This window comes from Melanostigma gelatinosum (genome assembly GCF_949748355.1).
Source record: "Melanostigma gelatinosum genome assembly, chromosome: 22".
Lineage (NCBI taxonomy): Eukaryota > Metazoa > Chordata > Actinopteri > Perciformes > Zoarcidae > Melanostigma > Melanostigma gelatinosum.
In genome coordinates, this window is record NC_136655.1 from 13081177 (window position 1) to 13225355 (window position 144179).

Below are 144179 nucleotides of genomic sequence, written 5' to 3' on the forward strand. Positions count from 1 at the left end.
TATGATGTCAAACTGGACAAAACAAACTGTATGGCACTGGGCACTTAATTCATCTAACAATAATACATTTGACATTAAAGATAAATGTGTAACTTATAGCTCATTCCCAGACTAGTCCAGTCAGCATGGACGGTACAAAAGTTGTAACTCATTCAATAAATGAAACAACTGTACTTCACATTTTAAACATTGTAAAAGATGCTACATTTTCATATAAGATCTACAATATTATTCTAAACACGAAATCAAAGCAGCTAAATTCACATCTACAACATTATAAGACTAGTTGCTGGGATATATCCGCACCGTTGGAAAGTAGTTGAGATTCTTTATGGAGATTATAACTACACATAACATATGAAACATTGCTAGACCAGTCAATCTGGATGGAAACTAATTATCTTACAGCACTAGATACTGAACTGATATGAAAATCAACAATTTTGCAGTTGCCATGAAGTGATTATAACCAATTGTAACATGAACTTTTTTTTTGTTTTTATCGTTTTTCAGTTCTTTAAATGCAATTCTACTTACAATTGCATTACAGGGAAGTAACCAGGTTCCTCCACCTGAAGGGCTTAATGTCATTTTCATGAAGAAAAGTATGGTGAAATGAGTTGTTAACATCTGAATGAATGGGTGAATGAATGTGGGTTTCCTCAAGGAGGATCATTTCACAGATCAGGTTAAAAAAGTTATAGAAATGATAGAAAGTCACAAAAATAAGTTTGAAAATGTGGAAGGATGAATCTGAAAGTATGGAAAGAAAGAAACAGTGTAAAAATATGTCTAAAGTAGATAAACCACATGAGAAAGAGGCAGATAAAGCTTCTCAGAAATCTTCTTCTCTCTATCCCTCACTGCACAGGGTGGATCCTGAACTGGACGCATGTCCTCCCCCACCTCCACCATATGTGGCCCCTCCACCCGGTCCAGCAGCACAGCAAGGCCCGCCCACACCAAAGACAGCCTGACTTCGACCCATCTCCAACCAGCACTCCTGCCAGCAACCTCACGAGCACGATCTCCTCCGTCGCCAACCTCATGCAGCAGGCTGCACACGCCATGTCCCAACTAGGCAGCCCAGCCAAGTCACATGAGGACCTGGGAACAACTGGAGACGCAGTGAGAGGTTCCTACAACCACTCGTGTGACACCAGAAGTGGACGAGGACCATGAACCGACGACGACGAGGAAAGACCTGAACTCTCATTCCCGATGGTCCAAGTGGCAGGTCCAGATGGAGCAATGATGGTCCACAGACCCTGGACTGACAGAGACATGACCGACGCCCTGGCACATCTGCCAGACCCTCAAGTATCAGGCACAAAGTTTGGTGATGAAGTTATCGTATTCTGCCGTGAGTTTAGCCCCACTGAAGGAGAACTCAGACGCCTCCTCATGAAGAAACATTGCCCAGCCAACTATGCCACGGTTCGAGCAGCATGTCAAGGAAATGCCAGACAGGTACAAACCAACTGGGATCACGCTGACAATGCTGCATATCGAGACATGATTACCTACTGGTTACAGCTTTGACAATTGCTTTCCCGCCGAGAATCAACATGACAAAAACAACATCATGCAAGCAAAAGCCTGGTGAAACTGTAGCAGACTATTACGCCAGACTCCATGCTATTTTCAACGAACACAGCGGTCTAAGGGATAAGAAGCACCTGCAAATGGATATATAGTTATAAATAAATAATTATATGTCTATATGTCTGTGTTTTATATTATAGTGAGTGTTATTATATGATATATATATTATTATATCATACAGAATATTATTATATGATATATATATTATTATATCATACAGAATATTATTATATGATATATATTATTATATTGTACTGAATTGCTTGTGAGGGGGACAACAATACGATGTCCTGATGTGTTTGTTTAAGTGTTAAGTGTTATTTACTGCTTTCTTTCATGTTGGAATAAATGTTAAATATTTAACTGCAAAGTAGTAATGCGTGTTTGATACCTTCATTTTGTTTTGCATTAAATCATTCTGGGATGTTTGCTGAAATTGATTGGATGTGGCACAGCCCTACCTAGAACATTTTCCACCAGCCGCCACTGGGTAAATATAAATACGCAGATCCTCCAGAGCCAGCTGCGAGGGGCTTCCAGGCCTCAGCATATCGGGAGATCTGTTTTTCCTGCATTACAAGAGCTTATGAATTAAATATGACTCCTTTCCCTTGTTTGTGCGCACCCCTGCTGGTGTTTATGTTTCTGCTGAGTCACGGCCGTTTTTGTTCCAGCTGATGGAACCCAGTGAGCACTAACCCGGATTTCAACTTGATTTCTGGTTGAAAACGCATTGGAATGGGGTCTGAACCTCTTAGACCTATTTTCACCGTCTTTTCAACCGGTAAAATTACGGTTACAATATCAAGTTGTCACAAAACACCAATTTATTTTAAAATATTGATGGTTTGTTCAGTTGTAGGTTGAAAGAGACGCCATTTTGGTTACTTTAAACGTAATATATTACACTGGCCAGTGATATGTGGTCTACATGAAGACGTGATTCCAATGCATTTAATGTTTCATATAAAACGTGGTAAATATGGAACTATAGACTGTGTGCTGTCAACAAGAAGCTCCCAGGACATCGTAATGAGAGCAGAGCACATTCTGTCTGTATGTTCACGTAAAATACGAAGCACGGACTCTGTGCATTTTTCTAAGTTGGAGACGACAGCTGGAAAGACGGCGCGGTTTGAGCTAACGTTAGCTAGCTAGCGCTTACTGAGTTGATGAGCGAAGTGAACGAGCTGACGGAATAAACGAGGCTTCACGCTAACAACATACTCTGTAAGTACTTGATACCAATATTTATACCAATATTGCAAACCGAAATATCATTACCATACCACCCAGTGAGCATTTTTCCATTGAAAAGACGCTTAAAAGACGTTTAAAAGACGTCTACGCCCAACGTTGAAAAGATGTTCAGAATTGGTTCAAAAGTGAAAGTTTTTTTCGCCGACTATTTGTAGACGTTGATTAAACGTTCACGCTGAGACCAGATTTCAACACAATTTTCCGTCCTCTACATTGTGCCAGTGGTGTATAAAGTACTCAAAAGCCATACTTGAGTAAAAGTAAAGATACCTTACTGGAAAACTACTCAAGTAAAAGTAAAAAGTCACCTCTTAGAATACTACTTGAGTAAAAGTCTTAAAGTATCTGATATTTATTGTACTTAAGTACAAAAGTACTTAAGTATCAAAAGTAATTTTCTGATATTAAATGTACATCATAACCTGAACATTAAATGAACATCATAACCTGAACATTAAATGAACATCATAACCTGTTCATTGAAAGTAAAAGTACAAGTAAATGCTGTTAATAAAAAAGCAAAGGGTCAGAATTGTGAGAATTATGAAGTTTATTCTTTTAAGTGCTGTGGCACCATGACCAAGGACATGGAGCTGTGTTGAACATAATTGGGTTGGCTGTGATCCATCCAGGAGCAACAATGTTCAACATAATATATTGTACATAAGTATACTTTTGCATCTACTATGAACTTATCATCATAATTCTCCGTAAAGCAATATGACACTATGAAGGAGTTGTAACAGTGCGTTTATAAGTATGCTCATTAGACTAGAGGATGTAGAGGTAAATGCATAATATTATGTTCAGCAAAACATATCCACTTGATGCATCAGGTCAGTGGTTTGAGAAAGGACGCCTGCCTTGTAAACTCCTATGGGCCTGATTTGAATACAAAGGTTTTGCTGAAGCTGAATCTGCAATTGGGCGACTGCTACCATCATAACTCCATCTGATCATCCACAACATGACTCAAATATCAAAACATGATCAATACTAAAGTAACAACCCAGTCATTACTTGAAACTGAAACATGTCCTGTTCATCTTCAAAAGAAGTTGGTTTTCAAAATTGCGAGAATTCAGTCTCGCTCTTCTTGGGTGAAGACTAGTCCTGCGATGCTAAATATCCTTTCACAGGCCGCTGAGGCAGGTAGAGGTGTGTTCAGCGTCACAGACAGCTTGCACACAGCTGCGAAGAATTCCCCGAATGCTGCGCTCTCGCGGCTCCTGTCAATCCGTGTATACAGCTATAGCTAACGTTAGCCAACTAGTGCTGCACAACTGTCAACACTTCCTCAGCTCACTAACTCGCTAGCGAGCCACGGGTGTTGGTCTTCGTCACCACCGTCGTTTGTTGCGGGAGTAGCAGGTGCTTCCATTTCTGCTTCCATCATGAAATCAGTCATCGTAGAGTGGAATGCTACTCATGTAGTCGCCCGCTAGCTTATAGCATGTAGCATCCTGGGCATCACTGGGAATCAACACACCGCGGCTTTGAGAGCACTTGTTTGCAATTGCGCATTAACGTGATTAACCAATGATTTAACTTGCTGCTAGGACCACTGATTCACCAAACCTGCTTGCTTGCAGTCTGTGTTCCACCACAGTCCCCGACGCTGCTCTCATGATTCATTTTGTTTCTGAAGATAGATTTGATTTTGTAGCGAGTAACGAAGGTTTCAGGGGAAATGTATCGGAGTAAAAGTACCGGTTTTCTTTGCAAAATGTAGTGAAGTAAAAGTAAAAAGTAAACAGAAATATAAGTAGTAAAGTAAAGTACAGATACCCAAAAAAACTACTTAAGTACAGTAACGAAGTATTTCTACTTCGTTACTATACACCACTGCATTGTGCTAATACTAATTTATTATGATTTTAGAGGCTTACTAAGAAACCACATCCACATTTATCAGTTGAAAGCCAGTATTGACCAATCAAAAAGTTCTAAAATAAGTTCATGAATAAAACTGGGGTCAAGTGCATCAGGCCTATTTCATCTAGTGACCACAGTACTGACTTGGTCTCTCTCTCTCTCCCCCCTCTCTCACAGACACACACACCTGGTGTGGTAAGTTATTTGTCTTTGATTTTGTTTTATTGTGATTTCGTTATATTCAGTGCTTGAGGTGGAAAAAAGGCGATGCATCTTCTATAGTAGGCCTATAATACTTCAATAATAACTGAAACATTGGTGGGTTCAGGTGGTTTGTAAATGTACCCCATAGTGTTAATACTTAAAGTGCTTTTGTAGCCTGTAGTATTGCTCTTAAATATATTATATGCAGGTTTGCATAAAAAGCTGAGGCGTGTGAAATATACATTCTGGTTTTAGGAGCAGTCTCTCAGTCAGGATGCTCAATCTTATCATGGAGCTCGAAAAAGAGTCCGATTTTCTTTCAGTGACTAAAAGAGACGAGGAGATTTTGGGATTGGGAGTCCTCCCTCAAGAAAATGTAAGAGTTTTGACTTAAAACTATGCAATCTTACATAATTGTGGGCCATTCATATTAGTATAGATAGAATTTCCTACAGTTGAAAATTTGTTTTATTATTTACAAATATCACAGCCTTTGTCTGCACATTTAAATCTTCTGAAAAACTTTTAAATAATGTTTCATTGTTTATATTTGTTCACAAAAACTTTATAACTTTACAACAAAAGAATATTTTTGGAGTATTTCTTGGCCACTAGAGTTGTCTCATAACAGCCATTATATTTTGATTTGATGTGTTTAAATATCTGTTATTGTCACTGTAAAAACACCTGGAAGCCTTGGAAGAAGGTCTCTCTTGTGTTCATCTTCCCAAGAAATACATTCGAACAAAAGTATATTTTTGGAGTATTTCTTGGCCACTAGAGAGTTGTCTCATAACAGCCATTATATTTTAATTTTATGTGTTTAAATATCTGTTCTTGTCACTGTAAAGACACCTGGAAGCCTTGGAAGAAGGTCTCTCTTGTGTTCATCTTCCCAAGAAATACTTTCGAACAAAAGTATATTTTTGGAGTATTTCTTGGCCACTAGAGAGTTGTCTCAAAACAACCATTATATTTTAATTTGATATCTTTAAATATCTGTTATTGTCACTGTAAAGACACATGGAAGCCTTGGAAGAAGGTCTCTCTTGTGTTCATCTTCCCAAGAAATACTTTCGAACAAAAGTATATTTTTGGAGTATTTCTTGGCCACCAGAGAGTTGTCTCGTAACAGCCATTATATTTTAATTTGATATCTTTAAATATCTGTTATTGTCACTGTAAAGACACCTGGAAGCCTTGGAAGAAGGTCTCTCTTGTGTTCATCTTCCCAAGAAATACTTTCGAACAAAAGTATATTTTTGGAGTATTTCTTGGCCACTAGAGAGTTGTCACATAACAGCCATTATATTTTGATTTGATGTGTTTAAATATCTGTTATTGTCACTGTAAAGACACCTGGAAGCCTTGGAAGAAGGTCTCTCTTGTGTTCATCTTCCCAAGAAATACTTTCAAACAAAAGTATATTTTTTGGAGTATTTCTTGGCCACTAGAGAGTTGTCTCACAACAGCCATTATATTGTAATTTTATATCTTTAAATATCTGTTATTGTCACTGTAAAGACGCCTGGAAGCCTTGGAAGAAGGTCTCTTGTGTTCATCTTCCCAAGAAATACTTTCGAACAAAAGTATATTTTTTGGAGTATTTCTTGGCCACTAGAGAGTTGTCTCATAACAGCCATTATATTTTAATTTGATGTGTTTAAATATCTGTTATTGTCACTGTAAAGACGCCTGGAAGCCTTGGAAGAAGGTCTCTCTTGTGTTCATCTTCCCAAGAAATACTTTCGAACAAAAGTATATTTTTGGAGTATTTCTTGGCCACTAGAGAGTTGTCTCGTAACAGCCATCATATTTTAATTTGATATCTTTAACGAGCTGTTCTTGTCACTGTAAAGACACCTGGAAGCCTTGGAAGAAGGTCTCTCTTGTGTTCATCTTCCCAAGAAATACTTTCGAACAAAAGTATATTTTTGGAGTATTTCTTGGCCACTAGAGTTGTCTCATAACAGCCATTATATTTTAATTTGATGTGTTTAAATATCTGTTATTGTTACTGTAAAGACGCCTGGAAGCCTTGGAAGAAGGTCTCTCTTGTGTTCATCTTCCCAAGAAATACTTTCGAACAAAAGTATATTTTTGGAGTATTTCTTGGCCACTAGAGAGTTGTCACATAACAGCCATTATGTTTGATGAAATTGTATAAAATCGTGGTTATATCTGGACCCTGGTCCTGCCTCCTGCTGTGTCCCTGCTGACACCTACTGCTTCTACCATTTTTTATTGCTGACATTATTTCTATTTCTGTAACCATTATGGGCGCATTACTGACTTTGCTTCGTCCCCGGAGTCTCTGTGCTTTCTCTCGTCACAGGTTTCCATGGATTGTGGTTGTATCTGGACCCTTTGCTTCTTCACCGGAGTCTCCCTGGACTGGTATGCTGTTCAGTGGTAGGTACCGATCCCTGGAGTGGTATGCCACTACTTTTCCAACTGTACACCGTTTCCTGAAGGCAGGTGCCACTTGAAAGTTCATATTAGTGGTATATGCCATTGAATCAGAGTGGTATACATATATATATATATATATATATATATATATATATATATATATATGTGTGTATATATATATATATATATATATATATACATACATATATATATATATATATATATATACATATATATATATATATATATATATATATATGTATATATATATATATATATACATATATATATATATATATATATGTGTGTATATATATATATATATATACACACATATATATATATATATATATATATACACACATATATATATATACATATATATATATATACATATATATATATATATATATATATATATATATATATATTTATATCTATATATAGGGCACATCAGTCATACTAAATCAGTTTATTGTCATTTTAAAAGTCTTTCATATGTCCAAACAAGAAAATGGACGAGATAAAACAGCAAAAATGGCATCCCTGCTGCCAGTAAGTTACCGTTATTTACGGTGAAATTGTTCATAGAGTGTGTGCTTTCTCGCCTCGCAGGTTTCCGTGGATGCTGGTCATACCTGGACCCTGGTCTTGCCTCCTGCCGTGATTCTGTCATATGCATTGAATGTGTTTTAACTCTGTTGTTGTTCATTGTGTACACATGACATCTATCGCACTTCTGTCCATCCTGGGAGAGGGATCCCTCCGTTGCTCTCCCTAAGGTTTCTTCCTCTTTTCTCCCTGTTAAAGGGTTTCATGAGGGAGTTTTTCCTGTTCCGATGTGAGGGTCCTGGGACAGAGGATGTCGTATGTGTGTGTTCAGCCCTCTGAGGCAAATTTGTGATTTTGGGCTGTACAAAAATAAATTGTATTGAATTGAATATGTGTGGAAAAAGGCTGTCAATGTCTTTATTCTTCTATATTAGATTAGCTTTGGGATTAGGCTCGCAATCTGTCTCAAGCAAGTTGTTTTTGCAGAAAAAGAAATGCCAACATCTGCACAACAAAATTATTTGATCATGTTGCAGTCCAAGAGTACAAGTTTTAAATTTAAAATCTACATTCTATATTTTGCCGTCATCAAGTACAATTCAACATGACATTACAGGGAAGCACCTCAGGTTCTTCCAAACAAGGTGTTTGGGAACATTTCTATGTTGTGATTTGCTAAATATGCAAAATGTAAGACCAATTAAATTACTATAGTTTTTAAAAAAAAGGAGAAAGAGAAATTATAGGTATGAGATAAGTCCCTGAGAAAGCATTTTAAAGTTCAAATTCTGTATTTAAGACTATAGACAAAATTTATCAAAGATGTTACACTTTAAAAGAAGGCAACTATGAACTTAATCCCCTGGGAAAAACCTTTCCGTGTTAATCCATCCAACATCTTCAAACACCTTGGTACTCATGTTTACTGTCCAACATACAGTGGCTCTGCTCGGATGCCACGCCTCGAGGAGAAAGGGAAGCAGAAACACCAGTAAATAAGTAAACATGTGAAAAAGTGCCCCGTGTCTTGTTGAGGTATGCCAGCCCATAGCTCTTTACACGTCCTGGATAGAAATGGTAAATTACCTCACAAGCTTGCAGCGAAAGTCCTGCAGGTGAGGAAATGCCTTTTCGGTATTTCAAATCATGAATCCACATGCAGTAGGCTAGTTAAGAATGTAGGATAATATAAAATAACCAAGTTATTATCATTAAAATGCTGATCGATTTTCAAATTAGAATGTGCAGAATGATGGTGCACATGAGTCTAGGTGGCTTGTTTGTTCTCATTACTTCATCCGCAAGACTTACTGGAAAGCTCTGGAAAGGTCTGGAAAGGTCTGGAAAGGTCTGGCTCTGGTAAGGGAAGGAGGGGTCATCCACAATGTGCCAATGAAACACATTGAATTTACTGGAGGCCATTGCATCCTAACAAGAAAGATATCTGTTAGCACCACTGAATGAAAACAGAAGGCTGAATTTCAGGTTATGTCATCTGTTTATTACCAGTTTTCAAAATGTCCTTCACTGTCAATCTCAGTCTTGTTCACAAAATACTAAAAGGAGAAACAAACGGTGAGAAAATGCTTTGATTGATCTACTACGAACACGAATCAATCTTTATATCATGGTGACAATGCGTGTTCAATAAGTAATAGCTTCAGAGAACTCATTGTACAATTCAGACTTACTGAGCCAAAATCATCTTGATACACCAGCTGACTGAAGGTTTCCAGACCTGCGCTTAATCAGAGGATATATAACATATAATAAGCAATCAATTAAAGCTGCACAGATAACAGTGGGGGATCAGTTATTACACTTTGGGTGGTATGAGGAATCCAGTACAACTTGCTAACAGGCTTTGATGGAACCGTAGCCTTTCCTTTGTTTTGTAGGTCTGTGCATGAAGTACAGTTTATCTTTTTCATTTGAATTATACTTCATGCACAGATCGTTGTAGAAGTGCATATGTTGCCTTTGCACTCTCATTTTGACAATGTTACAGTAAGACTGCCGTTATTCTATAAATATGGTATTTTTTTAAAACACAAACATTACGCTGTGCTGTACTGGTCCATTGTCATTGAGGGATTTTAGGGTAGGTAGGCCTACACGGGCGGACTGATGAACTGCTGTCTCTACAAAGCCCATTGATCTTCTTTAAAAGCCACCATGACAAACAGAACATTCAAAACCAAACCAGTGAGCACTTTGTTCTACATTTGTGTGCGTCCATTATGCAATCTTACATGTGTGAATCTTCAGATCATCACACTCCTAATGTTAACACTACATTTTAAAAAGACAGGATTTACATGCACAGTTTGAACATTGTTTGTGTTTATCATGACATATTCATGGCACAGCAAATTCCGGTCCTGTGATATGTAACATTTCAGCGTATAGGCGCAACAAAAATGTAAGTGTCTGCTGAGTTGACTTCGGAGATCTGAGTGTCTGCTGACTTGACCGCATAAGAGCGCCATAGCGGCATAAGCCCCGGGGGTGAGAGGAAGTGAGTCAGATCTTTATTTGGCTGATAGCAGGAGGGGGGTTTTGTTGAGTTTGTGAAATGTTTGTGGTGCTTTTCCATAACAGCTGCGGTCAGCAGATCTGCTGAATGGGCAGCCTCAATAGATCAATAACGCACCTGTCGTTCAGCCAATTGTTAAAGGTGAAAGGCATCATCTACATTTGACATTGAGCTAAGGCAGAGAATTGCTTTTTGGCACAAAACTGGAGCCAAATGAAACATTTTCTATTTTCTGAGATGTATGATCCCTTACTATCTAGGGGGTGTGGGGTTTGTAAATGTCTTTTAGAGAGTCTGTGCTTTTTTATTATGTATTTTGGTGTCGGTCCACCACTTTCATCCGGGTTGCAGAATCTCAGATTGGATGGATTGAAATGAGATCTTGCACAGACATTCATGGTTCCCAGAGGATGCATCCTGGTAACTTTTCCTCTTGTGCCACCATGAGGTTGACATTTCTGTTTGTTAGTCAAATGTCTAACAACCATTGGATGAATTATCGTGGAATTTGGTTCAGACATTCATGTCCCCCTCAGGTTGACTTGTAATATAGTCAGTGATCCCTTTCTTTCATTTCGTGACATCAGGTCTAATGTGTCCGATACTTTATATTTAATGTGTAGTTATGACTAGATATCAAAAAAAATGTGTTTAGTGCGAATTAGCAATTGTAGCATGCTAACATGCTAAACTACGGTTGAGATTGAACATGGTAAACGTTAAACCTCCTAAACATCAACATGTTCGCATCGTTAATGCGAGCATGTTAGCATGTAGCTCAAAGCGTCGCTGTGTGTCTGTAGTGTCTTGGGCTGAGTCCGAAATAACTTGGTGGTTATACCGTGTGACGATGCCAAGCCCCCAGGAAGAAACGTAATATTATATGTATAAAGCCTTTTCCCATTGACTTACATTGGGAAAGAGACGTCTGTAACTCAGCGGATCATTTTGTGTTAGGTGATTTTAGGGAGTGATTTGGGGAGCAGATATCTTTTACTTCTTTCTTCTTGTATTTCATTTTTCCTCTAGTTATACTACAACTTCTTCTTTTACTGTTGTATACTTATACTTCCTGTAATAGAATGTGGCATATAATCAAAACTGTCTTTACTTGAGTTTCGGGAAGAAACAGGAAGCAACTGCGATAATGGGAAATGTGGTCTTAATGTAATGTGAAACGGAGACTATCCTCTGAGACTGCACCCTCCGCATAGTTGCTATTTTTGTGCAGATGTGTCCCGCTGTGATTGGATGACATTTGTGCTGCAATTTGGGGACGCAGTCTGTGTCTCTGTTTGTGTCTCAGATGCAACATCTGTTTCGTTGATTCAAGAGGGATCAGGGGCAATAACTGCATTCATGGCAGAGAGTTGGTTATGTCATGAATTCATGCCGACACCATTAAACAACCAATCGAAGCTGAAGCAGAGAAACGGTGATTTGGACTCCTATAATTCCTATAATTTGCCTGTAAATATCCAACTTAATGCTGATGAAAGAATCCAGTGCCGTGTCACAATAAATGTGGAATTAATGAGTTGCTGTCGCAGAATCTGTGAATATGCCAGTTGCCCTCAAAGGGCTGTAAGCTGGACCATAGCTTCTCATTAAAGTGGAATTAGCTCCAACACAATCCCAGGATTTGTACATTCATCCACACAGCCAACCATGAATTAATTAAAAATTGTCTTAATCCTGCTTTGTGTTTATAATCCTGTTGTGTAATGTGTTGACCGCAGACTGCAGTGTCATAATTAGGCTCTGTAAGTTCTCATTATTATTATGAACATCTGAAATAAAACCTATGATCCAATATTTGATCAAATTACCATGAATACATTGACTTTCAACCACACAGAGAATACCTATTCAGGCCGGCCGACTCCACAGCAAACATACTGGAGCTCCTCAGTGGCTTCACGGCTGCAGAGTGTGTGTTCCAAGAGATTAATGATGCTGTTATTACACTCTGTTACGTCAGTGACAGCTGTGGTTCGGCATGTTCTTCTGTGCCTGAGTGCCGTCATGAAATATTTACCTCTGCTGATATCAGCATGAGAGATATCTCCATCATTGAACCTTCCAGTTATGTTTTCTTCATTAACTATCTTGTCGTAATTGAACATGTTAGAGGACGCCTCAACGCACCCTTCAAAGCATTATTAATTGATTTATTGGGAGGGGGCATTGGCGTTCGTTATATAGCTAACAGGTTAGCAAACAGTGACCTATTTACACATCCAGCGGACACGGAGCAGCATTAGCATTTATTTGGAGTCGTGTTTCTGGCCACCAGATGAATGTAAGTCAATGTTCACTCTCCTGTTTTGGTCTCCACCAACTACTGAAGAAGATATCTGGTTCTTTAAGTGACTGGTTAGTTTGTGACTCACCAACTGGCCTTTTTGTGTTGGGCATAAAACCCCGGAAGCCCTAAACGAAAATGATTTAAATTCCACTTTTTTATGCCATTATCTCGAGATCCCAATCGAATTATGTCAAACAAGTTGTTTTATTGAGATAACAACACAAAGCAAAAGTTCGTTTTGTCTTATTAGTTAAAATGTTTGGTTAAAATCAGCCGAGGGTGAATGCATTCAAACGGCCCGGATCGTGCTGACAGTGAAGGACTTGGTGAACGTGAGCACAAGGGTGCATGTTTGACTGAGTCAGGTTTTCAAAATATGGTGTTAATGAGGGCACACGCAAAATACATTTCTGAAAATATGATACACAAGAAATATAAAACATGTTAACAAGAGTATATACAAAATACATATTTGGTAAATAAATGACATGAATTATATTCACTAGAAATATAAAACGTGTTACAGGGCTTTCGTACAAAACAGCTGCATGAGATTTGAGCTAATTATGAATAACGGAAAGCAGAATATAATGTTGTTTTACAATTTCCACCTGCACCAAATTTGATATTTTGCCAATCTACTTAAGAAATTGTCTGAAAGCTCCAATTAAACAGTATTTTGTGAGTGTTTTTGTCCACTTTGACATTGACATATAATTGCCCTATGACGTCAATATGGCTAACGCATTAGCAAACAGCGGTTATTTACATATTTAGCAAAGAAAGAGCAACATCGTCATCAATCTGGAGTTGTTTTTAGTCAGTTTACTTTTCTAAGTCCTGCAAAAATAACTCTCTCTTTAGCTGCCAAATGCTCCACTATGTTGGCTCAGCAGAGGATGTACTTCCTGAGGCAGCTGAAGAAATTCAACCTGCCAAAGACAATGATGGTGCATTTCTACAGAGCCACCATTGAGTCCATCCTCTGCTCCTCCATCACGGTCTGGTACGCTGCAGCCAATGCAAAGGACAAGGGCGGACTGCTGCGCATCATTCGCTCTGCCCATATTTTATATGTCCCTTTATTTTATATTTTACTGTCAATTTGAATATGTTTTTACTCTGTTGATTGTTGTTGATTGTTTAATGTTATGCAACACCCGCCATGACAACTTCCTTATGTGCAACATACTGTGGCAATAAACGGTTCTGATTCTGATTCTGATGTTCATTAGCAAGTTGCTAACTTTATCCATTAGCTGTTTATTGGGAGGAGAGAGTAAATTGGGTTTATCAGCTCTTTCGCTGACCTCAGCTTTACTTCCATTATGGAAAAAACTACATTCTTTATATAATTGTTTGTACAAATTATTAGAAAAAAAAGAAAATCAGAAATGTATGATACATTTCAGTGAGATTTGGAAAATAAAACAACAAAACAGGTATATTTAAAATATATGAAACACTATTTTATTATCGTAATTTTTTATGCTATCTTTGTCGTGCTTCACATTTGTATTCCTTTACTGACGGATGCTGAGTTTCATGCACCGACTGCGGTAATGAAAGCACTACAGACTACACCCCTTACGTTCCCAGCATGCATTGTGGAGAGAGAGAGAGAGAGAGAGAGAGAGAGAGAGAGAGAGAGAGAGAGAGAGAGAGAGAGAGAGAGAGAGAGAGAGAGAGAGAGAGAGAGAGAGAGAGAGAGAAAAAGCGCGAGCGCGCGAGAGAGAGAGAGAGAGTGAGAGAGAGAGAGAGAGAGAAAGGGGGAATTTGCTGGGAGGCTGAGGAGGACCGTGGACCTGAGCGTAGAAGAAGAAGGAGCATCATTAAAAGAAGAAGAAGAAGAAGAAGAAGAAGAGGAAGGGTAATTATCCGATACTTGCTCGTCACTGACAACCGCTCAGGTAAATCATTTATATTATACATATTCCTACCATCCTTCCTACGTTTGTTATTTCCAACATTTGTCTGCCGGTGTGTGTGTTTCGTGCTGCGGGCTGTGCTCTGAGGAGAAATCAGCTGCTTCCCACAGTGAAGCTCGTCTTTTATCATGAGCCTATTATTCCTCGGATGAAATGGACCTGTGAGCGCAGCGTTCTGCCGAGTCAGACCGGTGAGAGCGGTTTGACAGTTGGTGATGTACTATAGAGTAGGTTTGTGCAGGGATTCCCTCAGCCGTGTCTCCGCAGCCTGCAGTCGCTCCTCCGATGAGCGGTTCATTAAAGGGGGGGGGGGGGGGGGGGGGTATCCATTTCATGATTGTGACCGTGGAATACAAAGGAGAGACGGCGGGTTATAAAGTCACAGTAATAGACACTGACCTTCCTGCCTAGAGATGAGAAACGGATGCAGTAAAGCCAATTTCTGGCGCTAATTAGGCGGATATTTATCTCTGAACTTGCAATAATGGCCAGTTTTTCACCCATATTTTACGAGTTTGGCCATTAAGTGACCGACCCATGTTGAATATCCTGTCGATATAAAAGAAATGCTTTGCCCACTTAGGTCACAATATGAACACTGTGACATATTGTTGCCCTTTTGTTTGATGTGTTGAACGTTAGCAAGCAGTTGCTTATTTAACACATTGGTGGATATGGAGCCACGTGTTTCTGGCCACCTGCCGAATATAAGTCCAACATTCACTCTCTTTTCAGCTCTCGCTTGGTCTTCACCAACTCTTGGGGGGAAAAGTCTGCCTTTTTAGTGGTGTTATGGTGTTAACTGCTCCACAATGTTCATTATTAGTTCCTAACTAGCAGGTGTGCTGTGGTTTTATTAGCTTTTTTTAGGACAAAACCACGAACGTTACCTGAGCTCTTGCTAACGCTAAGCTTTTTATTATTTACCGACACCTGAGAGAAATAGCTATCATTGTATTTACTAAATGCTCTACTGTGTCTACAAGCGAATTGCTAAGTGGTATGCAGATAACGTTAGCATACGTGGAGTTTTTAGAGTTTTTTTGTTGTTGCCAAAAACAGACGCCTGCTGCATCTGCAAGCTATGCTAACGTTAGCGGTGAGGGGGAAACACAACCTTTAAATTGAGCGCGGGAAAAGCACAACAATGATTTTAAAGACACTTACTACTACGAGTGACTTCTTTCATATACAAGTGGTCGTTAACATTGATTACAAAAATACAAATTTGAACCACCATATATTTACAAGAAGTGGATACAATTGCCACTCAAAGACCCTTAAAACCTAAACAACTGTCTGTGGGTGATGTGGACGCTACCTCCATATACAAAAGATGCTGCGTTACAGCGCAGCTCAGCCTTTAACATCGATGACAATGACGCCATAGTGAAAAATAAACACAATTAAATATTAATCAGGCATTCAGGAGATGGGCACAAGTCTTTCCTCTATAACGAGTTATCTATTTTGTCTCCAGACGCATGCCCTCAGGATGAAAGGCAGGTTACAGCCACTAATGATCCCTTTTATTCTGGTGACCTTTTTGTCCTTATCAGCTGGTTTGGTGCTTCTCTGTGCACCAGACCTCATTGAGAAAAAGTGCCCAGTTTGTGATGGGAGGAGACTTAGAGGTAGAAACAAGTTGTAGTGATGTGGGAGCTGGTTTGTTGTGAATGGAGCTTTGAATCAATATGCTGCTGATGCTGTTTATATGGAAATGATTCATCAGCAGCCTGTTAGTGAGGCGATATGAATGGAATGGATGGTGCGTTGTATTAAGTAGGGCTGAAGCTTTGTTTTTGAAGTGCTGAAAGGCAATATTTTGTGGTTCAGTATCTTGAAGAATTCTTGCATTTTTGCATGAAAATGACCAAATATATATCGTCCCACTGATGCCTGGCTCAACTGCTCAATAACGCGCGGGTCTTCACCTAGCCGAGGTAAGTTGTCTCTTTTAACCTGAAGGTTTCTTGAGATTGTGTTGAGTGAACCTGTCTAATCACTGGATTAGTCCAGCATGCATCGGGAGAAAGAAAGGCCTGTTGGCGCTGCCTCTGTCTTTGTGTGGATGTGGCGTCTGCAGTGAGGTCACTGCGCGGTGACTCGGCTGTGACTCCTCGCCTCACCCAGCTCGTCGCCGCTGCTTCCGCAGACACTCTCGCATCGAGCCGAGACCGGTTGTGTCGCCGAGCACACTCTGTCACTGCAGTCGCCGAGGTTCACAGGAGGACTTTCTCATTCCTGCTGGGCAGTTCTGCAAGTGCAGAAAGCGGCACGATTCTCAGATAAAGGTGTCAAGCGCCATATTTTTTAATTAAGAGTGGATCTGTGTGTGGTTAAGTGTTCTTGTCAAAACTCATGTCCCTGTTTTCTTATTACGTCTTGTCTGGTTACACTTGAAAATGTAACGTCTCTACAAAATAGAGGCAGTGTACTGAAAGCGTTTCACGGCACTGCAATCAACAGCCGAAGCCTTAACAGTGTCTTCACAAGCTGCCATCTGACAAGTTTTGCATTGGCTGATTAAAATAAGCAGCAGGCGCCCCACACAACCTCCCACACCAACTTAACACCGTCCTCTCTGTAGACGTCTTGCTACATCAGAGTCGGCAGCATTAAGTATCGTGGCTTTAAATTCATGCCATTAGTGGCGTTTAAGATATGCCTTCTATGGATGTTTCTCTCTCAGGTCATATTTGTGGAAAAGATGCAGCGACTGTTTCTTTGCGTTCTTGCTTTCCTGACCATTGAGCAGTTGCGGTGAGTTAATGGGCCTCAGATAGCTGCCCACCCTTAAATAATTTAATCAGCCTGTGATTAGTTTTAGAGCATCATGATACTCACAACATTGTGAGGACTGACTGAAAGGATTAGTTTTGGAGGAAACTGAATATTACTATTTTCCTTGAAATGTAAAAGATAGAATGATGTTTGTTTTTCATGTTGGTGGTCTAGAATTGAAGTTTATTCCAATACTGCATACATATATTAAGTTAATTAACCTCATGTAATGGCGTACATTAGATATAATTGAGTCAAAATGTGTAAATAATGCTTATATTACAGGTTTGATATGGATTCATAAAGTGGCAATAGACAACTTGTCACTGTTCACCATCTTAGTTTAGCGTGTTAGTTTGCGAACATTTGCTAATTAAGTGATGCTGATGGGGGTCTAGTTATTTTTAGCCAGTGTGCAGTAATAAACCAAAGCATTGGATAGAGATTTTAATTTGATTAAGGCGCTATATAAAAAGTCTGTCAGTCACCAAAGTTATAATAATTTATCCTGAGGGGGACATGAATGTCTGTGCCAAATTTCAGATCACCAAAGTCAGGAGGATTCATCCCTCTGGGGACCATGAATGTACATGGTAATCGATTTGAAGAGTGTAAAGTAGTTACTAGTTGAGATATTTAGGTCTGGACCAAAGTGGTGGACTAACTGACCGACAGACTGACCTCTCCGTCCCTAGAGTGTGGACAAAGTACAAGAAAAGTATCTGAAAAATGTCTACCATTTGGCTCATTGTCATATTTAGAGAAATACGCTTACCGTCAGTCAATAATAAAGTCAAAATAACAAACTGTAAATCTGAAATGCTGTAAATAAGAGTCGTACTGAAGAAGAAGAAAGCCTCGCAGTCTCCTTTTTAACTGAAACATAACTAATAAGCCCAACAAAGGCAGAAGCATCGGACGGAAACAAAAACATGATTCCATTATTCTCAGAGCCTGGAGCCAGGATGGACTTACACAATGGGTCAAGGAAATAAATTCAAAAGACTCTAAAGAGAATACCATTGGATTTCATGTGTGCTTATCAAATTTAGATATTTTTTTAGATGTAGTTTTCTGTGGAGATGTTGGGCTAGTTGGGATGTATATCAATGTGCATAATAGCAGACCTGTGCATTGGTCAAGGGGACATTTTGACCTGCTGATGGCGCTAGAGGAAAGTACAGGAAATCACTGAAATCTATAGCTATCATCCTGTGAGGACCATGAATATATTTATGTCAAAAGGCATCAAGATATCTTGCTCTGGACCTGTAAGTGTTGGACATACGGACAGACATGTGGATGGACTGACCAACATTGATGAATAAATCAAAAATACTAGCTACAGTACCCATGGCAACAGCTCTGACTCCAAGGAATGTTCACCAAAAAACTCCAGGTGGTAACTGTCATTACCATCCTCCTGGCAGCGAGTCCCAGCCGGTTATTTATATTTCCACCCCAGAATGCCTTGGGGCAGATACCTCCCGTCCCAGCGTTTGGTCTCTCTGCTCTCCCCAATCTATTTAATTTCCTCCTCCTCACTTTGAGTGGAGCCTCTGCGCTAACTAACTGGTTACCCCCCCCCCCCCCAGCTCAGAGTGTCATGAGTAATAAAGCCACTGCTGGACATCATGAAATGATAAACACATCAAAGTTAATGGTATTAAACTGTATAACCACAATGTGAGATGAGGGAATTGGTGAGTAGAATTTCTTTACAGATTCATTTCCAGTATTTTCTTGATTTAACATTTAATGATTTTATCTATAGAATATTAAAAAATCGCGATATCCCAGACCCTAATTTGAATTGATTGTTTTTATGCGTCCAACGATCCAATACCCCGAAGATTTTCCGTTCACTATCGAAGAAGACTCAGAAATATTCATGTTTTAGATGCTGGAATTGATCAATTTGTGATGTTTGAACATAAATAATGACTTCCGAATGGTTGTCCATTCATTCTTGATAAATTGTCTGATCGTCTCGGCTCTAACATCAGCATATAAAGTCATGCTTTTGTTTTTAGGAGACAGCAGGTAACTCAAGAGAGAGAAAAGTGTATTAATGCAACTTAAAGACGACAGAATGTAAGTGTTGGTTGTTAAATGGTATGAAAGTTGCCTGCAACGCAACATAAACCTAGAATACAACAAGCAGTGGCAACCACGGGGCATTTCTGCCCCTCACCGCCAATTAACCACACTTCCAAAAATAGATGCGCGAAGTCTGCATTGTTATTCAAACTGTACAATTATCGAGGAGCACATCGTTCATTCAGAAGCCACCCTCGAGTACGCCTCGTACTGCTTGTCCCTAACACATTTGTCAACAACTCTAACAGGCTTTGGCGTGTAACTTCACAGGACAGCCATCAGAATATGTGATAGATTCAGCAGATGATCAGGATGCAAAAAAAACTGAGACCAGCAGGAAGGAACTGCCATTTCCGTTTAAGCTGTGTCTTCATCAATTACAAGATTTGTAAATGTAGAGTAAATACCACACACTTTACTCCAGCGGGGCTCTCAGGGTCTGCTGTGGTATCCTCCTGCTGATGGTTTCCTCCCAGTGTGGACACTCTGCAGAGAGCACTGAGATGCAGAGAGCGTCACTCGTCGGGGGGAATGTGCCAGCGGTGTAAAGATAGTGGTTTTCAGCAGACGGCTCCTTTTCTTTCCGACGAGATCAAGTCGCTACAAAGAGGCGCGAGCTGGCAACCAGACTGTAATTGCCACCGCTTGGTTGTTCGTCTTCATTCTGTCTGTTTTCCCAGCAATTTCCTATAATTTGGCTGGAGCCCTGCTGGTTTGCGTGGTGGTTGACACACACGTGCATGATCCCCAGAGGGGAAGCCCCTCCACTCCGTGGTGGGACAGGCTGTTCAGCCCGGCTGCTGGAGGGCGGTTTACATCTTCACAGTTTTGGTGTTATTCCTCGTGACAACAAGCATCTTCTCCGCTGAAACTCCATGAGGAAAAAACACTGAATCCCAAAACTCAAGTATGAAAGGATTAGTCTAATTTTATACTATTTTTTTACTGTCAACAAATGCCTTGTGGATTCCAAACCAGCAATGAATTTACATTGAATAACTCATCAATGAGCCTCATCATTGCACTGGGGCACGTATTGGGTTATTGCCATTAACGTGCTCGGTCAATGTTAATGTAATCATAGAGCCCCAAATGTGTATTAATCTAGGGTGGATAATATATTGATCATTTATTGTTTTTCAATGGAATAGTATCGTGATGAAATAATATATTTTAATACATACAAAAAATTTATATATCGAGATTGTGATATACAATTAATAACAAGCACAAAATAACTGTATTTGTCAAGTATTTAATTCAAAACGTAGTATTTTCACAAGGACTATTTATTGAAATACCAGAAAACATATATATTTATTGAGATATGAAATTACCTATATCGTCTTTATTAATCTACAGCTGAAAATAGTTCCCAAAAAATGCAATGTTTGATGCTGTTTGAGTGGCGTTTGTTGAAAACTACAGTGTCCAGTTTCTTGAGGAAAATGACTGAGAACGGTCAGTCGGTCACTATACATCTGTTTGAAAGTTGCACTCATCAATATCTATGTATTAGCAATTTAAAGTTAAAAGAGTTGTGTAACTTTATGTGATGTTTAAAGGCTCCATCGTAGTGACGACACCTCCGATTTACTTCCTTTAGCGCTATGGAGCGTTTTAGAGTTGGTTTCATGCTCCGCAACTTTAATGTATCCAGTTAATGTTGCCGGTTAATGGGGAACACATTGCTGCAACTAATTCAGTCTGAGAGAAAACAGACTTTCCCCCCCTTTGGGAATCGGTGCAGTACTGGAAACATTATTCCACTGCTGGCTACAACAGCAATGATCAGGAGATAGTCCTGCCCACAGATGCTCCGGCAGAAGCTACAACTTTCAAGACTTCCTGATGGCGATCATCAGACTCCATTAACTTGTCAAGACGAAACATTTGCCCCGCTTCCTGTTCCTCCTGCTGGGAGCTTGTTGGACCCTCCTCTCCCCCCTTTTAACTAGGAAGAACGCCGCCGCACACACCGCCAGAGACGTGACTCCTCAATAAGAAATGCACTTTCATCCCAGCCGAGCTCCCTTTACTATGAGAGCGCCCTAGTTTAAATCAGGTTTCAGGGTTTCTCTTCCCCTCTGCTGGCTCGCTTGCTTCGTTGCAGTTTGATAGCTAATCTGTTCGAATGTGTCTTCTCCTCCACGCTGCGTTACATAACTGTTTCCTCTCTCCCATAAGGGCTCTCGCTGCTTCACAAAGACGTGAGCTGTGAAATCACTGCTTCCAACTTTGCACCATCGCCGCCGCGTCACTGAATTATTTGCCCGCGGTTTGTGATAATAGTCTGATCAGCTTCTGTTTTTGCACCTTCCTGAGCTTGACATTTATCTTGCAGACTCTTCACCTCAGATCTGACATCCGCTAATTAGTGTGAACTTCAGAAAGCAGAGAAGCAACACGTGTTTAACAAGTTCCATCTGAACCGTGTGCGTGTGTGTGTGTGTGTGTGTGTGTGTGTGTGTGTGTGTGACACACACTCTAATCCTGAGGGACGCCCACGCATACTGTAGCTTGTCAAACCGGGGAGGTGCAAAAAGTGTGTGTATGACGCTGTACTTTTAATAACACGGGACAACTTCACCGCTAACTTCTTCTCACCAGCAGCTACTCTGCCCTGAGCATCGCCACTCACTACGTCCACTTAACATTGCGTAATGTGTAAATATGTGGATTTAACTTAAACCTCACTGTGGCCATTTTCATACGGTAGCTTTGGGTGGCGTTTCATATTACACGTTCTTCATCTACTCTCTTTCAGACCAGGGGCATAAAGTGTGTGTGTGGGGGTGGGGGTGGGGGGGTGGTATGGCCCCTTGGACCTCGCACTTGCCATCTTCAGTGGCGATGGCCTCAATGGATTCAAACAACATTTATCTGCACCTTTGTTCCTGTTTACACTCAGTTACATAATGTGTTAGAAACACTGATTGTGAACAGGTCCTTTGCCCCCCCCCCCCCCCCCCCCCTTTCTGCAGGATTTCCGGCATTCTTCCCCCTAACTTCTCCTCTGGCCTGACGGACCCACCAGGCCACCACCATGAACTACCTCCGCCGGCGCCTGTCAGACAGCAGCTTCGTGGCCAACCTGCCCAACGGCTACATGATGGACCTGCAGAGGCCGACCCCTCCGGACTCGTCCACCTCCTCCACCTCCTCCCCCGCCTCCCCGGCCACAGAGAGGCGGCAGCCCCCAAGCATCCCGCCCCCGGCCCCAGCCCCAGCCCCAGCCCCAGCCCCCGGCTCCGGCTCCGTCTCCGGCTCGGCTCCGAGCGCGGGGGGCTTCCTCAGCTCCTTCTCCAGCGTGGTGAAGAGCGCTCAGATGGCCCAGAACGTCGCTGCCGCTGCACACGCCAAGTCAGCGGTGACGGCGGGGGAAGGAGCCTCGACTGGAAGCAGTCAGCCGCCTAAACCTGTCGTACGCAAGCCCAAGATCCTGCTGGTCATCGACGATCAGCACACAGACTGGTGAGTGCACGTCTCCATCGCCTGTGTGTGTGTGTGTGTGTGTGCTTGGGTTGTTTAACAAAAAAATATATTTTTTCACATTTTTCCTGCATGTTTTTTGGAGTTCCGTTTATGTCTAGAAGAGAAATAATTACATTTTCGTGATGAATTTATCTCAAACTAGTTCCTAGTTAACGATAACGAGCTGAACCGTGACTTATTTTATTTTTTTTGCGTGTCCTCGTTTTGACTCGATTTCAAAGACCAATGAGAATCTTAGCTCACTCGCTATCTTTACTGAATTGGAAGTAGCATCACTACGACTGAAGCAGAGCAGTATCTGAAGAATAGAAGATGGCAGCTCGACCTTTTGTTTTCAAAAGGTTCGTATGTTTAAACCGATCAACTGGCATCCTGTGCCCCGAGGCTGTTCTTTAGCTCGACCTGCGTGGAATCTCAACATGTTGATTTTCACAAGTAACTCAAAGAAAGCACGTGAGGTAACTTATCGGTGTCGGTAGGCTTGTTGCCCATCATCATCTGTTGGTATATGAGGACCTATTGTGGCTGAGCGCTGACATGTTTAATTGTCACACTATGTACTTCACATACCTTTCGGTTTTGTAGCTCCCGCTGAATCAAAAGCATTTCTTGTGGTTTTGAAAGAAGTGCGACATCTTATTGTGCCTGACGGACCCGTACGTCCTTTGCTTCTATACGCTTACACCATGGCTGTCATGGTAACGAGAGAGAGGTGCTTTTCCTCTGAAGATCATTTAAATGAACTTTAATGGGAAGAAATAAGTTTATCTTTCAGCAGCAACACATACGTGCACAGGAATTGATTTCCAGAGCTGCAGTGAAGACGTGCAGCAGTATATCATGTTTGTCCCACCCGATCGACAAACCGCTCTTCCCCTTCATGAATTGTTCTTCTGTCGGCTGACGTTTGATGGTAAATAAACCCCCAGTCAAGCCGTTATTAGTCATTTCCAGCCCCTGTTTGAATTTATCTGCACAATTAGCCATCACTATTGTGTACCGAAGCATCTGAGGCTCTGCTGGGAAATGGCGCCGGGGTCTTAAAAAAGATGATTTCAAAGCGCCCCGCTGACAGCCGTGTCAAAAGCACCGGGATGGCTCTCGGTATTCTGCACACGGCCTCTTCTCTGTAATCCCGCTGTCTGAAATCCCCAAAAGGGCCCGATCGTCCTCACATCCCCGTGTTTGTGAAAGGAGTCCACAGATGATCGTCCGGGCTCATTCTGACTCTCCGAGGGAACCTTCCTCACTCCAGAGAGAACAGCAGCGGGTTCTATCCACCGAAACAGCTCCTTGTATAGAGAGGGAATAGCGGAGGCTTTGATAAGTGGTTTGCTGCTTTTTCATCACCAAAAAGAAAGTCAAAGGAGTACGGGGTTGGTTGACATAGCGACACCTGTTTGATTTCATGCAATCCACTGCAGCAGCCCTGCTGGTCATTTGTAAGGCCACAGCTTGTGGTAATGTATTGGCAGAGACTCTGCCTTCTGCACAATATGCTGTGTGAGTTGGTGTTTCTTTATTTTATGTTCATGCATTTTCTTATTGCTTTTTGGTTGATTTGGGAGACTTCAGTTTGCCAGAGACAGTCAGCTTCTATGGCTCAAGCTCCAAAAAAATGCTAGATCCTACATTTCCCAAAATGCGACTGCACTCTCCAGAGGCACAGAACGATGAACAGTACGCTTCATGACAAGTAAGCTGAGCTTTATCTGTAAAATGGTTGAAGTGCCCCTTTAAACCCAGAAGCAGTTCAAGTTGTTGCGCAGTGTTTGTGTTCTTGTTGTTCCTCTAAAGAACACTACTGTGGCTGGATTAACCCCCCACATCTCTCTCAAGATGTTTAACATCAGTATTTAATGTTAATCATTAAACAGTACTTTTCAAGAAAAAAAACCATCTTTGATTTATTTTGATTTGGAACTCCGTTCCTTTTCTGGCCACCGAGCGGCACTGTAGCTCAATCCTCAGCTTGAGAGAAACGCTCGTGGGTTGTTTTGATATTTCGTGTAGAAGTGAAGGCCTTTGGCCAGCAGATGGCGACGCGTGACAGCCTCTGAGGTGAACGTGACACACGCTTCCTCTGCTGTTGAAATGATCAGTGCCAGCAGATGTGATCAACAGCAGCTCTCCTCAGTCAAAGCAGCGTTCCTGCTACAAACACAGACTCAAATGATCCTTGAGAGTCGACACCAGGATCCAATTCTAGGGCTCGCATTGCGATGCTAAACCTTAGACCGGAGGTTTTTAAACTGAGGACCTCCGAGGGGGAGATGTGGGGGAGGCAGGTAGAGAGGTGAGGCAACAATACCGCATGAGGTGAAAGAGACGAGTGCGTGCCACATTTCTAAAGACAATGGGCAGTTAGCTGTTGTGGTTTTGTTCGCTCACCAACACAATTAACAGAGGCAGTGATGGCACTCGCACCCAATCACAGTGGTTTGCGTCAAAAAGTGCGCTTCCGCTCATGAGTTATTACTCTGAACATGAAGCCATGACACACATCTTTCTAGATTTAATGTCACTTACACTGGCTGTTGTGGAATCTTTTTTTTTAATAACATCAAACCTTTCTGACATTTCACTGGGGTAAACAGTAAGTGACTGTATTTGTGTAAAAAAAAAAAGAGAGTAGCTGGTCCACCTTAATGGTCAGTCCACCTTAAGTGAGCCTGGGATGAAGTTGCCGCTAACCCCCACCGCTTAAATCAGCAGGTGGAAAGCACAGAAAACAGACCATCGAGTATTGGGAACGTTTCAATTCAGGATTGCAGCGGCAACTGATCGTTAAGAGGGCTTGCTGATAACTAATTTGGCATAAATACAACTGTAGTGGCACAGTCTTGTCAATTTGCTGTATGTAGAGCATGAAGCAGCAGCTGAACAGTTTAAATCCTAACTCCTGATAACAGTGCAACCCGTAAAAAAAAGATAAAAATATTTGGCTGCTTTTTCTGTCCCAGCGTTTGCTTTTGGAGACAAAGTATAACCTGCGTTCAGACAGCAGAGTCCTGTGGTTGATCTGTGATGAAACGGTTCTACTGTGCGCTGCTTTGCTGTTGAAACCTCTGCGCTAGGTGATGAAAGTTTCAACCACACTGGCTAAACTTCTAAATTTACTTGACGGCCATGTAGGGATTGTTTTCCTGGAGTCTTCTTCTCCTCGAAGTTTTTGTCCTCGTAAAGAATTGAGAGTAGCGATCACTGAGCAGAACCAAAGAGAGATGCAAATGGATTTCCAAGGACGTTGAACCTGCAATGAATTTCTATCTACGTTCACTAGAGGAGCAAGTGAGATGTCGACTGTTGGGACAGCGAGGCGAAGGAAGCTCTGAGAAATCAGGAGCACAAAGCAAAGGAGACTCTGAAGAGAGCCAAGGCTTTCCATCAAGCCCAGATGACCAAGCAGAGAGCAGAGATGAAGGCTAGAATGTATGATCTATCAGATGTCAACAGTAAGCTGAAGGCTGCTCTTGCTAAGGCTGAGCTGCAGCTGAAGACTGGCCAGATACAAGTCTTCCCTCACAGACCAGATGGAAAAAGCCCGGGACCTCATCTCGTCCCTCTGAGGATCGTACCTTCTCTTCAAACGCATGATAAGGAAGCTGAGCAGGCGCTGGAGAGAATCCGGGCGAGATTCGAGGGTAACGGGATCAACAACAGCCCTGAAAAAGGCAGAGGATCCGTTCAAAACCAGCGGTCCCAAGCCCAGCTGGAGGAGCAGAGAGCGGAGACTAACTGAATCAAAGCAGCTCTGAAAATGACAGATCTGTTTAAAACCGAGCGTCTCCTTTGGCAGCAGGAGAAGTCTTCCCTCCATCAGGCTGATACAGAAATCCAGCAGACTCTGCAGGAAAAGGAAGAGGAGCTGCAGACGACCGAGTCCTCCTTGAAGTCCCAGCTCAAAGATGTTGAGAGACAGATCACCAAAAAGCAGAAGAAGAAGAAGAAGAAGAAGAAATGGTACAAATTCTTCTGATACCCGGCTCCCTATTTCAATGTTTGTTAAGACTTGATTCTACACTTGTGAAATCACTTGACACGTGTAGAATCAAGTGGTTCTGTCATATGCATTGAATGTGTTGTAACTCTGTTATGATGTTCATTATGGACACATGCCATCTATTGCACTTCTGTCCATCCTGGGAGAGGGATCCTCCTCTGTTGCTCTCGCTAAGGTCTCTCGCTCTTTTCTCCCTGTTAAAGGTTTTTTTAGGGGAGTTTTTCCTGTTCCGATGTGAGGGTCCCGGGACAGGAGGATGTCGCATGTGTACAGATTGTAAAGAGAGATGGAAAGAGTAGAAAGAACACAAAAGTCAGTTTTAGAGTTGAAGGAGAGAGAAACAAAGTCCAGCTGGAGAATGAGAAAGAGGTGGAGGCCGAGAAAAGAGCGAAACAAACGACAGAAAAGTGAGATTGTGGAGTGATTCTGCTTCCGTTACACACTGTGGCCATTTCTATCAACGAGGCTGAGCGCCATTAACGGACACCTGTCATGCTCATTTCCTGGTTCATGCTTGTCCTTTGGGTTTCTACCAGAGCACGGTTACACTCTTAAATGTTAAAACAATAAAAGCTCTCGGCCTGTCTTCGCCCTCCGTTTTAGCCTGTTCCAACAGACTTGCGTTGCTAGGTAGCAGCGAGGGTCCATGTTTACTTCCTCGTCAGCTGATTCACATCCACTGCACCCGGAAGTAAACCGTGAACTGCTGAAGTGAAGGGTGTCCGTCCGTCCGTCCGTCCGTCCGTCCGTCCGCTGCCCGTCTTGGGGTTGACTTTCCTCCTGAGCATTCCTGCAGAGAGCCTGAGGTCTCTGGGGAGACGCTGCTCCGTTCTGACAGGCTTGGCCTCCAGCAATGACCGATGCACAATAGCAGCACACAGCACTGAGGCAAAGTCTCCAGGAGCATCACCACCACCACCACCACCGACAATCCCTCCTTTTCTATCTCTCCTTCTCTCTCGCTCTCTCTCCCTCCCTCTCTCGGGCTTGTGAGACGTTTGGCCAAGAAGCTGTCAGTCTGTCTGCTCTCTGTTCTGAATGATATGAGCGTCCGATCGCTCCATTCCGGCCCCTCTCTGGCAAACAGTTTGGTTCTTCATGTACGTAGCAGAGTGTTCTGTGACGTCTGGTAGCCCTGAGCCACATGAAGACGCTTTAATGTATTGTCTCAGGAAGCCCACACAGCGTTGAACATCACACGGGCAAAAAGAAGCAGAAATTATTCTTGAGGCAGCTACTTCCAGCCCACCATACATCACCTGCCCAGCACCACACAGCACACAGACAGTTTGTGACCAGCTGTCGAACGTATCGGGAGTTTTCCCTCAAGAGTTGGAGACCAAAAAACAGGTTGAAAGGCAGCGAGACGTTTGTCAGGTGGACACAAACCAGTCCTGCTCAGGACCTGTTTTATTTCTATGCCGTGGATATATATATATATATATATATATATATATATGTGTCTGCGCCAGCCCGCATCTATTAGTTTTTACCCATGAATTTATACAAATGTCAGTGTTTAAACCCCCCCCCCCCCAAGGCTTAAGGCCTTTAAGGTAATAACTACACTGCTCGTCTTATTATGATGAAACTGTTTCCTGTTGGTGGGAACCTTGCTGTCTTCATTGGAGAAAACGAGCTAAACCAACACATTGGGAATTTAATCTTCCTGTAAAAAATATGCATTCCAGCACAGGAAATCTCCTTTGTGCACATAACAGTATTAGCACAACACCAAGCTTAGCATAGTAGATATAAATAGAAGCATAGATAACTGTAAAAAAAACAACTAAAAACCCTTCTGGTTTTGGCAACATACATGACTCGTAAGCTTCCTTTTCGTGGGACACAAAAGAAGGAACATCCATTCTCGTGGTAAATAAAGGAATTCAGCTCCACGGTGTTTATACAGCCGGCGTGTGCACGAGAGCTCAGACCGAATGTTTACATTTGCACAGACACGTAAAGCCCGGCAGCATATACATTAAATTGATCGTTCGGTTGTGACGATGCCTTGAAACGCATACCAGTCATTTGTAGCCAGTGGGCCTGGGGTAGTATTTAGGTCAGTCGAAGATTCGCGGCTTCCTAAATTACAGAGAACGAGACGGCGAGAGACCTGAACCAGCTGGGAGACGTTTAGAACGAGATCCCCTCCGTGTGCTGGAATGACCGATAACGAACGGGCTTAAAGGGACGGACACGGCGACGTGGAAAACATCGAGGAGGTCTGAGGAGGCAAAAATGAAGTGTTTTTGGTGCGCTCCAAATCCCAAACAGCCTGTCCCAGTAACCGAAGGGCCTCCAGCCTGGAGCCCTCCGACAGATTGTTAACTGTCCCACGTCTGCAAGGGGTGAGAGTTCACCGCCGAGCCCGACGGAGCACTGGGACGCAGCATGGCTGTAACCTACAAAAAGCCCAATAATCCGGAACCTAAACAGGCTCTCTGTTTTACAGTATTTAAGTCTGTCAAAGGAACATGCAGCTCAAGTAAGAGCGAGGGAATACGTTCAGTCGAAGTGCTTCTCCGAATAAGACCTCATTTCCCATAAACCCTGTTGCATTGTAAGGATCTAGAAGGCTTCTATTGACTCCTTTCTAGAGTTGTGTGATCGTTAGACGGCTCCAGTGTGAAGCAGAATATAGAAATATCAATTCAATGTAGCCACCAAAACGTCATCTTGATTGCGCTCTCCTCACAACACTCTTATTTCATGAGTTACTCTTTGCCGAGAGATTCTGTTCACTCGAAGCCCCGCATGGTCAGATTCCGTAATTATGGAAAAGGTGAGTCATTATTTTGCCCGCTCACAAGGTATTTTGGAAGGTCTGTTGAGATTTCAGCTCTCCTTCGATCAAATAAACAACGGATATTTTAAGGTTGTTTTGACCGTCCGGAGCACATGCAGCGGAGGGTCCACATGTTGAAGCACACGGGTCCTATTCACTGCAATACGCTCATTGATACAGTTCAAATGGTCTCCATCTGCAGATTATCAATGAAATTGGTCTCGCACAATGTATGAAATATATCACTTCTTTTGTCAATTCCTTGATGGCTTGTCTTCTGTTTCTTTGCAGGGCGAAGTATTTTCGAGGGAAGAAACTGAACGGAGAGTATGAGATCCGGGTGGAGCAGGTATGCTGCATTTAACCTAAATTCTGCCTGTTTAGATATTCAAATGAATCATTTAAAAGCTGCATTTAATGAAATAACATTGTGGGTGACCTTCCGTTTGTAGCCTGCCACTCAATTTGAAATGATGTAATTGGCTGAATTACACCTTTTTAATGAGATAGTTAGCTGTGAAAGTGCAGCAATACAGAGAGCCAATCTGGCCGAAGAGCCAATCAGTGAACGAGCACTGCACTAGTATAGATACTGCCCCTCTGTGATGAGTCTCCTTATAATACAAGCTACTTGAAATATTGTTATCCATTTGAACTTTACCTTAAAAGAAAAGTTTGACATTTCGGGAAATATGCTCATCGAACGTCCAGCCAAATTAGACGAGAATATGTCTGTGGGAGTTAATAGCCAGGGGTTGATCAGCTTAGCTTAGCTTAGCATAGCATAGCGTTAAGACTGGAAATGCATGGGGGAAACAGCTCTACCCAAAGTATTAAAATTCGCCTCCTAGCACCTCCGAAGCACACTAACTGACACGTTATGTCTCGGACTGAAGTGTAAAAAAACCTGATACTGCTCTGCATTTTCCCCCCACCTCCAGTCTTTATGCTAAGCTAGGCTTAGCCAATCCCTTCACAGAGACATGTATCAATCTTCTTCAGACAAGAAGCATGCGTTTCCCCAAACGTCAAAGCGTTCATTTAAAGTAGCCCGATTATTAACTCGACACAGTAGTGCCGATATTACGTACCGTATGCACAGAACTTTGTGTCCAGACACGCGGCATTTACAGTGTGCACATAACATCTAATTTACCTCAAATAGCTGAAACAGCTTTACATCTGCAAGCCATTGTTGCGCCGGGAGCCGTCTTTGAAAAGGAGTGGTGGGTTCTGTGTTCACGAGGGAAGGGAAAAAAGCTGGACCGGTGATTTTACAGCCTGTTTGCTCAACTCTCTACTGATGTGGTCACATCCATTCTGGAGCGGGATGGGCTGGAGTAAGAGGCGAGATTTTTCTATGAAATCTACATGGGAAAAAAAATGTATATTTTGGTGTCCCAATAAGAATGTGGCGGAGTTAATTAGGCCACTTAAGTTGATACCCCCCCAAAGTAAAATCTCACCCATTGCTCCCACTGTGACCTACTTGGATCTCTTTGGACCCTCCGCTCTTTTCACAAGTCGCCCACTACTTTCCTTCAGCAGCCAGCCTCTTCGTAGGCGGTTTGTGCGCCTCGCTGAGAGCCTCGGGACGAAGGAAACGCGATCTCTGTGTGAACAGTTAGCGACGCGCTGAGACGAACCTTTTCAGGGGGGATGACAGTAAAAGCAGAGAGACCCACTGCACGTCCTACCAGCTAACAGTTTGACCAACAATAATCAGTTCAAACTTGCTGAACCAGCGCTCCCAAACCAACATAACTCTCCTCTGGCTTACTTGCTGCCATATAAGGTTCCATCTTCAGAGTCCAGCGCAGACTCTCCACGGCATGTGATGCTGCAGCAGGGAGGGGAGAGGGGAGAGAAAGAGGGAGCGCCTTTTGATTCTTCGATGCACCGTCTCTCATTCAGGCTGCCCGGCCACCTGCACCTTCCCCAAGCAAGTTCACGAGCCCCGTTGTTGTGGAGCGTTCCTTCTCATTGCCTTGTCACTTTGAAGGCACGTTTGGCAGACGTCTGAGGTCTCGTGTCCACCGGGACACCGATGCTCACACGGCAGCGCTGGTGGTTGTGCTTTGTGCTCCCGAGTGACGAATAAAAACAGGCTCCAATTCACCGCCTTTTTATTTTTTGGGGCGAAATGATGAATATATGTTCAGTAGCACTTCTGGATGAAAACATGCCAGGCGATCCTCACAGTTATGAGTATAACAGCCAGAGACTAGAGGGCCTCACATGTGACTTCTGAGTCAAATACATGACCAGAGCTGGGAGTTGTACATCTTTCACTCGGTCAGTTAATCCCTTGTGGGGTAAAAGGAGAGTCAATGTGCAGATGCATCAGGTCAGTGCTCATATATCACGAGCCTGTGACTCATGAGAAAACAGTGAAACTAAGACAGAAATAAATAAATACTGTCACACATACATACTGTCATAGGGACCTCTTTTTTTACCATGTTGTCATAATCCTAATCTGCAGTCGTGCTGGCAGGCTGATTTTGGGCACACAGCTACTGTCAATATGCACGCTAAACGTAGCCCAAATTGATATGATCAGAAAAATGCAAGATGGGGCCTTTTTAGAGTGCGACTGTAACTTTTACTGCCACAATGCCAAAAAACTCACTCTAACAGTAGCACACGTGGAAAGGGTTAAAAAGCCAGTGACTTGTAAAGTCAAAGTTAGCTATCGTTAGCCACCATAAACTGCTGGTCATGCAAAGGTGCATTTTATTGTTGGAGACAGTTCGCTGTAAGAGGAAAATCATCTTGTTTCTCCTGTTTAGAAGTCATGTAGTCTCCCTGGAAGAGTCGACCCCAGACGTGACGGAAGATTTATCTCTCAGCAGACTGTTAGTTGTTGATTTAGTTGTCGCCACATCACACTTGGACCCAGAACGTACTCGTCAACCTTGTGACCTCAAAATATATATGATCCTCAAGAAATAATACCAAATAATTCATCTAATCGTCTCCCCGCTCACCGAAGGCCGTCTCAGACACAACGGTCACTGTTCTCTGATACGACAACCGGTACACGGAAAAATGCCCACCGCTCTGACCGCTCTGACCGCTCTGACCGCTCTGACCGTCCTGCTGTGTTGATTTGAACGGGAATGCCCGTCCTACTCGGATTACGATGCCCTTAGATGTGGGCAGCATGGCGGCAGCGCCAAGCCGAGGGCCTCTGGAGCCGACATATTGTGCACCCTAAATTGCCGTCCTGCTTTTCATGACTCATACTTCTCAAAAATGTCAAACACAAATGTCCCCCAGCTGCGATCGAAGCTGATCACAAACACGATGACAGCCAGCCAACAAACTGACTGTTTGCCACCAGCAATCCCTGCACAGCCATAAACACGGCAATTTACACAATTTGGACAAATTAGGCAGTTCAATTTGAAAGGGCCCGTTGTTTGTGAAAGAACAAGAGGCGGTTCTTCGGACCGTGTGTGGTTTGGGTCGGGCAGGGCGACATCTGCTCGGAAGGCATGTGACCTCAGCGCTGTCCACGCTCCTTTCTGCTCCGGTCATGGCAGCTCACAGGCAGTTGGCTTTGTTATCCGAACCATCCTTTTTTTTTTTTTTTTTTTTGGGCTGGTATTCGGCCATGACACGGGGCATCTGGGCAGAACTTTGCCAAGGCGAACGATATGGTTCAGTACTCGCTGCAGATGTTTTGACCGGTCCAGCTGCTGCGTGTAACATCTGTCTCTCTCTACGTTTAGTGCCTCAATGAATTATTCCGCTGTTGTACAAGGTGGTAGTGATTAGCGGCAAATAATCCCCCCGTGGTGCACATGAATGGTCCGCTGTACTTCAGCCCTCTCAACTGCACCAGTGTGTGTGTGTGTGTGTGTGTGACTCAACTGAGCTTATCAAGAGGTCAACTACAGGTGGTCAACACAAACGTAGCTGCCCTGCAGGCTCAAATCACCACAGTCTGTTCTCAGTCAACATTTGTACACAGGACTGAGTAGCTCGTCCAACTCTCATGCGTCAATTTAACACTTTCCAGTGAGCATTCGTTGCTCTCTGGGAGTCAAGTAACAGCTACTTCTGTGCAACATTTTATCTTGAGAAGTTGTCCATCCAGGTCTCGGTGGGTCAAGGTTTTGACCCATTGAAGCTAAAGAGTTGAGGCAGTAAAAGAAGCACATTGTGTCACGGAACATTTCTATTTCTGGATAAAAGGAAACTACAACAAGAGGCTCCAGCTGGGCTACAACGATTTTATCAACAGCTTTTCCACTTTGGTCTTCCACTCGGGAGCAGAAATACAAGGAAAGGGATAACTGTATTAATGGAACAAGGTCAGTGTTAAAAGGAGAACAGTTATGAGAACATCTATTTTCTTATTTTACATTCATGGACTCCTCGAAATACCTCCCTCTGTGATTAGATGTCCTCTTTTTCATAATCACAATAAAGTATGCTTTCTTATACTTTTAATATTTTCTATGATTCATTTTCAATGTATATTATGTATAAATTCACCGCAGCACAACATTTCTGTGCTGGTATATTCCCATCTAATCTTAAATGATCCAGAATGTCAGTTTAACTAACACTTCGACTGCTTTCATTGCTCATACGTCAACGTTTCGGTATCTTTCACGGGCTTAGACATGGACTGTCATGTCTAAGATTTACAAGTTGTCTTCCCAGAACTCGTTGCACAATGTAGCTGAAGTGCAGCTTGACCCATCCTTCCAAGCTCTTATTGCTAAAGGACAAAGGATCCTGTGTGCAATTTGACTCGTGACCAAAACAAAAGGCACTTTAACCACCTGAACCTCAGCGACACATGTTGGTCCAAATCTAAAAATACTCGCAAAGGTTCCAGAGGAGTCATGCGGTGTTTACTGTACTGTCCACATGGCTTGGCAGAATGCTCGCAGCACTGCAGGGATGAATGAGGCTCGCCTGTAAATGTCTGCCGCTAAGCTAAACCAGCGCCTTACACTCAGGCGGCAACCTTTGGTTCTGAAAAGTGATGCGGAAGTGCCTCAAACCTGCATTCTCTCTAATGTCCATCAGGGGGCGACTCCTCTGGTTGTATAGAAGTCTATTAGAAAATGACTCTACTTCTCTCTTGATTTATTGCCTCAGTAAACATTGTAAACATGAGTTTATGGTCTCAATCTCTAGTTTCAAGTCTTCTTCAATACAGCATGATGTTCATTTCGTAAACTATGGTTAATTTAGAGTCAAACAGACTGTGCTTTAGGGCGTGGCTACTTTATGATTGACAGGTCGCTACCACAGCGTTGTCCGGTCTCTGAGTTGTTGTCTAACAGCTTTATCCCTTTCACAGTGTGTCTTTAGTTCATGAGAGTTGATAGTAACATTTTACCAAAAGATGTCTCTTTCAGCGTCTTAGCTTCACCCTCTGTATTCTACATTTCTAGTTTGCTCGGATTACTGTAAATGGACAAGTTATCAGTGAGCAATGACTGGCAGGAACTCAGACAACCGAAGAACGAGTTCAGTAAGGAGCAAACGTACCGCCCTCCCTGATTCTGCTCCTCCTAACAGATTAGCTGAGAGCTATTCTTAATTCAGCCTGAATGCGGCTCAACAAGCTCTGGAGGCAGTTGCCCCCATGTATCACTTCCTGTTTTCCTTTCCCAGGGCGAGAGCTGCTCCGATAAAAGCGCCTGAATGCGTTACCGCGACGGTAACCATGGTGCGGTGAAAAAGCCTCCTGTCCTGGCTTCTGGGCCTGTGCCCCGCACCAGCCGCTTCATCCATTACCGCCCAATGACAGTGGTTGTTCGCACTCCTCTCACCCAGAACCAGCCAATCAGAGGTGACGTGGAGCGGCCCGCGGCCCTTGCCAAAACGTCGCCCACTCTCTGGTTTTATCAGGTTGCCGCAAAAGTCAACGTAGGCCCCGGTGTTGTTTTGGATGGGATTTGTTTCGGAGATGCAGTGATGGAGGATGTGTGTGTGTGTGTGTGTGTGTGTTAGAGCGCGCGGTCCTGTTTAGCGAGGCGTGTGCTGCTGAGCACACAGATGTTTCTTTCAGAGAAGGGCCGAGAAAAGGAAAGGAGCCAAGTGGATGTCCTTGCAGCGCGTTGAGTGTGAGTGGCGCCTCGTTGTCCCTTTCTTAAATACGATTACGGCATTTCCTCGCCCCCCTGCTCTTCCTCAGAGAGTGCAACACAGTAATTAGAAGTGGTCGGTGTTGTTGTTTGTTTCTTCTCTTGGCAAAAAAACCCAACAAAACCCCAGTTTCATTATGTTGGCACATTCTTTTCAGAAGCAACTCACTCCCCCATACAGAGTTTACACGGGCTGTGGCGCTGCATGAAAGGGGAAATTATCTCTGAGGGAATATTGCTGATAATATTTCCTCTTTATGTGGATGAAAGGCTTTTGTAAAGCGTGGTTAAAGCAGGCTCAAGTGCTCATCACATTATGAGAACGTGTAGATAGCGAATTGACTTCACTCTCTATGCAAATTGGCAGGAGCCGGGTTGAGTAGAGGGTCAGCTGGAGGATTTGCATTCATCCCCATCCATGTTGGCGTGGTTCAGTTCAGTTTGAGGCTGATCTATAGAGCTAACCGTGCCCGGCGGTTGAAGTCGTCAAAGCACAGCAGCTCGCTGCAGGGGGGGGGGGGGGGTGTTGTCGCGAGGCCATCACAGCATCAGCTTATGATCAGCTGTCAAACATCAAATCACACAAATCATTTCATGTTAAGTTTCTTGAAGTTTCCAGTTTAGTTTCCTCAAAACACGTGACATCACCAGCAGAGCTGATGAACAAAGCTGCTCTCCTGGTCTAAGTTTGGCACTTCGATGGATGGCATCGTCATCTGATTTTGTTTCTCCTTTGAGCAACGTGTCGTCGTTACACACCGCAGCGTGAAGAGGGAGTCAGTGATTCTGGTCCATTGCTGACTCAGGTTTTAAAGCACTCACAGACAGATGAAATGCAGCCATGGCTTGTTATTGTTTTTGTGTAGCGTTGTTTGGTAGTCGATCCCACGTCATGCCAAATTACATTTTAGTTTTTCCACGCAGAGTCAGCAGGCTGCTTGTTTAGGGCCCATTACATCCTCTGCATTAGCGTCACTCCTCCTACTGAGACGTGACGTGAAGAGCTTCATGTCTGTGGTCAGCTGGCCGCTGTTGAGCATCCCTCTGACCTGAACCGTCCTCTGTGGGCCACGACCACAGTGGAGAGCAGCTTCCTAAGCATTCACTAAACTGTTGTTGTATTAGCAGCCACAAATGTAGACCTGTAGCCAATGGCCACGGCGATGCAGAATTCAATAACACTTCCTCAATTGTGGAAAAAAAGTATTTGCACTCCCTTGATGTGGAAACAGAGTAAATGTGCTAAACGGGATCTAGAAAGGCCTTTGCCGAATATATCGCATGACTGATGAGCTGTTTCTGCTGTCGTCTTCGTCTCCAGACAGCATGGAACATGGCCAATGCTGGCTGACATTAAAGAACAAGTACAGCCTTGTGTCGCTAATTGCATTCCTTTTATCACAGAAACACACCATCACAATGTCGCACCTGTTACACCGGTTGTTCATCATTTGCTAACATGCTGACATGCTGACAATTGCTAATTTTGCACCGAACCCGACGTACAGCTGAGGCTGATGGGTTTACCGTGTGTTTTGCAGCTATTTGGTCATAAAGCGTATTGTTACTTATTGCACGATAAGGTGAGTTTGAGGCGCCGCCGACATGTAACCACACCCAACGGTGATGTCACATTGTACTGACACGCCCTGCAGAAGTACACTCCTACAGCACTTTTCAGGTGAAGCCAAATTACTCTTATGAGTTACAGGAACTGTATTTTTTGACGATGTGTATTATAATACTTACAAAAATATGCCGGTTGAATTAAAAAAAAACCTCCAAAACAAAACCTATCCCTTTTATCAGGCGATGTATTAAGTAATCAACCTTTAGTTTAGAACACCACCATTAATGAGACGGAAGAAACGATCATTCCACGAATGCTAGATCTGGTCAGGAGCGTTAACATCAATAGAGCTTGAGACTACGGCGACAATCCTGAGCAGGAATATTGAGTTGTCCTTGTCCGTCTAGAAAAGTTCATTCCCAGAAGTCGACCGTCGCCCCTCCTTTCAAACATCTCTGGGAGTTTTGACTGAGTCGTTGGGTATCCGGGCTACGGCCTTTCACAAGGCTCTCCCTGTCCGGGAGGCCACCAGCTGGGGAGAACTTCATTCGCCTCCTCTCACCAACTCTCTGTGACTCGTCTTTTTCTCTCTGTTGTGCAAATGCACAAACGTAAAATGAAGTCAACCTGAAAGGATCTGTTGTCTGAACTGTCTTGGTGGCCAGAGGTACTTTTCCTGTCCTCTTTTCTTCTTCTTCTTTAAAAGAAAGCTGTCAAGTAAAAAGTGCTGGAGCTCCATCACATGGCTTTCACATGGCGCAAGAGAACATTTTTACTTTCACTTCATGAAGGTTTCTGTCAGAAAGACCTTTTTGTGCATCAGAGTACAGAGTCAGGGAGTTTAATTACTGGGGACAAACTTGACCTTTTACAGTATGGACGTACAATCAATTTCTTCTCCTTTGTGTTCCCCAGGCCGAGTTCTCAGAGATCAACCTGGCCTCCTACGTCAACTCGGGATGTATGGTGGACATGCAGGTCAACAAAGGCGGCACCAGAGTGGTCAGGTGAGAGAGAGAGAGAGAGAGAGAGAGAGAGAGAGAGAGAGAGAGAGAGAGAGAGAGAGAGAGAGAGCTGGTGTTGACGCATTTGCCCATGCAGTGTGTTTACCGCCTCGGTGAGCCTGCACAAAGACACTTCTCTTCTCTCGGGGGCATTGTGCGTGACCGTGTATATATATATATGACATCGCTTGCACTCAGATAAATCACAGCTGTAATGTGATTATGCCATGAGGGGAGAAGAGAAGAACACTACTTACCCTATCTTAATTAAGGTGGGAAACTTGTGTGACGGAGTCGGGTTGTTTCCACTTGTCACTTGTTTGGGGTCATTTGAGTGGATCTGAAATATAAAAAAGAAAGAAAATCCTCTTGCAGTGTTCTCTGGTCAGTGAGCAGCTCCTGCAGCAGTGGAGCTGGCTGTTTAAATAGACTGCTCTGTTATGTGATGTCGCCGCTCAAAGAGATCACTGATCATCAGCTGATCTGGGTGGAAAAGATGACTTCATGCCGCTGCCTTTTAACCTACATTATGAACGCCATTAGTACTTCAAAAACATTCTTTATTTACAAAACCAATTCACAACAATCTACATGTAACATAAAAGGGGTTGCTCATAGTGACGAAGCCACAGTAATTATTAACCGTCCCTGCAGTTTCCCCTCAGCTCTAAGGAGCGTTTAGCATCTTTAAGCTTATTGTTTTGGTTTTCTGGCTTCAACTTTACTGTTTCGCTTCACTCTCACCAGTATGTGTGTCCAGACCCAGCTCTCAAATAGTCTGTTACATTTTGCAGCTAACAAGCTCCGGCTTGGACATTTCCCTCAGGAGTTGGTGGAGACTGAGCTAAAAGGACTCTGATGAAGTGGACAGAAACATGGAGCATGCTAACATTAGCATGCTCCATATCAGCTGGATGTGTGAATCAAAAGGTGGTATGTCAATGTACAGCTTGTTTTCCGCTTTGGTCAAAAGATCAGTATAAGATCTGTGAACCCGTCGGCTAACGGCCCGACGCCGATTGCACGTCTGGGGGCAATGGGCGAAATTTCTGGGGTTCCATTGGAGCTAGCGGATGGGCCAAGACTTTCTCTTCCGTGCGCTGGTGATTGTTTACAGGTGGATTAGCAACTTACGCCGGAATGACGTTTGAGTCAAGAGAAGACGGATTGTTTACCAAGCAAGTAGCCAGTTTACATGCTAATTTAAAACCAATTAGAAGCCTAATCTCTGTCAGACGATAGGCGATGGGTTCTGCCTCTGCTGCTCTCCACACGGACTGTTTACCTGCATCAGCTCTCCTCGGACGACAAATGGAAACCAAATATATGACAAACGCAACTTATATTTTTGAATCATCTGCATTATTCAATGAAAGCTGTTCGTGCCGAGTTAGTTCGCTGACTCACACTTAGACCGTGGGCATGTAGTCGCACCCTAATCAGGAAGCATTGAAGCACCTTTCCTCAGCATTCAAAGGATTCTACCAGCTCTTATCATGGCTGCCACTAAAATACTTCGAGCCATTTCACTCAGTTAGGAACTTTCCTAAGCAAAAAAGACTATTTAACCGTGGAGAATAAAAGACATAGAGATGGATATTTTTGCTTCAACTTGCGGTGAATTGTGAAAATAGTTTACTTCTTTCTTCCCTTAAACCTGCAGCACAACCATCTTTTTCTTCTTGTCTGGTTGTTACAGCTCTGACCTCGACACCCAGCATGGCATCACCTGTCCCTGCTCGGAGAGTGATAATATTCACCATATCTGCTCCGACTCTCAACAGTCGACTAAATGTCTGCACGCCACCGAGCGTTGGGGAATAAACAGCTAATCTGTGTTTGGGCCTCGACTCCACGCGGAATCACGTCCTTATCGGCGTATTCGGCCTCAGTGTCAAATCAAGCGAGAGTAATGGCGGCGCGGGAGCTGACGTTACAGTGCGACCTGTTGTCAGAACGGACACACAGGACATTGTGCGAGTCGAGTCTTTATATTTATTTTGTTCTCTGCGACATTACCGTGATGATGGAGAAGCCAAATTGGCTGCAGATGGTCTCTTCTGTTCACGTTTGCTGCCAAACTGTTGTGGTTCAGCTTGTTGTTTACGTCTCTGAACTCGACAACAAATGGTGTCATGGTTGTGTGAACTGGTTCAAATCTCTCCTTGTCATAAAGTAGAGCGAATTGAAGCTAACTATTTTGTTGATAGCGGTGTGTTTTCATTCTCAGCCAGAATAATGTTGGTGATACACACAAGACGGACAAGACACTAGTTTCCCAAACACAAACCAAATGTCTGATTAGGTTATTGTGTGTGTGTGTGCGTGTATGAGTGAGATCTCGGGAGAGCTGCTCAAATGTGCAGCCGCACTGTGCGTTTAAAGCAGGTCCCTGTTCGTCGATAAGTTGACTAATCGCTTGTTTTGGTCTCAGTTGGCAAAGATTTTTATAGCCAATAAGTCACATTAAATGCTCTTTCTTTTTTTTCGTGCTGAATGACTTAATTCCAAGAAAGTCATGAGCACATCTCTGGTAAACAGATTCACAGCTGTGCTTTTAATAATAATAATAATAATAACTTTAATTTATATAGCGCCTTTCAGGGGACCCAAGGCCGCTTTACAGGAGTAACAGTTTAAACAGTTTTGTGTGATTCTTGGTGGAGAAACTCCGTTTTCAGAATGTGCGTACTCATGTTCTCCTAGAAGGAGCTATGGTCTGATATGGTAACGGAAACGTAGTGAGAGACTGAAGAAATTAGCATGATTTTCTACAAGCCTCAATTTTATTGTTTTTTTTCCATAGGAGGCATCATTTTATTACTCTCTGTCCTTTTCATTCGATCCTTTGTAGTGCATGTTTTAATGCAAGTGTTATGAACTGAATCGTTGCCGTTGATAGTGTAATTATTGACATCTCTGTCAGGGACAGGTACATGTGATGAATTAATGGGAATACCTCGGCTGCTCTGACTGTTGGACGACCTCACAATCAGTGGAGTTACACATCCTCTTTTCTGTTTTGTAATTCTTCTACAGCTCAAAAGACCTCATTCAAACAGATTATTATTATTATTATCATCTACGCGAGGAGGATCATGCGATAGGTCACGTGTGTGTGTGTGTGTGTGTGTGTGTGTGTGTCGGTGAGTGTGCACCTCTGTGTCTGTCCATAGCTAATTTCACATTCTGCTGCATCAAAATGCATGATATTTCGGGTGCCCAAGGACCAATGGCGGGTTGTTGAACTGATGAGCCAAAACGACCAAACACAAAGCTGCACGGTTCCAGCGCAGCACATCAAAAGTGGACTTTACATGCAATTTTTTGCAACCACCAAGCGTATGTGTGGCGCCATGTGGTGCAACGTGGCACGCACCGCTCAGCCTTCACAGTACAGCAGAGCGACGCGCCACGAGTTACAGTAGTTAATGGCGTGTTGTTGCATGCCGCACTGCTGTAGTCAGCCCTTTGGCTTACCCGCTTCCACGCTGCCAAAACCTCCAGCGAGCTGCTCGGCTCCAAGTGGGAACACTGGTCTGGCTGAAAGACGGACCACAGCGGCGCGATGGGCAGCGGCGCGATGGGCAGCGGCGCGATGGGCAGCGGCGCGATGGGCAGTGGCCCTGCCTCCTCCACTGTCCTCACAGAGCTCCCGGTGCGGTCAATAACACCCGCTGATTCATTAATGGCGATTAATGGCTTTATTGAGCTTGTTTCACTGTTGCACGCTCTGGAAGCGGTTTTGGGCGTCAGTGTGATGGCTAATAGTGGATGTGAGGAGGACTTTCAGCACAACAAACTCTAGCGTTCACTGAAAATAAACATGTATTACTCTTAGAGGACCTATTTAACACTAGCTGCTCTCATTATTGTACCTGTGAGGAAACCGATACCTTCACTAACACTGAATGTCAATGAAACGAGCTTAATTCAAGCCAAGCAAGCAGTTTTTGGCTGACAGCTCATATTGCTCACAAGGGGAAGGGCTGTTCATATGTAGATTGACAGCGACATGCACCAGCCAGTTCACGTGTCCTGACAATCGGACTGAACCGCCATTTTGTTTGACTTGTCTTAAATGTTCAACGATACACCGATTCGATCATTGCCGAGGCCGCGAGAGTCGCGTTCCCGTGCCCCACAGGTTTCAGATAGATTACGTTCGCAGATCCATGTCTGAATTGTTTTTTTTGTACTCTCCCATTAAATGTTCTGTCCTGAAAGCAGCCGGTCTGAGCCAGACGGGGCCGACCCTCTTTCCTCTCCAATCCCCACAGAACAAGACTCTCCTTTGGTTACCTCAGGTGACAATTCACTGCTGAGACCGCACAGAGTCGATTCACATACACGCACGCACATACACAAAAACAAGCCTAAACCCCCCCCCCCCCCCCCTCCCTTGACTCCTTTAAAAGCCCATTTTAATCAGTGAAGGAACCTAATACCTCAGACAGGTTCATCTTATTATCGGGCAAATGAATCCCGCTCAGTTCAGACATGGCTTTAGGAGGCCTGAGGGTGGATTCCTCATGGAGCGCTGTGACTGTAGGCCCGCTCCACCATCCCTGCTTCTGTAATACAGCCATGAATACAAATGGCCCCGCTTAACGACGCTCGTTTCCCCTCCCGTCATTTGGTGCTCCGTCACTCTTTGACCTTCGCTGCGTGGAGATGAACCCCGGAGTGCGATTGCAGCCGGACACGATCCAGAGCTTTGGCTGGCGCTGACCGGGGCCACCGCCCAGGATCTGAGGCGCTGCCAGCTCGCTGCGGAGCCGCCGGGCCCGGAGCCACAGCCACGACCACAGGGAGTCTTAGATCCAGGCCAGGGGACCACAGCATGAGGCTGGGCGACAGGCAGTCACTGTACACAGGATGGAGAGTTTCTCAGGGTAGGTCTATGCGTACGGCCCCAGATAGAAACGAAAGCACCGTAAAACCTGACTTTCAAATAGTGAAGTACAACATAAACATAACGGCGTTGCTTTAACTGAGTACGTTCATAAAGTTTTCATCAGAGGGCTTTTTCCAAAACTCACTCTGTCCACCTTTTGATCAAACTCGACTCAAACATTTTAATTTGTTCCCGACCGTCAGCCAAGTGGATCTCAATCCACCTTTTAAAAATAAACAAAATGTGGATTTTCGCAATAAATCAAGCGAACAGAGTTTTTTTTGGAAGCCCTCTAGTCTTTCCTTCTTGATGTTTATCATTTAACAAAAGCATACGACGTTTTCATTGGCAGAGGGCCAAAGCATGAATTAAAGCAAAGCCCAAAGGTCATGTCTTTGTTTAATATTTGACAGGACTTAACTTTTTCTGTTAAGTGCTCTGCTACACTGCTGCCTAAAGGCAATCCTTTTCACATGTGAATGATTGGATTTGCAGAAGTTATTCTATTATTATATTGCACAAGGCAACATTTTAATATAATAATACTGTGGCTTTGTTGGCCTTAAAGACAAAGTAAAGTTGCTTCAGAAAGAACTTCAGTCTCTGCGGAGTAAAGTACTTTGCCATTCGTGGGAAATATGCTGATTTGCTTTCTTTCCGAGAGTTGGATGAAAGGATTGATTCCCCTCTCATGTCTAGATTAGCTTAGCTTAGCACTGGAAGCTAAGCTACATTTTTAACACGATGTATCTCGTTCCTTTAATCTGCACAGAAAAATTAATTAGCATTTAGTTGTGTGGCGTTTCTATTTCTTCCCAGTTTATCCATCTGCAGCATGCTGTGGTCACACAGAAGAACAAGGAAGTACAGGGAAATTGTTATTATTCTGACTTGGGGGTGTGCACCAATTATTCCGAGATGGATCCTCCCTCTTGCTAACCTTGTAGCCGCATCATTTAAATAGCCTAAACTAGCAATGTCTGCAGTTACATATCTAGAGTAGTTTCGTTAATGACAACAAAGTGTGACATATTTCCAACTCATAATTCAGTGGAACGGACCAAGAAATTCTTACAGCACGCAACTCCCCCCCCCCCCCCCCTAAACCACAAATTGTCGTTTTTACAGTACTATTTACACTCAACAAAATAGATATGTGTTAATCTGTGAGCAATACTTGGCAAGTTTTTGAAATTTTGAGAAAGCTAGGCTTGCTCTTTCCTCCTTCTTTCAGTCACGATGCTAAGCTAGCTTCAGCCTCCCACCCCCAACTCAATACTGAACTCAAAGTATTGGTATCAAGCTTCTCATCTCCCAGAAAGAGAGCAAATTTCCATATTTCCCAAAATGTTGAACCTTTTGTTCTTCACACCATAAAAAACGTATTTTTTGTATGAGTTTTTTTGTTTTACTTTAGTGACTGTCATTGTAACAGGAAAGCACCGATTGTTTTTCTGAGGTGCATTTCCCTCCGATGACGGAGGGGCGGTTTGGCACAATGCACCATTGTGTACGATTGCTGTGCTGATCCTCGGCATGTACTGTTTGACAGTCGTTGCATTCCCGCCAAGTTCTACCCAGTTTATCCTTATCATCGGGAGACAGACTGATGGAAGGAAGATAAGACCCTTACCAGCCTTTGAGCCAGGCACGGGGCCGCTATAAAGACAAATGAGCCCTACAATTCAGACATCCCTGTGGAGCCCATTAGAAGGTCAGAGATTCTGTACAGTAAATGGATCTGGAGAACAAAATGGCAGCATATTGTCTTGTGTTTGAATAGTTTCCTGCTCTGGGAAGACTGATGAAAACATCCTGTTGGCACTGTTGTACAGTATATTGTATAATGGTGTTGCACAACTGTTTGGCTTGCAGTATATGTTTAACCAGACAGATATCAAGAGTTGTGACTTAAACACGCTTTGATTACCTGTCTTTGGCTAATCTTCATTCCTGGCTTTTACACATTTCTTTTGATGCATTAGGGGCAAGCTGTTGACACAAGAATGACATGTTATTACATTATAGAGTTGTTAAAGTGCACTTGATGCCGTGTTTGCGGTCACTTGAATACTCCTCTCCTACGCTACTTGTAGCTCTGTTTTGGTCTACACCAGTCCACCAAGGGAAATATCTGGCTCTTTAGCTGCTAGATGCTCCGCTGTGTGAACTAAATAGTTCTGCTATTTGGTGCAGGGCAAGTAGCATACAATGGGTTCATCTGAGCTCTGTTGTCTGGGAATTACACTGGTTAGAGCTTTTTAGACTCAACCCAAAAAGTCAAGTTGTGGGCTGTAAAAACCAAACCAAGGAGCTGCAAGATGCTAAATCGTGCTGTGGAGCTGAGGGAAGCTGCAGAGTCTGCTCATAATTCTCTGTGGGCTCATAGTAAGCGAACACTTTCATGTACACGTCATTACATCATTGATATGAAATGATGGATAGTAGCAGCTTGAAGTATTTGAATGCTTTGAGGCAAGCTACAGTTCCCTTTCTCTGACTCACACATACATCAACCAAAAATATGAAGTGTCCCTTTCAATATTAAATAGTGTTTTTTAAGAAATGTTAAATCAGTTGGTAGTATGAAATACTTCCAAAGTTTGTGAATACATCAGTATTAACATCACAGTCAAACTTTGAGTTGTACGATGTTTACTTTTCCACAGTTTTGTTTGACTGGATTTAAAAAAGAACTTGTTAAGATGGATATCTCTTCCAGCACGTCTGTACCTATCTCAGTGTACTATTGGAGGTATTATGAGCGGGCTCGTGATTCCACATGGATCCATTGCCTCCCCATATCCTAATCCATAACCCCGCTATCCCCCTATCAGTGCCTATTATCAGCCTTCATTGCGCCTCTGATGACCCATTCAAAGGGCACATTAGCATATCGCCCGCCTAGTGATGACTGGGAGGCCCGAGCGATTTGCATCGTAAAGCATAAATGTCCCGCTTTAGTGTAATCCGCGACCCGCTGGGGAGCCCTGTATCTGCGTAACGAGTACGAGTGAAGAGACAGAAAAACAAAGTTAATGGGTGACGAGCTTCAGTTATGCTCCGCTGCTATAGGGCACCGGCTCCATTAACCGTAGCCTGGTGAAAGCCATCCCGCCGGGCTGAATGTCTTCTGCATCTGGCCTTTCTGTGGTAATGAGGTAGCACAAAGGTGTAGTCTGTGCGTGCATGCATGGCCTGAGAGAAACCCGTTTACCTGAGCAGTACAGCTTGTATTGGGAGCATACGAGATGAAACAAGGGATAAGAAGTTGTCTTTTAAAGACTCATGGGCTCATGGTTGTTGTGATTTTCTGACATTATGTAGAACAATGAATCAATTAATCAAGAAAATAATTGACAGATTAATCTAATTAATAATTAGTTGCAGCCCTTCTTGCATTTAATCAAGCCAACCTGGATTTAAAGGGTTTTCTGATTGGATGCAGCACCACATATTTAGTTTTACACCGATAGAACAGGTGTCCTCTAGGTCAATGTCTTGGCTCATGCTGTGTTCAACTTCCCACACACTTCTCCCTTTTTCACTCCGGCAGTTTGTTGGAAACGGCACATCGCGCATTTATCAGGAACTTGTGTTTCGCGTGGACTGTTGAGTCTGGTTTTGGTTCCGGGGGGCCTCAATAAACAGCTTCGTCCAGTATAAATAGCCGAGCCTTTGGTCCGATGCCACCGCGGCACTGAGTGCAGCAGCAGGGAGGAACAGCTGTAGTCGCTCTGTTGCCGAGGACCAGATCCCTCCTCAGTCGTCCCGCCAGCGCTGTCCGTGCTGTCTAACATAAGCAACACTGGAGGACTCCGAGCCTGCTCGAGGGCCTGGTTGTAATTCCACCCCTACACCCTGCAGCACTTATATACTTCCTGTGTGCGTGTATACCTGTGCATACACGCATATTTTTATCGTGCATGTGCGATGTGCGGGCCAACCAAAGTGATCCAGCTGGAGCTCAGCGACGCTGCTGTTCATACAGGCTGCGCTTATCAATATGTTTATGTTTACAGTGGATCAAAGGATTTAGTGTAATATATATGGGAATCAAAATAAGAACATGTTGCCGTGAGACGACACTTGCTAGCGTGAAATGTTGCAAAAACCAGGTGGCTGATGGGTCGCTTGGCCCTGCTCCCAGAGCAGTTTGTAAAGGAAGGATTAGGCGGTGTTAATTAGATGGATGGATCTGATAAGATGAGGTGCACCGAGGAGCATTTCCTCGCTCCTCTCGCCCCGACATGTTCCGCTGGATGATGGAGCCCTCGGCTGTAAAGCCGAGGGCTTTACAGCCCTCACGAGGCCCAGATGCAGTGTGTCAGTGTGCTGACTGAGCCGTCAGCCCGGCCGGAGATGTCTGAGCCGAGCACAGTCGGGTCAGAGTTCTAAACAGAGAGGGGATTCATCTAAAACTTTCATTAACAAATCTTAATCTTTATATTTGTCTAAATGCAGCAGCGTTCTGCCTGTAAAGTCATGATCAGAATATTTTTGGCCTGTTCTGATCCTCAAGATCAAGGGACAGCTCATGAAGACGACTGATAGATGATGGGATGGCGGTATAACATTTCCCATATTCACGACTTTAGTTTAGCATGTGAACATTTGATAATTAGCATGAAAGAATTACAGCTGAGGGTGATGGGAATCAGTTTACACTCTCAAAACCTTACAGATTGGTCACTCAAACCGTGCCAAACGCCGCTCCGGTTTTCATCTTCCTGTCCGTCTTGTTGCAGGTCCTTCAAGGCCGACTTCGTGCTGGTTCGCCAGCACGCCTACAGCATGGTCCCCGGCGAGGATTTCAGGAACCTCGTGATCGGCCTGCACTTCGGCGGGGTCCCGGGCAGCAACTCTCTCTTCTCCATCTACAACTTCTGCAGCAAACCTTGGGTGGTAAGCAATCTGTAACTGCTCCCTTTGCTCTACTTTAACCCACACAAAGTACCCCCCCCCCCCCACCCCGACTGATTTATTTGGGCTGTTAAAGGGAGCTGTAACACCTGTCTCTGGAGTCGGCCGAGCGAGCGGCCTCCTCCTCCTGCACCACACGTTATTACTCACAAAAAAGTGTGAATGCTCGGCTCTGCACGGGTTCGTAATTGTAGTCTTGTCACCTCTAGTATAAGTTTAAAGGAGCAAGTATGCTCCCCCAGAGACGACTCATACTCTCATAATGTACATATACAGCCCTGTAAATACTTACTCACCTGTTTGACAAAGCATACCAGATGTTTTTGGGTTGCCACAGTTTTCTTTTTTCTATTGTCATACTCCCAAACGTTAATAAATATATATATATATATATATATATATATATATATATATATATATATATATATATATATATATATATATATATATATATATATATATATATTTAGAATAGGCGGAGTAAATAATGGTAAGGCAGGTAAGAGGAAGTCTGTCCACCAGAGAGGAAAATTACATCAAAATTAAAACACTCGATTTGTTTTCCTTCTAAGGCAACAGGTGTTCAGAGTTGTGTCTCACTGCACTGGGTCACATATTTCATAAGCATCTGATATTCCATTATGAATGATGCTGTGTACACAGGTGTTATGTCTATCCAGCCTCTCCTGTCCTCCGCTGCTTCAATAATAACGTCTTGTCTGTCTCGTGTGTTTCTGATTTGCAGTTTTCTCAGATGATAAAGCTCTACCACTCCCTCGGTCCTGAGAAATTCCCCCTGAATGAACAAACCTTCTATCCCAATCACACGCAGATGGTGAGTGCCTCACAGATATTGTTCTTTGTTTACACAGCGCAGAGAAACACACACAAAATAAATCACAGCACTCCTTTGGCCCGTTTTTCATTAAATCTTTATTATAAAAATATAAAACACAGAAATTAAGTCACATTTCTATAACTCCTACAAGGACCCCCACCTCCCACCACGCACACTTCAGGAATCAGTGTTTACACACGGACTGTACACAGCTTCCTTGATTGGAATTTTTTTTTTCTTTTAAGGATCAATCTTGACCAAGTGTTTCTGTGTTTAGCAGACGGTATATTTACACAAACATGAACCACAGAAATAGTGACACGGAAACGCCACAGCTGGAGAAAGAGCCTCGGCAACACGTATAAAGACAGAACGGACATGTTTTGTACAAAAAGAAACCGGTGTAGATTTGTTTGCTTTACACAATTATTAACTTCTTGTAGCCTCTTAAAAACAACATGACGCCTCATCACGACTCTCTGTATGTCGCATACTCGAGAGGAGGTCGACAGGTTGAAGACTATTCAGACTTTAAAAGAAAAGAAAAACATTACGATGGATTGAAGGATGTTTTGTTCAAAGCAGAGAACTTGCGGTGTAAAAATTGAACTGCGTAGATTAACATCACTGAAATCAAATGAGTTTATGATAATTTATTCGGCCTTTTGTTGAGTATCGGAAACAAACCTTCCTCCTCCGGTACGCTCTGACTGTAGCTTTAGTGTCCGGAGGAGGTTTGAATTCTGTTTTCTCATGAAGAAAACTAAGAGAAAGCGACACTTTGTCATTTTGGAATGGAGATGAATGGATAAAAAAAAAGAAAAAAAAAGACATTTTGGGAAATAAGCTTATTGGCTTTCTTGCATACGCATGCACATTTCTCTATCCCTCTCATGTGGGTCCGTTAAATATGAAGCCACAGCCACGAGGTGGTTAGCTTAGCTTAGCATGAAGACTAAGTTAAGCGAACAGACTCATCTAAGCAAGAAAGAATATAAGCATATTTCCCAAAAATGTCGAACTACTCTTTTTGAAATCAACCGACTTGGTCAAAGCCACAGTGATGTAAGATTCTCTGAGTGTTACTGATGTAGGGGCTGTAACAAATCTGTGTCTGTTCATGGAATGGACTGAAGGTACAGCACTGGGTGGGGGGGGGGGACAATTTAGTGACAATATTGTTTTTCATATATATATATATATATATATATATATATATATATATATATATATATATATATATAGTCCATTTGAAATAGTTAAATACCAAAAGATTGAATATACACTTACAAAATATGTCAATGTCTGAAATCTCTGCTTCTACTTGACTTTCATTGGGTTGGTGAAGAGTACCAGTTAGGGGACTATGATCAGCTAACAAACTAAAGTACCTGATGTACTATACAACTGGAGATGCTGGTCCTTCATTCTGGACGGCTGCACAGGCTGCGAAGGTCACAATGTAGTTTTGACTGTTGCTATATATTTTTTTTCTTTTGCAGATAATACCACATATTTACTGTGTACTCTAATAAACATATAAATAAATGCATTACAGAGGTTTCAGTTGAGTTGATAGTTCATTTCTGTAGCTTATGTTATATACAGCAAAAAATAAAACATCACCATCTCTGTAAGAAGTGAGCTCTTCCCTGCGTCGGCAACGTAACGCAGACATTTTTTTAGCATTTCTCTGATATTCAACAGTGCTCAACAGAAAGGGCGTTTGTGATATAACTGCAAAATGAGTTACATTGCAAACATTCAGGTAAGCAGAGAGTCTACCATCCATAAAGACGCGTTACAGTAAAAACTGAACATAATCAATGTATACTTTACTGTAAAACCATTTTCAAAAAAAATAAATTGAGGCCGAAATAAGAGGTATAATTTTCAGAGATCATACCTCACATTGGCACTCGATCTGTGTTGTTGATGATGTGTAGAGTCTAATGCTAGCAAGTACAGTTCAGTAGCAACAATCTAACCGCTTTACATCTCAAATGGACATATCGATCATTGGCTGCTCTTTCATATAGCTTTCTCGATGCACAAAATGACCATAATACTGGGTTAGCAGTAGCCTAACTGCAGGTCGCTAATTAACACCAACGAGGCTTATTGATACTTAGAATTGTGTAGAGGTCACTGCTTTTCTTAGAGATTAGTTCTTCAAGGTCTTCAACTTCTTATTGGTCTTATAAATGTCTAACACCGCTGAACCCTGAAGAGACCGTTTGGTGCAAGGAAAAAAGGTATTGTTTTCTATCAGAAGTGCTACGAAGCAGGCACTGTAATGAATGTGGTCTTTTCTCTGTTTCTTTTTTGCCACTTTAAAGAGGCGGCCACCCAGGCAAGTGAGTTTAAAGAGTCCTGTAATTATCTAGAAGTGATAGGGATTGGACGGAGTCAGGGAGGCGGGTAGTGGATTTTGGACTAGGGTTCGTTGAAGTTCAGGGGTCGGTGGCGTTGATGGTGGTTTTCTCGCGTGTAGCCATGCCCCGGTACCAGCTGCAGTAACCCTCCTTCTGCTGGATGCAGGCGTAGTGCCGGGACTGGTAGCCGGGGTATCCGAAGTGGGACAGCATGTCCGTCCATAGGCACTCGTTCTTCGAGGTCACGAAGCAGGGCAGGTAGTGGCAGGGCTTAATCTACAGAAACAGAGGCAAGACTAAAGATGGAGCAGGAAACAAAACTGGATACTAGCCACAGCTACTGTAAACTCACTGTGCTTTATTTACTCAAATAGTCATACCTCCCTTCTTACTGTAATAATATACTCCTAATATATTTTTGAAACTCAACCCCACCCTTCCCTCACTGTTTGTTTTCTTTTCTTGGAGAGTCTCTCGTCACACGTTAAAAATGAAGATGGATTAGAATAGTTTTCCACTTTGGGAAATATTTTTATATGATTTGTTCATGAGAGTTGGATAAGAATATTGACTCCAGTGCCTGTACACTAAATATGAAGCTAGAGACAGCAGGCAATTAGCTTAGCTAGCATAAAAATTGGAAACATCAACGTTTTTCCAAAGCTTCCAAAAACTCACATTTAGCATTTCTCAATCAGGAATAAAGTTGAATCTTGTTTAACGTGTTTATTAATGAGCTGGTAGGTGTCTTTTTTTTAAAGCTGGATCGAGCCAAGCTAGCCGTTTCCTTCCGCTTACAGGCTAACGCTAAAGTAAGCTAACGGTCTCTTGGCTCTAGCTTAAAATGTATCTTACAGAGGTGAGCGGTATCAATGCAGTATACTTTCAAAATGAATGACATTCCGTTAATGAAAACATATCATTATTTATTCATTAACTTGTTGAAGCTAACAGTGATTGGTATCATGTAACTTTAACGAGTCTACAGTCTAGAAGTCTGTGCAAAGGCAAAGTAGAATAATCTTAATGGACCATTAACATATGAAAGAAGTCTCACAGTTGTACAAGAGAAATGATCATGCACTTGGTGAAACATCCAGAACATGGAATCATTGATCCACTGCTTTGAGTCACTTCCTGCAGCAGATTATTAGATGAGGTGTAAAAAGGCATCTTTTTAAATAACAGCAATTGGTTAATAATAAGTGCAAACCCAGTAAGCGTTCCCTGGCATTCGTATGCTTTGTTCTGTGTGAAATGCCATCTTCCTGAAGCGGTGATGTTTTTGTAGTTTTCGTAATGATTCAATTCGATTTTACTCGGCGTCTCTCGTGCGTCACACCTCCAGGTGCTCGCACAAAAAGAAGCTTGACGGGTGAATGCACGCCGTGAATTGACAGGAAGTGTCGCATAACCACTCAGGGAGGTGATGAACGGAAACGCGGTGTTTAGCGACAGCGAATCGGAGTCATCAGCTGCACTTATCTGAATGAGCCAGCAAATTCAATTAGAAAGTTAGAGGGCACGCTTCTCATTTTGGGGTGTTTTTGTTATTCAAGCCTGGAGAGTGTGTCCTCCACGGTTCAGACGTTTGACGTGACTTCTGGGTTTGAGTGGTTTTTAATGATGTGTGCAGAATTACTTTGTAACCGGTGCGACACGCTTCCTGCGTTCCAGCGCAGTACATCATCATCATGCCGAGGTATGCGGAGGCCGACGGAGCGCGTTTTTAATAAGTGTGATGATGTTTTCGCCTGCCTGTGCTTACAGACTCTCAGGCTGAGGTCTCAGTTGATCGATGGACTTCTCCGGATGCCTCTGGGCTGCTGCCATGTACGCTCCGAGCACAGTTTACAGGCGCCGGCCCGCACTGGGAACAAACAGGTCCCTCTGCTAATCCACTTATACTGATGGGGCCCCGATGGAGTTAGCAGATGTCCTGGACACTGCTGTACAGTAGGACGTTTACGAGGCAGGTCGACAGCTGCACAGCGACAGGCTGCATGTTGTGAGTCGCATACAGAAACGGGAATGAAGACTTGAGCTGGTTCCAGAGCTGTTACTTAACAACTCCCAGTGAAACTTGTTTTCTCTCCTTTTCGGCTTCTGCTTAACATCCATGATGAGTTATGGTGGAAATTAGGCTAGTGATTCAGTCTCAACAATGATGACTGCACAGCATCCTCCAAACCGTGAAGTTTCAAGTATGAGTAAATGGGTTTTGCATGAGAAGTGGAACAGTAGCATTACTGAGCCTGAATTGGTTTGATCTTTCAAATACAAAGGGTACTTCTGTTAGAAGCATTTCCCTCCTCCTGTAATCATTAATAAGCACCCACGTGGCCTTTTATAGAAGTCACAGCGGTTTTATGTTTAGTTTTAGTGAAATGAAGGAGCAGTGAGCTTTAGCTCCTCCTCCTCCCTCATCTTTCTGGTTTCCACTCACCCTGCAGTTGCAGCCCAGCTGGTAGCGATGGTTGATGCCCTTCTTCTGGGCCAATGAGAGGCGCTCCCACCGCTCGTTGAAGTTGCACAGCCCCGTGTAGACCTTGCCATCGTACACTCGACCTGTAGATGAAAACAGTGGCGGGAATGGGTCAACGCATCGAGTCACGTGCCAATCGATCCAACAGTCGCTGAGATATTTCAGTTCGGTCCCAACTGTTGCCGGTATCTTATTTTGCTATTTGTCTAATTTCATAATCCTGCTCATGTAACGCAGGATAATACAAACATACTGCTCAAGCAATCAAACTTGTTTATCTTTGGTAAAACAACCTCACACAGTAAGCCCCACACTAAACCAACACCCCTATTTCTGAATATCAAAAGGTCAGACGTCTATTTTAGAGACAGGTGCGCTGCGGCGGCCTGCGACACCCTCAGGAACATCGTGAATTGTCAGCATACGTCTCCTTCACCGTGTTGTCACCACGCGGGAATTTGACAGCTCACAAATATGTGGTTCTTTTTCGACCCCTCCCCCTCTGCCTGTATCCCCTGCACTGGGATTACTGAAGTCACTAGCAGGCTTATTACATGGTGTCGAGTGTGTGGCATGATGCTCAAATACTAAGTACCAGAGCACTCGAGGCTCAATCAAAAGAGAGCCAAGCAGCTCGTCTCATAGGCCCTGATGTCTATTGGCGGTAATGCGGTCTTGATCGTATGCAGGGACTTATTATAGAACCTTGAGAGGAGCGAATGACATCGGTGATGTCACTCGCACCCGGACTCTGGTAAACAGAGCCGCCGCTGCCCAGCAACCCCGGCTCGTTCGCTTGCACTGTGGGGTGCAGTTACAGTATTTACAAGTCGGGATGTAGCGACAGCTATATACGCCAAGCACCGCAGGGTCCAAAGTAAACTGCACCTCCGTTGGAAATAGCAACTCATAAAAAGCTTGTGCTGGAAAGCGCCGGTCGCTTCCTGTTGGCTGTTGATGACAAGTTGTGAGAGAATTGCTTCCTGCTGTTTCTGGCCTGCAACGTTGAGGGAAATTAGTTTTTTTTGTTTTGTTTTTAAAAGGCCCCTGCTTTGCCTGCTTGCACAGTGGCAAATGGAAAGGTATAAATAGTGGGAAGTTTGTGTCACAGGACAAATGAAGAAGTCCCTGGAGAGGAGTGAGGGACTACGTCAGACCGAACAGATCTGAAATACCAGATAAAACAAGTTTTCTATGTATTTATTTTCAAATATTCCAAACCCAAAGGCATCTCATTAGTAGCTATTTCACCTTTCATAAATGCTGCAGAAGCATACAGGGACAGTGAAAAAGATTTGTGTCCTTACGTTTTGGCAACACATCTCAGGTACAATATTTAAAACGTACTTATTAAGCTTTGCACAGAGCTTTCGACCATATCCCATGGACTTCTTCTGTGGATGGGACTTGCTTGGGTGTCATCCTGTTATCACGTGAATGCAGTTCTCTACTTAGCTCACGTGATGAAGCCTTAAGGACATCAGGGAAAAATGGTTGGAAAGCTCCTGGAAAAGCTAAGTAAGCGATCCTTGAGTTTAGAATATTTAACCACGGACAGTTTGGCCTTTTTAAAAATAAGCTGTGGTTGACACCCTCAAGCTTAATTAAAGTTGGCACTCCAGATATTTTGTATCCAGTTTGGGGACTTGGGTAAGAGAAATTAAAAAAAGAACGGTCAAAATCAAAGCAACAGATTCTGTTATGTTCTGACTAGTGTGGTTCAAGCTCCAAAAAGACAGAATCCTACACTTCCCGTAATGCAACTTGACGGCGTCGATCGTGAAAAACCCCTCTTTGACCTTTCGACCCCGGTTGGCCATTGAGCTTACCTGTGATCAGGTACTGGTACTTGTTGATGTCAAACTTCACGCCGCACAAACTCTCCGAGGCGTCCGTGTAAATGTGCTGCACGTGCTGCACTTTGTCGAATCCTTTGTACATCTGCAACGGCACGAGAAGCAACGCCGGCGTTAAAAAACAGAATTAAACAACTCTTCACATACATTTTCAGGAATGAAAACAATACGCCGGCTTTATCAGATGACGTTTCTTGAGGAATGCCTCTCGGGAGAAGGAGTGTTGGGCTCTGCCCTTAACTAAAGCACAGATAACATGACTGTGTTGTGTAATGTTCTTCCACTTTGATGCTGTTTGGGCAAGGGCATTGCCAAACCGTGGACATCAGCTCCTTCTATTTGTCCCGGGTATGCAGAGCCAACAGTCAGTGTTTGCCCCGAGAACTGTTGTGGGTTTTTTTCAGTGTAATTCATTTGTCTGGGAACAGGAAATCCCTGTTTAGACGCGTCGCCCCCAGAACAGAGCAAAATGTTACTAAAGCCTGAAACTGTGGAGGTTTTAGGAAAGCCGACGCATGCGAAATTTGGAGGGATTCGCATGCTATTATAGCCCACAAGGAAAACCACAGTTTGCAGTACAAATCAGCAGACTGTAACACAAATAAATAAACCAAGAGGTGCAAAGGTCGCCTCTAATTCCTGGGGATAATCCTAACTGTGATGATTGGTGTGCTTCGCTAACAAGAGGCCACTTAATGCTTTTGTACAAACTGGGATTGTACTGACGCAGTGCACGACTCTGTTGAAATGTTTACACTCGGCGCGAGGAGTTTGGTTGAGTTGTAATGCCCGTAAGCCCGCTAATCCTCCGGCCTGGCTCCTGTCTGAGCAGCAGGCCGATGTCAGCATCTGTCGGAAATATGCAGCGTTATGTAAGAATATAGAGGAAGTGAAGAGCAGGCTTTCATGCGAAGTATCCCAAACTGCTTTTCAGCTGTCACAAGGCGGCTGAGTGGGTGGAGAGGCAGTCAGTGTATTTCATTTTAAGGGTATTCTTCAATGGAAGAAACAAGTTTGTTTTGTTTGTTTTTGTGTTAAAAACACTTTCCATGTAACAACCTCGTGCTTCCAATCAGAATCCAGGGTTATATAAAGCAGAGAATTTGTCACGTTGGGTCGTTGAGCATGACATCACAAACTCTTTCTGAAGCTTTTGAAATATGTTCCCTTAAGAAAAGAAAAAAAAAATATTCCAGCATGTCCGATCTGAGCATTCTGCTATATAAACAACAAGCATGTTCACTCCACTAGTAAAAAAGACAGAAATGTACGGACTGTAAAAGGTGTAAACTTCTAAGCTTTAGAGGTGTTCGTTGATGTTGACACGCTCACCTTCATTTGCTTGACTGTGTAGCGCATCGTTCCAAAAGGTCCATCTCTCAGAAGCTTCTTGCCCACGACTTTAGCTCGAATCACTGTGAAGAGAGGAGACGGACGTCAGACATCACTTTGAAATGGTTTGGACAAACTGTCACATTCCTCCAACATGGAACCATCCAATCCATCAAATAGCACTCTGCCTCGGCCAGTAGGAGGCATTAGCAAACCCATTATGAGGACCATTTCAGGACCGGTTGGCACCACAGTTAATCCGTTAATCCGATTTTCTGCATTGCTGCGGTTTGCCAAGGAAGGCCAATGGGAAACAAACCGCTACAGAGACTTTTGAGTTTGACACAGAAATTAGAGGGAAAGAGGCCTCGTCCATGTAGCAGGGCTTCATTCTCACTGCTGGTGTTTGGGATAAGTGCTCATACTGCTAAAGGTGGAACTTGTAGCAACCACAGGACACTTTTTGAACCTTGGTTTTGATTTTGTAGCTGTAGTTATTCAGATCAGAATTGGCAAAATGACTCCAATCACATTAAAAAACACCAGGGTCACACGAGGGGGGTGCACTGTGTGTCTCCTGTTTCCTTCTACATTGGGATTAGGGCTGGAGAAAGATATTATCGGTGTGCCGGACCCTCATGTAAACGTCTGCAAGGTGAAAACGCTCAGTTGTGACTGATTTGTTTTCTTTCCCTCGTGCTGGAGTACAGGGGCTTATTGTGGAAGGCCAGGGAGCTGGGAGCGTAGAAATGAGGGATAATCTGAGCCGGTGAATACGAGTCTAACCAGAGCTGCGGGCCCTGCATATAGGCAGTCTCTCCTCTGTGAAGTTCACCTGCTGCCCACAGCCGACCGGCCGCAGACACAACTAACACTGGCCAAGTGTTTATTTAAACAACCTCAGAAAAATGTATTTCAAGCCAGTGCGAACTAATCTAAAGAATGTGGCCACCCTGCAGCTTAGGAAATAGAAATATAGTGTACTATTTGGTTCATTTATTTTAGTGTATTTGAGGAATCTTTCTGATCATGATCAGGATAGTTATTTTCAAGTTGTCGTCTCTGTGAGGCAGTACTTTGGTGCTTTGAGCTAAATGCTAACGTGAGCGTGCAATGACAATGCTAGCATGTTGATGTTCAGCAGGTAATGTTTACCTTGGTCTCCATCTTGGTTTAGGTGTTAGCATGCAAACATTAGCTAACAAGCACCAAACACAAAGTTCATCGCAGTGTTTGACGAGGAGTAATTTAGACTTGAAGATGCCGATAGTTGGCTAGAAGTCAGGAGATCACCAAAGCAATTATAAGTTATCCTCTGAAGACCACGAATGTCTACATGAAAGTTTCATGGCAATCCTTCGAATGATTCTTAATATATTTAGCTGAAAACCGCAAATGTCAACTCGTGGTGGCGCTGGACAAAAAGTCCGGGGATCACCGAAGCCATCGGGATTCATCCTCTGGGGATCATGAATATCTGCACTAAATTTCATGACAATCCACCTATTTGTGTGGACCAAAGTGGTGGACGGACCAACTGACACTGCTAGTGTTACTAATTATCATGTTGTTGTAGTTAGGGTTAACGTCACCCGTTAGCGCGTCAGCCACGCGAGGCAGTAAAGGCACCACAAGTTAAAGCAACGGCGATTCTACAAAGTACCCAATGCTGCTTTAGAATATCTACCATGCATGAAACGCGCTGCAACACAAAACGGAAAAATCTTTCAAACGGGCATGTGAGGCAACACACGAGGCAGATCACAGAGGGGATTGTTTTTCCAACTGTTGACATTGTGTTTTAACCCACTGACTTCCACCGACAGCTTCACGATAAATCACACAACCAAGGCAAGCGCATATCATTTCAGAGGCCCCTGTTTGCCCTTTCACAGCAACCTGCTGCAGAACATTTTGCTCCATTAATCTGTCAACTCTTCTAATATGAGCCTGAGAGCGCCACTGCCTGACGGACCTCTGCTAAACGTACCCAAATGCAGTTTGACAGCCGTTTGCCGCTGCAATTACAGAGGAAGCGGGGCACAATTACGGAGGAATGTGCAGATATAACGGGGTACTTTTGCCTCTGTTAAACACACTGCTGCCGTTATTTTCGAGCCTCGCCACCCCCCGAAACCTAGTTTCCTCCTCTGCCCTGACCTCAAGAGCAACCCTCAGGAGAAACAAGTGTTTGAAGGGCCACAGGTCAGCTGCTTTCACATCCAGATAGGTCCTCTCTTGTTGGGCAGCCACTAATTGGCCAGTGATGGTGCCATCACCCAGAGGAATGTGTGAAGGGCCTCAGCTGCTGCAGAGACAGAGGACTGGTGTCATTCCTCTGCAGTGACCCCCCCCCCCCCCCCTCAGTTATATTTACATACATTCTAAACTCTTTTTACATACAACTTTAACTTCCCGTACTTGTGTCTGTGTACAGTTACCTCATGAGTGTATGTATGTATATGTATGTATATGTATGTATATGTATGTGTGTATATGTATATATGTGTGTGTACATATGTATGTATGTATGTATGTATGTATGTATGTATATATGTATATATGTAGATGTATGTGTGTGTGTATATGTATGTGTGTGTGTATGTGTGTATATATATGTGTGTATGTGTATATATGTGTATATGTATATATATATATATATATATATATATATATATATAGTGGGTTAAGTCACTTTCTACTGTTATTAAACTAAAACCACAGGCGATACATATTCAAGCAGAAACATTGATTAGTTGTGTACTGCTGTAACTGTTCGATGCTTCACAAGTATTATGACATTCAAAATGTGTAAATGAATCATTTAATACTGATTATTTACCATCAGTGACAGTACTGCTAATGGTTAATAAGGTGATTTCGGCAGGATATAAAGCAATTGAAGTGCTTATATTTGCAGCCTTATTTGGCTGAACTTTCCAGACACCATGAATCTTAAAGTTTTATTTAAATTTGAATACTATTTGTGCAGTAAATGTATAATAAACACACGTTAATAACTCTAATATATGATTTAGTCGAGTTGAAATATCCATCAGCCTCTCCATACTGTAATGTAAAGAGGCTCTCTCCATCTTGCTTGCTAAACATGAGGGATTACAGGCCAGGGCCGTGACGCACAAGTATTTATCTTCTGCAGAGGATCTGACATACATTTTCAAGTGTGGGAGGCTTTTCGTGATGAGAGGTAACCAGGGTCTGACAGGAAACAAAGTGAATCCATTTCTCCCTCAGTATCTCTTGCCGAAAGCAGGAGATTACACAAGCGTGAGATGCCAATGTGAAATCTTAAGTCATTTCGTTAAACATTTATTTCAGCCTACGTACAATGTGGCAAACTGCAGGCATGACAATAAGGTTTCTCGTGTGTGTGTGTGTGTGTGTGTGTGTGTGTGTGTGTGTGTGTGTGTGTGTGTGTGTGTGTGTGTGTGTGTGTGTGTGTGTGTGTGTGTGTGTGTGTGTGTGTGTGTGTGTGTGTGTGAGGCAGCGGGGTGGTGACGGTGATTTTAGTATGCACAAAGTGGTCCAAGTTCGGGGAGGCGTGTGGGAGGAAGAGGAATTCTCAAGACGACACACCACCACGCTCGAAAAATAAACAGTGAAACTGAAGCCGCTGTAACGCTGGAGCATCGCGCCCCTAACGTCCTCTTACCGGTCGGCACAATGCAAAGGCAGCTGATTAAGTACGAGCTTTTCTCACTGCGTCTGATGCCCGATGATTACCAGGTTTCAACGAGGCGACAAAACGCTCCCGTTGGAGTGAGCCGTGGGAATCTCCAAAGCATGTCGTCATTGGTATCCAAATGTGATGCCAGCTGACCTCAAAAACAACAAAGCCCAGTCTCCAAATTAGATTGTAAAAGAGTCACGGCCGACACCAGCCTGGACAGTTAGCCCGACGTTATCTGGGCGCGCTTGCTAACACGTTCCCTGCTTTTCATATCTCTCTCTCTCTTTTTTTCTTCACATTCGCTCACCTCTCCTGTCTCTTTCTCACCGGCTGCCTTTAGACTAGCTGGTCAGATGACTACTGAACCGTAAAGTTCTGTTTGTAGTTCGATCCGCTGCTCCCGTTTGTAAAAGTCTGTCGTCACGAAGGCGACATTCTGGAGATAAATATAATTTATTACAATTGTTGCAAGGTCGATAAGCGTAACATTAGTCAATGCTCCCTTTACAGCCAGCATAACTGAAGGTGAATAAATCATTGGCGTGTGGTGCAATAGTGAGTGTGTGCTGGGCTGATGTCCCCCCTCCCCCCCTCCCTCCCTCCCCTGTGTGGTCCTCAGGGAAAAGGGCGGGACGGGCTGGACATTTGATACGCCTGGCTCATGGGACGAACATCCCAGGCTGGTATGGAATCCAGAACCTTTTGACATCGCGTCATATTTTAGCTCACTTTTTGGGAAAGCTACGGATCCAAGCTCGCATAACGCCTGTCACAACAGGAGTCCTGGCTTCACTCAGGTTATCCTCCGACACCTGTTGACCTGCAGTTGAGGAGGGAGTCGTGATTTAACTAAACTCCTCTCATGAGTGGAAGGAGGTGGAGGGCGTACTGGTACCGGGAGAGCGCCGTCGCAAAGCCCCGGGCCAGGTCGCTCTTAACCCGCTGGCAGCACAAAGCTGCTCTGTGCTGCACAGAAATACTCACGGCAGGGCGGGATCCGGGTCTCTTGATGTCCTGATCCTCCATCCCAAACCCAGCATACACACACATCACGCTAATCCCCGGCAACTGACCTGGTTCGCGGCGCAAGCACGTAAAGGTTTGCCCTGTCACCCCGAGCACTCGGGAACTAGCGCCCTTTACAGAGAGATATTAAATCTCCGGGGTCAGAGTTTACTGCCGGGCCTCTAGTCTTGCTTTTCGGAGGGCTTTGGAAAAACAAGCCCTGCTCATTTCTGCTTGTGAATGGGCTGCTTCAACCCAGCTGCCTAATAGCAGCCAACAAGTCCTCCAGCTCATTGCCCGGTGCCCAGGTATGTTAGCGGCAAGACTGACGGGATGTCTCTCACTTAATCAGAACAGATATAAGCTGGCCAATTGCACTGTGGGACATTTTTATACTCATGTGATGAGCAAGGACTCAAACTACAGTTAACACAATTCACTGAAATGCATTCCAATGTCTCTTTAACATTCCACCATCAGAATGAAGGGAAAGCAAGACAGAACCCCCCCCCCCCCTTAAATATTTATATTTAAACGTGTCAAATGAAGAGAGACAGACTCCAATAACCCAATTTGCAACCCTTTTAATGGTTTCATGTGAAGCACTTTGAATTACCTTGTTGTTGAAATGTACTATACAAATAAACTTGCCTTGCCTTTAACCAAATTGTGATTCATCCAGCGGGTGATTGTGGGTCAGGGCCAAGAAAACAAGAGCTTTGAACTGAACTACGGGTCTTAAATTGGGAAGATTCAGGCCTGTCGCCTTTGATGTCGACAGTGAGAATTACAGGGTTTCTCCCTCGCCGCATTAGCATTCCAACCCCGTACTTTTCTCGCCGTGTTTGAACCGGGCTTCGTGACACAAGCGGAAGCGGAGAGGTTTTAGCTTCAGGTGATAGAAATAGGATAGACGTTAAATGAAAGAATGAACCAGGATTGGATGATTACATTCTGTACACATTCACATGATGCCTCTGAACTGATGCTTCGATTTGCATTAACATCGGACCGGACATGATACCTTTTATTTTAAGCCATACGTGGAAAAAAGACAATAATAGCGGAAGTTGGATCATTCAGGCTTCCTTCCCACGTCTTGAAAATCTGGATTTTGTCCATTCCAATTAAGGAAGTCCAAGAAAAAGTCAATTTGAACCCAGATTAGTGAAAGTTGCTGGCTGTGACCTTTGCATCCAACCAGTGTTTCCCTCTGAGGACCGAGGGGAAAGATGGTCCACGTGCATTCAAAGCACACCTCGAGCTAAGCCGAGACCTTGGAAATGGGATTTGTGGGGCTCACGACTGATCACTGCGCCCATTGAAGTCAGTCCCACATTTCCAGTGGGTGCAAACACCACGAGCTATATCTGAAGGACTGTGAAAGGCTTCGCATGAGTGAAGACGCTCCCACAGACCTTGTGGTCAGGGTTTACCAAAGAGCAAGAGACATGGAGAGACCCTTTTGGGTCCTGAGTTGCAATATCGGCCACATTTCACCGGATTCCTCTTATAAGAGGGGTTCCGAGAGGTCTAGTAGGCTTAATCTGCAACTCCTCCCCTTCAGAGGATTCACCAAAGCGTCGTAGCGAGTTCCCGTCACCTGCACCTACATAAGACTCATGGTTGTGTCCTTCGAATTTGGGCAAAGAAGCCTTTTCTTGGCTGCGTCTGGAGGAGCCTTTGGAAGAGGAAAGCCTTGTAGTGCGGTGATGATGTACTGTGTTTAGTAAATCGGACACTACAATTTGAGGTCATAATTGAAGGAGTAGTTCAATGGTTTTTGGAAAAATGCATATTATATGAGAAGATTGATACCACGCTTATGTTGACTTTGAAGGAACAGCCTGCCGCCGATTAGCTTAGCTGAGCATAGCTTAGCTCAAGACTGGAAACAATAGCAAACGGCTAGTCTGACTCCGTCTAAAGGTGACAAAATCTGCCAACGAGCACCCCCCAAAGCTTATTAAGTAACATGTATCTTATTTGTTTAATTTGTTCGAAAGCCAAAGTGTCAAAACTAATTATTTTTGCCTAGTTTAGCATGAATATCATAGTTACCTTTCAGAATATTATTAATTTTGGATTTATCTTGCGAATAACCAAATAAGTGTTTCCCAAAACTATTTCTTTTGAGATACAATGGTACCTGCAAGGATAAGGAATGAGCTTGGGGCATACGTTTAGGAAACATATAATCTTAATGTGATTTTGTAGGTGTATTTAACATGAGAAAGGGATTTTTTTCCTTTCCCTGTGAGCATCAATAACAACTGTGTAATCCATCATTCGAATCTCTACTGGTGACCACTAGTAAATGTAACATCGTTAGATTGTGTGTCAGAGTGTGTGTGTGTGTGTGTGTGCGTGTGTGTGCATAGGGGCATTGCTGCGGAAACTAGGACTTCCCTTGTTAGTCGACACAAGACATGGGCTACACACATGGCTGCAGTGTGTGTGTGTGCTCAGTTTAGACTGAGAGATTATTGTTTGACAGTGTGTCAGGGTTTTGGAGAGCCTCATGACTGTTTCACGCTTTTAGGTCAAGTGATGAAGCACAATATCAGCCACACTGAAAAAGACTGTCAGCTTCTGCCTAATATCAAGGAATGAATGTGTGTGGCTTTAAGTGACGGGGTCGTCGGTCAAAGAAACTCGTGTCTGCTTCCCCTCTAGAAATCAGACACCCTCCTGTCCCCTCTGAGACATTTCATCCCCAAAACTGCATGCAACTCTTGACCCTAAAAAACCCCCCCCCCCCCCCCCCCCCTCTCTCTGCCCCCACAGGGCAGATCAGATAATCCCAGAGTCCTTACCTGTGTTATCTAAAAACACAGGCCAGTTTGGACTGGTGCTCCAGGCTGAGCCAGATCCCAAGTTCATATTATTCCGGGGAGTCAGAGAAAGCATAACCAGGCAGTAAAACAAGCTATGTAAACCCCCCCTCGTCCACCATTTGTGTACTAGAGGCCGAGCATATCTGAGTTACAGCCGAGTGGCTGCCCGACAGAGAAATACCAGAGTGTGCAGATAAATAAGCATGATTTAAAACGATGCATCCTTTCATCAACTGCTGTTAATGCACACCACTCACTCATACTTATTACCATTTGAGCCACACAAACATGCCTTTATAGCTTGAAAACAAAATACGATCAAATCCAAATTTCATCAATTTGGGGATGGAAAGTGTGGCAACGTTAGGGAACCCTTGACAGCATCACTTCAAGAAGCATCACTGGCATACGCCACTGACTACAAACATTGTTATCTTACAATTAAATGAAATCTGAAAATGACAGAAGTAGTAGTTGTGGTGTAAACATTTGGTTGAAAGTAAAAAAAAATATATATATTTTTTTTAAAGTAGTTAATGACAGATCTTCGTCACAATTTATTTTATTTACTAAAGTTCCTCTATAATCAAAAGGGGGGTTTAGCTGAGCACAAGCATTACTAGCGTAAAAGGTAAAGTGATCGCAGGTCAGTCCTCTCTCCTGCTGACAGGCAGCACTTTTATCTAAACATCTGCTCTCAGTACAGGGGTTAGAATAATAAAAGAGGCTCGTTAACAGCGGTAAAATGGTCGATGTGACCCGTTACCTACCTATGTCGGAGTTGCAGAAGGCGTCCTGCGGGTGCGACAGAGCGCACGAGCAGCCCTCCGTCAGCTGGTTAACCTGCAGGCTGCCGAAGACAAACAGCAGGCTGATCAGGTGCTGGTACACCGACTGCATTTTTTCTCTCCAAACTTAAAGCGTACGGGGTCCGGCTGGGCTGCGTGTAATGTCCAAGTCTCTGCTCTGGTCGTCGGCTGCGTTGTCTGCTCGCTCGTGCGTTTGCTCCCCTGGTCCCGGAGAGGCGCACCAGCCGTACATATAGCGCGCCCGGAGAGCTCGCGTTCACGCCCCCTCTCCACCTCTGCAGCTCGCGGGCGGGAGCGGCCAATCAGCGGCCGGTGATGCCAGTAGGAATTACAGACACCAGACACGATGACATACTGGAACTTTACTCTTATTTTCCCAGACTGACACAAAAAAAAGAAAGAAATAGGTGCACAGAAAAATAAAATAGGATTGGCGAGCTGATGTTTATGCATATTTGGAGTTCACCATGTTTTTTGTTGTTGTACGGAAAATGGTTATTAGAATGGTTTGAAGTAGAGGAAACGATGTATGGAAACAATAACAATGCATATATTTCTCCTCATGCTGCAGTGTAAAGTACTAAATATATTTTTTTATTATTTCATTAAATGATGTAAACTTAACTTACATTTATATTCAATATGATAATAAACATATTTTATAAAAGCAGAAACATGGTCACCCATACAGTTTCTCATGATAGGATAGAAATGTGTGTAAAGTTCTCCTTTATCTCCAATAGACATACCAATCACATCTGTACAAAACAAACAAAGTAATACAAAATATTGCCTGTTTTTTTTGTTCTTTTTTCCTGAACAACATTTTCCTTCTTCTCACTTTTCACCAGAGTCTCACTTAGTCATCCCGCCCACCCCCTGACGCCTCCTTAATTAGTAATACTTAAAGTATATTGAATGCAGGGTGCAGCCAGTCTGCTGCAATCAGGGGCAACAGATGAAGGTTTATCTCTGAACGGTTAGAAACGAGAGCGGTGAAAGCAAACGAAGGCTCCAGTTTAGTTTTTACACGTTTTGGTGTCATTAGTGGGATTGAGCAGCTTTTATTTATTTATTTATTTTCAGTTAATCTTCAAAGACATTCAGCCTAAAGTAAAGGCATGTGGCTCGCTTAGGCAGATTTTATTCTGAAGATAGATTCACTCAAGTTACTTTCAGGGCACGATCAGTGAAATTAGCCAATTAAAGCCGCTTTTCTCTTCTTCCCGGCTGTTTCCCCAGAGTGGAGCTGCGTTATCGCTGCAGAGGCTTATCTGCAGAGGCTGAGGGAGCTATGTTAAGGGTTGACTCTACTCACGGTTACATAACCAAGCTAGAAGTAATCAGGTCGGGGAACTCTGACCCTTAACGTGCCTTCATTAACAGTTATCTCAGTTTAAAGAACCTGCGTGGCCAGATATAGCCTTTATTTTCTACTTAACATGGCAGTGATTAGATTGTGCTTTAAATGACCGTTTTAAAAGTGAGTTTGAATTGAAAATGGTTTTTTTCTCATAATTTGATATTAAGAAAATTAACTAATTTATTTGCTACTTAATTCATCTTTTACAAATAGACGTTTCTGCTTGAGCTTATGATACAAAAAACAGGATATATTGTTTTAGACTAGAATGATATGCAGGAAGTGTCATGAATTGTTTCACAGTTTCCATTCACCCTTCACCCGTGACTCAGACTCACATCAAGAATTCATCATCGTCCACTATGTTTTGTTTCTTTCACTATATACACTTTCACTATTACCCCGAAAATAAGCCAGTGTTTGTTCAGCGGTGCGTTCAGGTACGTTACATTTCTGTAGTCAGGAACCAATGGGAGGACATTTACCATCTGTGGAAATTCAACATCACCATCATGGAAGTTGTGTTTTGTCAGAGGCACGGCCTCATCTTCAGGACCGGGAGCAGGTCAGCCGGATACCTGCCGTTAACCATTGATGATGTCCGGCCAGATATTATTTCAGCCTCCAACCTGAAGTCTGAACTAACAGATTTGTGACATTCCTCAGTCAGACGCTGCGCCGGCATGCGTGACAGGTGGATTTGCATTTTGTTATGCCCAAAAGAGGCGATGAAGGCAGAACGGTTCAGACTCTCAGGAAGTCTCAGGGAAGCTGGGGAGAGAGGGGATTCTCTCGGGACATTGTTTCATAGGACTTCACTCAAACATAAAGAGGTAAAACAGCCCTGCATTCCTAACATTTATCCCAAAGATTACAAGTTGAACCAGCCAAAAGAAGGAAACAGACCTAATATGGCATTACGTAGGACGTCCACCCTTCAACACTCATTATTAACACACAGTATTCAGTTACTAACCCTACTATTACTCTGTTCATTTGATCATTTGGGGGATAGCTTGGTTGCTGTTTGACCAGGAGTTTAATGGAGGGTGTTCTCAGTTTGGCCCTTGTGTGTTCAGGTGATAAACGGGCCGGCAGCTACGTGTTACCCTGGGCTGGAGGTGATGGGGGGAGGTTGGCCTCTACCAAAAGAGGACACATGAGACTCTTGTTGTCTTCTGTACACGTTGTGTTGTTTTAGCTGGCTTGCAAACATTAGCCAGGAGGAAGCCTCGAATCACCAGTCTTCATTCAGAGTTGGAGGCTGTGTGAACTCTGTGAGGACGGGACATTTTCGGCAGCGTTGCTTGTAATCAAGTGATTACGTAACTTTTGGATGGTCTGTACCACCCACAACACAACCCATGTGTGATACAGAAGGTGTGACGTGTGGTGGTAAAGGAAGTTGTTTAAAAGGCACCTTTGGCCAAGTTATAATTAGCCAAATGTAGACTATCCAGATGTCCAGTAGTTACGTGTGGTAGAGCGGTGTAACAGACGATCATATACAGTGTCAGTGATGAAAAACATCAACACCTTAAACAGCAAAACCCTTTATTAGCTCCTTACAATTAAAGACGAATGGCGTCCGTCCGGAGCAGCCGTTCTTCACAGATGTTCGACTATCACACAGGGAAAAATCCATCATGACATGGACTAAGTCGTACAATCCCAAAGGCAAAAAGATAGGCCACAAGCCATTAGAGCCACATACGTAAGTTATGTTTTTGTTGTGTGATTGATTGCCGGTTACATGTTTGGCCCTTTTGGAGTCATCTGGGGACTCTCCTGTGGTAAAGAGGCGTAAAGGCCCTCTCTTGAAAATATAAGTTTCCGAGGCAGGTTGACGGAAAGTGGCTTCAAAATAAAGGCAAACTAAAGCGTGACACTTCATCACAAAATATATCTTGGAAAGTATGAAGTATCAAAAAAAAAAAAGATGTATTATGTGCACGAGTGTATGAAGGAGAATTTTCCTTTCAGAGAGAGCTGCTCACCACATCAAAATGTGTCTGATTAATGCACGCTCTGTAACAAACAAGGCTCACATTTTAAATGACTTGTTCACAAGTCATAATTTGGCTTTTTTATTTCTGACCGAGACCTGGCAACGGAATATGGAATGCATCCATTTCAATGAACTCTGCCCTGTGGACTGTTCTTATGTTGGGACACCGCGTCTGACAGGCCGCGGTGGAGGTCTCGCCGTGGTCTGGAAGAATCAGTTTTCCTGCCACTTGGGGAGCACAGAATCCTATGTTACTTTTGAACTACAGCTGACTAAAGTGGGCCGGCTAAAGCCGTTTTACTGTTTTTTAATTTACCGACCTCCAGGTCCTGCAGGTCATTTTTTATCAGAGTTCACAGACTTTCTGACCTCTATTATCAAGCTAGACAAAGTGCTTCTGGTTGGTGATTTTAATCTGCATATCAATGATACCACAGACTGTATTGCTACTGAGTTTCTCAATATTACTGAATCTTTTAATTTCATGCAACATGTTTCTGGCGCCACTCACAGGGGTGGTCACACCTGGGATATTGTGTTTTCTCTGGGTCTTGATGTTGATAATACCTGTTGTGAGGACCTATTGATCAGTGACCATTAATGTATTTTCTTTGATCTTTCTGTCAATGCTGACCCCTTGTGTCTGAAACAAACATTCCACTCCCGCATTATTACTCAGAGTACAGCTGATCATTTCTCTATGCACTTCTGCTGTGATATTAACACAAATCTCAATGATGTTGAACACTTGATACAGTCATTTAATGAACATTGCACCACTTTGCTGGATAAAGTGGCACCTCTTAAGGAAAGGACCAGGGCTGCCTATAACACTACTCCGTGGATGACAGACGCTGTGTGCAGCGTGAGACAGAAGTGTCGCAGGGCAGAGCGTCTCTGGAAAGCTACTGGGCTAGAAGTGCATCGTTTACATCTCAAAGACCTAAGAGTTTCTTTTAATACCACAGTAAAGGAAGCTAGAACTGCTTATTTTGCCAACCTAATCTCTTCTTCAACGAGAAATCCCAAGATTCTGTTTAACACAATTAAAAGAATTGTTTCACCGTCTGTCTCCACTTTACGATGCTATTCTGTTGACGATTGCAACAAATTCCTTATCTATTTTATTGATAAGGTAACAGGTATTCGGTCTGGCATTCAGCCTGTGATCTGTTCATCTACTTGTAGCTCCTCGCAATCCCTGCTGTTCTGGACTCTTTCCAGCCTTCAAGACCTGATGGACTTAATTAACAAAACAAAGCCATCATCTTGCCCTCTGGATATAATTCCATCCTCTCTATTTAAGAAAGTTCTGCTAACTATTGGCCCTGCAGTAACATCTATTGTCAATACCTCATTGTCTACAGGAATTGTCCCTTCCTATTTCAAACATGCCACTATCCAGCCCATATTAAAGAAACCTAACTTAGATCCAGCTTTGCCCATGAACTACAGGCCCATATCAAAACTGCCTTTCCTGTCCAAAATGTTAGAGAAAGTGGTGGCCAAACAACTTACTGCTGCACTGGAGAGGCACAACATGTACGACAAGTTCCAGTCTGGGTTTCGTAAGCAACACTCTACTGAAACCGCTCTCCTGAGGGTTTCAAATGACATTCTCATGTGTGCTGATGCAGGTGACTGCTCTGTGTTAGTTCTTCTGGACCTCAGTTCTGCATTTGACACGATAGACCATGCCATCCTGATTAAGAGGCTACGTGATTGGGTGGGCATAACTGGCATAGTGTTAGACTGGTTTACATCTTACCTCAATGACAGAAGTTTCAATGTCTCTGTGGGTGATTTTGTGTCTGTTACCTCTCCACTGTCTTGTGGTGTACCGCACTCTCAGGTCAAATGCTCTAGGTCTTCTGTCAGTCCCACGCACACGATTTAAGACCCGTGGTGACCGAGCCTTTGAGGCAGTGGCCCCGAGGCTCTGGAATGCTCTGCCTGCAACTCTGTGCGTCGCAGATACTGTGGATACTTTTAAAAGCCAGCTCAAAACCCACCTGTTTAGGCTGGCGTTTGTGTAAAAGTAAACCCATGTCCTAGACCTGCTCTTAAAATATGTTTTACTTTTTTATTTTATTTTTTACTTTTCTCTGTATATATAATTTATTGACCCTAGGGTCACATTGTGTTTTTATGCTTTTAAATGTCTGCTCTGTTAAGCACTTTGTGATACTACTGTCTGTGAAAAGCGCTATATAAATAAAATTCATTCATTCATTCATTCATTCATTCGTGTGTGTGTGTGTGTGTGTGTGTGTGTGTGTGTGTGTGTGTGTGTGTGTGTGTGTGTGTGTGTGTGTGTGTGTGTGTGTGTGTGTGTGTGTGTGTGTGTGTGTGTGTGTGTGTGTGTGTGTGTCTTGCAGCTGTCCACACATGATAGGTCGCACCACAGTGAAATAGAGGAGGCCTTCCCCAAGTCTCAGCCCGACAACAAGGTCACTGTGTTTTCAAACGCTGCGGCGTCGCCAACAAAATCGTGTGCCACTAATTAGCAAAAGTGCGTGCTCTAGTTTAACTTTACTGTCAGAAATGGGACAAGATAAAACGGAGAAGTCGTCTCCAGAACATTCTGGTGATGTGTGTCTCTCACAGCTTGTAACTATGACTTCCACGCAACAGGACCCTCCGGAAATGGTGTCGCCGAACTAGGCCAACATACCGTAAAGTGCAATTATAGAAGAAGAAAAAAAGGCATCTTTTGAGGCAGGCCGTCCGCCGGGGGGGGGGGGAGCAGACAACAGCATTGTGTACCGGTGGTCTAGAAGGCGTGCGCGGTTCTGGGTGGACAAAAGGGAACAGACCGGGTGACTCACAGGAAATACCTTTCATCCGACTGACGAACGGCTGAAGAGACACAGGAAGAGGCGAAACTTGAAGAGATAGCCCCGCCGGGAGCGGCGGTCACCGAGGGACAGCGTCCAGCCCTGACTCACTCGACCCTGTTGCTCAGCCCACATGCCGTTTCAGTTAACTGGGACGGCCGGGACGAGCACCGGATCTGCAGCTCTGTGCTCCGAAGGAGGACGGCCGGCGAGTGGAAGTCGCGTCACAGCAGGAAGAAGACCGTAATTGGACGTTCCCCTCGTCGCGAAGAGCGTTGACCTCGGCTCTCGGGTCGCGAGGAGGATTCAGGATGTTGTGGTTTGGCGATGGATCGTTCTACAACTTCTTGGGTGGCTGATTTGACGGAGAGCAAACACCTGTAGTCTACTGAATAGAATACAGACTGCTGCTATTAATATCTCACAAGGTGCTTTTCAACGTGCTCATGGGTGGGATGGTGATGTGACATAATATTACCATGTAGCAGTTGGCTTGGAGCGAATGGGGGCCTGATTTGTTGGAAGTGAGCTCAAAGCGCAGTATCTGAGAGCTGTCAGTGTGGTGAGGTATCGGTTGTTTGACGGGCGCTCTAGTCTCCCATAGGAAGCGATATCAAGGCCCGGTGGCGCTTTTAAAAAATATATATATAAGCCGCTCAGTCCGTCCACTCCACTGAACATTTCAACAGATGCTCACCGGTTTCCAACCCCGACGCCATCTGTCATCTGAAGTGGAGTTAAGACATCAGAGAAGGAAACACAAACATGGCCCTGACCCCTGGTCGCGCTCACAATGGGACTCCCCCCTCTGCAATAAAATATGATGAACGGTCAGTAACTTCCTACTCAGCCGGGCCAAATGCAACCACAGCGCTCACTGCTCAGACGCAGGGTCCCCTGTTGTACTCTACTGTACATATTTGGTGTGTGCGCGGTCAGGAAACCCCACAAAATGACTATGTTGTATTACAGCATGAGACACCAAGCCTAACCATAAACACGGGCATATGACTGCATGGAAATAGCTTTGAGGAATTCCTTAAGCTTGAGGGAATGCCTAAACTGGGTCCAATGCAGAGCGCAGTAAAAAGAAAACGGTTTAAAGCTTCAGTCTTATACTTCTAGTATCCTGCAAACTGAGTCATCATAGCAAGTGAACATATAAATTATCTTTTTTTTTGTTTTATTACACCCAATATTTGGGCTGACATTATAATCCAAAAGTGACAATGTGGAAATGTTTTGGGCTTTTTCACTCAAAAATAAATGTTGTCGGGCGCATGGAGCCAAAGTGAACAGTCCAGTTATAAATCCAGTACTACCCAAGAACACACAGATCATAAGGAAGCAATTTATTTCATGTCTTGACCATGGCATTTGCATAATGTATTTTATGTCTTATTTTGCTAACGTTACATATTTACACAGCTAACAGGCATATTTTGCATTCTATAAATGAGTTAGCTATGATGTTCGTGAACCTTAGTCGCCAGATTTCGCCAGAGTGTGTGTTGAGAAAGGTCTCGAACAAAGTTAATTTTTTCCGGATATTTCAGAAAATACTAGTTTAGTGCCAGAATGTGGCTTATGAAAAACAGGTTTCATATGTACTTTGGGGACTATGGGGGCAAAAGAACCCAAATCTCCACCCAGCTCTAAGGAGCGCTTTAGCATTGTTCAGCTCATCGGTTCGGTTTTATGGCCGTTTTGATTCACAACCAGCGTTCACACCAACCTATTTTCCAGCAGAGCCAATCATCTGTTTTAAGTGAAATAGCTGTACTCCAAATGGCAAATTGCAGCTAGAGCCACAAACAAATCCTTCAGGAGTTGGTGGAGACCAAAACCAAGTTGAAAGGCGCGTGACAAGTGAATCTACAGTCGAACATACATGAACAATTAACTGGGAATATTGCGTTGTGACACCACAATGCTGGCTAGCTACATCCCTCCAGCTAGCACAAGAAAGCTACTAGCTTCCTGCAATTAGCAAGCTGACTGTCGTTTTGGACAAACCTGTGCACCACTAAGCGCGTCAATCATACCTCATTAACAGTGAGGTTGTTATTGGTCACTGTTTGATTGGCAGGTAATCACTGGGAATGCAGTACAAGCAGCGATGGGCTCTTGGAAAGATTGAGACTGAAAGCAAAATGTGTTCCTCAGATAACCACTTCAACTGTTTTGAGAAGGGAGAACAAACTGAGAAGTGTGTTTACCCTCACTGCTCCGCTATAACCCGGTGTGTTGTTCCCTCTTAGCGTCAGAGTGGGCCCGATTCATTTGCCTCGTGTAGAGTTCATTTGGAAGACACGGTAAATCACACCAGTGTTTCTTCTGCTCTGAATACTGTAAAAAGCCGGTGTTTCCCAGAAAGCCGAGCAGCGGAGGGAAGGTGCGCGTGTGGGAGGATGACAGAGAAAGTTAATTTAGGGAAGGCTGTCGAGGGAGAACCGGTGAATCACCAGCGGGTCAGAGGTCAAGGGTGTCAACGAGGTCCACGGGGTGCTGGCCTCTCACAGTGGGAGGGTGGAGGGATTCGGGCAGATGGTTAAATTTAGAAATGACATCACGCTGTCGGGACATCCCTGTCCGTTGTTTCCTCTTGTCTCAGCACATGTAGCGGTTCATTCCGAAACCGTTTGAGGGTTGTGTTATCTGCCCGTGATGTCTGACAGGAAGGAGGCAATTGATGAGTTACTGTTTTTGGAATGAGTCATGTGGCCTTTGCTGGAAGAAGAGCTATTATTTTAAGAATAGTATCATGTCTCTGCCTCTGTGGGAAGTGGGAAATGCCACAGAAATGACTTAACGTGTCAAGAAACGCCAAAAGGATCCTGTGAGACCCGTGAATGATCACTTCATTCGTAAGATATATTCTATTCAAGCGCTTCAAAATACATTCATTCAGCAGTAGATTATGATTGCAGCTACGCCGCTCTGCTCAATCAGTCTTGTCGCACTGCATTATGGTCTATTCTTTTCTACTTTGGGTGTCGCATGGACTTCAAAGAGAAATGGGCCTTTGTTCCTCTTCTACAATGGATGTTTGATATTTTAAAGCTGCTCTAATACTTTTTATTTCAAGAATGGATCAAATGGTCGTATGTTATGTGAAAAGGTGTCACTCGGAGTAACAAATGCACATGTGTTTATACGCTGATAATATGTCAGTCTCGTGTTCAGAGCTTGTAACGTTGCGCCCCAAAAGGCCAAAAAATGTAATGAATGCAGGTTGAAGGTTTGGCAACGTTTACGACGTGTGACCCCTTTAAATGAAGCTGTGTCCACTTGTGATCCATCCTCAAAGGTTATGACCTGAGCCAAGAAGATGTGATTTATTCTGCTCAGATAGATTCACTTGAATGTTTTCATTTCAAAGGTCCTGTGAGGGTTGAAGTTATTTTTCTTGTGTAAGAGTTTTACAAGGAAAACAAAGAGCAACTTGGAGAAACAGGGTATTGTGTAACAAAAACACACTGTGTGTTTTTCTTTCTTATCCTTTTAATTATCTTGGATCCCCCGTAGATTTATTTTAAGGCCCTCGGAGGGGTCACCACTCTCAGGTTGGGGACCGCTGTTTTAGATGAGTAAAACCCTTTTTATTGCTCAATAAATATCTGGACGTTACATCATGTGTCTGCATTTGCTGTGTTTCCCACAAGACAACAATAAAACACACCGACCTCAATGGGGAGATCCCCCACGCCTCAACAATATTTGTTTTGAGCTGCGATATACTGTTGTTGGGAGTTTTCCCTGTAAAAGCTCTTCTTCTGGAACCTCAGTGTTTCTGTGGGCACTGATGAACCTTCCCCCTGGCCGGGACCAGAGGGCGTGGGCTTAGTCCACCGTGATTCGCCAGACAAACCGCAGCAGGAGGTCAGTCGTCCCACATTCGGTTTCTTTTTACGGCTGGAATCCCCCGTTAACCAGACCGGGGACTCTGCACAAACATTCATGCACAGCACACGGAAACGCAGTCGCGTAACGCTGTTGTTTTTCTAGCTGTTAAGAAATTCATAATGGTGTTTAGATAGCTTACAAAAACAGCGTGTTGCTTCACCTTGCAGAGGGGATCTTTTCTTTATCCGAGTCACATCACAAATACTCGACCCTCTGTTTGTGTTTGTTCCTCCTGAAGCTCTTCATTTCATTTAGACAGAGATACTCTTTGTTGAACTGATGCAAATGCCCTCAAACATCTGTTTGATCTCAAACACAATCCCTTCTCTGTTCATGTTGATGGTGTAATACAGTGGAAATATCCTGTCAATAATACAGTGGTTGCCAATGTGAGGGTCCACACTTCCAGAATGGGGGAATCTAAGGGGTCCCGAGATCCGAGGAAACAAAAAACGAATTATGCTTCACAATATTACTTTGGTGTCTGTTGTGCTTTTTAAATCTTTGCTTTTTCCGCACTGCAAAATATGTTCAATTGTTCCATAGATGTCGGGTAACGCAGGAACTTACCGTTTAGTGTGAATAGCGCCACCACCTGGCTAATTTACAAAGCTTTGCGTTTACATTACGGCTCATAACTAACTCCTAAATCATGGCGGATAGAAGCAGCAATGATCGGTCTGGATTCCTCCAAGGGAGACACTTCTTTCAAGATATGAATATTTCTTGCTATATATATATATTGTATATTGCTATATATTTTGCAAAAATAAATATATAAAGATGAATAAACAATCACAAATTGCCACGCATTTCAAATTCCATAACATTCTCCAGTAATTGCCAAATTCATGTGTGTGAGGCCTTTTTCAGACCACGATGAGACCACGTGGGCTCATATCTACAAAAGACTTTGATGGCATTTCACCAATTTCTCTTCTAGATTTGTGTTAGTTCTCCAATAACTGTTCATCGGCCATCAGCCGATCAGCATGATCATCACTATTTGCATTTAGTTGTGAATCCAGATGGAGATAACACATTCCTAAACATTTTCTGTTCTTGAAATATGTTTGAAGGGTTCTATAGCCAGCCCTCTGCTTATTTATATAGCTAAGTGCATCACAGTCGTTGATTTAATATCGGTGTAGCGTATGACAGAGCACCACCCATTCCTGCTGCTCGCACAGCCGGTTTAAATACGGACTGGGTTTGCCACATCCAGCTGTTCCAAAAACATCTTCCTCCTCGATGTTCCTCCTCTCTCCTCCCTGCGTACCGTGTCTTCATTGAAAACAGTGGCGATGCTGACATTTGGGCTGAGGCCTGGTATGCGCTCTGCAGAAGCCCGCCTTTCCTCCCCCTGCTGTCAAAATACATTGCAGACTCCTCTCGCCTCCGTGTGCACATTCATCCACTGAGCCTCATCAGCAGCAGAGAGCTGGAACCGTTACTTAATATGCCCCGAAGTGTGTCAGTATTATCTGTTCTAATGAAAATAATGCCGCTGTCGTGTTTGCACCTGTTGCCCTTTTATGGAGCTGGGCTTATAATGATGCTTTATCATGCAAGTTTTCTCACTACGATTCCCATAATGCTGCGGCTACAACACAGACACATGGCACACTTATGGGTTTGGTATTTAAAATGTAAAAAAACTCTTGAGAGAATATATGATTTTAACCCTTGGGTCCATATAACATGGTCTACAGGTGAAATAAATGGAACAACCCTCAATAAAGCCCAGTTTAACGGTAGCTGACATCTGCTGAATGCTACAATGAGACTGCAAGTTCAGAGCACCCAGCTTCCTCCTCTTCATGTATTCTCTGAGGAGGCGGGATATTGGGGCAGGAAGGAAGTACTCGAGGAAAGACTGCGTCGCATGTTTTCTTGGAAACCACGTGGTGACAGAACGGCGACCCAATTGTTGCGCGGCCACTTTGAAGGTTAGAAACCGCCGGCGATGTGAGACCCTGACCTCTGACCTCTGACCTCCCTGTGTGTGAATACGTGGTCGCACGTACACATGTACAGAAATGTGCTGTTGTTTGAAGTCCATCTGCCTGTTGAAAGGTACACTTCTATCGGTCACGTTGCTCCCACATGCGGGTTTGGATCCGTGATTGTTTTCCCCAGCATCACTAAGCTGAAAGGATTTGAGTGAATGATACCATTCAGTGCTCGGATCATGGTCACATGGAATCCAAAAAACACACGGTCACCTCATTTCTGCTCAGCCTTTTCCGAGACCTAATGCTGCAGGAGCCCCTGGAAAATGGGAAAGAAACATCACTTTTCCTCTTAGACTGAGAGGAATGTGGCACAGCGTTGATGGGTTTTGCAGGATTGGCTCGCCAGAGGCCCGTCTGTCCTTTTTCTTCTGAAGCAGGAATGTAGGTTAGTGAATTGATTAGTGCTAATAAGGCCTGTCCAGTTCCCTATTACGGCACCACCGCAGAGAAGCCAGACTGAAATAGCTCTGCTTTAGTACAGTCTGGACATGTACTTAACGCTGACTTTCAAACAAATCTCTGTTTATTTAGACGTGAATGGACTGGGCTCGAGTAGTGGCTGTGTTCTGTTATTAAATGATATTGGTTAACCATCTGTAATATGAGCCACCTGTGAGGTCACTGAGATTTTACAAGCTACTCTCTTATATGATACATTTTTGTCAGAATTTAACGGTATAAAGGGGGATTTATAGTTGTGGGGGAGGAGGGGGGGTTATGGTATATCTTCGGAGCTAATCTCTATTACCAGATTCTGCATTGATATACAAAATGTAACAAACTGCTGCATAACATATCAGAAGCGTTCTGGTTCACGTTTGAGCGGGCTTTGGTTGAATGCAAGTAAACGGTCCGTGTGGAGAAACAAATGGGGGAACGTGACGGCCGAAACACAATCCTGGAACCCCTTTAAAGCCCATTTGGCCCCCAGAGGCTTATCCTTCCTTCCGAGATTGGAGCCTACGCACAGAGTCTCCACAGCTACGCTACAGGCTACAGTGTAGCTAACATGCGCCTCCTGAAAAATGCAACTACGCGTCAGGACAGAGGCGGATATGGTGGTACCACGTGGAAACCACAAGACCTTTGGTAGGTCAGCATGGGCTGCTTGTGTTGATGGTCAATGTCATGAGGTTTATGACTCGCTATAGACTGTACAGTAATTTATTTATTGTACAGTAATGACTGGTTTGAGTGGCAGTGTTCTCCTGTGAAGATAAAGCTCCGTACCGTACATCTCTTCCTCTCTCAATCGGCATGTTGCGATGACGAAGCAGCTGGCTCGACCACCAGAAGACGCCACCAACCATCACTTCTCCGTCAACACCTCGGTGTTGACGGGAAGCATCCGCCCTGGAAACTTCCATCCTCTGGAATAAGTTGTGTTTTCCAGACAGCTGTCTTCCTCATGGAAATACACTAGAACGGACACTAATGGAAGCCAGATGAGCTTAAATTCCACAACAATAATGACCATGCCCCATTAGAAGGACTTTACTGTACACACTTAACACAACGGGCATCTTTTGTTGGTGGCTGTTTTGGGTGGATGTTAGCCCCGGGGGGTTACCATGAGAACTCGTAAAATAGTCTGTTTATGGGGGCGTATCCAGGAACCAGTGTGTGTGTCGTGCTTATGTCACTCTTACTTTGGGAACACGTGTAAAGTTAGTTTTGAAGGTTTACAGCCTGAGGAATTTAGCCCGCATGTGTTCTGTTCACTTCAAACTCGCTTCAGTTCATCTTAAATACAGATTCGGATCAACACGTCTCCATCTGTCATGTTTTCATGTGAAACAACACAAAAGCACCACGAAACAGGACAACCATGAATTGTAATTCGTATCAGATAAGAGTGTCAAGTTGACTTTTTAAATGTTTTTAGGAGTGTGGGAGGTTTGTGGAAAGTGATACCTGAAGCTCACAGTAATGGGTTGTTAACTCTCGATTAAAATAGTTTGATATTTTGGGGAATACACCTTATTTCTCAGCGTTAAAGGCAAAGAATTCTGTCTAATGGTAAGAAAAACGGCACCTCTTAAAATCTCTAATATCTAGATTGTACAAAGTGTGAAAACATAACCTTCCACCCAGAAATAGTCTAGTGCGTCACTCCCCGTAAAAAACATAACGTGTTACTTTTAGTCTTTGTTTGTTGAGACGAAGCAAAAGAGATGCAACATGTTCAGACCAGCTCTGCATGTCATACATGGCTATTGTGCCTTTCCAATCTGGGGAGGTTCAAAGTGAAGGGCCACCATTTGACACAACTCGAACATTGACGTGCAACACTTTCAAAGAGAGCTGAATCCATTCCCGTCAGGTGTATGAATCCAGTCAGTAACTTAGCCGGGACTTGCATGATAAACATTGTTGGTCTCTTGAGGCTCCTTTAATCCACAGGCAGGGGTTTGATGTGGGCAGGCTGTCTTTGGTCCCACTGCGGTCGGACTCTTGAAAAGGATTCTGGATCGGGGTACCCTGCTCCCGTCGTCTGCTCAAACCATTTCGCCTCATGTCTTCTCCTTGATGTGGCAGGTTTGAGTTGCCACAATAAAAATTAAGAGATCATAAATGCAGGATGGATGCACCATGTGTTGTGTTGGATCATGCATGTGGCCCCAAAGAGCGATCCAACTCCTTCTGCTCTGAAGTGTTGCACTGCTCTCCACACGCTTTTCATTTGAAGGTGTGTGTGAGTGTGTGTGTGTGTGTGTGTGTGTGTGTGTGTGTGTGTGTGTGTGTGTGTGTGTGTGTGTGTGTGTGTGTGTGTGTGTGTGTGTGTGTGTGTGTGTGACCCATTTTGCTTGGCTTTGTGTTCAATACTTCCCTGGAGTTTTACATTATTTTACTGTACTATATGAATACCCATTGGAAATAAACACAATGTCTATAATCTGAAGGGACTGATAGTGTTGCAGATCAAATATCAGGCCTGTATTCTACTTGAGAAATACACACAGGTTGTGAAGGTTAAAGGTTGTGTTCATAGGATCTTCTGCTTTCTCCAAGTAGGCTAAATATCCATTAATTCTGCTTTAAAGCCGTTCTGGAAGTCCTAGCCCACCAAGCTGGTGTGTGGGATGCGGTCGGTATCATTATGTCTCACCAAATATTCTAATAGCACATGTGAATGCTTCAATGCTGTTGGGATTGGAGTCATTTATAGCATGTAAAGCCTCATGCTGCATGTTCCCACAATGCTTTGTTTTGGCAGTGATACAGCTTTATATACTGTATGTTAGAATTGTAGCTCAATCAATGGCTTCTCTTATCTGCAGAGGAAGATTGAATGATATGACCAAAAGCTCCAAAACAGCTACTAAAAGGAACTTTTGATTGTTGTCAGATAGTGTGGATTTCTTTTTGTTGTTGTTTTGAGTGCTTCTAATATGTGATGCACCTGATTTGGACCCACAAACAGACCTGAAAGCAGTCCTTGGGCCCCTTGGGTTTAAAATGTTCACTGTGGGACCTGTGGACTTCCAGTCTGCTATGGGTCAACGTTTTGGGGGATTGGAATGTCCCACGGAGGTGTCTGGCAGTTAGAGAGGCATGACTTACCTCAGACACCGACCTGAGCGACAGTCCCACACTTAACATACACAGTCAGAAGGAGGGGATGCGGATGGGCTTCACTGAACTATTTCCATCACGTGCCAGGCCTTGTCGTCTGGCGCGTTTACTGTAAATGAAGGGAAGCCTGTGTGTTGCCAAACGAAAGCTAGACTGGTGAAATCACCCACCATATAATTAGCATGTGACTTCGTAACGTCTTTACCACACTGGATGCCTTTTACAGATTTCTGCTGGGAACAAAAGGCAGAGTGGATGAAAATGGTAAGATGATGTTTTCAAAATCTTTCCACATCTGAGGGCTCACGAGCGCTGATGGCCACCGAGGCCTTTTTAAAGATGGAAACTTGTTTTGTTGAACAATCACTGTAAAATGAAGACTAACCATGAAGTAGCCTGCCTCATGTCTGAAGGAAAGACTCCAGCCACAGTTCACGCCAGTGACACATGATGTTTTATAACTTTATTTTAAAGCTGGACTCTCCAACAGACTAAATGCCCCAATCCCCATCATTTGATGACGAAATAAATCAAGCTGCAAGCTTTCTTAGCTTGTTAGATTATTTATCCGTGTTTCTGTTGAAGTATAAACTGCACCACAAGTTTATAGAAATGAGTCAATCTTACAACTATGTCTTCTTAAATAAACTGTGTGAACGTACTGTTTAGAGTGCTGCATGAATGCGTTTTAAAATCCGGAAATGAGTTAGCATTTTTGCACTTCCTGTCCTCGCCGCAAAGTCAATTGTTTTTTTGGTTAAATGCCTGAATGTAAGGTTGAAGAAACCAGTGCGATGCTAACTTCCGGGGTTGGCCTACAAAAATACATCGACCCTGCAGCACTCTATTATCCCTAGTGACCAAGCTAACGAGCTTGCTATCTGAGAGCTAGCAAGTTGGCTAGCTCAGAGAGCTTTCATTACCCCTTCAGTGACTACAACAAACTGTTACAAACAAATTGTCAGTGGGGAACTATTGTGAACAGCACGTTCCTGGCTTGCTAGGTTGTTAGCAGTAAGCTTGCTGGATACAGTAGTTCACCAACTTTCTTTACAAGTAGTTCCAACACCACCAATATACTAGAACCACATGTTTCTGGAGGATGAATTTAGCCACTTTCTTGTGTGACCAGGCAATAAAACAGCCAAAATGCAGACTCTGGAACAGCCTGAATAATGCTGCAGACAGTCTGGCTCATATGGTATCAAAATGTCAGGGATTACTTCAAACTTTATGGCTTCCATGTGATCTAACTAATGTAGATGTTCTTGGACTGAGGCAATCACATGTTTATGTTCCGTCAGAAAACAACAGTGAGCGCATGTCTCCGTCTGACGCTCCAGTTTCAGCAGGGGCAGAGGATGTGGTCGTCTCTCCCCAACACGCACAGCGTCTGCCGTCATTGCCACACTGATGGGAATGACTGGGAGGAACGTGTCCAGACAGAGTGGGTGGCTTTCGGCCCCTTCCACCCAAAAACACTCAAACACTGTGCTGCTGCTGCGCTCTTCTCAGATACTCGCGAAAACCTCAGGCAACTTATCGTTCGTCATGTGACGCACACATGTAACTCTGGTAGTAGTGTGGGACTTCTGACTGGCCTCATGACTGACTTTTTAACTACAATCTGTTCTTCAGCAGTGAAAAAATCGTTCACTTCAATTGAAGCCGGATTGTGTTGGTCTATAATATCTCTCTTCTTGTCCTGCCTTTATGTTAATTAAACGTGCTTTGAGTTCTCCACTGTTGAGCCAAAATAGCTGTAAACCCTCTTAAACACCATGGTGAAAATTAAGCTAGTGGGCCCTCTTTAGCCCCTGTTACTCACAATGTACAACGTATACAGATTTTCTGTTATGTAATTCTACCTGACCCCAGATCTGCTGTGTGGTATTTGAACTAGACACAATTGAGGATATGAAACACAGAAGCATATAACTGAAGTAGTAAAGGTCTTAAAAGTAGATTTTAAACGATGAGCTATTTGGTGCATGTTCCCAAACAAATTTTCAATTCAATTTACTCGAACCGGCTCACTCAAAGTGAACCTGTAGCTTTTTCAGGGTCCTGGAGATCTGGGGTCCTGGGGCAGTTTCCCACGTTTGGTTGGTAGCCCAGTCTTGTCAAAATACCCTGAAAACGCACTTTAAAGTCGTAATCCTTAAAGGTCCAGTGTGAAGGATTTGCCGACATCTAGCGGTGAGATTGCAGATTGCACCCAACTGAAACTTCTCTCATGTCCCAAGCGTGTAGGAGAACTAAGGTGGCCGCTCAGGGCTACTGTAGAAACGTGGCGGCCCGCTCCATGAAGAGGAGCCGCGCCGCATGTAGATATAAACTGCTCATTCTAAGGTCACGAAAGAAATTCCTGTCTACAGGTGATTAAACACTAAAGACTACATACTTAATGATATTATATTCCATTTCTTCCAATAGATCCCCTAAAAAAAGAGTTTGCAATTTGAATCATGTGCGATAATGGCGGACTCCGCCACTAACAAAGACAAATATTCTATAAAGAGGTAAAAGAATGTGGCCCTTGTGAACAGTATCAACAGTATTGTAACTTTTGAACCTGTTTTTATTGTTTGATTTCCAGCCGGTTACTAAATGTTCCTCACTTACACGACAACTTTTGAAAGTGGATCACCAAGTGGACGTCTTGAGTCTCGCCTCCCTTCTGCATTCTGACACTTGTGAAGCGATAATGGAGACAATTAGAGCACACTTTATCTTGGCAGCGTGTCGGCCAGGCCTGCGCTGTCGAAACCTGTCAACAGAATTGCCGCTCACGACCTCGAGCGGCGCGATTCCTCTTCAAGGCTCTGCGCAAAAAAACAAGCTGACAGCAACTTTCGGATGTACGGCCCTGTCAGCTGTCGGGAGGGTTTTGGCTGAAGTGGTAGCAGCTGTTTAGGCGTTCCCTTCCTCCTTGCCGGTCGGGGCCTACAGTATATCTCCACGCATGATTTGGCCTCGTGCCTCTGGTCTGAGCTTTATCTCTTGCCGTGTTTATTTTATCGCGGGCTTCACCTTGAGGTGCCTTGCAGAGATTATCGCTCTAGACTTTGTGTAAACTTTGGGATTCTTACATCGACATGCCTTTGTGAAACGTGCATGAAAGCATTCAGAATTTTGCTCTTCAGTGGTTAGATCTGTCTAAAAGTACACCTGAAACCCACCCTGAAGGTGCAAATCCTTATGTATAGAAGTGTTTGTGCAGTGTTTCTATTTTAACATCAATGAAGTGCTGTTCATTCTTCATCATAATTGCTACAAACTCGACCGAAGAGCCCCTTAGATAACCTGGCGTTGCTGCCCAATAGCTATTACATACATGAGTGGGAGGAGTGCTTTTGAAACTGGAAAAGTCCCTCTTAAATTACATCCCATTTACAATCATATCAGTGGATCAAAGGGGCGTTTAAACCACAGGGAGGTTTGACGTAATCTGTTGATGTTCCATCCACTTTAATTCTACAAACTATGAGAAATGGCATGTTTGCGGCCTGCCGGGTTCGCCCAAACCCATCCCAATGAGCTGCGGTCTTCCACCCAGCTTCCCAGAACCTCGTTCTTTTGTGTAAGAAACCGACATTCTTCCGACTCCACCTCATGCCTCCTAACCCGAGCAGCTTTAGGTTCAGCGGGATGGCATGAGAGCCGGTGTTGCTTCTTTGCGAGGCCACGGTTCTGGACACTTCAACGTATACATCCGAATATGTCGCAAAGGAAATGGTTTTCCACCTTTGGCTGTCTCTCAAATGTGGTGTTCACCACACGTCTGTCTTACTGTATATTTAGAACAAGTACAGCTCTGAATGTTCCTACTTCGTGTGACAGCCTTTCCCAAACAGTTGATACCAGCAATCCCTGAGCTTCCAAGCTTTAATATGCAGGTTCTAATCTTACGGTCAAAGACGGTTTAAAGCATTTTTAATCCATGTTTTTTCATTCTTCTAAGGCAAGACAAGGCAATTTATTTAAAGCTGTGAAATCAATATTTTTACATTGGAAATTTATAAAAATGAAAAAGGTCTTACTTGTACTAACCCACCGATATTTATCACACAACTCTGCCGTTCCCCTCACAACTCCGGAGTTGTAGCATCTTTCAGCTTATTTTATTGTTTTGGCCCGCAACTTTGCTGTTTCAGCTCTCATTAGCGTTGCTTTTTTTAAGAAACAAGCGGTTTTCAGCGCCAAAACTCTGATAAACTAACTGTAAGCTAACTGCCCAGCACCAAACTCAAAGTTTCTTAGCATTAGCAGATAAAGAGCCAGATTTTTTCTTCATGCAAGAAAAAACTGAGCTGAAAGAAGAGTGAATATTGGACTTATCAGGAGGCACAAGTGAACTTTTGCTCTGTGTCCACAGCTTGCTCTCCACTATTCTTCAAGTGGCTGAAAAAAATCAGTTGAAGCATGTTTAAGAGGACTTAAATTGAAGAAGTGCATAAAAAAAAACCCGACATATGATTTGTTTGTGGCTCAAGAATTGTGGTCTTTTCTTCTTTGGCACTCACTCTGTAGAGGAGTGCTCTTCAGACTCATCCACCCCAACCCAGCTTTGGAAAGACAAATGTTATCATACCCAGCTAATAATCTGATGTTCTTGTCCGCAGGTTACAACCCCTTCCTACCCTGTGGTGGTCAAGATGGGGCACGCTCACGCCGGCATGGGAAAGGTGAGTTTCTTTTTCTTGAAATATACAGTCAGAAAAACTCATTTATTTGTTGTCTTATCTCTGTCACAACCCAAAGTTCAAATCCCAGACTTCAGAATTCACCTCAAACCTCGACCTCAGCTGTACTGCCTGATGTCCAAGTAGCTTCATAGATAGCAGACAAATATGAGAGTGGTATTAATCTGCTCATCTGTTTTCTTTCCTTTAAGCCAGGAAGACTTTAAAAACCCAAACGCGTTGAGGTCTCCACCTTTTATCCGCTCAGATTACAGGCTCACACTCGGATGTGTCTCGAGTCCAGTCGTGCAAATCAAACGTGTGATATTATCTCGACAGCTTTGACTGGTCTGCGGTTCAAAGAGCAGGCAAGAGGTGGGAAACCTAAACCCGTTTGTTCCAGCTCTAACAGACCAGTGCTGATCTTTATAATCAGTCATGGTGGCCCAATCACAGCCATGATCAGGCTGGAGAGCCTGTTCACTCTCACTGACTGGATATCTGATTGTCACAAAGGCAGAGGAGCACACAGACGGACTGATAAGGTCTGAGAACAGGCCGCTGGTGGTTTCACTTTTGATCTTCTCTTACACGACTTTTCTGCCCGACTAACGATTTCAGAAGATCTAACAGGATTGCTGGAAATAAGCGTAGAATGACGTCTATCATCTCTGTTGATTACATAGTTAGCAATGAACGCTGAAGGGAGATTGTTTCCAAAATGAGTACAGCTTTTGATACAGCAATAACAAAGTTCACACTCTTATTCTGCCCAACACAAATCTCTCTCTGTCTGTCTCTCTTTCTCTCTCCCGCCAGTTATTTGGATTCACAGGGAGAGATACTTCATACATGTCTTTTCCCCTCGTCTGTCTGGTTGGGCTTGGTTTCCTGTTCAGGGGCCAGGCGAGCTATATAGAATTTCCCATACGGCTCGAGGGGAACTTGGCAGGCCCTTGTTGAGCAGGACCTCGTTTAACCCCTCAGACCTCACAGAGCTCTGAGAATGGACAGCAACATGTGGGATTTAGGTCATTGCTGTTTTTATGTGTTTGCTTTTGACAGACACTTGTAATTGATTTTGTAAGTGGCTAAAATATAGATATATATTAATTAGCATTTCTAGCTTGCTGATAACACACTTACTTCCCAAATCGCCGCCTATATAATATTATAATCAACCATAACTCAAAGGTTTAGACTACAGTCTAAATCATTGCCGCATTATTTTTGCTCCATTATCATGATTAAAGCAGTTAGATAAAGTATCTAACTTTTGATCAAAACAACTTTCATAAAACACACACACGCTAAGCTCAATTTGATACATCCAAGGCTTTTTTACTGCTACAGCCTCACATGGTCTGGTATTACCAGTACAGTATGAATCTAATGTTAGCAAACTTTAAATAGAGATTTCTTTATAGGTGCCACTACTGAGTCAGTTCAATAACTTAATTACTATTCTCTATCTCACCAGGAGATGACGTGTTTAAGGCAACTCACTCAAGAAACAGTCTGTCTCTGTTGATAATTAAAGTCGTCTGTTGATTTTCTCCTCCTACGGCTGCCATCAGCAACGCAGCGTGACCGAATCACAGAGTAAAGTGTGTGTATGCACATTTTAATAGGCTATACATATTAAATGTGGTGACTCATTTGTCGTATGACAAACATATTGACGTACCAGTAGCAGAGTGAAGCTTTATACCCAATTTTCCCATTACGTAGTTTTAAACCAGCTCTGTAATTGAGCTGGTATGTCATTTAGTCTGGACACTGACCAGTATGACATGACTTTTTTCAACCAGGCGCTGTCCTTCATCTCTATGCCAGTGCTTCACCTTCTCTGGTGTACCTTTTTACTTTCTGCTCGCATCATTTTCGGTTTGTTTGTTTTTTCCGAGGAATTGTGTAATCCGTCCAGCTCAGAGCTGGACGTGGCACTAGCTGTCAGGTTCTACCTCTGGAGCCATGTTGTGAACTGTGAGTCACTTCCCTTAATAAATCAGTTGACTTTGTTGTTTCAACTTCTGCCAGTTTACTGTAAACAGGCAAGATGCAGTGCTCAGCCTCAATGCTTTAGTATCTCTGTTAGCAACACTCAAGATTTAATTTGTAGTGCATACACCTACCTTTATGTAATTTACAAGATATATGATTGACAATAAGCAATGCTATAGCTAGAATAAAAGAAATAAATGGAAACAAAAGAAGCCTTCTGGACAATATGAGTGACCTTAGCAAAGTATACATCGTTGTCCAACGCTAAAGCAACAATATGTTGCTTTTAAAAGAAGAAATAACATTATTTTTCATACTAATTAAACATTGAATTGAATACACTCTCTACTCTGCTACTGCCTTGGTCTGGTGTGACCACGAGCTAACGTTGGCTAATGCTAGCTAATCTTAACAAACTTTAGGTAGGTTTCGTGCAACCTATAGGCCTACTACTAAATTAGCTTCATAATTGTATTGCCCTTCTTTTGCTTTTAGGCAACTTTTGTGATCAAATATACCATAGCAGTCGCACACGTATAGAAAGGTTATAAAACATCAGCAAACTAACTCTGTTTCACAGCAGTACCTAAAGTATGCTAACATTAGCCAAAATAAGATACTCGCTATACCAGACCTAGAAACACTGTAGCAGAAAAACACCCGAGTGTACTGGAAGAACACAGGTGGCTATTATTTTCTACAAATTCAACTTTGCTCTTTTGCCTTCTCGAAACAGTTTCACGTCTACCTTTAAACTCAGTTCATAATTACTTTGATGTATTTACATTCGAGCTAGGCTTACATGAAAACTCCAGCCAATAAAACCACTTTACAAGTGATGTCACATTGGTTTAACACGTTGAAATTCTAGCTAACTTCATTACGTCTGTCCAGAAACGAGTGACAAGCTGATAATGCCATTTCACAGTGACATCTTCTTGCAGCTGTCAGCCAGTGGTACCCTCTGCTCGTATGCTAGCGAGGGCGCTTCCACAAGTTATATTTAGGACTCACGACTAAGCTGACATGATCCAAAACTCAAAATGAATCAGACGGTGAATAATGTAGAGACACGCTAGAGGGTGTACTATGTCACCGCTGTACTCTTGGATTCATCTCAAAGTAAGTAAGTTAAATAGTTCTTACTGTAGATTTAAAGTATGTACATGTGACAAGTCCTTTATCAGCGTTAGAAATGAAACATTTCTGTTCGTCTGCCCTCTGAGCTCATTTGAGAGACTAATGGATTTAGTTGTGGTAGAACAGCTTTTTATGTGGCTTCCAACCGTTTTTCTTTTTATCTCCCATCAAAGTGACACATTTATTGGACCACATTAACCATCAAAGTTGCCCCGCTCTTCTTTTTAAGATTTCTACCTACTTTTATTGTCTTGGTACCAATTGCAGCTCTTGCTCAGTTCTGCTTTATTTGTTTTCCGACCGTCTGTTCTCTTCTTCAGTATTTGGTGAGGGTAGCACCACTCTCTTTGGGGTTTCTTTGTTCCACCCAAACAATTTGTATTTCTTGTTTGTGTGTGAAAGTTCATAAATGTTAAACACTTATAAACGCACCATTATGATGTTTCATGGGACCTCTCAAATCGTCACAAGTGTCTAATTTTCCTTCGCGCTTTCCATTCGATACTCCATATTGATCAGTTTGACAGCAACAGTTTGACACTGAACGGTTTTGCATCATCTATGGCACAACTTTGTTTTTATGTCGATCTAACAATGAGATGGTACTCTGAACCGTTGACTGTGTGCAAACCTTTTATTCCCGTGTTCTACAAAATCAGAGAGTTATGCAACTTACATGGAGCTATGACATTGACTTAACTTACTGTATGTTGTCATATAAAGCAAGCTATTGTACCCTGTACACCCCTAGAAAGGACTTGAAGCCTAGTTTAGATCAACAGTCAACTAACAATCACATTTCCATCCCATTTCAGAGTGAGGTGATGAACTTTACACCCACTAAGTTCACTTAAACTCACCTTCTGATAAGCAAAACACAGGAACAAGTTGAAACCCCAGGGGGACAAAAACTAGGGCTTCCTGGTTTCTCTATCTGGTTTGACTTTCCTTTTCATGAACTGGGATGCTACCAGTGAGAGGGATGGTGACGAGTGATTGGAAGCTCTGGACTGAATCATTTTGCATCTCAGACACCGTGGTTGTGACAGTTTGCCATATGTTGAAGGTGATTCATGAGTTTGTCCTCCAAGATGGCCCATTTCCCATGACCTGATGGAATGCACCTCATAAATCCGTGTATTAGCGTGGTTGAATAAAACAAAGAAAAGAACACCACCTACGACCACTTCATCCACAGATAATCCAAAGAAGAAGACTTCGGATTAAGGCCAATGAGAGCTTCTGTGTCCAAGATCCTCGTGTATTTTTATCTTCACTCTATCTTGGAGACAACCACTGAGAGGCAACTAGTTTATTTCAATGTCACACCTCATCTTTACCCAATTATACAAGAGTTACAGTGACGAATACCTTTTGAGTTTTATGTAAGAGCCATGTTTTGTGTTGCTGGGTTCCCATCACGTCGCTCCCCCTCAGTCTAATCACTTGATGGGAGTGAGATGACGTAGCTCAAAGTTTCCATCCAGGAACCCTTCATTATCCCGCCAGTGTACAAGTGTGACATTCCTGTGGGATTCCAAGCGGCCACCGCCAGCTTTTTAATTAGCCGCTCACTAACGAGTGGTGTCTCTCCCACAGATCAAAGTGGAAAACCAACAGGACTTCCAGGACATCACCAGCGTGGTGGCTCTGGCCGGAACCTACGCCACCACCGAGCCCTACGTCCTGTCCAAGTACGATATCCGCATCCAGAAGATCGGCAACAACTACAAGGCGTACATGTAAGAAATTTCACACCACCAGCACCGCATGTGTGACAGTAGGGGCCGAGGAGGTCAAAGAGCGTTTTTCTTTATTTTCTCCATCAACACTGAAGACAGTGAAGCTGCTTATAAATCTAATATCTCTAGTTTTGGCCACTGTCACATCACAAATTCCATCTTCTTCTTGTCAAAGTGGAAAATCCTCTGAAACGTCAGTAGACAGTACATAATAAATAGATAACAGGAAGTGACACAGGAAGGAAACAAGAACTCTTACGCTTGTTTTTGTCTAATAACAAATCCCTTCCAGACTTTTGATGACAATAGACCTCATGCAAGAACGTACAAGTGTGCCACGTCGGATTCAGCACTGAATGACCTACGTTAACATGACGACTGCCACCTATGCATAAAATGAGCGTGTGTTTGTTAGAATTGTAAATTAGCATCGCTAACACCCCAATAATACCTTATAAGGCGTATGTGTCTTGCTTCTTGAGTCCCGCTTTTGGAGATCCGTAAAGAAAAGTCAAATTTTTATCTGCATCAGCGGCAAAATTAAGAGACCTTCTAAAGCCAAGGAGTGGGGACAAATAACGAGTGTTAATGTCGTGTCTACTGACATGAAAAAGAAACGGTTCCAGTTGACAAACTTCTTGCCACAGCAAGGAGATCGATGACTGCAGCGGGAGAGGGTTAAAAAATATGAACTGTTCATATTGATATAGTAGTGGCATACAATCAACAGCCAATTTAAATTGATGGTGATATCATTTGGCGATATGAATACATTTATAATTACATCAGCCTATAGTTCAACTAGCCGAGTCGAACAGGATAATGTCAACATAATTCATTTCAAACAAATTGAAAATAACTTCAAAGTAATGAAATGTACAATCCATAAATGAAAAACGTAGGTTTGGAGAGCAGCAGAATAATTGCATATGACTCCTACAACAGGTCTGGAGCCCCAAATACACTCCTAAAGCTCCTAAATCACTCGTTCAAGCCTCTTCAACGAATTTGTTCGTATGAACTTTGTGCCCTTTAGCCAGAATCACACTGAAATGTTAAAGACATTATCTGTAATGTGTGTTCCCATTAAAGTACATAATGTGTTGCATTAATTGAATGCATTTTCTTGATTTATTTACAATTATTTAAATATTGTTTTTGTTCTTGAAAACATTCTGTAGCTGAATCCAATTTCCTTTAAAATTTCAAATCATTGTAGCGCTCATTTAATGTTATTTTAAGACACACGAGTCATGAGTTTTCGACGATACAAACATCATCTTTTTCAGTAACATGATCTTGACATTAGATCACTTACAGGTATTTTGCGTTTAATTGAGAGACAACAACATGGTGTAGGATCTTGATGCTTGATGTCTATTCTTGGTGTTACGGTACGGGTGCTTTGACGTAGGTTAGTCTGGTTCAGGATAACCCTGACTATGTCTACGTCAAATTTGATCTGGTCGTACGGTAGACTTTTGACAAAGTTCGGGTCTTCGGTCGTCACGGCACGAGGAAGGCTGATTCATTCATCTGCGTTTTTCTTTGATTTGCAGGAGAACGTCCATCTCTGGGAACTGGAAGGCAAACACAGGCTCTGCCATGTTGGAACAGATCGCAATGACTGACAGGTGAGCTGACTCAGAGACACTAAATGACTACCTGTTGTGTCTCTTATACCCTCAAAGACATCTCTGTTTATGCAAAATCTCACATCTATCACTTCCACATACCTACGCAGCTTTTATGTACAGATACTTTTTATTGTTATGTCATCATTGTCATATTATTATTATCATTATGTTTTGGGGTTCTTCATCCATTCATCTATCTGTGCTTACGTCCTGAACGTAAATCTGGGGCATTCAAATTGGGGGCACCTGAACTCAAGGATCAACTGAACAGATTTTGGTGGTCAAAGGTCAAAGGTCAAGGTCCCTGTGACTGTAACTGTAACTTGATTCCTTGGCAGAGGCATACTGTACAACCGCGAGGCCATAATTCTAGTTTTAGAGGATTCTAGTTGAAGGCTATTTGTAACTATGAGCCCTGTGAAGTCCAACCCGCCCTCCATGACATCTCCAGACATTATTGGGTCTTCAATCACAGGTTTATCAGTTACTGGTGTCACTGTGTTCCAGATATCGGCTGTGGGTGGACTCCTGCGCGGAGATGTTTGGCGGCCTCGACATCTGTGCGGTGAAGGCCGTCCACGGAAAAGACGGCAACGACTATATCATCGAGGTCGGTTTGTTTTCACAATAATGAAAAAATATCGACAGAGTTTAAGAGAAAGAGACTCACTATCAGAAATACCGAATATTTACGGAACACTAAAGTCAATCTTGCCGTGTGTGATTAGAATTTATTTGCACCGTTTCATGTGTGGACCGGTTCTTATTAGCATTGCTTGGTAAAACGCCTCTTCACTGTGAACGTTACCCCGGATTCAGTCTCCTTCCCTGCTGACAATATTTCTCTGGTGAAAGTCAACAGGGATAGGGTGTAGCCAGACTCGATGGCACATGATCATCGGAGCCTTGAAAGAATGATTCGTCTGTAGACCAAACACAGGCAGGAGAACGAAAACATCGGGAGTCGGCGGTTGACTCACCGCGTCTACTAACGCAGCCTGTTTATTTTGGGTTTACGCTGGCAAAGTTTGGCGTCTCCTCGTGCAGTTTCCGGTTTGTACACAAACAAAGTGGCTGCTGCTTGACATGACGCAGACACTTTGATGGAGGTTTTCCTTCATTCTAAATAGTTGTGTCATTCCCCAATTGGACGAGCGTGGCAGGAACGCTGCCTGGGACACAGATCACACCGGGGCCTCCTATGCTGTGAGTTAAAACAACTGCTAATCAATCGTAGCATTGCCTTCAAAAGTCCTCACACGGGAACGACTGAATAGGATGATACATGGGGGGGGGGGGGGGTCCTTTTAGGATTATACCCAGGAGAGAAGAGAAATAGTTATGTCGTCAGTTCTGTTTTTCCATCGTGGCGTCCTATGTCTTCAAATCTGAGGAAACAGGCCGATCGGGGACGTCTGATGTGCCAGTATTCAGCTCGCGACCATGACATCACACTTCTCTCTATCTACACGCTGGGTGAGGTCAGCAGTGAGAAAATAAGCCTCTTTTTTTAGACTCAATCTCAGGAAATATCTCCCAGCTCCTCAGAGATGCGTACTCTTATAGCCGGACTGGTGACACAGTCGAGTAACAATGTAACAGTGTTTTCTCCGACGAGCACCACTTCCTCCTCGTCCGCTCTATCTCGCTGTCTCTCTCTAACCCTTCAGCGTAATGGAATTTAATTAACCGCGACAAGGAAGAGCTGCCGGTCCATCACAGTGGGAATCTGTTTTTTGTCCCAGACAAAGACATTAGCCATGACACCTCTCCCTAATGAAAAGTAATGAGCTGCTCAGGGGCACTTCATGAACAGTTTACCGCAGCCGGTATTAACTCGGAGCAAACTCCAGCTGTGTGTCCGTTCACTGAAAACGTGCAGAGACAATGGAGGAGGCTGTGTGACAAGACACGGTGTCCCCACAACAACGTGACACAGCAGCTTCATGTCAACACGACATGACGGTAACATACAACACGACAATGTGACAGTAGAGAACGGACATGACGTGATGCAACAACAACTCGGTGATGTGATTTCAGACATCACAAGAGTGACGCTTTCAATCAACATTTTCATTTGTCCAAAACTTCCAACACTTGTCAGCCTACCTGCAAAACTTCCCATCAGCCTCAGCTGTATTTTGTGTTCAGTGCGGATTAGCAAAAGTTAGCATGCTAACAAACTAAACTGACCATTGGAAACATTACATGTGCTAAACGTCAACATGCTAGCATTGTCAGTGTGAGCATGTTATCATGCTAACTTCAGACAATGCTAGCTTTCCAGAGCTTCTAGTGTGTGTGTGTGTGTGTGTGTGTGTGTGTGTGTGTGTGGCTGCTAGTGTTGCCACACAGTCTTTACGTTATGCGTTTTTTTAATCCGTCATTCAACGAAAAATCATTGCACACCACAGAGTCCAAGGCCTTTTGTTATCATATTCGCTGTGAAAATTGGCAATACAATGGATAGCGCTAGTCTCAAAGGGGGCTAATGAATAAAGGACATTAGCAAGGAAGCTGTCGTTTAGCTAACTACAGCGCAATCACGATGGGCTTATCTGTCCTACATCCTATCCGTACCTACCATCCCCGATTCTGATCTGTTTTTGCTATCTGATCTAATTTCGTCGTTTAAGTTCCGCATCTCTGTATTTCTTAGTTTATTTGTACAAAGTTTTGTCCTGGGAGACAAAGTGAATGTTCATCAGGTGCCATGTTGGAGAACATTTCTTCTAACTTGTTCCAAAAACTTAAATGACGGATGAAGTTCTCAGAGTGGGTGTGTAAACATGATTGACACAATGAGTGGTCGTATTGAATTTTAAACGTGCGACAATTTTGTGTAAAAAACTCAGACTTAGTGTGCAAAGGCCTGTAGCGTTATGAAAAGCTTTACATGTTGTTGTGACATTATTCAGCTTTTTACTACATTTACTTGACGGATACAGTTGCGAGTTACTTTAAAGAAGATTCTGGATCTTACATACAAAACACAAGACAAACCCCTAAAATATGATGCTTTATTATCATTTAAATATTCTTTAATTCATTACTGATAATAGTCCAGTAATACATGATGATACAACACTTTGCTAGGGGCCATTTTTCGTAACCTTATTTTTACTGAAGGACATTTTGTTGCTCACAATTCCTTCCAAAATCATGAATACAGGACTTTAACTTGTAATAGGGTAGTTGTACTGCGGTTTTGCTACTTTTATTGAAGTAAAGGATCTCATTACTTTTTTTTTTTTTACCACTGGTACAATATATCATCACAAGATCTGCCATATGACACAGATGGCAGGATGTCCCGTTATATTAGAGCACAGCCATGACGTGCATATTTTGGCAGAGAGTGACAATTAGAGCACGAGGCCTTTTAAAGCCATGACTTCACATGACAAATTGATGGAATTGAGACAACACGCATGTGACACGATTTGACTCAAAACCACGACACGATTTGACTTGACGAAATGACACAGCACAACACGACGATGACTCAGCGACACACTGGAGCTCTTTGAACAACGGAGACGGAGAGGAGAGACCACAAATAGACTTTAGAATACACAGCATACTCAGGTAAACTATCCAGCTTTTTATTTTATTATCTTTACCTCTTTGAGTGAATCATAAAAATACAAACGTTGCTATCTGAAAGCTGGAATTGTTTTTCCCAGGGAAACACCACCCTGTGCCCATCCCTGTACCCGTGACTGCGCCATCATATTCACATTTCACATGTTGTGCTCTGTGAACCCTCCCATGCAGCCGGGTACATTGTCCAGACAGCATTCTGCAGCTCAATAAAAAAAAAAGGAAAAAAAGAGCAGAACAACACCTCTGTGTTCCAGCGCTGAAAAGGCCAGCGGCAGCCCCCGTCTTCTGCTCGATGACTCCGTATCGTCGTAAATCAACAGGGTGGATCCCGGCTCTGCTCGCCACCACACGCCGTTTGAAGTGGGGCCTGCCGGTGGCTTGCCAGGCCTCGGCTCGGTCCCCTGTGGTAATGACTCAGCTGGCCAAAACGCCGAGCCACGCCCCACCGAAGTCCTCGCCGAGAGGCTGGCTACACACAGAAAAGGAAGGGTCCTCTGGTATCGGTAGTGGTTTTGTGTGGAACAGTATTAACCCACATGGTGAGATCCCAAGCTACTCTGAAAAACAAAGGAAAAAACACATGGATTTTAATCAGGATTCATTAAAGTCAAGCATGCGTGATAAAATCCGGTCTCAGTAAAAATTTTAATTATATTTCGTGGTTTGTCGTCTTTCCACATGAAACAGGAAGAGCTTAACCAAAGGGACCTGAATGAGACTTGGTCAGGGACGGTGTGGCCGGGTCTCACCAAAATCTGTGTCGTGTTTTATTGGATGGAACTTTTATATACTCTGCAGAGTATATAAAAGACTTGCACTTCCACATACTGTAGCAAAGAGAGTGGGGGTTTTCATACAGATGGTTGAACAATACACTGTAGAATTTCATCATTTGTGTGATTGACCCTTGGCTTAGCCACGCCCCCTTAGTTACTGTACACTGGGCGTCCGCATCCAGGCCGGCAGCGCCAGCAGCCCACACTGCTCTGCTCCCGTTTGTTTTGGTCTCCCATGTGCTCTGTGGCTCTGCAGCGCACGTGTTTGTGCATGTGAGCTCAACTGGTGGGACTTTTTTTTTTCTCTTTGAGGTAATTATTGGTGTACGGCAGTGGATGTGGTCTGTGCCCGTCCAAGCCATACCCCGGGCAACATAATATTTACGAATGGAGTCACTTTTTGTATCTGCTGCTCACTGTGAACCGTCGGCCTCCCTTTAGGCCAATCAGAGGGCGGCACAGAGAAATAGCTGACGGTTTGAAAGATGACATTTGCGTGTTCAAATACACCTGCTCAGTTTGTCTCCTGCTTAAATGGAGAATGGGTCGGTCGCTCTCGACATTTTTGCCCTCAAAATGACACCATACATCATCTATGCACCTACACACTAAGCTTCAGGCAGAAACTCTGTTCTATTTTGTCAATTCTGTGTCCATCTGCCGGGTCTCAGACTCTGAATTTAAAAAAGAAACTGCTGAACTGCTTTTCTATTGAAAGGATTAAGCAGGACCGATCCAGGACAAGGGGCTGTCTGAGGAGTGGGATGGAGCATGGGAACAAACAGAAAAGTCAGTGTCAGGCTCAGTGCATCCGGCAGTAAATTCAATTAAAGGCCAGCAGTGTTGCACAGCTTATATTGTCTGAGCTCAATAATGGCGAACCACTACGGGGAACACTGCTGTGTATGTGATCTCTGTGAAATGACTCATCATTGCTGGCAAAGCACCACAGAGTCCATTATCGCTGACATCATTTGGGGTCCGAAGGCATCGAATCGTCACGATAAGAGGTCTAATGCTGCCATCTAGTGGAGTAATTACAACACGTCAGTTCTTTGGTGAAGCCATCCAGGACCCTGATTGGCTGTTTTTCTGTCCCTGCAGGTGATGGACAGCTCCATGCCCCTGATCGGTGAGCACATCGAGGAGGATAAGCAGCTGATCACAGAGCTGGTCATCAGTAAGATGGCCCAGGTGCTGCTGGGAGTGTCCACACCTCAGCCTTCCTCTGTCAAGGTACATCAGACACATGACCTTTTATGTACATAGGTTAGTCAGACTAACCAACCTTCAGCTAAAAGAAAAAGTAGAATCCTCCTACGGTCTGTTACTGCTGGTATTACCACTGCATGCTTTATATATATATATATGTATATATATATATATATATATATATATATATATATATGTATATATATATATATATGTATATATATATATATATATATATATATATATGTATATATATATATATATATGTATATATATATATATATATATATATGTATATATATATATATATATGTATATATATATATATATATGTATATATATATATATATATATATATATATATGTATATATATATATATATATGTATATATATATATATATATGTATATATATATATATATATATATATATATATATATATATATATATATATGTATATATATGTATATATATATATATGTGTGTATATGTATATATATGTATATATATATATATGTGTGTATATGTATATATATATATATATGTGTGTATATGTATGTATATATATATGTGTGTATATGTATTGTGACAGCCCCCGGGGTGGCAAGGGGGTTTCACGACAACACGGACCAATAAACACAACCAGTCGGTAGATAAATGGTGCAAGTGAGGTTTTTACTGAATATAGAGAGTGGATAGAGGTAGGATAGACACTCAACAATACACTGTCCGCTTTCCAGAGGGATGGTCGGTGTTCACTTCCACGGTTCGGTGCACAACGGGTATTCCTCATACGGTCCAGGGCGCGGGCAGGAGCAGGGTAGTCGTACAGGCAGGGGTCGGGAGCCGGGCGGGTAGTCAGACGTTCCAGGGTGATCAAGGGGTAAGGCAGTTGTCTCCAATGGGTTTGCTTTTTCTCCGTCTCCTTCCACTCCTACTCTCTCCTAGTTTCCTGTGTCCGGGGCCCTTTTATAGTCCCCTCCTCCTCCTCTGATAGGGTGTGGTCGCTCCCTCGTCTCTCCTCCTCAGGTGTTGCTTGTTGGGCTGATGGTGGTTTGGCGCTCTTTTCCACTCCCTGACATGGGGGCTCCGCCTCCATGTCAGGCAATATCGTCCCTCTACCACTTCTCCTCTGAGGTTGCCCCTCCGGCTGCCACATACCCCCCCCCTTAAATCCGACCTGGGGGGAGGACTGCTCCAGGAACCTAGGGCGTCCCGTCTTGACAGGGCGTCCGCGTTTCCATGAGCGGCCCCGGATCTGTGGACAACAGAGAAAGCATACGGTTGAAGGGATAAAAACCAGCGGGTGACCCGGGCGTTATTGTCTTTTGAACGGGACATCCATACCAGGGGGGCGTGGTCCGTGACCAGGGTAAAGTGTCGTCCCAGCAGATAATATCTCAACTCCCCCAGAGCCCATTTGATGGCCAAACATTCCTTCTCGACCGTGGCGTATCTCGTTTCTCTCGGTAATAATTTTCTGCTTACGTATGTGATCGGGTGCTCCTCTCCATCCCTCAGCTGGGACAGGACGGCACCCACCCCGGTCTCGGAGGCATCCGTCTGTACCACCAACGGTTGCGTAAAGTCCGGGGTCACCAGCACTGGTTCAGAACAGAGTACTTCCTTCAGCTTCTCGAAGGCGTCCTCGGTCTCTGCCGTCCATACGATCCGATCTGGCAGCCGGTTTTTTGTTAGGTCCGTCAGGGGTGCTGCAAGAGCAGAGAACTGGGGAACAAACCGTCGATAGTAGCTAGCTAGCCCAATGAATGCTCGTACCTGTTTCTTTGTGCGGGGGCGGGGCCATTCCCGGATCGCCTCGACTTTCCCTACCTGGGGCTTGACGCAGCCGCGGCCGATGGTGTACCCCAGGTAGTCAGCTTCCCGGAGGCCGAGGCGACATTTCTTGGGGTTGGCTGTCAGCCCCGCCCCTCGCAGAGCTTTCAGGACGGCTTCCAGTCTTTGGAGGTGAGCCCCCCATTCCTCCCCGTGCACGACGATGTCGTCCAGATAGGCTGCCGCGTATTCTCGATGGGGACGTAGTACCTGGTCCATCAGTCTCTGGTACGTGGGGGGGGCTCCGTGGAGACCGAACGGCAGCCTCTTATAGTGGTACAGTCCCATGGGAGTAGTGAAGGCCGTTTTTTCCCTGTCTTCGGGGGCTACTGCCACTTGCCAGTAGCCTTTAGTCAAGTCGAGGGTGGTTATGTATCTGGCCCTCCCGATGCGCTCTATCATCTCGTCCACCCGGGGCATCGGGTAGGCATCGAATTTTGAGATGGCGTTGAGCTGCCTAAAGTCATTGCAGAACCTGACTGAGCCATCGGGTTTCGGAACCAACACTATAGGGCTGCACCACTCGCTCGTCGAGGGTTCGATGATGTCGGCCTCCAGCATACTCTGTACCTCCCTCTCTATCGCCCCCCGGCGGGCTTCGGGGATGCGGTACGGCCTTAGCTTCACCTTCTTCCCGGGCTCGGTGATTATCCGGTGTTGCACCAGTGTGGTGTATCCGGGGTCCGGGGAGAACACGTCCCGGAACCGATCCACCATTTCCCGGACGTCCTGCTTCTGCCGGGGGGTCAACTCTTCTCCCACGGGTACCTCGACTGGCTCCGTTTTTCCTGGGAGGGTAGAGAGAGAGAAACAGAGCATGGCATCCCTACGCACCCATTTCTTGAGCAGGTTCACATGATAAACCTTCGTCGGGTGCCTCCGACCTGGTTGCCGGACTCGGTAGTTTACCGGCCCCAATTTCTCCATCACTTCATACGGCCCCCTCCATCGGGCTAGAAACTTACATTCCGCCGTGGGTACCAGGACCAACACCCGATCCCCTGGGTTAAACACTCGGGGTTGGGTTCCCCGGTTGTACACGCGGGCTTGGGCCGCCTGTGCCTCGGCCATGTGTTCTCGGACGATGGGCCAGAGGGATGCCATCCTCACCCTCATCTCCTCGACGTGGTCCACCATGGTGCGGTAGGGGGAGGGTTGGTGTTCCCAGGCTTCTTTGGCCAGGTCGAGTAGCCCCCGGGGTCGTCGACCGTACAGGAGCTCGAAGGGCGAGAATCCGGTAGATGCCTGGGGCACCTCTCTGATGGAGAACATCAGGAAGGGTAGCAGTTGGTCCCAATTCTTCCCGTCCTGGTCCATGGTTTTTTTCAACATTTTTTTCAGTGTCTGGTTGAATCGTTCTACTAGTCCGTCCGTTTGGGGGTGATACACCGACGTCCTCAGTTGGGTCACCTTCAGCATGCCACACAGATCCTTCATGATCCTAGACATGAACGGGGTTCCTTGGTCGGTGAGAATCTCCTCCGGTATTCCGACCCTGGAAAACAACATCACCAGCTCCCTTGCAATGCCCTTGGTGGCCATAGAGCGTAGGGGAATGGCTTCGGGATACCGGGTGGCGTAATCCACTATCACCAGGATGTACCTGTGTCCCCGGTTGGTCTTGGGTAGTGGCCCCACTAGGTCCATCCCGATCCTGCTGAAGGGGACGGTGATGATCGGCAGGGGCACCAGCGGGTTTCTGTGATGGGGTTGTGGGGCCACTTGTTGACATTCGGGGCAGCTCCGGCAGTAATCCTCCACGGCCTTTTTTATTCCGGGCCAGTGGAACCTGGCCCTCACCCTTTCCAGGGTTTTCTCCACTCCTAGATGGGCACCTAGGATATGGGAGTGGGCTAACTGGAGGACAGAGGGTATGAAAGGACGGGGTACCAGTAACAACCTGAGGGGGGCCCCGTCCCTTATTACTACCTGGTAGAGGAGCCCGTTATAAATGGAGAAATGTGTGGGAGGGAGGTCTCTTACCCCGTCCAGTGGTCGTCCGTCTACGGCGGCCACCTGCCGAAGGGCGTGGGCTAGGTTGGGGTCCTCCAACTGGGCCGTCCCAAACCTCCCTGTGAGGGGCCCGGGTAAGATGGGCTCCTCCGGGTCCTGGGGAAACAGCCCGGCCAGCTCCTCTTCTTCGAGGGAGGGGGTATCTGCCTCCTCGGGGATGGGCGGCGCCTCTCCTTCGGGCTCACTGGGGCTGGAGGGTCCGTCGTTCTCGACGGCTGTGGCATATACGTCCTCGGGGTTGGGTTGGGTGGCCTCCACCAACGCCCGGGCCACGGCACTGGCGACTCCTTCCGATAGGGGATCGGTGGAGATCTCCTCCCCCAGCCCACAGATGGCTTTCTTCTTGTACTTTCGGTGAGGGGTCGTACCTGGTTTCACCACCAGGCTGCGCCACAGCTCCTGGAACACGGGCAGGTCTCGGCCGACCAGCACCTCTACGGGGAGTCCTTCCACTACTCCTGCAGTGCCGACGTATCTACCCCTCGTCGTGTATATCTCGAGGGCGGTGGTGGGGTATTCGCGGGTCTCCCCATGGATGCACGTGACCGCTCGGGTGCCGGTTAGGAGCGGGTACTGAGCAAACGTAGGTCTCACCAAGGTAATAGCGCTCCCGGAGTCCACCATCGCGGAGGCGTCGCGGCCGTTTACTTTGACCGGGGTGAGGGGCATGTGGTCCTCGTGAGTGGCCCAGCATCCGGTAATCAGTCCGCATGGGCGACTCCCCTCACTGGCCGTGGGCATGGGTGCGTCCTGGCGGTGAGGACATTCCCAGGCGATGTGCCCGATCTCGCCGCAGTGGTAGCACCTCCTCTCTTCCGGTCCAAACGCCGGCCGACGTCGGGGAAAGCCTGGGGGAAAGGAGGGAGACACATAGGTAGTTTCCTCCGTTCTCATCTTTTCTTTGCGGGTGGACCCCTCCACTTTCGGGTTTCTTCCCCCACGCACTAACGCTTGTGCTGCGTGGTAACCCTCCATGATCTCTACCAGTTCCTCGAGGTTGCGGGGGTTTCTCTGGCCGGCCAATTTTTTTTCCTCATACGGGAGGGATCTAAGGAATTTGTCCATGACGACACGATCGGTGGGCGACACCTCGGTTGGCTCTGCGTGCAGCCAGGCCGTCGTAATCCTCTTGATCTCATGCATCTGGGCTCGCGGAGAAAGGGAGGTGTCATATGTCCATTCATGAAATCGTTGTGCCTTTATTAACAGCGTGACCCCGCATCGCTGTAACGCTTCCGCTTTCAACACCCGGAAGTCAACTTTTCCAGCGCGCTCTAAGTCCTGATACGTTACTTGCGTTTCGTTGATCAAAAAGGGGGCTATCAACTCAGCCCAGTGCTCTTCTGGCCATTTTTCCCGGAGTGCCGTTGTCTGGAATATCTGAAAAAACACTTCAACATCGTCAGCTGCCGTCTGCTTGAGAAGGAAGCGCGCTGGGTTGGCTTTCTCCACGGTACGTTGCTCCTGTTGTGTCTGTAACATGCCCTTGATTTCGCTTTGCATCGCCTCCGCGCGTTCGGTTTGTACCTCCATATACTTCTCCATGTGTACTTGCTGTTGGTATTGTTGTTGCTGCTGTGCTTGGAGGATTTGCATTTGTACTTGCATGGCTTGTTCGTGGCGTTTTTGGGTTTCCTGGTTGCTAGCGATTAGCCCCGCTAGCAGCTCTTGAAATGGCACCGGGGTGGCCATGCTTACTGGGTCGGTCGGTCTATCGGTCAGTGTTGCCAGAACCGGACTGTGCCCACATTCTCCACCAAATTGTGACAGCCCCCGGGGTGGCAAGGGGGTTTCACGACAACACGGACCAATAAACACAACCAGTCGGTAGATAAATGGTGCAAGTGAGGTTTTTACTGAATATAGAGAGTGGATAGAGGTAGGATAGACACTCAACAATACACTGTCCGCTTTCCAGAGGGATGGTCGGTGTTCACTTCCACGGTTCGGTGCACAACGGGTATTCCTCATACGGTCCAGGGCGCGGGCAGGAGCAGGGTAGTCGTACAGGCAGGGGTCGGGAGCCGGGCGGGTAGTCAGACGTTCCAGGGTGATCAAGGGGTAAGGCAGTTGTCTCCAATGGGTTTGCTTTTTCTCCGTCTCCTTCCACTCCTACTCTCTCCTAGTTTCCTGTGTCCGGGGCCCTTTTATAGTCCCCTCCTCCTCCTCTGATAGGGTGTGGTCGCTCCCTCGTCTCTCCTCCTCAGGTGTTGCTTGTTGGGCTGATGGTGGTTTGGCGCTCTTTTCCACTCCCTGACATGGGGGCTCCGCCTCCATGTCAGGCAATATCGTCCCTCTACCACTTCTCCTCTGAGGTTGCCCCTCCGGCTGCCACAGTATATATATATATATGTGTGTATATGTATATATATATATATGTGTGTATATGTATATATATATATATATATATGTGTATATATATATATATGTGTATATATATATATATATATATATATATGTCACTATTTTTTTTCAGTATTGTTTTAGCAACCTGGGGATAGTTTACACTCTAAAATAAAAAGAAACAAAGCTAATTCTAGTCCAGTACAGTAGTGGAGTATATTTAAATGTGGCTACTTTTAGGCCAAATTGATGATTTTTGGCTTTGAAGTAACTTGTGTTGCGAAATAAAACAGAAATGATAATTCAAAATATACAATTGAACAGCTAATCTAATGAAATCTAATATAAAAAAGCCTCTATTATAACTACTTCTGCTGATGTTCCTGCTGATATGTATTACTTCTAATGCTCCCCTTGAATCTCAACATCTCACAGATTTCATCCAAGAAATAGAACTTGTTTTAAAGGTATTGTGTTGCATAATGTCTGCAGAATGAGCACAGTGTAGAGCCTTATGTCGTGTTCAGGTGGTGTACCATTAGCGAGTACATGCATAAACATTTTGAATCTTATTCACTGCACTGATATCGCTTTATCATTCTCCATCCACAGACCACACAGCCCCGGCGAGGTAGGAGACCCTTTTTTGTCGTTGTTGTCGTTGTTGTTGTTGTTGTTGTTGTTGTTGTTGTTATTGTTTGTGTGTTACGGCAACAGAGTGCTCGTGGCAGCGGAGGCATGCCGAAGTAAAAGTATCCACGTGTAATTTGTGTGTACCGACTGCAGGGGGAAACCGCTCTGCTTCCGCCTCTCCATCTCAGTCGGCCCAGGGTTCCCCTCAGCGAGCCCGATCAGCCACCACCTCACCCAGCCAGGCCTTCCAGCCCGGCCCCATCCCCGCCACCTCCGGGCCTGGAGCTCAGAAGCAGTCGCCACAGCTGAAGTGCGTCCACACTGTGGTCCCACCGATATGAAAAAAAACAACGTTAATGAGCCAAATAGCTTTTTTATTTTTATTTTCAAGTATTAAGCGCTTATTCCTGTCAACTCTTGCTCTCTTTACTGCGCAGCAAATCCCAGTCGCTGACCAACACCTTCACAGAGACGTTACGAGGAAGCCTGACCGACGACGAGGCCAAAGCTGAGACCATCCGCAGCCTCCGACAGTCCTTCGCCAGCCTCTTCTCCGACTAAACGCCTCCCCAGAAGCTTCCTCTTTCTGTCAGTTGTCAGGTTTGAAAGAAGAAAAAAACCAAACCCTGACTGGTTAATCTGTTATGGAGTCTCCCTCCTCCTCGGAGCCTCAGCTTCCTGTTCCTTCTCCTTCCTTTCTCACTGTTTGTGAAGTTTAACACCTGGTGCAACCCTCTCTCCTCAGATCAATGATTCATCTATCACTAGAAAGGCCAATAGACACCGGGGCGCCAAGATGAGGGCCACGTGTGGACTAAAGATGTCTAACTTTAGCATTTGTCTTTAAAGAGTCTTTAAAGAGTTGTAGGATGTCCGTGCGGGCGCAGAATCGAACCAGATCCCATTCAAATTTCTACAACTTTTACTCAGATTGATGATGAAGTCTGTTCTATCTTTGCCGTTCATGCCAGTTAAGAACAGATGCAGAAATAGGCCCACATGAGCATCAATCCAGCTGTTATTCTGTCAATCTTTCCTCTATTTATACCCATACTCATTTGTGTTTTTATGGAACAGCACAGTGATCATGTTAGTCGTTTTCAGGCATCTTGAAGCTTTAATTTGAAAGTGGAAACAGTTCAATGCCCCCTAGACGTTCGATCAACAGTCAGCTGATGGCAGGTTGGCCTTTCTGGTGGTAAATTATGACAGTAAATAATCATCTAGCTCATACTGCTTGGTATATAGTCGTCGCTCTGCATTCTGTTTGTCAACAAGTGAAACTGTTCATTATTGGGTTATTTCTAATTAGTTTATATATATATATATTTATTTATTTATTTATTTCTGAAACATAAATGTATTTCAATTTTTACTTTAATTGACGCACAGCTTCCAAACTGTTTGAAGATGTCGAAGGCAATATTCTTATTTGAAACTGTTCCGGTCCGCTCACCACAAATGTACTGAATCCTCACGGTTCACCAGCGATTTTAAGCATTTTGCCAGCAGCCGCATTTGTCAGACGTCCGCGTGCTATAGACACATATTGGCTAACGTAGTACCCAACATACCCAACATTACCAAAAGTGCTTTTTAATAAAAACATACAACCCCCCCCCCCCGCCCCTGCAGTGGGTCACGAGAAGAATCTCAGAGCGAAGCAACCTTTGAGCTCGTGGTTTCACAAGGTGCAAACGCTGCCATCGTCTTCCATCACAGCTCAGGTCTTCCCCTGTAGCTCTTCTTTGTCTTAATGTGTCCGGTGTGTTTCCTGCCGGGGGGGTTTGGATGGTCACGACTCCCGCTCTGTGTTTAAAGGTGAACAGTGAGGATGTAATATAAGACTTTTAATGTGCTTAACTTTCTACTGAGATGGAGAAAATCTTTCCTCACATCTTCCTTCTCCTTTGTTCTCGACAGCCAATGCTAAATTGATCATCATCGTCCTCGTGTTTTGATTTTTTTTGTTCTTGGTCGTACAACATCTGCAATGGTAGGAGCCAAGACAGACGTCCTCTTTCATCACGCTTTGGAACTGCATGTAAATGTTAAGTGAACGTCATTCGTACAGTAGAGTCCAATTGGTGTTTTCTAACAAGGTCACGATCTCAGCTGTTCTACAAAGACAGCTAAAGCAACGGCAACGCTTCATTTTATGGGTGCTGCAATGTCCTAATGATTTCCCAAGGATAGAAATATAATATATAGACTATGTTAACTTGTGGCATAGGTATCCAGAACCAGGAAATGTTACCATTTACAGTATAAGCTCTAAAGATGGGATCTACAATTGTTTTGCAATTATTATCTGGATTTAATAGGGGAAAAAATGGACAAAGATGCAATTTAATCTGTGTAAATATTTATTTATTTGATGATAACTTCAAGTTGAAGCTACCTGTGGCTTTATTTGACAGTGTACCAACTGAATAGTGTCACGATTGTCCTTATAATTAGCACTAAATTATGTATTTTACAGGAAATATTCTTCCATTTCAAGGAAATAATTAGGAAGCCCGTAAAATAAATTGTCAGGAAGGTAATTTTTTCTTAAAATAATTCCTTGGTGCATTCAAGGTGCAAGGGATTGACGGTATATTTGGCTTTCCATGCAGAGCACAATCACAATCTAATAATGTGTAAATGATTATTCTTGCAGGAAGTTATGAAGCTGTCTTGTAGTTATCTGTGCTACAAACTGAACACGTCTAGATATGGTTTTCATTCAGAAGGAACTGGAGTAAAAAGAAAGTTATAATGTTCATATATTTGTCCAAACAGAAATACAATACAAATTGGATATTTGGTAACCTGTGAGCAGTGTGCAGTAAATGGACGATCGGTGATAACAGTAATACTGATGGTGATAGTAATAATTGTAGTAATGATGATAATTCTCCCCCATTTTGAGGTAAATTGCATGAAGCTGTATAAAATCAATAGTGATGTGTTAGGGTGCGCATGTGTGTGAAGTTCAAGTTGTAAATTTACCATTATGATTAATAATGATACTACCACAAAAAAAAAGAACTGCCCATTTTTTTTGCAATAATTATGTTGATAATAAGTTCCGGCCGATTTGATTTCAAACTATGTCGCTTGTTTCTTTGAGAGAGGCTGTTGTTTTTTTACCAAGCTTTTATTTGATGCTTTGAAACATGAAAAACGAACATTGCATGTTCATGTGCGCTAGCTTGTCAAAGTACACACTGCTCATAACTAACAACGGTACAAAGCGATGATATGGATGGAAGTTTTACTCCTACAAACAGTTGCTCTGGAGGCGAACCAATCTGATTGGTTGCATGTTGTCATTAGTGGGTGGAGCCACAGAATCACAGTTGTTAGGCTAGTTAATGGATCGTTTGCTAAGCCCCACCCTCTTCGTTGCTGCCTGTCAAGCTTTCTGTTCTTACACAACGAATATGGGTCGAGTCCAGATGGTGACGCACAAGTTGCGAAAACTCTCGCGAGACTTGCTGCCCGACGACCTATCCTAATCTTACCCAGTGGAGGTCAATGCCTTACCTTAAAGGTGCAGTAAATAGGATGCAGAGCACGAATATAGCAGCAAACAACTATTTATGTTATGTAAATATATATAGTGGAGAATGAAGTCGCTCTCCCTCTGTGTGTGTTGTAATGCGAGCTTCCCCTTGCATAGCTTAGCCGGCCGGGCGTGCTTTAAATGCACATTCGTGCACGTGACGCTGTTAGCATCGTCTCAGAAGTTGAGAGATGTTGAGAAGCAATCAAAATGCTCCCAATCTCTTCTTGTGCACCTTTAACCATTCAAGGTCAATGCCTAACCAGCCATCTTGCGAACGATTTGCAACTTGTTTTTTTTTCCTTTTCAACAAAAACTTGTCTAATATAACTAACTGTTACGAACAGATTTTATCAGCTGTAGCTAGCTATTTAATTAAGCTAACATTAGCTCCATACGTTGGTTGACTACGCTGTCTCTACCTGACTTCTTAATGTTACCAACTGACTTGTTTTAAAACAGTGATGCATGATATTGTGCAATGTCTTTCGCCCGTATAATGCTATCTCGGGTAATGTTGGCTGGGGTTTATTCCTCAAATCTAATGTAAAGTAAGACAGAGCCGCTAATGTTAGCCTTCACTTCATGTAGCATCCAGGACCAGCTTCCACAGCGGAGAAATATTATGCATTGGGTGTGTGTGTGTGTGTGTGTGTGTGCTTTTTTTTCTTTGCTTTTAATTACATAACTCGTAACCCCACGGAATAATGTCATATTGAAATGCTCCGCATCCCTGGAAGTTACACAGGTTAAGGTTACCAGGAGGTAAGCTAGTTAACCGTATGCTAACCGTAGCTGCTTAACTAAGAGCAGATTAACGCATTGTTTCATCCGTTCTTGTTAGCTAAGATCGGGCAAATGCTGTCCAGGGGAGGGCTTTAGTCCTTTAACATCAGGAAGTCTGTGCTAGAGACATTTTCCTTTTATTGACATCAGGTTTTTACAACGTTGTGGTTCTTTAGCTCGCTCCAACCGCTCTCTCCGAGGATTGTTTGTAAAAGCAAAATTCTGATCTGCAGTCAGCTTCATCGCTCAGCGTCTTGTTAGTGAGCACTTTTGCAAGCCTTTCATCACCTTGGCACTGTGTCAAAATGGACCAAATTCGTATTTCATTGCGCGACCGCTTCAAGGTCTGAATCATATTGTTTTGTCTTTGTTGTAAAGACACCTACCACTTAGTATATAATACTGCAGTGTGATAAGCCATAACTTAACCGTAAGGATTTACTGTCCCTTATATGCCACGCAATAATGGCTGTGACTGATATATTGATTTAAATCACTGTGTCCATTCACTACTAAGACATTAGGAGGCCTGTCCTGCCCTTTCCGAGGCTGAGAAATCCTACCACGCAGCTTAAGTATGTGCTACTGGTACTTCTGTCAGGATGAAAGATACTCTTCGATGTCACCGGTGTAGATCTGCTTTTTATTATATCTGTTGCCAGATAAAGTCGCTCAGTTAGCTGTTATATCTCAACAAACCTGATGCTTTTGATTTGACTCGATTGGAACTGAGCTGTAAAAGGTGATGAGTAACTACCTCAAGTTCAGCAGTGACTGCCGAAACTGACTACAGTGCGGTAGTACGGGAAAAAGATTTTGTGAAATGAGACACCCGTTATTAGTGCGAGAAAGGGGAATGAGAAAATGCCCCGTCAGACGAAAAAAAGGGATTAGTTCGATGCGGGGACTGTGGGAAAACAACAATGTAGTGTCTGTGACATCAACCTGAGGAGGATCGGAGTCGAGATTTCCTGCAACATCCAGGCACAGTCAGCAGGATGGAGACTGTGAAGGCCTTCCATGTAACAAGTAGCACATCAGCACTCAACCACTCCCCAAATATACACCTTTACAAGTCTTTTGAAGAATCCCCTTAATGGAACTAAGACGTAACATTTTTTACTGAGTGTTTCTCGTGTACGCTTTACCTCATGTACATACACAGCAGGTTGATCTGGCCCCGGTACCCATTTTGTTTCCTTCTGTTTTTGCCGCCGGCACGTAGTGAAAGGAATCCTCCCATCAAGAACTTTACTCGGCCTCCAGAGGCTTCCTCACAGGAAACTGTTGATGTCACAGATGCCGCATGCATGTTCTTTAACAGTGTGCGCTCATTTCACAAAATGTCCTGCGATCTCTTCACCCCCGTCTTTATTTCAGTTAAAAATTACGTGATATTTGTGGGGGAAAAAGGCAATTCTCTGCTATGTTTACCTTTTTTTCTTCTCCTTTCAGTCATGACATGGCTGAGTCTCGAGCTCGGCGTCTGGTGTGTTGAACTGATTGATAACAGTTGAACATGCAGCCTCACAGACCTGCCATTGAGTAGTCCACTTCAAATGTGGTGTTTGTAAATGAGAGGCAGAGTGTCATTGCACTGGTTTATTTGCCGATATTTCAGTCCACTGTGTCCCTTCCCCTCTGCTGAATGGTGGATGGTATCGTATGGTATTTTAAGTGTATTAACGTTCTGTGTATTGGTGTAAATGTGGCATGAAAACCAACCCCTCCCGTGTGCCTCAGGTGTGTCAATTCGGTCGTCACGTGATCTCAATGTCTGGCTGCTTATTTGTGAGACGTGCGATGCAACTCATTAGTATCAAGATGATTTTGTTTTCTGTATTTTTGTTCTTTTGTCTGAAAAAGCAAGATTTCTGTTATTAAAGGTACCAACTTTTATTACACCTGTGGTGCATTCCAGTCTCTCTCAGTCATGCTGCTCGTTTCTCCATGTATGGTCACTGCAGCACAGGTCCTGGCTCTCGCTCTGCTTTTAAAAATTCCTGTTTCGAACATGCAACAGAATATATGGTGATAATCTCAAAATCCCCCTTTTGTTTTTTTGGATTACTGCCGTAATTCATTCCTTCTTGGTATGAAAAGCCGACTGGCAGCTCGAGGCCCCCGGAGAGGGAAACCTGCTCCAGCGCTGCCTTTCATCTGCTGCCCACTTCACGTCGAGCCTTCAAACGAATAAGGCACGAATGTTGCAGAGGTAATATCAAACACATTCAGTCTTGAGTATGTCACTGCACACGCACACATTATTGCTGCTCAAACAAACGGCGTCATCACGCAGATATTTCTGAGACCACTTCATGTCTGAATGTGCCTTTTATGTTTAAAGCTGCCATCATGTGTTTTTTTTTTTGTTTTGCCACAACATTCACTCACAGTATTATCGCCTCATCAAGCTGACATATTCACAAACAACTGCTAATTCTAACCTCCAGCAGATGTGGAGTAGCATTAGCATTTATTGAATGTGACTCCAACATTTCGTCTCCTCGTAGCTTTGGTTTGGTCTCCACCAACTCCTGAGGGAAATGCTAAATGCTAAATGCTCCTCTATGTTCACCAGATTGTCGCCACCTGTCTTCTGTCTGCTGTCTGGTCCTGAGCAGGTGGCCTACAGTGTCTTTACCAGAGTCTCTGAACAGCTGATGGGAGCAATGAGTCAAGACAATGAGCTGAAAGATGGTAAAACGGGAGCTGCAGAGCCGGGGGATGATTGGCCGTGGGGTTCGTCACTGCACGACACACACGCAGTCATTTCATCCATCGTTATCATAACAATAGTGCAGCTTGGAGTTTACAGAAACAGTATGAAACTATATTAAAAGTATCTGCAGGAGCTGCATGTAGATCACCATGGAAACAGATGATATTATTGAGTGTGGTTAAATACCGGTAAGTGGTATTGGAAAATCCAGATCAGGAAATCAGTCCCACCTTCTTAACCTAAGAGATGTAGCACAATAACAGTATGCACTTTTCAACCAACACACACACTGCACCTACCTACCTGTAGACAGTACAGCAAAGCACAGGATCGGCAGATTATGATCGCTGTGGGATCTCCGTGAGAAAACACACGACTCCACCGATGAGTCTATATTTTCCCTCGTGTCATTCTTCCCCGGCTGTGCGCGGTGCTGATGTAGAAACGACACAGAATGATGCCGACACATAAGGCGCACAGTGCTAATTTAGCGAGCATCTGCACATGCATGCTCCTTTAATCTCCGACAATATATTAGAAACGCACGTGTCTTGTAACGCATCCCAGTTAATGTGAAGTAAAGTGGTTTTGACTCAAAACAAGGCGGTGAATTAAAGCTTCATGTTTTCTCCGTTTTGACACCATTTGTTGCTCCTCCAGCTGCTCTATAACGTCCCACTGAGGGGGGGGGGGGGGGTGAAGCAGTGATGACAAGCTTAATAAAAGACATGTTTTGTTAATTAAAACCACCACATGCCTGTGGGGCGCAGCAGACTGCAGACCACCCTGACTGCAGTGATTTGGAGATAACATACAGATCACATAACATTACATCAGGCGTCTCCTGGAGATGAGCCTATACCTCCATCTGATGTCACTTCATTGCAGTTGACACACAGTGTATGTGGATTTCAATTATCGCTCGGAAGGGATTCCGCTCTCCTCCTGCAGGTGTTCAGGTTCGGGGCCTGTTGACCCCTGAATCCCTCAGCTCCTCCTCCCAGTTGTCCTACGTGCTTCGCATCTGTTCCTCCATCTGAGACACGTGTTGCATACCAGGCCACTGGCAGCCTGATGGTAATCTGCTGCCAGCGAGATTTCTTGCATTCTCAAGGTGGAATGTCAAATCTCTCATCTGGAACAGGTCCCTGCCTGCCCCGCGGCCACCGAGCCAGTCCGTCTCCACAACACGGTTTTGTACTGTTTACGAGGAAATAAACGTCTTCTGTGTTTCTCCACAATGTTGAAGTTCTGTTTCGGGGTAGAGATCACCAGCACGGAGGGTTGTTATACACTCTCACGGTGAATTGATTAATCCAGAAGGGGGCGTTGTCCTCCCAAAGAAAATAGGATCCATCTTCTTTCTGCATCCTAACTGCACATGATCTTCAATGTCTTCTATTCATAATGTTTAGAGCAACAAACTAACATCTCTGACGCACATTTACATTCAATGGAGAAGGGTCTGATCTGTACCACGATCTGTCTGTGAGGTATCTGCTGAATAACACACATTATACTGCATCCACATAGTCCCTCTGTTTCCCTTTACACGGCAGCCTTTATGCGAGTCTGTTCCACACTTCTGTGCTACTCTCTGACGTGGAGTCTTGCACTCTATCGAGACTCTTAATAAGAGAGAAGATACATTTGCATGCGACTTAATGCGACATCCCAAAATAATGTGAATCCTACAGAAACGTTAAAGCTGCATTCGTCAATAGTATTCATTTTGATAATGGTAAAAATGATTGAAAGATGTCAAAGGTGTGTGTGTGTGTGTGTGTGGCCGTTCATTTGACAGGAAGTAAACATGGACACATGCTGTTGCCTAGCAACGCAATTCAATTGGAACCCGCTAAAGCGGAGCGTTACAGAGGCTGAATGATACATTTATATTCCGAATAAAATAAAGAGTTGTTTTGATCATTAAAGAGCGTGAACATGATCTGGTAGAAACCCAACGTACAAGTATGAACCTGGAGATGAGCATGACACGTGTCCTTTAATTATTTAAATACTCCTCAACAATGTCTCCCTTCCTCTCTCTTGAGGTTTCCCGCCTCTGGTGACGTTACCGGAGTGAAGCTGTGCGCGGACCGTCAGACATTCAGCCACGTGATGCCAAAGTCATTCTACTGTTGGCTCACTAGCCTTGTTAGAAGCAACCAACACTGACATTCACTTTGGACACATCACTTTTTTTAAATGATTCATATATAATAATAATAACTCCCAGCATGCATCAGAGGTTTCATCGCGTCATTCGACCACCGTGTTCGTGCACATCTGTGTGGGTGTGGGTCGGGTTTGTGTAGCTGCACCTGTAAGTGTACCGTGTTAGCACACGTGTGTGTGAGAGACATCCTCCACTCTGCACAGCAACGCCTTCGTCGCCATAGTGAGTGTCTTTAACACAAGGAAAGGCCGTGATTGTCATGGCAACTGCAATGCTTCACAGCGCACAGGTTGGAGAGGGAACCGAAAGAGTTGGAAATCCTCTCGTGTTTCCATGTTTGTGAACACATAAGACATAAGACTGATGAACCATGTAACACACACACACACACACACACACACACGCACCGATAGCAGCAACTGATGTCCTAACCGTCATACATAGCTCTGGTTTTATTTGCAGTGCTACAGCAACTTTTGCACACAATGGAGGGCGATTCCAGATCTCATTGTGACTGTTTCTACGGTGGGGGAACGTAGGTGAATTCAAGTCATTTCCATACTTGGTTGAAAGCATGAATCTCAGATGAATCCCAAAACAGATGCCACTGTGGGTAAAGGGGAATAAAACCAACTTTCCAGGCTGCTGCTTCGCTGAATATGAATATGAATGGCTTGTACACTGAAGTATTTGAGATTTCAAACCGTACATAGTTTGTGTACTGTACCACACACAACACTTCATAGTCCATCGCAGTACGTATGGATGTTGGTGGGGAAGTCAATTGAAGCCGTCAGTCAACAACATTCAAACTCTCGTTAAAGGAATAGTTCCAAAAATACGCTTATTCACTTTCTTGCTAATAATTAGATGAGAAGATCAACTCAAGTCTGTTCATTTCGTATGAAGAGACTGGTGGTGGGATGAGCATAAATACTTGTGTAGGATGTGTATTATAGTATTTGGGGGAATAATCAGTAATACTTTTTCAGGTTATTAATGTATTATTTGGAACAAACTGATCTGTAGTGACCAGATCGTCCTCTGGGGATCATGAATAACCACAGTAAATGACATGGCACACTGGTTATGATTGTTGAGCTCTCTCAGGATCTGCAGACAGGGCAGAAATATGGAAATATAATACAGTAAACATGGGAAGGGGAGGGATTACTTTCATTTAGTCCTCTAGATACCTATGACCATAGAAGTATCGCATGTTTGACTTTTTAGGGATAAATTGTATCCCTAAAAGTAATTCCCACTGTAGTATGCGTGTACAAGTTCCACAAAAGAAAGCGTTCTTCCTCGTAACCACGACAGTCTGTCGTTGATGAAACGCCAACACTTTCACAGACTGATGCTGGTTTTCTCCTCGAAAGCGGATGTTCTGTTCAGCACTTTGGAAATAAACTCTCCAACTTCAACTTAAACAGCCCGTCCGTGTGTCTCCAGCCCACTCGGGGAAGAAGTATGTGCTGTTTGTGAGAGATTGTGCTGAAGAGGAGAGTCGGCCTGTTTACAGAGGGGATCGTTGCCTGAGGTCTCTCATTTCCTCTGCTGTGAAACTCCTCTGCTTTCCTTTCTGTTTCCCCCTCTTCTGCATTCTAATGGAAAATTTCATCAAGAGTGACTTGAGCTACCAAATAAGTTTATAAGAAAAATAAACATACGCCTTATGTCAATATCCAAAATAACTTTAATTTACTTTCTGTTATTAATTAGTCTCCTTAATCTTGCAGTCAAAGAAAATGAAATCACTGCAGAGCTCATTTTCCCCGTGATTGCAGATCTAAACAGGACATATGGGGGATATCGGTCTCGGCAAGGATATGGAAATCATTTTTGCTCAAGAGAGGCTCGTTGCCCTCCAGAGATGTTAGTAGCATCAGCAGAGAGAGAGAGTCACGTGCTCTCTAAATGGGTTTGCAGAATATTTTTCTCCAGCTGAGCAAAATGCTGCAAAAGACTCAAAGTCAGATAATGAGTTAAAAAAACACTTGTATCGGATTAGGGACAGTTCAGTTAATTGGAGGTAGTCTGGCAATTAAAACGTTCAGTGAAGGGAAACTAAAATATCCTTCACAAAGCAGTCCCGCCTCAAGGCCCTTTCAAGGTTCCTCTAGCTTTTGAACACATCACATCTCTATGTGGGGAGATTGTTTTGTCAACTTCTGTTTCCAGGAAGTAGTTCTCTCAGGTAACCACCAAGCTCTAATTGTGTTTACTCTGTTAGTTTTGACACGTATTTCAGTTTACAAATGTACATTAAGGACTGGCTAAATGTCTTTTCTACGATAACATGTCTCTATTATGGTCAAATGAATAGATGTACGAAGCAAGCGAAGTGTCCTCCGTTTAGAGCAGTCCTTGAATCCATCACGTTGTATTTATCCGTGGTATATTGGTTGGTCATGTCTTGTTAGTTAGCCAATCAGTGATGAGGATTGTAACCTACCCACTTCCTGGATGGGTGGGACTACAGAAAACAGAAGAACTAGTATGAGGGACCACACGTGGGTCCTTAGTTTGTTCAAATGCGTTACACTCTACGTTTAAAGACAGACGTTTTGTATTGTTTAGTAAACAGTAAAGTAAGTCGTGCACTGAGCCGTCTTCTGTCTTTAATTCAGTTTAACGTTAGCTTGCTCGTGCACTGTTAGTTACCTTTAGCCGGCGTTGCATGAAGATGTGAGCGTCATTATTACAGACTGCATCCCTCTGCCCTGTTCTCATTCCCGGCTGTGCTAGCTCTGCCATGGCAGGTCTGAACCCCAGGCAGACAGTAGTTATCTGTGAGATCATGACAAATACCGCTGGATATAAAACCTGCTGTTGGATAACAGTAAGATCATCTTTTGTACAAAAATATTTATGACACACAGATTGTACATAAAACCATTTGTGAGCATATCAAACATAAGTGTAAACAGTATGCAGATGCCCAAAGTGCCCAAAGGCAGTAATTGAACTGTGATTTAATTTGAAAATGGCGCCCATGTGTCCAATATGTCCATCTCCTCAACACAAGAAGTCTCTTTTTCTCCTTCTGTTTCCACTGTCAGCCCACCCATATGGTCTCTTACTGCCCCCTCCTCCCCATCTCTCTTTTACATCGACGTAAGAGAGGAGAACTGTGTGAACTCAAACCCCCGGCGAGTTTCAGTCGCACGTCTCGGTGCCCGGGCGATGCCTGCGTCACATCCACCCTTACCCTTCTAGCAGAGGCCCTGCTGGACATGAGAACTGGGTGGGATCAACGCTCCGGGCTTGGCCCGATCGCTCCCCTCACCCGTCTCAGCAGCACTTTCCAACCGAGCCACCATGTGTGTCTGACGTCAGAGCGATGGAGATTGACGAGTGGGCCCACGGTGCCTTGATCTCACAGCCGCACACTTCGCGCCGACTTTCAGAGCATGACGTACACACACCAACCCCCTCCCTTCTGGCGCATCCGAAACACTTCTCCCCTGTCCCAGTTGATTGGGGGGGGGCTACAACCTGAAATTGTCCTCTGATAGTCTCCGACTGGTCAGGATGTGGAGGAGCATTGTGGCTCCTTTCCCCCTGGTTATTATGGGGTTTTGGCCTCTAGTAATTATCTATAGCTGGGCCACTCCTTTCTGCTTCACACAGACTAAAGAAAGCCGTTTTTTGTTTTTGTGTCCTCTCCCTGAGTCAGCAGTCTATTTGAAGAAAGCAGGGTGTATTTAGTGGGAGGTTTCCTTTTTTAAGACGGTGCTGTGACAGAAGTGGGTTATGGTTTACTACTCCATGAGAAGTAAGGGAACGTTCGTTTGAATGGGTTTTAATTTCAGGCCTCAGGGCAATAAAAATGAAAAAATATAAAAGGGTGTGTCTTTTGAAATCCGTATTGTCCCAAAAAAACCTGCTGAAATGGCGAGCAACGAATCCACCCAGGATTGTCAGTGACTGTAAGATGATAAGGGAATTTTTTAGTGTGTGCGTGCGTGCGTGCGTGCGAGTGACAGTATGCGTTTGCTCTGGTTTCTCCACCTTGAACGGATTCTCCCAGTTCCAGGAGACGTTTGTTGTTTCCTGCTTTTGTTCCCAATCCAGTCGCTCTCACAGACGTGACATGTCCCACAGGTGAGGTTTTACCCGCTACACAGACTCCATCTTTGTACTGTGTGGAAGTGCACCAGCTTTGCTGTGTGCTTATTGAGTTATACGATCACATGGATACACATTGATTTGATTGATTTTTATCTCAATGTAAAAACACCCACAAGGCTGCTCTGCTGCCACTGGTAGGATGAGGTGCTGTATTTCTGGTCAGCGGTTTTAAACGGATGTGACTTCCTCGTGGTTTTTACCTGTTGGATGGCGCATAGGAGACGACGCAGTGGGTCGGGACGGCGTGAAAGAAGCTATATAGAATTTAGCACCTTTTTTCAATAAATTGAACAGCCTGGCCTTAATGTGGTACATTCGTACTGTTGCATCTCCAACAAAATATCTGCTCCGGCAATGTGTTTCTTCCCCCAGATGTCTGGGACGTGCAGTACTAAACAGCTGTTGCTGTAGCCTTCAGTAAGCACAGGGGGAGCCTGAACAATGCAAAGCGACTGTTAACGTTGGTCAAAGAGCTCAGTGAGAAGTAGTTATGTCCCTGTGGTGGTGGGCGTGGGTAGCTCAGCTGTGGAGGGGGCGGAGTGTGGTTCGGGGAACGGTGCCGGTAAGGGACTTAATTAGGCGCAGCTGGAAGGGATCCTGATTGTCTCACTCACGGCTGTATTTAATCCCACAGTAGAGACTGAGGCGAGGGACGGACAGGACGGAAAGCACCCGGCCAGGCCCGTGAGGGTTTAAAACAATAAAGAACCATTGAAACCGTCATTCCACCGTGTGCTGGCATCATTGTGCTCCCCAGACCCACCGGGTAGCAGAGAACCTGCTACAGTCCCTTTCACAGTTTCTGCTCCTGGATTGTCTCATAATCCATCAATTTCTATTTCTCATCTATTAAAACACTAAATCGCTGAACTGATGTGGTTACACTTCAAACTATCCGCGCTTAGCGTGTTGTTGTCTGCCGTCATCCTAATCATAGCTCAATCAAAATATGATACAGATGAGTTTCAGGAGTTTGAATGAGCTCGTATGATAAACAGCTGCTGCTCTGTATAAATGTGACATTTGATGGTCTGACTGAAGGCGTCTGTATCTGACACCATATTTATTATTTTAGAACTTAGTACCCCACTGGAACACCATGCACCCAGCGATGACTTAAAACACGGATGTCAACCAAACATACGGACTCATGAAGAGGAAAACCAGTGGGATATACGTCCATTTCTTTTAATTACGAGTGCACATCTGGTTGTTTTGATCATACAGGTCACGTACATAAAAACATTCCATTTCAACAATGACAGTACCGTCTTTGGCAATGTACCAAATCATACATACTGTAGTTTACAGGATTTAAAAATGACAGCCACGAGGAGCTTCCCTGGACTGTGACGTGTTGGGAGTCCACAGCAGAAACGTTTCGTGTCAAGATAATGTCGTGGACTTTACAAGGTCTGTGTGGATGACTGTTTGGAGGGATGACATGCGTTCGGGACAGTGGATCTACTTTTATGCGATCGTAGTTCGCTGCTCTTGTTTTTCTTTGACCACTGCTGACGGAACAGTTGCACTATCCCCCAACAGACGAGCTACAGAGAAAGCAACGCCTCACCTGCATCCAGAGTTACTTTGATCCGAGTGAAAATGAACGTTTGGACGGCTCCCATGCTGAAGCGACGACATGAGCTACCTCTTCCAGATGGAGGAGACGCTGCCTATTTGATGGAGCATGATGAGAGAATAAGTAAAGAACACATTCCACATGACAGTCACATTTCGTCCATTGCGGAGCCGCTCGTTGCTTGACACATTTACAGAAGAATAGTACATTGCTGGCGTCGTCGTCCCTAGCTGCTGATCTTGGTCAGCATCTTGTTGATGGCCTGTTTGACGTGCGTGGTGGAGCTGCGGCGTCTGGCCTTTCCCTGCACGGCCTTGCGGCGCCTCACCTCGCGGCACAGCTCATGGAAGGCCTCGGCCACGGCGCCGCCCTCGTTGGCGCACGCCGAGCACTCGTAGAAGGCGCACGCCATCTCGGCGGCAAGCCGCTCGCCTTCCTCCGTGCCGACCTGCCGCACGTGGTCCAGGTCGGACTTGTTGCCCACCAGGACCAGGGGCACGTTCTTCGGCTTCTTCACGTCCTCCAGGAGACTTCGGAGCGGCGCCACCTCCTCGAAGCTCCCCCGGTCCGTGATGTCGTACACGATGACAAATCCGTCACCCCAACGCACGTGACCCTCCTTCTGCTGGATGTCCTCCTGAGATGGAGAAAGAATGGTTAAAAAAAACGCCGATTGTAACTTAAATTTAGAAGATTGTCAAAGGAATAGTTTCCATGTTTAAAGTGTTTGTGCTAAGCTAACTGGCCGCTAGCTGTAGCTTCATATTTACTGTACAGCATGAGAGTTGTATCAATCTTCTCATCTAACTCCGTGTAATGAATGGTATACGCAGAACCTTTTGTCTCCAACCCCTGACCCCTGACCCCTGCTCCTTCACTCTCTCCCTCACCTGCCTAAGCCAGAAATAAACTCCGCAGCCGTCTCAGGATTGTGAACATTTCGGCATATCCTCTCTATTTGATCATGCTGTAGCAGAGACCGTCCCTCTGGTTGTAATGACCTCACTGGTCGTGTGGCAAAATAGCACATCCCTGCGGAGGAAAGATGAGAGCGTGTGACGTTTGTGTACCTGACTGACTTTTTAACCTTTGAAATTTATGAGCTGCCGATGGCGACTCCACCTCCACAAATCACGGAGTTAAAGCTCTGTGCTTTGTTCCAATCAGAGTCAGGAGAGACCTGCCATTTAACGCACGCCGTGTCTGGAAGCATTCAGACTGCATCCTCATGCCAGCTGAAAATAGACTACGCTATAATGAGAGAGAGAGAGAGAGGGATGACTTGGCTGAAGTGTCGCAGGGGAAATCAACCGCAAGCAGAACACCTACGCAGCACTGCAGCATATTCATGTTCTGCCCGAGGACTTACGCAAGCTCTCCCTCACGGCCAGGACCCGGCAATGCTGCTGCCAGACTGCAGGAAATGGTCTTGGAGACCTCGAGAGTCTCACATCCACTCCTAGCATTACTTACACCACTGTCTCTCCAAAATACGGGCATTGAAGCTGATCTGCAGTATAAACAAGTGGAGCCAGCTTACCTCTTTAAAGAAGTACATTAAAGCTCTCAGTACTCTTCTAACTGAATGGTTTGCCGCCTCTCTGTCCACCGTGCCTTCTGAATCGATCTATCTCTCTATCTCTATCTGTCAATTCTCACTGTCTCAGTCACTATTTCAGTAATAAAGACAATTCATATTCTTGTCTTACTGGGAGCCACACAATACATGAGACATGGAAGTAAACAGTTGGAGAAAGTCTGGAAGACGAGAGGAAAGAACCTTTATCAGGTAGAATTTCGGCTTTCACAATGTCTCTGTTGGATGGACAATTTATTCGACTTTCTACGTATAGCCTTTGTTATTTGAAATTATATAGAGGTAAAGATGTCCCAATACCAGAAAGTAAGCAGTCATTACCAATACCAGTGAAATTCCATGATTCTCCATACCCAAATCAATACCACAGTAATAAGGAAAGGTGCGTGTGTGTGTGTACACACACTCAGAGCTGGTGTAAAAGTTAAATGGGTCATAATTCCCTTTTCTAATATCTATTACATAAAACAGCTGTATTTATTCAGTTTATTGCCCAAAACAACAGTTTGTCTGGGCTGCTAACAGCGAAGCTAACTATCTCTCGTCCTGCTGATTTCAACACAGATTTGTTGTTCACAATGTAGCAACAGTGAGTTCACTGTGTCCTCTCACATTTGAGTCAGTCTGGAGCCTCTCCAGTACCTGTGCTGCTGCAGTACAGTCACGCTTTCAGAATTATATCATTGGCTTGGTGCCAAAGTCTCTGGTGACATCCCGGCTACATAGAAGTTATAAGAGGTGTTTTTCTTTCGTGTGTTCCGGTGTTACCGGAAGATGTGTTCTGGTTCTGACAGCTGATCTTTTTTAATCCCTTATGTAAAGGACCAAATGTTATAGTCAAGTCAATTTGACCTTTTTCAATTAAACAGGGTCTGTCAAACTGAATAGAATAAGGGAATACAAATAATATCTAATATACATCCATCACTTGTCTCTGGAGGCACAGCATTAGAGCTTACACTTGTGTTGATGATACTTGACTTTGTAGTACACTAACAGTAGAAGTAGTACCCCATATCAAGTACAGCGCTGTGGTAATCCCTCCTCTCCTGTCAGTGAGCGGGACGGTTAGGATGGACTGAAGATGGAGGGAGAGATCTCAGGTTTGGACTAGAGATGGGAATAATTCATCTCACCTGCCCAGCGGTGTCCAGGATCTCCATGGTGACGACCTCATCGTCGATGTTGGCCTGGTGGCGATATGTTGATTCTGTTCGACACGAGAGACACAGAAATCCATCCAGTTTTTACAAATTCAATCCACTGTGAAGCGTCATTTGATAGTAGTGATACCTGACTCCTAACATGGGAGTCAAAGTCATTATAATCCATTTGTACTTACTAAATTACATATCACAATAAAGGTAGGCGGGACAATGATACACCTTTCCCCAACAAAGCTAGCTCATATGCAGCTAGCTTTTTAAACACAGCAAAAATCTGATAAACAAGTAGCGACACTGTTTAAAAAGGACACGACGTTCCCATTTGTTGCGGTTCTCGTTCCATGAAATCGTTATGTTGCACTTTGGAGCCAACCGCTTTGGTTTTCTTCTCAGCAGCTTGCTGAACTTCCTGGTTGCTGACAGAACGGAAGATTCTTGCAGTGACCTCGGAAGACCCGAGCTTCACCTCGAGCTGGTTTTATAAAGCCGGATAAAAGCTTCTTATTCCTGGCACAGGAACACAGGTGTGAGCCGTGGCTTTGACCTTTTCATTCCGCCGTGAGCAGCTCAGGCATTATCCTCCTAAATTGCCCTTTTGTAAAAAGCCCATCTGTGTAAACACCACCCAGAGAGCAGCGGAGCCGCAGAAAAGCCTCCTTTTGAAAAAGCGAGGTTCTGAAAGGATTTCTCTGTCCTCTGAACCACGGGGCTAAAGCCCGCGCTTTCTCCAGGCTTTCGCACTTTACCACTTACAATTGCATTCAGCGCGTGACCCATGTCCTTCCGGCTCTGCTGTTTTCTTTTGTGAAGGGAGACTATTCGGAAGATTAGTAAATCAAAGAATCAATCTTGGGGGAAAAAAATCACCAGACTTCGGTATTTTCTTTCGGTGAATTTTTTACAAATTGTTCCTTAATAAATTCCCCCTTTTCCCTGCATGACGAAATTGATACATCTGTACCATCTGCATTGAAATAGCTCAGTGATCTTCAGTTTAAAATAGCAGATTCTGAGCTTGTTGTCGCTCCGGTTTCCGCACATTCCCACCCTCCGTGTCCCAGGTGCGCTCACCTCTCCGGGGGATAAACGGCGTCCTGTGACGCAGATGAAATGTCACGGCGAGCTGATTTATGGTCGTTTGGCCGGAGGCACGAGGAGCATCTGTGAGGAGGAGAACCAGAGTCTCACACAGTGACCCGTGGGACGGCCTATTTCAGGAGCCGTCGCTCCATCAGCTGCGAACGGCACAGAATCCGTCCTCGTCCGCCAGTCTGCGTGTCTGTGGCCAACTGCTCTGACGCGGGGGCCGGGATTGTTTAACCAGCCCCACCATCCCCATCTGAAGGTCTTGGAGAGAAACAATAAGCAGTCGCGTTCCTGGCAGCGAGCAATTCTTCCCTCATAATTCAAAACCCCCCCTTTACTGCCCGAGGACTGCTTTGGCAGAAGGTTAAAAGAGAAAGTGTCACGCCAGACGATAAGTGTCGAAGCTGGGAACATAGTCCAGTGTGTTGACATAGCTCGTGAAGTCATTTCGCTCTAACGCACGCCTCACGGTACTTTATTCCCAAAGTGGTCCGACCAGAAGTTCGATCTGCACTCTGACTGAAACGCCAAACCGCAGAAGTAGTTCATTCGATTCTGTAAGCGGGTGGTGTGCAGAGACACAAATAACTGATGCATTGTGGCCATCTGTGTTCTGGTCATCTGGTAACAGCGGATGACTGAACACAAAGTCAAATCATTATTTATGCACATATTCATGTATTTTTTTGCGTAATTTCTGATGATGCAGGAACACAGGATGCAGCAGTTTTGATGACGCGTGCAACAACCACGCCGTTTATCTTCCTCCTCTGCTGACGCAGCGTCAGTGAAGTCACCCGCGGGTGTCTGGAGGAACATTTGACACGTGTTTGGATTTGGACAAGCTCACTAGAGCCCGAAAATGCAAACTTTGTATCAGAGACACCTGTGACATAAGCGCTCCAAAACATAAATTACTCTAAATATATAATTTCGATGAAAGTAGGATTTTTCAAGTTGCCACATTAGAGAAAAATGAAGTTTTTACTTTCTGAAAAGATGTCAAGAGTAATGAATTTCTTGTCCTTTTTTTAGTTTTTCTCTTCAATGCTTTAATCATGTACCCCAATAATATCTTCATTTTGGGGGCTTTTCCAAACAGATATTCACATATTGTTTGCGATTGAATCGGCATATATATATATCTATATATATATAGATATATATATATATATAGATATATATATATTTCTGCCACCCCGTAAATATTTCTCCAGCTCCGCAGCTGCTTCACATTTCCTTGAGCGAGCTGATGTGCATCGGGTTCTTGCCTTTAGGCAGATCCAGGACATGCTGCAGCAAGGACGGGCAATTGTGTGCATGCCGTATGAGTGCGTGCTAATCGGCTAAATCTGGCATGGGGTTTTTTTTTGGTTGGGATGAAACTCTACAAAAACAAAACCTCCATCGCATGAGATAGCCTGGCCCCGCACTGCAAGGACTACATAGGCAGATAATGACTGGTGAGCTGCAGAGCCTGTAATGCATATTGTAATGGATGAAGTGCAGTAATCTCGTGTTTTTAAGACCAGTGCTCTTTACGCACACCTGTGTGATGGGCCCAAAATAGGGTTTTGATCATGCGTCGACCACTTCGTGGGTAATTTCAGCCAGGCGGTCTGATTGGTCGCAGACACCCTCCGGCTGTACTTGACTCCCAGTGTGCACCTGAAGCTGTGCTTTCTGTGGTTGTGACGCCAGTTCTTGTAATCAAGGAGGCACATATCGCTCTTTTCTGCCTTTTTTGTGGCTAGACCATATGCACTACTTGAAGTTAATACACATGTTGTGTGAAGCTGGTACACACAGTACCAAGACACTGCATTACAACAAAGATATCAAGGGGTGCTATTGCTGAGGAAGGACGGGTTGATAACAGGTACCTGTCTTCTGCCCTGCAGTTCCATCTATGCCGAAGAAAAACACATTCTGTAAAATAAGGGTTCCTGGCATACCTGCCCAGCCGTACACTGTGGTGTGAAGCGGAGGGCACAATGACTGACATTGTGATGTTTTTACATGAAGAGGTGATTGATGGCAAAGACAAAAAAATATGCTAGAAATGCTCCCCGAGTGTGATAATTGAGCTCTGCTGAGATATGCTGCACATCATGTCACAAAAGACCGGATACGGTATTGAGGAGAGCACCGTGTGAGCAATCCCGAGGCTCTGACCTGTCTCTTAGAGCCGGGAAATGAAAAGCACCTCGCAGAGGAGATGTCATGTCTTTGTTCCCCGTAATTACAGTGTACACAATTGGCTCCATCTGCATCGGTGGATAAAGAAAGGCCAGTTCTGTGTAGCTCTGATGAGGGCAGAGGAACCTGATTGCATCGCTTTGAAATTGTATTCACTGCATGATTAACAACTTCATTGCTCATATTTATTTTCTCTATGATTTTTCTTTTCATCTGGATACTGTTCCTTATTTTTACACCTTTTTTTTAAATAGCAAATGTATCTGTATATAAATACGTAAAGGAATAGTTCTGCATTTTGGGAAATATACTGATTCACTCTTTAGACTCAAGAGTTAGATGAGGAGATCGATATCGAGCTAAATATTAAGCTTGATATGGTTAGCTTAGCTTAGCATAAAGGATCCAATGGCAACAAAAACTCACCAGGACGTGTAAAGTGCACTAATGAACAGCTTATATCTTGCGTGTCAATCTGTGCAGGAAGGTTGAGGCTTAGTGAAGACTTGTGCGCTGATTTCTCTCCGAGCCAGTCGAGACTTAAGGAAGCCACTCTTCCAACACGTATCTTCCCATAAAACCACCAATTTACTCTTATTTGTTTTACACTTTTTGTACAGAAAACGAGAGCCAAGCCAGCCTTTTGCTCCTGCGTCCAGTGTTTATGCTAAGCTAAGCTAACTGGCTAGCGTACAGGCATGAGCAGCATCTTATCTTCTCATCTAACTCTCAGGCAAGAAAGCGAGTACTTCCCAAAATGTCAAAAGTGCATTTCCTCCACAGCGATGATGTGCATCTTAGTTTATTAATTGTTTCATATTTTTATATTAAGTGTCTGAATCTGCAAAGTAGATTTAATTAATTACTAATATTGTTAAATAAATTAAAAGTACCATCTTGCCCTCTGAGATGTAGCGCAGTACAAGTATAAAGTGACATGAAATGTACAAGGACCTCAAAAAAGTTACATTCCACCACTGCTAAAACGAGAGCAGAAACTTACAAGACAACAAAGTTCTTCACAACTCTAGCTCAAAGTGCACCAAATAGATGCATTTAACTTCAAAATGTACAACATTGTCTTCCCCCCCTAGAGGGTCTGAGGTCCACCCACCATACAGTCTTACACAACCCTGTGGGACACGCCGATAGCAACTGTAGTTGTCATTGCAGTAGTCACAGGAAAAGGGACGGCAGCAGCAGCAATGGTAGTACTAGTGGTCACAGTATTACAGATATTTTGTTGTCTTACCGAGTGTCGGGTCGTACTCCCAGATGAAGCGTCTGGTCAGAAATCTCACCACCAACGCTGCGGAGTACAAATAATAACATGTTCAGAATAAACAGCACAAGAAACACTTATCAGACTTGTAGGATTTAGTTGTACAGCATATTGTGTCTTCAACTGCTAATCAGCTGTGGATAACCAGCAAGAGGCCGCGACATCCGAACCACTTTAATACACTTCTCATCTAAATGCTAATACCTATTTGAACAGTTCCACATCATTAAGGCGGAATCCAAGCAGCCCGAAGGTTCAACACCAGCTTTTATGGGATAGTTAGCCCGCTCTTCATAGCGCCATGTAAACAGAACAACATCCCCAGCAGGCCGGTGACTCACTCTCTCAATGACTTTCCATCAACCGGTAACGCGTCCACCTCCTTCATTCAGACGGATTTAGGAGGCCATTACATGTGAACCAAACCATCTGTGTGCTCTCGGCTTATTTTGAAGCGTGGACTCTTTTGAGGAGAAGCCACGGAGCTGCATAAAATCATTCATTCACCGATCAAAGTGTGTCGGCTCTGTGATCCCAGCTGCACTTTTACCATCTCGAAGCCAAAATCCGTTGTATGAATAGGACCACGCAAACCCCTGTCCTCTGGTGCTCTTATGTCTGTGCATGAAATATGGAGCTGAGCCAGGATCTGATTGGCTAAGCTTAGCATAAAGAGGGTGTTGAGGGGGAAACGGCTAGCCTCGCTGTGTCCCAGTTAACGGTATGTCTGATGTCATTATATGCTACGCTAGGCCCTTTAGCGCCACCATTAGCTCATCTCTCTCTTGGAGAGCAAGTCTACCCCTGTCCGCCATGCTTTAAAAAGACTACAGGTCTATCTAAAGTTTGCTAACATTAGCCGCTGCTCAGATCAGAACTAGTTCCTAAGATTCGTTGTCCGACCGTGTCGTCAATCAACACGGCTACAGTCAAAGCCAGTGAAAAGACAGCCATACTGCATTTTTCCAGATGTTTTTCCAGACGTTTGCTGTATAAGAACCTTATTTCTTTTGGCTTTTTCCCAAATTGTTTGCTACCACACCCGTACAAGCAAGTGTTCACGCTTGCAATCGGCTTGTCTGTGGGAGCTGTCATGTGCCTGAGTGACTCCCTATAGGCCTGAGTGGTCCACTTTGAGTCCGGGCGTGTATCCGCGTCCTCGTGTCAAGTTGCTGCTTGTATCAAAGAGACAATGGGGAAACAGCATTGCTTTTGAAATGTGTGGGGGGGAAACACGTCCATCTTGGCCAGGCCTTTTTTTCCCGCTCCTAATTAGCCAGGACAAGGAACAGTAAGGGAACCTTTTATGTCAGCCAGAGTGTCGCTGCCACGCTTCATTGTGCTCCTAAAGAACTCAAGTCCAGTCTCTGAGCTCACATCTGAAGTGGCAGTCAAAACGTTTAATTGACTTGACGGTGTTGCATCAGTGGGTCTGTTATGCAGCATGTACAGAGAGACATGCAGCTCTTTTCATGTTACATACACGTAGCTTGAAATAGCCTGTTGTTACTAGGGCTGCAACAACAAATCGATAAAATCGATAATAATCGATTATTAAAATAGTTTTCATTGTCGATTATAAATTTCATTATCGATTCGTTGTGTCGCACGATTATTACGCCACTCAATAAGTTGCAGAGATGTTTGAGAACAAAAAAAGGAAAAAAAAGGACGGCGCACAGCAGTTGTTGTGAAGTGGAGCTTCTAATGACGACCAAGACCGTCTGGTTTTGAACGGAAGACTTTACTTCCTGAAAACTGCAGTTTAACAACTGTTACAGTGAACAGACTGTCGTGCGGTGGAGAAGGCAGACGGACACGCAAGCTTCTTCTCCGGCCACGTCTATGTCTCCTGTTGCTGACAGAATTTCCCGCTGAGGTTTTTTTGTGCCGTTTCTGCCACAGTGGCCTGGATTCCAGGTGGACGGAACAACCAATGGGGTGTGAAGTCCATTCCTCATTAGAGGTAACTGTATCTCCTGCCCCCCCCCCCCCAATGTACACAATGTACACACAGAAGAGAGGAGCCTTTGTTAACCTGCGTCAATATGGACATTGTGGCCCAGATTCACTGCGGGTCTGCAGCGAGAGGAAAGCTGGTGAAGCCTCATTGCAACGGTCACAGGCGTACCTATAGCTGGGTCACGGATCAGATTTGATGAAATTCTTCGGCCCAGACTTCACAGGCTCTGAGTGGATGGATGGAGGAGTGCCCGAGTTTTCAGATTTGTGTCAAACACATCATCCGCGGGAGGTGTTTGACAAACGCCGCTTTTGTCCAAAGTGACCTAATCGCATTAGCGGCTGAATGTTGGAAGAATTGCAAACAAAGCGAAAGCAATTAGCGGCGCCCGCGGCCCCGTTCTGAGCTGGCGCTGTGTTACTCATTGAACAGTCTCTATTGATTCCATCAGCCATCAGACGGACACCCACTGCTCTTTGGCTCCCTTCGGCCACAAAAAACACCTCTTTACCGGCAGCTGCAGTCATGTTTTCTACCTATTGTGTTCACGTCACGTCGGGTCATAACATATATGGACTGAATGTTCTCCGTGGCTTCAGTTACTTAGTACATTCCATCTCTCTTAAAGAGATGAGAGCCTGGAAATATTAAGAATTTAAGAAATTTAAATAATTCATTGGTGACCAGCCAAGATCTCACTAAGCTAGTCTCCAGCAAGACCTCAGAAAAATCAGTTTCAGCCTTATTTCTGATATAAAATGATAATAATGTGCTGATCGATGTCACCACACGTGTTGAACATTTGATTCTGTGCTGGCAGTAAACCCTGTTTACATCATGTTTTACGTGAATCGAAGAGAAGTGAATCAGACGAGCTGCTTTCTGTGCAGACGATCGCTGCCCTGCTGTTGTGTTGGCAGAAAGGAAGCCACACTTTACTTGTAAACGCTTGTAAGGGACTTTTGCAAGATGCTTACTGGACTCTTCCACACATTTTTGTCAAGTCATTACTGGCCTAAATGACGATGAAATTACTTTTTGTAGAAGGGCATGATCTCTACTCAATATCCTCACCACCTATTATCCAAGTTGCTGAGGACAGGCTTATAGATTGTGCGCTGATTAGTGGTTCATGCTTTCCTGCAAATCCACTCTGTATTTGAAAAAGAGCTGAGAAAATTAGGACACGTTAGTCGTGGGACTCTGCTGGAGCATTAATCCTGAACATCTGCAGAGCCTTAGCATGTATACGAGGCGTCACTGGACTAAATCATTCCACTGGAAGACAATAAGAGAAACATTCTGTGAACCAAATGATAGACGTAGGACAAGGTGGGCTCCAGGGTTCACTCTGATTTATTTCACTTCTTTTATTGATGTGACAGATGCTGGGTCATTTTAAAGCACTGTGATAAATCTGTCGCAGCACCGGCAGCAGCAGATTCTACTTTCTCGTTGGTTTTTTGCAAGACATAGCAGATGGAAACAATGTTTTCTGTGTCTAAATCCTACAGAAGCTCAACCTGCATTGCTCTCCTGTGTAAGTATATGCATGCATTGTTGTATGGGCATGCTTCTTCACACACAGAAGTGACAGCCCTGATGCAAAAGGCATTAAGGATAGATTAGCTACAAAAGCACCCAAACCACTTCCTGTACTGGAGGTCAGGCCACTGTTCCCAGTCTCAGAGCTTTCCCAGAGTTCCTCTCACCACCAGTCTCTCCCTGGGGCTCCGTGTCCCTAACCACCAACACCAATCCTCTCTGGAACGGCGGGATAGACAAAAACTGGATTTTTCACGATGAGGAAATGTACGTCTGTGGAACAGGGACTTCTGGGAGCCCCCGCAGTGCAGTTAAATCTCTGCCTACTGCCAAATATAAATGAGATCAAGTCAAGACATCTTATCGTCTCTGCCTCTTTCCAGATCAGATTACAGCCCGCCAATCAGGCTCCATTCATATTTATTCTGGGATTGAACCAATACCCTTCGAGAAGGGATGTGGGAAGTCTAAAGTGAGCACAGTAACAATAACACACAAGGCAACAGTAAACATGTCATCTGCCATGAGTAATGGCGAAACTGTCTGGGCCAATCAGGAACAAATACTTCACTTTGTTTGCGCTGGGGTTCAGGGAAGTTTAGCTTTGTGTAAGGAGTGGTTGAAACCGTGTGTTTCTCCTGCTAGCTTACAGCTTACTGTAGGAACTGAGTGTGACTTAACACCAAAGGTCCGGTCATGACTAGTGCATCCACTGCATTGTATTTCCCACCTGTGTTAAAGTTTAGTCAACACAAGTTGACTAAAGCCGACGTCACCCAAGATAGCGTTATGTTCGCCAAACACATCGGTTAGTCCTCATTCTAAAAGCCTTCTCTTTTTGTAACATTAAAAGTCAAAACGTACTGTTGGAAAATACAGTCTAGTCATACTGTTTTCCTTGTACCTGTAATACTAGGACGATTTAGCTCTACACTGCAATTAGTGTTGCACAATACTAGAAAGGTATGTTAATACCCTGCAGTTATAAACTGTATTAAACATTTTATTAGTAATGGTGCTATAAAGGTGCAAAATGTTATACTCATAAGTTTATCTATTGCCTCCACATGGCTCTCAACATGGCAACGGCTGTGTCCGTGGCTACAGAGTTTCGGATGCCAACAGTGCAAACTACGGCAACAGTGCTGACGGAGCTGACCGTGTTTTTCCGAGGGGGGAACCAGTGGTGCACGCTCACGTGCACTGAAAAGCCACTTCCTTCTCTGCCCAGATAGACATTACTCCTCTACGATATCTTTACAAAGCAAATAGTTGTTTGCTGCTATGTTAACTGAATTTGGAAATATTTCCTGCTTTTGTCTACCTCGTTAAGAGCGCTGTCATAAACTGCATATGAGCCCTAGCAACAGTAACTAAAATGGAAGGGGCTTAGCAAATAATCAATGGAGCCATCAGCTATCTGCTTCGCTCTCCTTTGTTGAGTCATTGCTTTCCGTGCTGCTTAGTTACGCCTCAGGAATTTGATTATCCACGTGACCCAGATGGGAATAGAAAAAAACGCAACTTGATGCAACTTTTTACCATTCATGTTGATCAGAAAATAAGAGATGTGCGTAACATGCATCCTTGAGGAACAATATATTTTCCCAAATTACGAAACCAGTAATACTTCAAGAAGATCTCCACATCGCTCTTGTTCGCCGGATCCTATTACAGCCAATTACCAGCAAGACTCATCACTTTTCTCCGATGTGCCTGCGCGGTAAACTCATTAGGGACTGAGTGTTGCAGATTCCCGGTTATTGCACATCATTTAAATGCATGAGATGGCAGGCATAATCAGAGCAACTGCTCCTCTGAGAATAATAGGCCAGCTTCCCATTTATTTTTTGCCATGCTTGATTAGTCATTAGCCATGGGATAATTCATAATTAGGCCTGTCTTTGTAAACAAACTACATATTTTAAATGAACAACCCTTGAGCGCTGAGGGGCTTTTGCAGGAACCTCTTTTAATCCCACACGTACCAATTTCCATCGAATATCCCAACTGCAAATATTAGCCCTCGAGCTGCTGTGATCCGCAGTGAAAATGAATCCATCGCCCCCCAACTCCAGTCTGTGGCTGGCAGACGGCCTACCATTTAAATGTTGTCAAATGTTGTGCAGAAAACACACTCCGTCAAAAGATGGCTGCTCGAACTTTTCTGCCGCCTCAAGCCAAGTTCTCGTCATAAATCGAAATGCAATTAAGCCATAAGCAGCAGCGTTTTACTCTCCTGAGCTAGTAAATAGTTTCCTCTATAAATCTCTAATGCTGCAATCATGAGCAGTGTCATTAGATCAGCTGGTAATGTTGGTAAAACTAAGACGATCTTTGCATCGGGTTACCTTCTACATAAACACACACGTGTGTAATTAAAGACAACATACTGATGAAATTGTGTTAAATATCAACCTTGTTTTGTTTTTTTTGCATCTTAGCTATTGTTGCAAATACATTTCTGTAATGTGAAAGGTTTTATTATTAATCCAAACCCAGATAAAATGATCACCTGACTGCTGTTCCGCTCAGCTTAACGGCGCATTTTAGCGTCTCTCAGCTCATCGCTTTGGTTTTACAGCTCTCAACTTTGCTGTTTCAATTCACTCGCACTCCTTTAATTCGTCTTTTTTTATTCTTCAGCAAAAGCAGCTCTTCTAAACAGAATGCACACTTCCTGGGCAGCACCCAAACGGCAGACAAAGTTGGCAACTAGCGAGTGCACTTGGTGCATTTAGCTGCTGAAAAGCCAAATGTTTTTTTGGGGAGACAAAACCAGAGCTAAATAAAGGGAATTTTGGACTTTTATCAGTCAGGTTACCAGGAGTATGACTCAAAATGAATACTGATGTCACTCTAAGTGAAAATATATGTGATTTTAATAAACTGTCCATCATGAGGCCATTTAAATACATTCACATTTGTACCTCGTTGATGACTGGCCCTCTCACAAAAGACATTAGCATTATTTGTCTAATCAAATCATCATTTGAGATTTCAGCTCATTTGAATTGGATGACCTGCTGTTGTCGGCCAGTCACAGTCCTGTCGTCCTCACGTCCATTCAATATGAACTACACTGACGTCTGCTGAGATTTGACTCGACTAATGAAATTATTTCTGTCTTCCTGAGCAGCTCCGTCTCTGGGAAATTACTATTTGACCACAGGGGATAGAGAACATCATGTAAACACATGTCTATAAATAAAAATATTTATTGTTATTACAAGGATAGCGATTAGCTTCGTCAGCACTTTCAATTTTATAATCAATATGAAACCATTGACAGAGCTCCGAAATCATTTCTTCCACATTTAATATTCATAGTTCATGGCGAGGAAGATCACAACAACATAGGCCAAGAGAAAGAGACACAACAGCCAAGCACAAGTTGAAGCTAACCACCACGAGAGCCGTGCCGAACGAGCCATTGGAGCTCGACAAATACTGCTCATTGTCATTCAACCAGTTCTGCTGACTCACTCACTAAGAGCTCAAAGTTGTTTGCTCTCTGAGAAGCCCTCTGAGAAGCACTGGTGTGCCTTATGCAATGCTGCAACTGTTCAACACACCTCCGCTCGAGCACAACACGACACCGTGATGTATCAAGTTCCCTTTGAATGACAGTAAAGGTCGGACCAGCTCCGCTTTGGACCAGCTCCGTGAGCACACAATGGCAGCGGGACGGGGAGAGAGAGAGTCATTCTCCTCGAGGGCCCGCCGCTCTGTAACAAGGGACACCAGAGAGGCTTTGACTTCACATCTCTGGAGAGGCGGGAGGACGGGAGCTTGCAGTCGCGGGGGTCAGAACGGGAAGGGCGTGCGGATTCTAACGCGTTCATCCCCTTTTTTAATTTAGTCCCTGACAATACCACCGCAGCGCTATTCTTGTAAATGTGAAGCTGGGTTGGAAATATTCATTCTATTGTCCTTTTGCTGTCCTTTTTTAATTCAAGGACAGTGACTGATCCTGGTTTTGTTTGCTGTCACGTGGACAGAGACTGGGAGTCTCCGTAGGCTGTGATATGAATGAATGAATGAATGAATGCAGAGTAAAGCTTTATGTTCCAGTGTGGAGATGATTAACAGGAAAGCAGAAAGTTACATAACTGATCTGAAGAGGAGAACAAAGGGTTTGAGGTGATGAATGAATAAAATACCGCTGAGAGTGGCTCTGAATATTAAACATCAACCTGAACCTTGGCTGATATCGTGCATTCGGAATTTATATTAGAAAAACAACTTAATGGATCCTAATGGATCCATTATGAAATTTTAAAAGTGCTGCTAATCTCCAGACGGTTAGGCTGTTAAAAAGCAAGGAGGGAAATAACCAGCGATGACTCACGCACCGGACCAAGGACAGCGGCGACAATATGTCGGAAGCGTGCACTAAAAATAATTCAACAGAAGAAATAGACCCAACCAATCAAGAAGCCCACCTTCCTGTGGCAGCCGTCTCTCTTTATGGGTTCGCTGCTGCTGTGCGTGAGTCCAGGGACGTCTGTTAATCTGCTGATATTCACACTGACTCGAGGCACAGAGCATTGGCTACCGCAGAACTGCATCTTTCTTTGGTTAACTACACCTGTTGCTTTCACTGTTTATAAAGACAAACGTCGCCAACGATTGGTCACATCAGCTGTTACTTGATGGTAGAGCAAAATATACCTTGGTTGTACTTCGCCGAAGATCATAAGTGAGGCAAGAGAAGCTTCACTCTGTACAATTTCAAGTGTTCTTGTGGTCTCAACAAGTCCAACCAATTGTTTAATCTTATCCATTTTACAGTTTTCAACCAGGACCTGCATTTTTTAGATCAAGTTAAAAGATTAAGGGGTATCTGTAATATCCACAAATAAAGCCTAAATGGCAACCGTTTCCTAAAATACTGCTGACTCTGTGATGTCTGCATTTCAAATACGGAGCATTAATTGTCTTGTGTGAGGCGCGTTGGTTATTGCCTTCAGTGAGTTTGGGCCTTTAGGCTGCAGTGATACTAATTGCATCTACCTGCTGTTCCTTAATTAGACTAGTGTTGTCCGTGAAATAAAAATAAAGAAATGCGATTTATACCTGCTATCTATCGCTACAAAACAAAGATCCTGGAAAGTTCTGAGTTCATTCAGAGGCTGTCAGTTGCTAGCAAGCTTATAGCTAACTGTTGGTACATGGCTAAATGCTAATGTCAGCATGCTAACATGTTGATTAATTGGTGTCGGCATAGACAAGCATTTGCTTCTTCTCCCTCCATTTAGGACATGAAATGTTCATTTATGTTGCTTGAAAGTCTGTACATGTTCACCGTTATGCTGACGGCCTCAGGGTGGAGAGCCAAGATGGAAGCTAAGCTAACTCCGCTAGGACTAAAGGCTACTTCACTACCCGGCCTACTCCTGGATGTCTGATGTCAGGTTCCGGGAAAATAAGATGGATGAAATAAGACAACAGGAGGACGGTGACTGCACTTCGTTGTTGCATAATGACAATAAGTGATCCTTGAATCCTTATTTTTACGTATTTAAAAATGCTCAGGGGATCTCAAATATCATCAGGATCATTTGGATTCATCCTATGGGGATCATAGATATCTGAAAGGAATTTAATCATAATCAATCCAACTGTATTTTGTAAACCATGAATATTGCCCAACCAAGGTAAAAAGCTATTTCATTCTCACTTTGCTGCGATTACTTTTTAAGCACTTCCTGTGAGCAGAAAACCGTGTTTGCATAGAAACCAATTTTCTTTGAGCAAATACAGAAGCAATTTGGCTTTGTTGTCCTAATACATCCATTTAGACAGGCGTTTGTACATAAAGCTGCAGCTTTACCTTGCCTGGCTCAGCTGCGTGGGTAAAATAGGCGACAGTTACCAGACGATAATTTCACATTTGCAGTGTTTATTTTCAAGGCTAAAGGAACCTTTTATCATTCAGAGTGAGGGGACGCAGCTGATCATTTGATACACTTTCTGTTATAGATGATCCATCAGTTTAATCATCCATTTGTCTCCTTCAGTGCAACTTGCTGATACTGATTTATAGCAACTGGCGAGGTTTATCGGAGCTTTTCCACTGAAAACAGTTGCCTGCCGCTGATGCGGGAAGCAGAGTTGATGAGAGCGGTGAACCAAGATATTAAAGTTGTTGACTGTAAAACCAAAACAACCAAAAGACGATAAAACGCTTTGTAGAGTTATGGGTAACCGCAGAGTGGAATTCTTTGTGGGTTCGTCCCTACAAGCAACTCCTTTCACATCACAGTCCGTTGTTGATACCACGTCATTCATTTGTGCAGCTTCTTACTTCAGCATTTGTTTGCAGGGAAAGAATAAGTGTGAAAGTAAAAAGCACGAAAAGCACATTTTCTTTCAGACAAATCAAAAGCCATTCAAGGCTGAAAGAAACCCACTGGTGCCTGACGCTGACGTCCATGACATTTTCTTTCTCTGTGCCAGTTTTCTGTATTACAGGCAGCTTAGATAAAACTCTGTGAACTCTTGAATGAAGAATTAATAACTTGGAACTTCTGTGTCTCGCTTCAGTGGTTCCTGTCTTTCCTAATCTCAAAGAATGTCTTTCCCATCCTTAAACTACTCCACCAAAGCAGTTTTCTGTCCTTGTTTGTTGCAAAGATTGCAGACATCCCCACAGCGGCAGGAAATAGCCCTAAAACGACTTCCTTTACACTGCAGCCACATCACTCATCCTGTTCAATATCACAATCTAGTGTTGGTCATTTACACGGCCGTACTGTTGCTATGGCCTACTCGACTTCAGCCACACATCGGCAAGATGCCATGACCCCCGAGTCTGAGCTCTACACAAACTGAACAAATCAGCACAATTACAAAGAACAACGCTGAAGTGAAGTCGGCCAAAGTCTTATGTAACACACTCCTAATCAGTACATGAAAGTCACTTCATGATCCGAACACTCGCATCGCTGCAGTCGCTCTTAAAAGCCACACGTGAACCTTTTTCCCGGCTCTCTTATCTAAAAAGAGTCAAAGCTACCTCTGGCGCGCTGATTAGAGCACTTATGCATGTGATGAGTCACCGCTTTGGGCGGCTCACCGGTTTCGACGCGCAGAATGCAATCACCGGGAGTCAAACAGCCGGCCAGCTTCACAGCTGTGTGGCTCTCGCTCAGCTGTCAAAAGGCCCGAGAAGTGCAGCGTCTGTCCCCGAGCCTCTGCATCCTGCTAATTGGCCGGCGGTGTGCAGAGCGAGGCGCTAAGCACCGAGAGCCCTGATGGATGTTATTCGATTACTTTCCAGAACTTTCATATCCTCCAGCAGGCATCGCAGGAAGTTGATTTTTGAAGCAGCATGATCCCTCCAATAGTGATTTGAGTGTAAGAGATTTCAGCAGGAGGCCGATTTCAAAGTCGTTAACGTGAGCCGACGATGTAATATGGTCAAAACCGTTTAGAGACCTGCTGTTATCGTGTACAATGGCTCCTTCATTGACTGTATCGCATGAATTAGAGTTCCAAATGCAATACAATTATATAGGATGTCAAATATTAAAATAAGGGAAATAATCTGCATGATTTGGTCCCCATCTGTGGAACATCAATCCGTCAAAATTATAAATAAAGCATTTACAAGAAAGCTCAACCTCATTGGTATGTTACCTCACACATTGTAGGCTCCTCAGCCGGAGAATCTAATATTATATTAATGATAATAATAATAAATGTCTTTGCCTTCCGACAGACGGTCGGTTCTATTTCTCTCTCACTATCGGCGGACACGGTGTGTTTGACAAGTGATCCATAATCGTCACCATCCCAGACGTTGCCTGAACTGTAAAACGCACTTGGCTTTTGAGAGTTTTTTACTTCTCGGTCCAGCACAGTAGCCGTCAGTCCGTCCGGCGCTGTTTGTTTCTGCGGCGTTGCCCTCTCAATGACTGTTATCACAGTGCACACTCGTACATTAGGCTGATTCATGGTCCCGTCTTGGCGTTGAAGGTGGTAAACTGTAGTATTTCTGAGGCGGACACATCTTGGCCCGCTCCATTGTTATTGTTCTGCTTCCTGGCCGTCAGACAGGCTGAGGGGAGGAGGCGGAATGTTTGGGGAGCGACGAGACGAGTTGTTTTTTACGAGCCGGCACTTTGCACCCCATAAAGTTAATTTCCCAAAAGAACGTCCAACCATCTCTATATGCGAATGTGTGCGTGTGCCAACAATAAAAAGCCTGCTTCTCATCATATCATTTGTTAAACGCCAGGTAGTGACTCACACTTTCTGCACGTTTTTATTGGTAATCATTCGTTTGTTTATTAAATGATTGAATATTAAATGAATATTTCATGAGGAAGGTAAAACATTCACCATTTTTGTTAGACCTCAAGGACACGCACGATGTGTTCCAGTGAGTTGTGGTCGTTTTGTTTGTTCACAGTTCAGTTGCAGACACTGAGCAACGTTAGCATTCAGTAGTTGTGTCCGATGTCCACTCTTCCTTTAGCGCCGTTTTGGTCTCCACCAACTCCTGAGGGAAATATCTTCACTCTTTAGCTGCTAAATGCTCCACTGTGTTCACCGGCTAGTCACTAATGGTGTCTAACTGCTGCTTGATGCTGGATTGGTGGTGTACGAAACAAAGCTGGTGAGAGTAAACAAAGTAAAGTTCTGGGCCGCGAAACAAAAACAACAAAGAGCTGAAACACTTGAGTGGATCTCTGTTCTCTACCTATTCGTGATTCATTTGCTGCTGTTTTCCTCTTAAATACGTCAATAATAAGAGTCAAATATAAGTATTACAGATGTAGTCATTGGAGTGTTTACTTCTCCAAATCTTACGAGTGACTATTTTAATTACTGGGATGAACTCACTGTCTGTGTTTAGCAGGGACCAAGTTGGAGGTACAGTAATTGGACATATTTATCTGATTTCCTAACCCCAGTGTCCCTCTGCTGAGTCAATAAACCAAAAGGCTGCAGAATGCCAGAACCACCGACTTGAGGTAGTACGCTCTGCTCTTTATTGGGGCTGGATGGCTCTGCAGGAGTCCGGGTCAGAACATCACGAAGGGCCCAGCCAACTCCCGACGACGCCAAGGCCCCCAGCTGGTCTGCTGCTGCTCGTTACGGACGCATTCTTTCCACCCAGCAGGGGAGCAAACAGCTCCTGGATGAGATTGATCACCACGAAAGCACAAATACGCTGACGTCCAACTAAAGTCAGGAACATCAGCGTCACATGCACACGTACTGCTGTCCACAGCGCCTCCTACACGTGGAGGTCAGAGTTCAGAGAGAGAGCAGGGACACGTCAGCTGGGTGGGTAGGTGGTAGGTTGAGCTGCGGGCCTCTGTTTAAAGCATGTTACAGCTTCAGCTGAAATGGAAGTACAGTAAACACAGACCGGAGAATGCTCACTCCAACACACCACAAGGTTCAAAACAAACACATTTTATACTGTGCATGAAGTGGGGGTGTACGGCCCGATGTTTGCCCGTTAATGGGAAGGCTGATTCATTCATTCTACTAAAGAGCTATGTTTAGTTGAGGGCCGTTCATTGTTGAACGGATCACCAGGGCTGCATGTGGCGTCAGATGTGACAACGCTGACTACTGTCCTGCTGTGTGGCTGATTTTTTATCCAATCAAAAAGAACACGGGCTCGACTGAAAAGGATCAGGCAACTGCAGAGCTGCATGAATCAGCCATTCACGTGAAAGGGGGAGTTGGTATTGTATTTTTTTTTGGGTGCTGCACTGCGGTACGATCTTTTAAAGAAAAGGAGCTGTGACATACAGTCACGCCTGAAGCCTGAACAATAACCCTTTCAACCATTTCTAGTGTTGTAAGTGATGAACACGAGGTGAGCAGCCACAGAGCAGGAAGTCACCGAAGAAAACAGAAGAAATGTCAGCTGTGGTGAAAGATCAGGGCAGGTGACAGCTGATCAAGAGGAATGACGGGCTTCATTAAGCGAGGGGGAGACGGGCGGGACCAGCTGTGCTTCAATGTCTCTGTTTCAGGCGTGCATGTCAGACGCCGTCAGCCTCACTGCCGTGTTTTACAGCCACACTCCTCTCAGCTGACGGTTATGAACTCTGCAGTACAGTACTTCAGTTGACCTCCTCAGGCATTTTAATGGGCTCCTCCGACATGGAGATCTCGAGGCATGTCTTCCAACAGCTGAATGCTGAATGCGATCCGTCTTGATTTGCAGCGGAGCAGCAAACATATGGTTGTTATCGCGTTCGCTACCGGAGGAAACATACATGAGCCCCAGCTGAGGCCGAGGTAACGCAGCCTACAGAGGAACGCCGAAACCGAATGATGACTCGACGGACTAATCTGTGGGAGGGAGGGTGTATTTCAGCCAGACCGCAAACAACCTCCTCCAGAAACGCTGACTACGCAAACAAAAGCACGAGGAGAACTTGTGGCGAGTATAAAAATACTGACAGGATGTTGGAGGGAAAACATTAGAAAGCAGAGGTCATGCTGAGACGCACAGTGGCAACATCAATGAGGCCAATAGGGATAAAACACAGCATGAAACCTGCAGATACCCAACAGTTTATGCTGGAAATAGTTCCACTTTAAAGTTTTAGTCAAAACCAACTGTACTGTGGTCTTAAGAGACTTTTGAAAGAACCTGTGAATTCGGACCTACACAGACTTTGAACACTTAATCGAGCAGTTTACCTGACTTGCCCACCCCCGCTCTGCCGAACACGGCCAGCTTCACCTCTGGGCTTTTGGCCATGGCGGCGGCTGCGGCCAGCGAAGATCAGCGAACCAATCGGTGAGCTCCGAGGTCAGCCAGCCATCCTCGCAGCGTCTGAGGAAACATGTCGGACAAGTTCATACGTCACAATGCGTTTCTTTTGTTGTTTTGATGCTTAGGCACAGTCCAACGCGAACAACATGATTGTTTTTCTGGCATTAGATTGTTTTATGCTGTATTTTCCTTTCTGCCAGTATTACTACTTTTAGCTCCCACCACCATCCATGTGAGTCATAATGTGATTTCTCAGTGTCCTCCAGCTGGAGGACTTCCATTAGCAGAAGCGTCACGCTATGAATGACTACACTGGGGAAAAAAAGCCTGTAGTTACCTTTTGTGTCAGACTAATTCGTGTTGTCCAAATACGGCTTGCAGGAAACGCAATTGTGGCCTTGAATATATAGAACTCAAAGGACGCTTCCAAGGGAAAATGATAAGTTTGATTCTCTTATTTACGCTACCTTATTAAACTATGATATCTAGTGCATGTGAGGGCTGATTCAATATTATTTCATGTTGAAATAATGATATATATGATTGTATACTGTAATATAATGGGTATCTGGGATCAGAAAAGTATATTCTTACTAATGTCTTTACATTGAATTCAGCCCTTAAGGTGTGTGTGTGTGTGTGTGTGTGTGTGACTGTGTGTGTGTGTGTGTGTGTGTGTGTGTGTGTGTGTGTGTGTGTGTGTGTGTGTGTGTGTGTGTGTGTGTGTGTGTGTGTGAGAGACTGTGTGTGATTGTTCCGGCGGCAGGTGTGTGTGTCAGGAAGATAGAGTGCAGAATAACGCACGCTCAGCGCTGAAGTCATCCAAAGGGAAACACAACTGCAGCCCGTTAAAACAACCAGGCGCACGTCTGTTTCGTGAGAAAACATCCCACTGTGAAGTTATCTCAGCAGGTAATAGATTCTAACCCTCTGCCTCAAACTCTTCTGGCGGCTCTTCCAACTTTTAACCCAAAACATGCCGACAGCAACTAGAATCTTTATTGAACTCTAGTACCTCAGTAGAGGTAATACAACAGCAGACACGCCAGGCTGAGGCTTGTGTTTGTTTTGAATGTGTTCAGTGGTGGCAGCAGCACTCCCCTCATGGGGAAGTGTGTGTTTGTGAAGTGCAGGGTGATGGATATGAACTGCTGCAGAGGAAAACCTCCTCAGGAGCTGTGCTGCGGTCTCACAACAGAAACTCCAGACTAGAATACGACCTGACCCGCAATGCAGCCGGAACGCAGTGAATTGTCATCAACTATGATTTAGAAGACAACAAAAACACACTTGGTTGTGTCTTGGTTTCTTGCAGAGAGTTGTGTGTGGTCGCCCCCCCCCCCCCCCCCCCCCCCGAGTTTGTCACTGTTTCAGTCCATCAGTTGTCTCCACTGTCACTTAAATCTTCACCGGCACTGAGCCAGCTGACAGGATCTGCAGTCATCTTAATGTGAGATCAGTGCTGCTCTGTCTCACATTCTGCACTTAAGGCATCAAAGAGGAGGCGAACAGGCCGGTGTAATGATGCAGCGCTGTCACTGCCGGGCGAACGCGTGGTGCCGATGGTTCGGATGGGATTTAAAAAGTGATATAGTCCTCTTGAGTTGAGGAAAAGTCTTTGTGGATAAACTGGTGAAGGTGAACGCTGTTTACCCAACGTTCAGCCGATATGTTTTCATGCTTAAGTGTTTGGGCATGATCCAGATTCTTTCTGCCAGAAAGTTCACAATCCAGGTTTCTGTTAGCTCGTGCCTGGTGAAATAGAAGCTGAAAGATGTTTGTGCGTGCGTCAGTGCCAGAGACATGTTGGCCAGCTTCAACACTGGTATGAAGCAAACTTCCAGCACTTTGCTTGCTCATCCGCTGCAGCACGCGCTCCAGAGTTTAAGCTAACCTTTTCCCCTTTTTATACCAACACACACGCGCCCATATATGGTGTGGCTGTGCGCCGCTTGGTGTGGCTCAAGCGGCGGTCGCTCATCCATCATCGTGTGTCTCTCTCAGCGGGGGCCCTCGTGGCAGCCGTCAGCGTCTTTAAATATTATTATTTTTCAACAGGATTAATGTGGACTCTACGATTCGGCCCACCAGTCAAAACAGTGCGTTATACCGTAGGGATGTTGTAATGGTAATAACTGTGACAGCAGGAACATTTTGTTCTGTCCCTCTAGTGTAGTTTGAGCTTTTTGAGTCCATGATCCAGTCTGTTACACCTCAGGCGAATCAATTGTCAGTGAAGGTCTCGACTAACACTGTCAAATCAGAAAAAAATATCTGAGAAAGTGATTCAACAAGCCATTCAGACCATGGCCTTACCGTCCTATGTCCCATGCAGGCTCAGTAGAATATACCACGGCGTGAGAACTACCTTTGCAAAGGCGCCAATCAGAGCGGGCGTGGCTTTTCTCAGGAGAAGGGGCTTAAAGAGACAGGCGCTAAGACGGAGTGTTCTCAGACGGGTATATTCAGACAGACGGTACGAGAAAGAAAAAGTGTTTTTTGAACATTAAAGCGAGTATAAATGTTCCAGTATAAATTCAAAATGCAAGGATGAACCTGAAAATGAGCATGAAGTTCATTTAAGTTCTCCACGACTACCTTGGTTGTTGCCGACAAGGGGTTAAGAGCAACAGTCTGCAGCCGGTTAGCTTAGCTTAGCATAAAGACTGAAAGCAGCTAGCTCGGCTCTGTCCACAGGTAACA

General features: G+C 44.1%; 3 protein-coding genes across 3 annotated transcripts in view; 1 reads left to right on the forward strand and 2 right to left on the reverse strand.

The window, feature by feature from the left end:
- Nucleotides 1-14566: 14566 nt before the first annotated feature.
- On the forward strand, nt 14567-105487 carry syn3 (synapsin III; the record flags this gene model as incomplete). Its single annotated transcript, XM_079294290.1, has 14 exons — nt 14567-14662; nt 22549-23038; nt 30145-30202; nt 38455-38546; nt 48189-48345; nt 49109-49198; nt 85922-85984; nt 90725-90867; nt 92427-92501; nt 93012-93114; nt 97994-98125; nt 104906-104924; nt 105080-105236; nt 105364-105487. The coding sequence occupies exons 2-14, from the start codon at nt 22611-22613 to the stop codon at nt 105485-105487; spliced, it is 1641 nt and encodes a 546-aa protein (XP_079150416.1). The 5' UTR covers nt 14567-14662; nt 22549-22610.
- Nucleotides 50452-65781, reverse strand: LOC306795701 (metalloproteinase inhibitor 3). Its single transcript, XM_079294291.1, has 5 exons — nt 65553-65781; nt 57250-57332; nt 55891-56002; nt 54023-54144; nt 50452-51852 (listed from the first exon to the last, which is right to left on the reverse strand). The coding sequence occupies exons 1-5, from the start codon at nt 65680-65682 to the stop codon at nt 51655-51657; spliced, it is 645 nt and encodes a 214-aa protein (XP_079150417.1). The 5' UTR covers nt 65683-65781; the 3' UTR covers nt 50452-51654.
- Nucleotides 105488-119472: 13985 nt separating the features above from the next.
- rerg (RAS-like, estrogen-regulated, growth inhibitor) overlaps nt 119473-144179 on the reverse strand; it is a 27673-nt gene continuing 2966 nt past the window's right edge. The window contains exons 2-5 of the mRNA XM_079294925.1: nt 141401-141536; nt 127183-127239; nt 122616-122689; nt 119473-120519 (exon numbers count right to left, since the gene is read on the reverse strand). Of these exons, the coding sequence (XP_079151051.1) occupies nt 120109-120519; nt 122616-122689; nt 127183-127239; nt 141401-141461 (603 nt within the window). The 5' untranslated portion in view covers nt 141462-141536 and the 3' untranslated portion in view covers nt 119473-120108. The remainder of the gene's footprint in view (nt 120520-122615; nt 122690-127182; nt 127240-141400; nt 141537-144179) is intronic.

Bases quoted from the DNA above. Each gene is read 5' to 3' on its own strand.
- LOC306795701 (XM_079294291.1), bottom strand. From the start codon at position 65,682: ATGCAGTCGGTGTACCAGCACCTGATCAGCCTGCTGTTTGTCTTCGGC. The intron at 57,333-65,552 runs GTAGGTAACGGG...CTCTCTTCACAG, and splicing joins CTTCTGCAACTCCGACATAG to TGATTCGAGCTAAAGTCGTG. The intron at 56,003-57,249 runs GTGAGCGTGTCA...GTGCCGTTGCAG, and splicing joins ACACAGTCAAGCAAATGAAG to ATGTACAAAGGATTCGACAA.